General features: G+C 39.8%; 2 long non-coding RNA genes across 2 annotated transcripts; both read left to right on the plus strand.

Moving 5' to 3' along the window:
• Nucleotides 1-20,745: 20,745 nt before the first annotated feature.
• LOC125692589 (uncharacterized) lies at nt 20,746-72,698 on the plus strand. Its single transcript, XR_007376767.1, has 10 exons — nt 20,746-20,779; nt 35,721-35,834; nt 41,170-41,366; nt 42,335-42,440; nt 63,828-64,011; nt 66,868-66,978; nt 67,070-67,296; nt 69,090-69,215; nt 70,148-70,291; nt 72,562-72,698. It is a non-coding gene; the product is annotated as an uncharacterized LOC125692589 (long non-coding RNA).
• Nucleotides 72,699-98,647: 25,949 nt separating this feature from the next.
• Nucleotides 98,648-112,556, plus strand: LOC125692590 (uncharacterized). The gene is made up of 5 exons (XR_007376768.1): nt 98,648-98,716; nt 99,281-99,361; nt 103,689-103,906; nt 105,221-105,334; nt 112,278-112,556. It is a non-coding gene; the product is annotated as an uncharacterized LOC125692590 (long non-coding RNA).
• Nucleotides 112,557-144,179: the final 31,623 nt, after the last annotated feature.

Consider the following 144,179-nt stretch of genomic DNA (forward strand, 5'->3'; position numbering starts at 1 on the left):
GCTCCCCTTAATCTGGTGGCCTATAGTAGACCCCAACCACCAGATGCACTTTGTAGGTCTGATTCCTAGTTTTAACCTACAAGCATTCAAACTGTTCACAACTGTTTCTCAAGGGCAGCTCTTTGTAGTCTATCCGCTTCTTAACATAGAGAACAATTCCCTACCTTGCCTACTCCTTCAATGAAAAGCTCTCAATCATGGTATTCCAGTTATGTGAGCTATCCACCTTGTTTCCTTGATAGCAATAAGATCATAGTTTTCCAGCTGCACCACAGTTTCCAGTTCCTCCTGCTTATCTCCCATGCTGTGTGCAATGGCAGAGACGCACTTCAGCTGGGCTTTTGGCTGCATTACTTCCTCGGAGGAGCCCTTTGAAAAACCTCTGGGACAAATCTGAGGTTTTCCCCCTGAAGTGACAGTGTTCCTTAACTTCTGTGTTCCTCAGCACTACATTCCCTTCCCCTATCAAATCTAGTTTGAAGTTCTGATGATGAGCCCTGCCAGCTTTCTGCCTAGTATATTCTTGCCTCTCCTGGTCAGTTGTGTCTCATCCCACATCAGCCTTCCACGTTCATCAAAGTTGTGTCCTAGAACATAGAAGCCAAAGCCCTGGATGTGACACTATTTACACTGCCATTTGTTTAACAGGTCAGTTTCACTCCTCCTGGGAGGACTGAGGAGAACACTACCTGTGCTGAACAATCCCTTCAACATATTCCAAAGTGATGTAAAGTCGTTTTTGATGTTTTTTAATTTCTTAGTCACAGCCTTGTGTGATCCTGTTTGAAAGACCAAGAGTGGATAGTATTCCTCCAGCTTTATCATACCTGGTATCCTCTTTCTGATATCCCAAATGTGGGCCTCTGACAGGCAGTAGATCTCTCTAGGGAGGTTCTCCAGGCAGCAGATGGTGTCTCGTTGCCCTTCGGCTCGGAATCTCCAATTACTAAGACCCTTAGCCTTTTTTCAGTGGCACTTGTTACGACTCTCATTCTCAGTTACACTTTCTTTGTGTGGTTGCCCCTTTCCAGTTCTGAACCACTACCCATGCCCTCTCCTTCCATCCCCAGATCTTTGTATCTGTTGACTACAGGGACTTCAGGTCCAAGGGAAGGGCTTCTTCTTTTGCCCCAAGCAGAAACAAGGTTTCAGTCTCCCTTCAATAACAAGGCTCACCTTCAATAACAGATATTTCTCTATGAGATCTCAAAGGACCGTGTTTTATAGTTTTTTTGAGGAGATGATTTGTTACATGCCTGCAGCCTAGGATCGAGGTAGATGCCTGTGAGGGGATGCCTTCTGTAGCTCCCCTGGGTACTTTCTCCTTTCAAAAACAAACAAAAATATGAGTACGGTCTCATTTGCAGTCATATACTGAAATCAGATATTAAAGAAAAATAGAAATTCAGTTATGAGAGAAAACGGAGCTTTTTAGGTTCCAACTATTTTCCTGAATTGTATCTGCAGTACTTCAATAACTTATTTTCACAGGTTGCAGGCAGTAGGACATGCTTAATTGTTTTTCTACACAGTAATCTGTGTATCTCCCTGTGTAATAGCTTGAATATTTAGAGGGTAACTGTGACAGAAAGGATAAGCAGATTAGCTTTATTCTGTACGACATACAGCTTTCAAACATATTCTTCTGAAGCCATGTACAGACAAACACGCTCACCAAGCTATCCCCATCCTCCTCTGCAAGAGAAAGAATTTCCTGCTGAGAAGTGATGAGAAGCGATCCTTGCAAAGAGACAGGCTGGGTAAAATGCAGCGGGACACAGGAGTATGCTCATTGCTCCTCATTAGTGGAGGAATCTGTACAACACATCACTGCAGAGAGAGGCTCATGTGACAGCTAGTGTACCTCCACGCTGTAATACAGTCAAGCTGGGAAGACACAAAAGCAAGAATTTTGCCTTTATTCTCCTAATGTTGTTTTCAGCATGTTTTGACTTAAGCAGTCTCTCAGAATGCACTGACAACTGCTTTCAAAGATGAAATTTTAAGTGAGACCAAATTGCTTTGTGCAGGAAGAGTATGTGGCTACATTTTCAAGTCAGAATTTCAAAGATCCAAAGCCAAATAACATTTATTCCCAAGCTATCTATTTTAATGTAAAATTCAAAAACGAGAACAAAAAGCAGCCCTGGTCTCTCTTTTCTAGCAAAAGAAATAAATACTCAATTTAAACTAGGGTTTTGTTCTTTTGTTTTGATTTGTCTAAGATTCAGTAATTATTTATTTGGTTGCAGGAAAGTATAAAGCTGCTGTTATTTACAGAAAAGCAAAACAAATGTTTGTGGGTGAATCACAGATTTTTTCTCTGAAATGTGTCCAGTAAACATTGCATAGCAGTGATGTACCAAAGCAAGAAAAGAATACAAGCTTACACTCTACAAAATAGTTGCTAAAAATTTCTGAAGGGTTTTATGTAGCATAATTTGACCTTAGTGGATGCATTTAAAAGTGCAATACAAAAATCCCAGAAGAATTAAACATGTAGATCTTGTCTGCTCCATTACTGTGCTCCTTTATCAGGAAATCATCAGACAGTGTTCTCAAATTCCCACTCATAATGACTTCTTTGGCACAAAGGACCAGCAATACTATTCTTTAAAATAGCTGTCATCTTTCCAGTGAAATCCACAGGGACATTGCCTTTGTAAGAAAGATAAGCCAATAATTTGTTTTACTTAAGTCTGTGCAAGCTTGTGTATCGTGAGCCAGTGAAATGAGAAAAATATAGGCTGGAGTGAACTGTACTGTAGTTCTTAATATCACTAACGTTGAACCCAAGCAATAGATTTATCCTGGTGTAGCATGCTGGAAAAAAAAAATGATTTTTCTATTTCTAAACTTACTACTTTGTTCAGTGGGAGAAACACAGGTTTCCAGCATTTGTATTTGTAGATTAACACCTACAAATATGTTTTCTGCTGCTATTTTCGTTCAAAATATGGCAGGGTGCAAAGTTGCAAAATTTGTGGGCTAATCAGAACTCTTGACAAAATTAAGGCCTTGGTTGTTTTGGGTTTGTTTAACTTCTAAATACATTACAGTTTGTATCCTCTTTATGTAACAGAGTTTTGAAAGGTCTTAGATGACTGAAGTCCAGGAATTACTTGCTGCTGAGTTCGCTCTGATGGGTGAGGGATGCTCCCATGGCCCAAAGGGCTGCAGCCTGGAAATTGCTGCTCAGTTAGACCCTCGCCTGGAGAGGGCAAATCAAAAAATACTTGGAGCTCCGTCTCACTAATGCCACTGAGTGAGTACCAAATCAGAAGGCACTGTTGATTGTCATCATTAAAACCTGCCTCAGATCAGGAGATGACAGCTCTGCTGTCAGAGAGCCTAGAAGCATTGGTGCCATACATATTTATCTTCCTACAAATGGAAGAAACTACAGCTGAATCATGTTTTCATGTTTATAAGTGGGCAGCAAGATGTCTGAAATACACTGGAGCATAAATGTGATACATTCAAGTTATGGAATTGAAAATTGGTCAAGGCTAGTGAGAGACAGCTCAGGCAAGAACACAGGGCTAAGTACTGAGTGGAAAAGTGAACCTCAGACCATGCCCTGTACGCAGGTTGTCTTTGGCCTGTGGGTATGCAAGTCTCAGGGACCATTAAATGGGAATCAAAACCCATAGAATTAAAGAAAACTGAAAGGAAACCATAATTTTCATGCTGTAAATCAAATACTTTCTCTCTCACTGTTTTTTATTTTCATATTATCTTTAAAGCCTGAAGCTAATTTTTTAAAAATTTTTTCTAACAACACTCCTACCAAGAAGAAGATTCAAATCCACAAAAACCCTTCCTTTTCTCAAAAACCTGCTCACTTTTTTTTTTTTTTTTTTTTTCATGTACTGCCTGGTGAAAGCCCATTTGAGCACTGAAGCATCCTGCCATTCGTACTGATAGATTTTGGATCGGGCTCACAGACAAAGACTTGAATTTTTTTCCCTGCTGGAGTTCAACCATTACACATTCAGAAACTCTGCTGTGCTATTAGCTATGAGAGTAGGATCCCTGATCTGTGGCTGCACAATTATGTTGATAAATTATTCAGTAGGGATCTATGCTTGAAAAAATAAAATTGGTGATTTGGAGGGTGACCTGTCAGTTCCAAAAGATGAGACAGTATGAAAAAGAAAAGGAAAACAAAAAAGCAAACACCAAACTTTAAGGAAATAAATATTCAGATGTTTTCTATCTCATGTATCACTGAAATACAGGTTTTGACAAAGCCTGTATCGAACCACTGTGTTCTGAATAAGATTTCTGAAATATTAAAAAAAAAGAAAAATTCAAGGATACTTCCAAGGATGTAACTGTTACAAAGGGAAAACCTGAAATGTTTTGTCACAGATTCTTAGACAGATTCAGAGCAACGAGTCTGGTTCAGAGAGAGGATTTGTTAACATGCTTGCTGATACTGTGAAATCTGCAGTCTTGTGGTTGAAAAGAACCTTTGGTGGGCCCAACTGAGAAGGGAAGCACCCTGATTCCTTGTCACTAATAATAGGAGTATTTCATCTTCTTCACAGCATCATGTCTATTAATGATACACAGAGCTCTCAGCAGGCATATTTTTGATGGAGTATTGCTTCTACTTAACATTAGATTTAAAAACTTTCCAATATTTCACCAAACTCGTAGGTCAATGCCCAATTAATTTATTAATATTTAATAATTATCCTTGGGTAATTTTCCACCATAAGGCTTAAAATTGTAATGCTAGTTCTGCTGCAGTCGTGCTGCATCCCAGGCTGGAACACTGGAACTAACAGGAGCCCCTTTACTGTGTAATATATGTACAAATAAAACTGATGCTAGTACATGTGTTCCCCTTAGATATGAAATACAAAGAGATTTGAGGAACTGGTAAGTGGGAAGATATCAGCTGCAAACAAGTCCTTTTGCTTAATTATGTTACATTTGTGTGTCTTTGTCTCCGGTTTTGAAAATTGGCACTGACAGATGTAGCAGTGGGTGTGAACAGTAAACACACTGTGGTCTCTTACCATTGCTCAGGTTTCAGCTTTTTTAGGCGTATTGGCAGGGACAGACCAGTGGTAAAGTATTTGATATTTCCAATGCATTGTTATGTCGAACATACCGCAAAAAAACGGGTTACAAATAAGATTGTAATGATAGGGTAGGTGCAGAAAATTGAGAAATTAGTTTTTCTTGAATCTAGCTGATAGGAGATATTCCCTGAAGATGACACTTGTTTATACCTGAGGAGTTTGGACTGAAATGTTTTAATTACTGTGTTTTCTGCTGAGCATACTTCATGGATTTAGGCTTTACATCTAACTTAGGCTTTGGCACTTCAGTCAATTCCATCCTAATTCTTGACTCTGCCCCCACTGCTGACATCTGGGGAGAAATCTCTTGATTGCAGAGGTGCAGAGGAATGGCATTGCTGGTATTAGTTTCAATTTTGCTCTTTCCATACTGATACTAAGCTATCCTATCCCCCATTAAACTGATAAAGCTTTTAACAAATTAGGCAGTGTGCTGAGAGGTTATCCATTGTAGCTGCTTATTAGTCACTTTTCAAAACATTAACAAGCTATTTGTGACACCTTGGTGTGTAGGTACAAAGCCTTCTCCAGGATTCCTCCGATGTTATTTCCTCAGCTTAAAGGGGAATAGAGAGAACAAAGGCAGAGCACGCAGCCGCTAATTAAGAGGATGAAGAAAGGCAGAGGGATGCTGACAGGAGGTGACAGGATCGCTGAAAAGAAATAGCTACTTCTTGAGTACTGGGAGATATAGAATATTCTTTTAGGTTTGCTGAAGTGCAAAACTAATCCGTATCTTGCTACTTTTTTATTATTATTATTAAAAACGGCTTTGTCCTTGGCTATTTAATTAATGCTACACAACAGCAGCTTAAAATTTCACTTCTGAAATAATACTGTACATAAATTCTGTCTTCCTTTGCCAAAGGACTTTGGTAGGACATGTAGTCTCTTCATTACCAAATGCTTCTCAGGAACTTTTCAGAGAAGCCAAGCAGGGAAAGAGGATTTCCTTAGTCCCCTGATCATGCTGTATGAGATTGACATACTACACATGCTAAAGTCTTGGAGAACCTGGCTTTCCAGGTGGTCAGAGTCCTGGCTAAGTCCTCTAGCAGAGAGATTTCATTGGAGCAGAACTGGGAATGAGTCCTTTGCTTTGTGGATCAGAGCTGGGCATTTCTCTTAGTGTCCTCTAGCATCTAAGGCAGGAAGATGGAAAGAAGTTTTGTTTTTTGTTTTTTGTTTGTTTGTTTGTTTGTTTTGTTTTTGACAAAACTTTTGCCAGTATAGTGGGACATTCTCAACTAAAAAGCTGTTGTTTATAATAAAATAAATTTTAAAAAAATTATCTCCCCTCACCCTCCGCCCCCCCAAAAACAACCAAACAAAAGAAAACTGCAAAGAAAATAGAAAATCCTTAATTGTTCACTTTGGTGTAAACTCATTTCTAATCTTCCTACTGTACTCACATGTTGTTTATTTTCTCTGTGGTTACTTGGTTACCTCTCCATTCACCATTTTTCCTCCCCTTTTTAAATTGCTCCCTTAATCTTCTAGCCCTAAAAAAACAAACTAACAAAAAAAACCCACCAAAACCAAAACACTTAAGTTGCTGGAGTATGTGTAGCTGTAATACTTAACTAAAATTCTTATTTCAGCTCTAGTAAAAGGAATGATTTCCTTTCTTCCTTTCTCTGTAGCCACATTTCTCTGGGTAGTCATCAGAGACTTTACAGCCACGATGCAAATGTGTGTTCTTTGATTTCATTTTTCCTTTGTTGTCTTTTCTCAGAACTGTATCTGTGATGACTTCTCTGTCAGCACCTACATAAATTGCTTAAGCATCCACTTTCTGCTTGAGAGACTGAAGTGGCCAGTGCCACATGTGCTATTTGGGTGTCAATTATTGCCTTCTCAAAAATGTAGCAGAACAGAATTGTGCCTTGACTGCTTGGCAGCTCCTCTTTCTCAGCCCCACTTGTTAATTGTAAGTAAAAATGATAGTTTGTCAAGCAATAAAGAATGTAATCATAAGAGTGCCTATAGGGGGGCACTTATCATTAATGATATCATTAGCAAGAAATGGGTAACCCAACCCTACATCTCCAGAGCCAGGTTGCATGGACCCTGGGAGCCCAGAAGGGGCTGCTTTGTTCCCACTGTTGCCTTGCACAGTTGATCTCATAAAGCACAGACTGTGTCTGCCACAAATGAGCACTCTTGGTCTGTGTGCAATCCATGAAACAATGAGCTGAGCTCTTGGATGGGGCTCTTTGAGTATGACTTTATCCAAGTAGTAGCCATATGACTGACGTAGTTGTTCTTGGTAAATTCCTAGAGCACTTTAATTGGTCCATGGTTCCAAGGAGAATAAAATTGACAGTCAAAGTATTAATGCCTAAGCACTACTGAAGTGCTGTTTTGTGGCACTCAAATTCGGTGGGAACCCTAGCTGAAGAGGCTGCAAAGATGCCTGTTTTAATTTGTCAGTTTCTAAAAATTTTTATTAGCAGAACAACTGCTTTGTTAGCACACTGATTAGCCACCGAGTTTCTCCGCTATTGAAGATTTGTGAAGGTGAAGCTCTTAATACAAAAGGAGCAATAGGGGAAGGCTGCTTGCAGTGCGCTTAAGTGATTACTGACTTTTCTTACGCTGTCCTATTGTACTTACTCAGGTACACAGATGCTGGTGCTTGACATACAAGGGACAGGACATAGGACAAATTGTGCAGATGGGTGAGCAAAAAAGTAGAGGGCTCTCTTAAGTTCACCTGCTTTTGAATACCTGCTGAATACATAAATGTAACGGAGAGGACAGAGCACAACACTGAAAGATTCTCATTATAGGAGTAAGAGTGCAAGAGACACATATGGAAAATCAGCTGGAAAGGGTTACAGAAGTTGGTTGTTTCTGACATTGCTAAGAAGGCAGGTTCCAATAGAAGTTTTGTTTTGCCTCTCTGCAAAATTAAGTCTCCAGTGCTAGAAGACTTATCACCAGGGCAATACTGATTTAGGCACCATTAACTCAGACTATCTCACTGGAACTACATAAGGCAATAACGCACACCTAAGTCAATTTTTGTCTTTCATGTTCAACTGATTAGCACTGAGCAGCATCCTGGTGAGCTGCAGAACAAGCTGTGTGTAGCAACTAAGAGCAAGCCATGGCTGCCATGTCCCTGGATAGTCATATCAGGTTTTCATGCCCAAGCTGCAGGCAATATAGGCAGAGAGGGTCTAGTGCCATTCATAGCTTATGTGTTTGACAGGAAAAAAAAGAAAAAAAAAAAAGGACTTTAGAAAAGCCAGCTGTTCAGCTGTTTGACAGATGTTGCATAAGTGTATTTTCTTGTCTGTCGGTCTCAGCGTAGAGGTGGAGGGAGGTGGTTGAATCACCATCCCTGAATGTGTTTTAAAAACCATCTGAATGTGGTGCTCAGGGACATGATTTAGCAGAAGGCTTAGAGTTAGGGTAGTACGGCTAGGTTGTGGTTGAACTTGATGATCTTCAAGGTCTTTTCCACCCTGAGCAATTCTATGATTCTATGGTTCTAGATAGAGGGAATGCTTTAAAAAAGTATGATTTAATGCTCATTGAATTCAATGGGATTGTTTTGGTTATTTTTTGAAGAGCTTTTTTCTGCTTTTTGAGTAATCAAACCAGAAAGTTTCAGTTTTATTTTTTACAGCAGCACCTGATGCCTTAACTTTCATTCTGTGTAGGTACTTTTGAACATCCCTTGAATTTTTCTTGGTAAAATCAACTTCAAAAAGTTGTTCATTTCTAATTAGTTTAATCTTTATATTCCAAAACTAGAACTAGATAAAATTTCTGCCTCTGGGCTACATTATACTCATTTCAATTTTTCATAGTAAAATAACGATTTCTAAAATGATACTGCTTTTCTTTCTGATATGAAATGGAAGTCAGATTCTCCATCCACTGCATGTGTGGTTTCACTGTGCCAGAGTTAAGTTTCCTCCTGTACCTCTTACTTTCATTATCTATCCAATCTTTTTTTAAAGACCATAACTGACTTTTCTAGTGTGTGATTAATATCCTTAAACAGATACAGCTATCAACTGGCATGTATAGGTTAGAAGTATTAAGTGAATTATGCAGAGTCCTGGATGAAGGTGGTGTTTGAATACAATTTCCTTCATAAAAATTGATCTCTCGTTTTCTCCCCTAATCAGTCATTTATTCTCCACTTATTCTTTTACTGTGATCCTCTTCTCTAATTAACTCCTTCATCCTCCTCTGAGAGCTCTTGTAGCTTGACTAGAAGCAGCTAAGAAATCCTGTCTCCTTCTGTCATTGAAAATAACTTCTAAACAGAACTCTTTATTAAGAGCATGAGAAGTGAGACTGTTTGCTTCAATTAAAACTCACAAGAAATGGTGCATTTGGTAAGTTGTATTTTTTTTTTTCTCTAAAAATAAATCCTAATTACAGAAGAGTAATGTAGCAGGAAAGTACCAATGTTTATGCAGCCCTTAGATCCTGAGCTATGTAAACAGAGTTGTATAAGCATATACTAAAGAAAGGCTGTCCCAAAAAGCTTGTAGTTTTTTGAGAGAGAGGCAAATGATGTGGTTGTTCCTCATAGCTGAACTACCTGTTTGTCTGAAGAGTCAACTAATAGCAGACTTTTTAGATGATGGTCCCAGAGCTCCACATTTAAACTTACTGTACGTTATCACTAGAAGTACTGGGATCTCTACCCATTTTGCACGGATGTAAATGGATCCCAATGGATCAAGACACTCAAAAGACAAATGGAAATTCTGTTGATTTTGTAAAATGATGAAACGACAGTAAAGGTATAATTTAATGAAACACAGTTTTAGTGAAAAACCTTGTTCTTTCTACAACTACCATGTTCTCCATGCCCAAGAAATGCTAGAATGTTTTCTGTCAAGAGCTGATCTATATATATGTGCCATGTATCGTTTTGTTGAAAGCTATCCAAACCAATGTGAATATATGTGTCTCATATGCATTCATATCTAAAACTAATGTGAATACTGCACTTGCTATGTAGTTATATTTTAGTTACAAAATAATAATCTCTTTTTTATATTTATAGTTTACTGTTAATATTATAATCAAACATTTCCCTGCATGACTTAAAACTGTTATAGAGGAAATATACTTGGCTATTAGTGATACACATACTGGTTAGTCAAAAGTGTATATATAATACTGTCATTAACTTCCGCTTCTTTTTGATCACCCTTAATTACTTGATGAAAAGGAAAACTTCACAATAGAAATCAGTCTGTAGTTATGTTGCTCTTACTGAAAAGAGTGATCACAAATCTGTTAATATCCATAGCTAATCTTTGCATTTGGCTTATTGAAACTCTGGCATATCTCTAGTGACTGCTCTGGGTTGTGGGTGTAAGGTAATAAACTCTTCTGCATTAAGTGATAATCACTATGAGGTCCTGACCCAAATTGCTTCTCAGCACAAGGAGATTATGAAGCATTAAATAAATGCATATAATGGGAGGAGAACTAGACCCTGGGGTTTAAATGAGACATTGCATATAGTAAATGAATAGTTATGCTGAGTTTTTAAGCAGATTAAAATATATCTTAATGGATTTCATTCTTCTTATAGCTTTCTCTGCGTAAAGTTTTTGTCATTGTAAACAGGGTATGCACTGCAAACCTCTGGGCATGTAGAAATAACCCTGTGCTCTTACTGCTATGACTTCTTTACTGGTGAGCATCATTTTTTGTTTTTATTTTTTGAGTCTGTTCTTCCACTTGATCCATTTTTGCAGGCAGAAAAAGAGTTGATTATCTGCTCTGGCATTTCATCTTCCATATCTTAGTTCCCTGTGTCTAAAGAGGGAATACTGACATGAAGCCAACTTTTTTTTGTGAAGATAAATTTGGGACTGTTTTTGAAGCTCTTACATATTACGGTAATAGAGGATGTTGTACTTAGAGTAAGTAGCAGATGAGGGGATGCTTATGTTGGAAAGTGTCTCAAATCATAGGGGAGCTCTGATTAGTAGTTTTGAATGAAGGAATGCATTTCACTGTAATAGTATTCTGACCCTGCTAATATTACTGATGCATGTTATTTAATATCCCTACACATGATAATTGGATGTAATTAAAGTAGGCAGACTTCTCAAGTCAAGATCCTCTTCTCAAAACCAGAATATAGCTGAATAATCATTACTGTTCAGTGGTTTTACAAATGAAATAGAAATGCAGCGCTATAAAATTTATACTTGATTTTTGCCCTGAACTCAGCGGAGGAGAACTCCACGCAGGACTAAATTGGTCGATCAGATTTGGGGGACATCATGCTAGGACAAATTATAAAATAAAACCCATAACCTTTGTGTAGACCTCCTCTTAGTGCTGCCTTAGCTGATGCCAGTTCTATACATGTCAGTCCTGTCTGCATAATCACAGGTGGCATGTTGCTAAAAAGAACAGTGCAAGCCTAAGACAATTTCTTGTGGTTTGGTTTAAGAATGGTTGATTGAGATTTTCTTTCTTTGACATTGTCTCCAAGAATAATGTCTTTTTTCACGCTAGTGTCAAGAAGTCAGTGCCTGTACAGTGAAGTGGAAGTCAGAGAATGATCTGTAGATGCTTTTATTCATGGTTAAAGACCTGTGGTGCTTACGCCTATTTGTCATTTTGGAAAACATTCTTCTGCCCAGTGTCTGAAGGACACACACCAATGGTACTCTGCGTGGTTTTTCCCCAGCCTCCTGTTTTCTTGGCTCTGCAGACCCACTATGTGTCTTCCTGGCTCAGCTTTACCATATCCATCCCCATCACAGCAATACACTTATTTCCTTTTCTGTTAACATCACACAAAAATCATGACTCTTCAGCAAGGTTTTACTTCATGTTGAAGATTTTAAGCTGATGGGACTGGGTAAGTGTATTTTTCATATGTAGTTCAGATGGAAAAAAAAACAGCAGCTCATTAATGAAATAGTTCTTCAAGTTCATTGTGACCTTATAAGTCAAGATTTTCAAAAGTACTTGAGTCTTTATGTGATGTAATGTTAGCAATCTGATTTAAAGAGTCTACGTACTTACTCTGTACTTTGACAGCAAGCTCCTTTCTGATAGCTCAGTTTTAGGGCAAAAAAATGGAGACAGCTGAAAAGTAACAAATCAGTGCTGAACTACGAGTCCAGTTATTATGGTTAATTTTCAACAATGCCACACATTATGCCATTTGGAGAGGCAAGGTACTTTTGGATTTTATGAAAACAGCAATACTTAATTTTAGTTTGCTTGGGAATAATTATGCCAGGTTTGTAAGTTTTCAGTCCTCCCTTCACAGTGCCTGATGATAGTCAGATAATCTTAAGTGACTTCCTGTTTGAAAACCACACAGATAATTTCCAAAGGATTCTTTCACTGACATGGCATAAATGTAATTAAATATACTGTAGTTCAGTTACAGAATCCCTGAGCTTTTAATCTCAGTAAACTTGAAAAGTTAAACACCTCATCTTGCTTTCAGCACTTTATTCCATCCAGAAGAAACCATCTGCTTTCCACCAAAGATCACTGTTTCCTTGATCTTTTCAAATTAATCCTTTTGTGATTAACTTCAGTACAATTAAAAAGAACATGTCAGCAGCTGCAGGGGTCTGATTACATGTGGACAGGATACTAGGAATCCTCATAGGGGAACCAGACTCGGTGCAACGTGTTAGGTTGGAGGAGGCAAGTAGTAATACTTTGAACTCTGCTATTCTGGCACAACATGTAGTATGTAATAGTACCATACTTGCTGTCTATAAAACTCACTGCAGTCAAGGAAATCAGTATTTTTCATGTCTATCTGTATCATTAAGCATCCATTTGAAGATACTATATGTTGAAGATTGAGCATTTATGTCTCTAGCAAGCATTATGGCTTTATTTGGCAGAGAAGCCAAGAGCACAGCACAGGGGCAGGCATTCCTCCTTGGTATTTCTGTGAGCGTGTGGCAAACTGTGTCCTCCTGACTTCTCAGTGAAGTTGTCCAAACTGGTTACTTTGGGGGGGAATTTGGGAACCTGTAAGTATCACAGGAGCTGTTTTGTTTTCCTGAAAGACTTGAAAAGCTTGCAGACAAGGGGCAGACTTCTAGGCACAAATTCATAGAGATCCTCCTGCATGTCATCCTCTGGACTTGTCTTTCTACTGAGCTGTCTCTGGGCTTTCCCATTTTCCACACTGCAGGAAATGCTAGATGTGGAGTTTGCTGTGGAAATTTGTCTGTGTGCTCCTCTGTTTGCACAGTATTTAGCATGCAGGCTCGCAGCATTGCAAAAGCTTGTTTGGCTTCGCAGAGGAATTGCTATCAGCTTGCGCTGATAATTTAATGAGAAGCACTTCAGAAACATTTATTGTTATGCATCATATTGCCATGAATAGCCCTGCAGTTGGTGTTAGGCCAGACATGGAAATGGCTCGGTGCCTAATGCATCTGCTTTCAGATACCTATGCACAGTTTGCTGGCTGGGATTTGATTGTTCCCAGGAGGACCTGTTGGAAACTGAGTCTTTCCGGAAATTCAGCCTTGAGAAAGAAGCAAGAGTTTACAATTTGAGAAGTATTTTAGCATATATAAACAAAGGAGGTTTATCATATATAAAGAAAGGAGAAATGCCACTTTCAATTTGGTCTTTGAGACATCTTTGGAGGACTTGGATATGGAATGTCCAAAGCTGAAAGCTACCCAAGCAACATAATTATGGGACAATAGCAAGAGAAGGTCAGTTTTGAGTAATGAGTGCAGCTTTATAAATTAAGGCTGAAATCTTTTGTGATTGAATGCTGCCATCACAACCTCAGCACTAGCTTCTTTTCTGTGATTGGAATGGGGCTTTCTTGTTATGTCTGTTGGTATATACCTGTAGCTTATCGTGAGTGACTGATTATCATGAGTTGCTGATTTGCAGGAGCACAAAATTATTCTGCTGAGTGTCAGATCTATTCTAACCGTTCTTCAACTTCTCTCTCTCCTTTCCTCCCTCCCTTCCTCTCTCCTTCTCTTTTTTTAACTGGAAAAGGTGGAGAAGACTATTAACATTCCAGCTTATGTAAATGGAGTCTTAATTCAGACTAGTATTCAAACAGTCACATAAAAATGATTTAGTGTCACGCTTGTTTGTATGCTTAATAGCCTCTGTGACGTCAAGAATTCTTTTCCCAAAGAGGCCACTTTGGAATGACTAGAAATGCTGCAGATTTTTTCAGTAGGACTGCACTGAATACACGAATCAATGACTGCAGGAACATCTAATTAAATACTCTGACTCAAAGAAATATGACTGTCAACATTAGCAACAAGGTAAGGATTCTGTTGACTGAATACTTAAGAAGTTCTTCAGACATTTTGAGAACAGGTGGCCAGTAGTCATCTACTGTTGTTTCAACATTATGCCAGATAGAAAATGTGGAACTAATTGTTATCCAATTAAATCTGATGCTGGTAAGAAACCCAGAATATGCTATTTACTAGTATAGCATATTTTTGTCTCTTTCCGACTGTGTTCTTTGTTCTTTTTCCATACCTTTTCATGTTCATGTATTTTTCATGTTCAGACCAGCCTGCTTATGGTCCCAGCTTCAAAAAATAGGCACTGTTTCCACTTTTGTGACCTTATATGACTTTAGCTTATGGATTTTCTCGTACCACAACAATTTTCCCTGTAAAACCTGGTCAACCAAGTTTTGCATGTGCTGTAAAAAAATCTTGCTATTAATATTTCTTCCACCTCTTCCATCTTTCCACAGGCAATGATTGCTCACTGAATCATTTGGATTCTGGGTGCTCCTAAGAGAAACACATGAGCAGTGACCTCTATGTCCCCTCTACCTTGGAGTTTGCAAATTGTCTGCCTGGGCACTGGGCTGCCAAAGCAAAGGGAGATCTGCCTTGTTTGGTTTGTAGTGTATTTGTGCTGTGTTGTACATCTGGTTAGAATCATAAAATCATAAGGTTGGAAAGGACCTACGAGATCATCTAGTTCAACAATCCTCCCATTACCATTGCTACCACAAGCAGTCCAACCATCCTCCCATATCTTGTAGCTCCTCATCCAGATGCCTCTTAAACACTGCCAGGGATGGTGACTCCACCACCATTCCAGGCCATTCCAGTGCCTGACCACTCTCTGAGCGAAAATGTTTTTTCTTATGTCTAAAAGTTTTCTTATGTTAGCCTAGAGAATCTCTGTTATCTCAGAATAAGGGATAATAGTGTTTCTCCGTGAAAATCAGCACTTCCCTCCACTGCCAGTGTCTTTATAGTAATATATTTCAGCATGGGGAGATTTGAATATAGAGACTTAATAGCCAAATTTCGTAAAGGACTGTGCAATAACATAATCTGAGATCCTTTTAAAGTAACAATAATAATAAGATGGAGAGACTACAGTATTTCCATTTTGTATTTTGGGTTGGTTTTTTATTTGTTTTGGTTTTTGTTTGTTGTCTGTTACCTTTGGTGATTTAATTTGGAGGTACTAACTGGTTAATAGTTGTAGTAGGATGGTTTGGAAACCATTTTTTAGGCTATTTAAAGTAGTCTTATTAAAGACCTCAACTTTTGCAATATCTGTCTTCTAAAGTCTTTAGATGAGGTCCTGTGAAGGTGGACACTATTCGTACAATATGTGGCTATTATATAACTCTGACTTTGTAATATACATTAGGAAAAGGCCAAGAGGGGAATATAGTGTGTAGCATAATATTTAAGTCTCAGTTTTGTTCCAAGAAGGTCATGGAAGTTAGCTCACAGGACTAGCTGAGAAGTGGGGTTGCAGGCCTTACATGCTACATGTTAGGAGCTCTTTTTAAGAACAACCTGGATAAATATATCTCCTGCTTGACTGGAGCACCCTCAGTGCTGCCTGTGAGCAGGTGCATGGAACAGCTGTTCTCTGGAGAGGCTCCTTCCAAACCTAAGATCCTAGGATTTTCTAAAGGCAGCAGAATAGTAGAAAATCAAACAGATCTAGTGGTCAGTTGTTTCTATGAGAAATTAACAAAATGTGCTGTTAGGTAGCAAGACTTACCATGTCAAAATGCACAGTGTGATCAGACTGCTGTTCCACATATGGGAATAAAGCAGTGGTAACACAGGAGGCAATGGAGTTACAAAGAAGTAAACCTGGCCTTGAAAATAATGTCTGTGTGAATCAGTGTTTTCCCCTGCACAGACAATAAAATGAATGAGGATGTTTAACCTAGCTCAGGATCTTTGCTGTCTAGGTTCAAGAGGTGCCTTGCTGTTTCTGAGAAAGATGGAAGGGTATTTTCTAGTATCAACTTATGAAGCTCCTCCAGTACCTGTCTGGCAAAATCCGCTTTGATATCTGTGTTATTAGGAGATTATCAACATAAGATCATTCCCAGTGGTATTCTTTCCTTGAGCTGACAGATCCTAAGCAAGGGCAGATAAAATGAAGTGAAAATGAGCATTTGTTAGCTAAGGAAAACATTCCTTTCTGGTGCACTCAATCACGTGCACAGACTGAAAGAAAGAGAAATTCAATCACGGTGAAGGTATTGGTCATTCAGCTCAGCTTGATTTTCCAATTTTATAAATTGTAGGAGGCTCATGAGGAAAAACAGGGCTATAGAATCAGCAAATAGAATCTACTTTCGATTCCTATGCCATTTAAATCCAAATTATAGTCATTTACTCAGTCCAAAGAGCCTGAATTTTTGCTGTTCTCTAATTTTAAGCAGTTGTGATTGCAGAATCCATATAAAAGTCCTGCTTCAAATTTAATTGATAAATTCACACCTCCTTTTTTCCCCTCATTCCACTGTGGCACATGCAATCTCATGAGGTTATTTGTGTGAGAAAGAGTACAAACTATACAATAACCTTGCCAGTTAGCAGGATAAAGTGAGTCATTATTGAAATCATAGCCCCAGATTCTCATCTTGTTGGAGCTTACATACAGGAACGTAGCCTTTCTATGGAGTCCTGGTTTCTGCTCTGCTCTCCTGCAAGATCTGTATGTGCAATAAGGTTCTGTCTTCACTGCAGAGTAATAATTTTAAATATAATGACTATCATATTCTATATGCTATCATGCCCTATTTCTCTACTTGAAAAATCCTTGACAAATAAAGCAGTATTATTTTTAAAATTTCCCATAGAATTGTTTCAGTTAACCTTCAATTAGAACAATTAATTCAAAATTGGAAAAAAATGTAGTGAAAATCTTTGCTTGACCAAAATCCTTGGTCAGTTCAGTACTTTTGGGTGTTAGGGTATGATATTTTGACTGAACAGCTTAAGCACAAATCCAGCTAACTCACATTCATCAAGATTCCCATGTTTAGTGTTTTGTGTGGACTGGCTGGAGACGTTCACATTCTTTGCTGATAGGACGCATGGGCACAGGAATTTGAGTAGAATTTTAGCTGCTTACATCTAAAGTTTGAGAGGCAGACTTGTGTTTTCTCAAAAGAAAATCTTATCATGTGAACTTAATTCTCTCTATTGAAAAACATTTTGAACTAGATTAAAATCCTTGTGGAAACAGAAATTAAGAAGTCCCCTATTTTTCACACTGGTTTTGATGATCCCGTATATGCGACTATGTGTAAGCATCTCTGTTGCCATGGCACAGTCATTGTATTTGCAGGTTCATTTAACAAACAAGTACCTCTTCTAGTTATTGTTGAGCACCCTCTCCTGGCTCTTTGCTATTTGCAGATGAAGCATCATATAAATTATGAGTACTCTGGGTTGAACTGCATAGCCCATTGGAGTTCAGAAGGATGCATTTTAAGGTGGTGTGAGATGTTCTCCTTTAAGCTACCCAAATTTTATAACAACCTAGCTGGTTTGTCTCTGAGAAATTGCAGTAAAATTCCTCAGTAAGGAATTTTTTTTTTTTCCTTTCCTCTAATGTTGCTCCTTAATTGCTCTAAGAAAAGCACCTCCACACCTGAGAATACAATATGCCAGGCATAATCTGATAAAGGGATTATATCTGGTTGGTAAAAGGTTGCTTATTGAGTGATTGAGCCTACATTCACATCTGTCAGTGGATCTTATCTTTCTGTTAATGCCTCAGAAGGCCTAAGGCTGTCTCAGGATGAATCAGTATGTCATAAAGTAAGTTTATTTGCAGGGATTATGGCAACAAGCAGCAACTACAATGGAAATAGCAGGTGAAGTTGGGGGATTACCACTCAGTTAAGAGACGCAATGTGAGGAGTAGTCTCTGATTTTAGATCTCGTAATAAATAGAATTAGGGCACACTGAAGTTTTCTTGCACTTATGTGACTGTCTGCTTGCTGTGACTAATGCAGTCTAAAGTTGCTTCCACAACTCTTTGCAGGAAGGTAAAAAATCCTTCACTCTTTACTGCTTGCCTCATATTCCACAACCCTCCACTGGGCAACATTGTTGCTAAATTAAACTGTTCACAGGCATCTGGTCTGGATCCATCCAGAATCTTTAGGATCTAATGAAGGCACCTACGTTAGGTCTTGACCCATCATCATCTTTGTAGTCCGTGGAAGCAGATACGCATCTCTGGAGGGACATTCAGGTGCTACATGGCCAAGTTTGTGCTCTGAGACCATCTCTCTCCAATGAGCACAGCAGCAGCCTTGGGAAATCATGCATCTAATTTCAGTCCCTGATGGGTACTTGTGGACTTGCTGTCCTTACCAGCCTGTGGCTGTGATGACTTCAGAGACTGATTTGCCCTTGGTAGATATTGTATCTTGAGGCAATTACCACTGCATATCCTACAGAGACCAAGAACTAGGCTTCTCCTGATGCTTTTAACAGAAGCATTATAGCCAGTCCCCTGAAGAATTTTAAACATGCAACTTAAAGTCTGCTCTTGAGTGCTTCAGACTGTCTTAAAGTTGTAGCATCATCACAAGTCTCTGAGGTTTGCTCTATCAAGTTAAATAAAACTTTGATTTAGCAAGAAGTTATCAACATATCCATCTCATGTTACTCTCAAGCACTGTTTTTTCTCAACAAATGGTATTGTCAGAGGAAAAGGACATTTCTGAGCACTGGGAACATCATCATAGGGCGTGCCCTGTACAGTAGGGTGGTAATTTATAGTAGTAGCCAAGGATTACGCTAAATCACCTTTTGATTATACTCTGCCCAGTGCTTTATATTCCTACACTGTCTGTACGCTCCTGACTTTCATGGAGGAAAGACATTATCCCCTGCTAGATGTAATCATGGGGCTGTTTGGCTTAACTAAAAATATTCTGTTCAGCTCTCTGATTACAGACTTCTAACCAGCTTTAATTTTGTATTACCCTCAATTAGAGGATACTTTAAATTTTTCTGCAGTTTAGTGAAAGAGCAGGAATAAAGGGACAGGTGAAAACAGAGAGAATATAGAAATATCTTCAGGTCATAGCTAAATCAGAACAGCAGTTCTACTGAATTTGAGTAGATGTGTGCAGGGGCTATTTTAATTTCTGCACAACTTTGATACAAGCAAAGAGACCAAAGTCTTACACATCAAGTCAAGAGTCTCAAAGAATAAATTGAGTGCTACTGTGATATGAAGCAAAATTATTTCCTTTCCATGTGTGAGAATACACTTTTATTCTGCTGGAGAAACTCTCTAATTTGCAATAATGAGATTAACTGGAAGAGAAAAAGCAGTATACTAAGATACATCATATAATGAAGTGTATTTATTCCATTTTGTATAGAATGATTCTAGTTTCCTTTGTCAGATTCCTAAATTAGTGGGCCAAGTTTCATCAGCAGTACGTGCAAGAAAGTCCTAATGATTGCAAAGGGTCACTGTCACTGAATTACCCATTGCTTGCTGGTAAAAATAATCAAAGAATAATAAAGAATTTAATCAGGTCTCACTGTATATGTGGCTTCGCTAGACTACGCGTGTTGCTGCTGATTATCATTTCTGGCAGATAACAGAAGCAAGAAGAGGAAGCAGCAGGCATGGAGTAAAGATGGGATGCCCATGAGGCTGAATGTGAGGGAGGAGTAGTCTTCTCATCTGGCCACAGGGTTGGCATTAGCAACTCTGCCATTTCTTTTCTGAGCTGCAGCATTCCTGGCAAGGGTTCTCTGTGTACACACTTGAGGACTGGCACAGGCCTGCCCAGCACATACTGCTGTCAGATTTGGCAGGTCCACATCACAGTACATCTTTGGAATGTTTGTAGCACAAGCCTGAGTCAGTGTTAACACAGTTTTTTTTCCTGAACTAGACTTCAAAGGCATCACAGGAGCTTTGTGACTTGCACTAGTCTACTCCCCTGAGTCTTTCTCATCCCTGTTATCTGGGTTGGCTAGCTTTAATACTAAGGAATAAGCCCATGTGGGATAAAGTCTAATTCTCACATTTTTCTGTAAACCTAGTGGCATGTGTCAGTACTCTTCATAGAGTAGCTGCTAAGCAGGAAGACCACATTACACTTTATGATACACCTGCAATCATTTACAAGCTTGCACTCTGGAGTAAGGTTTTTCCAGCTTTCTTAACATCCACCAACCACATCCTCATCTGGAACAGTACTCCCAAGAGTGAACAAAGTACATCCAAACCACAGCACAGAGAGCTGGGCCCCTGCATCTTGAAGTGAGTGAATTTGCTCGGCTAATTATGTGCAAGTGTTCCCTCCAAGCACCTGTAAATTGTTGACTTTAATAGGGTGGCAGCTGTTACTAGCTGCCTGGGTTCCTGCTGCCTTGGAAGCATTCAGGAGGTGAGAGCAGCAACTTGCAGTATGATTATTTTTTTCTCCATTTCCTCTCAATTTCATTGTCATCTTTTTCTCTCTTAAGAGTGCTTAAAAGCTTTTGTTGCTTCTTATAACACCCACAGGAGCTGTTGCAAAGTGCACTTTTTGTGCTTAAGGTTTTAAAGACTAAAATCTCTGACCTGAAGAGGTTTGGAGAGAGGCTTAGTTTGTAGCCTGCTGCCATGCAGACACCTGCAAAACATTGAACTTAAACACTAGCACAGCTGGAGGGAGGGATGGTGTGCGGTGATGAGCGGCTGTATTGCTTCATGGCTGTGTTTCAGTGCTCTGGCTTTTCTCTAGGAATTAGAATTAGTTCCCAACTGATTCTGAAGTGACTACCCAAATACTTGGTTGTCTCTGGTCGTTGGTTTTTAGAGTTTGATGCCTGTATGGGTGGGGGTGTTATAGCTGTATCTGGAAATGCTGACCTATAGACAAAAGCAAGCCCCAAGGTGTATGGGGAGATTTCCTGGTTTAGGAGCATTGCCCATGGTCTTTAGAAAAATAATATTTTGTGTTTGTGCACTCGTGATGACAGAGGTACACCTTAGATTGGGCAGTCCTCAGTCAGGGAAGATTTACTCTTCTCAGGAATAACTCTGGAGAGGAGGAACACAGTCTGTCAAAGCAATACTATGGCATAGCAAAAATCTTCAGGAGTCACTGGGAAGGGAGCAGGGGGAGAGCAGGGAGGCCAAGTAGAAGGACATGTCTTTTAGTAGGTAAGGTGTTCCTCTGGCATGCTTTCAAGACTTTTAATTCAACAGATGAGGTGAAGATAGTAAAGTAGGTCTCATTCCCCTAATAGATGCCTAAATAAGCAGGCAACCAAAGGATGTTACCAGGTTAGTTTCTGAAAACCTGACCTTTGGTTTTGGAATTGAATTTATTTTTCCCCTTATTTTATTCTTCTATTTATCAAGTGGCCAGGGACTCTCTATTCCTGACCACTGCCTTTTTTGGCTTCAAAGAGGAACTAAATTTAACTAGTATGTTAATGAAAGGACAAGGTCTGTCATTATTAATAATGACATGAAATCATGTGTGAAGAACATTCAGTTATAGCCATCCTCAGGAGAGAAGAGTTTCCCAAATTTCTTAACAGAGAGAAGGAAAATTGACAATTTGTCTTTCTGCCCAGTTTCTATTTAGATCAGCTAAGCTGTGCTCTTTTACTTACAGAAATCCGGGCAGCCCAAGCTAGGGCACACCAGATACAAGCTTTTGGCCTGGCAGTTAAAAACACCACCAGGCCAAGTTCTCAGTTGGTGTGGATCCAAGAAAGCTGTGAGTGTGGCCCTATCTCTGTGCTTTGACTTTTGATTTTGTTTCTGGAGTTGGCTTTGGCATCCATTGGCCAGAGCAAGGGGCATCATTTAAAGCAGGGAGCTGTTTTGCACACAATAGAAGTTGTTTAGGAATATTAGTGCTGTAAAGTAAGTTTGGGAGGAATTGGCAATGAAAGGGTAGGAAAAAAAGACTAGTAAAGCCACTCAGATTTTGGCTTTTGCTAAAACTTAGAGTGGCACTCCACTGGGAGCTCTTCTAGCCCAGGGGCCATTTTCTGTTTGAGATCATTAATAGCCAGCTCCAGTTCCTCCATCGTGATTGGTTGGTATGATATATTCCTATTAATTTGACTGAGCTGAGAGACAGAGAGGAAATATAAAAATGTCTATGAGTTGCTGGTACCTTCTGGGATCTCTGGCATGTAGAAGTCTTGAGAAATCTTGATGAATTCAGACTTAGGGGTACATTTTTAAAGTGATTTACAGAGTGTCTGCTGCATGTTAATGAACAGTGTTCAGGCAAAATGTTGTGAAATAGTTTCAAAGTAAACCCTGTGGTGTCTCATCTTCTTTTTTTTTTTTTTTTTTTTTTTTTTTTTTTTTTTTTTTTCCCCTTTAAATTTGGTTTTGTATTGAGAGAATACCTAGAAATAATCTGATCTTTTATTTGGAATTCCAAAAATTTTGCTGATATTCAGCCCAATTTGTACAAAGTGAATAAAGTGGATTTAGATATTTATAGCCCAGATCAGCAGCTATGGTAAGTTATAGAGCCAAATAGCTGTAGTGAAATCTCCTGAAGTGTTGCTGGGTTGTAACCTGTGAAGTAGCTGCCCCAGCTAGTTGGAGTTTGGAGCACTTGCCTGAGAGAATTTAAACCCACTCTAAAACAGGCATGTGAATTAACAGAAAAGGCAGGTGAAAAATGACCCTTCTGTTTTCTGAATCATTGTGAGCATTGGCATCTGGGTCTTACTGTTCCCTGGAGGAAAGTGATACACTTGAAATTCTAAATGAAAAAAAACGAACAAAAAATCTTTCCTCTCTGTGTCCATCTGTGGATTTAGCCTGTAGTACTAGCTCAATTTCCACAAAGCCTTCAAGCACGCTAGCTCAAAAGTCATTTATATCTATTCATCCAGGTGCCCTCACGCTTGGCTGTGAAGGCATGAATCCTCCCCAAAAGACGATTCCTGCCCACAGAGTCACTGTCCTTTCCTAAGATGTCAGGCAAGAAGTGGATTTCATTGCAGACGTGTAAACTGCCAAAAGGGAGGTAACACTGAGAATTGCATGGCATAGCGTTCTCAACTCAGGAACTGCTTCACTCTTATGAAGTGTGTCTTAATACTGTGTTGGAATAAATCAATGTGTCAGGATAGAAAACAATGTGTGTGTGGATGATACAGTACTTAGACAATATGTGAAAGAGATGGTATGTACAGGTTTTAGCTGTCTGCCATGAGGATCAGCTCCAGAGAGTACAATGTCTCCTTGATAGGAGAGACCGGCGTAATAAGCGTGTGTATTTGTGTATGTGCGTATGTATAGTTCAGTTAATCAGTAAAGTGTGCAACCATTTGCCTTAAGGTGAATGACTTACCGTGATCAGCGAATTATCTCCTATCACATTAAATTATGTACTGTGATCTCTGAGGTGTATTAAATATTGAAATCAAAATTTTTGTCATTAATGGGAACCTAATGAGCAACGACATTATGCGCCTCAGTTGGCTTTTGTCAGAAGCAACCCATTGTACTTGGAAGGTGACTTTTGTGGGTCTCTAGTGGTAATGTCCCAATTATTTCACTTATCAGTGTCTCTGAAGGAGGCTCCAAATGCCTACCATGGATGTTTTATTTCACACTGTGTATGGAGCAAGGTTTCTCTATATGCAGATAAAAGTATTTTTGAATGGACTGGAGCAGAGACCAGTTTCTACCATCCAGATTTATAGCTGAAAGCATATTCTACCAACTATTTCAGTTTCTTTCATTCTATGAGATCCCTTTTAGGATGCGCAGGTCTTTTGGATTTAAGGATAAAAAAAGCACAAGGTGATGCCTTCACCTACAGTTAATGTGTAGGTGCCTAAATTATAATATATACATATGCAATGCAAGATGTGCCTGAGGATAACCCTAGGTAGTTCTGTCTCTGAAATGTTTACTATTGGGATTACTGAGGCATCAGAAATTCCAGTCAGATTAAGGTCTTGTTATAGCAGAAGGCCTCTTGTGTCCTTGCTATACAGTTTGAACAGAGGGATAGGAAGATGCTATGACTTTTTCAAGGTCACCCAATTTGACAGTGGCAGACTAGCAGTAAAAATGCTGGATTGCAGCTCATGCATGCTTATGTCTAAGCTATCTTGAAACTAGCTGTGTGGGCTTCATCTATTGTACAGGGTGTCTGGTTGGGCTTGTTAAGCCCATATTGCTGCTGTTCCTGCCCGTACTTTTCCCTTCTGAGTGACTCAGTGTATCTGCATCATTTGCACTATGAAGCCAATTTATTGCCATAGCCATCTGCATCCCAAATACAATTCAATTAGGAATGAATGGAGGCATTGCTCTTCCCACTATTTGCTTTCTTCTATGTAGTACAAGCAGGCCCAAAAATGTGGGCACAGTTTGGCACCTTGTAATGAACAGTGTCAACTACCACGTGCCAGCCCAGTTGATGTCACCTGTTAGGTGAAGCTGGGTATCAGCTTCCATAAGAGGCTGTGCAATTGTGTTACCCAGCCTCTGCATACAAACTCCAGCCCACTGAAGGGTTAGTCTGTTTGCAGGGCTGAGAGGTGTCTTGCTTTTACACCCTTCCACCTCACTGCACACTATTAGACTCCCTTGCCTCTTCTGAGGGTCCTAAATTGCTACAGAAAGTGGTATTGTTTTCTGCTAGCTTAACTGTTGCCTTCCTTAAGGCTTGTTTTTCACTGCTACGCTTTACTGCCTGTTAAGTTAACTGGATTTTTATCTGCTCTGCCTTTGACTGTCTTCTGTAAAAGTCCATAGTAAGCCACAGCTTGCCCAGAGGAATATTTCAGGAGAGGAAGGGGAGAATGTGGGAACAATAATAATACAGCACTGGCAATACTATTGTAAAATAATACTACAAAAACATTTAGGTAGAAAAGAGTGGTTCCCCCCACCATTGATGTCTACTTCCAGTACAAAATAATTGCTCCTCAGGGACTTACTACTGCTTGGAAGAGATTAAGGGTCTATTCTGTCTTCTCTAGACACACGTGAAACTTACAGGTATCTTTGAGGTGAACATTAATGGGGATGATATTTACTCTTCTGCATGGTTCCTGCCCTCTTTGTCCCCAAATGCTAGAAGAAAAATGGGTGTTTTTTAAATTATATTTCCATGGGTACAATAATTGCCCTAGCCTGTGCTGAGGTAGGAATCTGCCCTCTTCCTCTGCAATCCCTGAACAGCAGTGTTTAATGTAGAAATAGAGAAGAAATGCATGAAAGTAATGCCAACCCTGCAGCTGCAAGCAGGATGGGTGAGAGGTAGCAAATGCCATTCCCCACACCCTATCTTGTAAAGCATGGAGTTGAAATGCAAAATGTGCCCTTAGTACCCTAGCCTAGTGCCTCCTCTTCCCCTCAATTCAAAGATACTGCGCTGTGTTGCTCTCTTGTTGCACACAGTGTACTTAAAGACTTGAATAACTTTGTCCTGGAAATGTGTTCCTACAGACTGTTCATGCTTTTCTGAGCCAATTAAACAGAGGCACTATTAAACAGCTTGCATTTCTTTGTGTAACAGCCACTGGGCTCTTTATCCTGCAGCACTGGCAAGGGCTGCTCTAGGATGGAACTTCCATGCAATGTGGGCTAAGGGCATTTACTGTGCCCGTGCAGAACTGATCCCACCACAGAGCTCACTCCAAAATGCAAGACAGGTGCAGAGACAGACTAGTTTTCATGGGTCTTGTTGACCAGACAGAGATTTTGTGAGAGAGATACATATATAGATTGTCAGGGTCTTTAAATAGTTGGAAGAGTTGGTAGTAGTGGATGTTGAACAAGGGTATCCTGGAACTGCTTTGATAGCTGAAGTTTGCTGTAATAAAGCCAAAGATGCCAAAGCACCATTTGTATCGCTTCTATCACTGAACCTGTTATGCATTTTGATTTTCTTATATCAGGAGTGACTAGTGAGCTAACACTGCGGCCTGATCCAAGCAGCAGGCGGCGTGCGGAGAAATGATGGTAACACGTAGTTGTCAGTTGCTCTACAGAGTATGGTAGTCATCAGCTGGGAAATTAAGAAGAGGAATAAAAGATGGATTCTGATACTGTGAAATTTAGGAGTAGTCAGAAGTGGGGCTGAAGATATTGTTACAGTAGTGAAAGAGGATTCATTACTTTGTAGAGCAAGAAATACATTATTTCACAGAACAAATAATAAATAATGAAGAAAGAGAGAAAGGTCTTTAAATATCAATGTGCTATGTTCATGGTCAAATAGCATCAGAGGAAGTCAAGACAAATCAGAGGAGGAGTTTCAGGAACACTGAAATAAACAAAAGCTCAGAGGAGGGGTATAATCAAGGATAGTCCTAAACCAAGGCCAGATCTTAAATTTATGGTCCTAGCAATATAGAGGGACTGTCGTGGTGTTTTATTTTATTCTGCTTGTGATAGAAGAAACAAGAATTACTGCAGGGAGGAAAAAACAATTCATATTGCCTAGACCAATCTCTGAAGCAGTAGGAGTGAGACCTAAATCCTAAGATTTGGTTTTTTGGTGTTTTTTTTGTGTGTGTGTTTTTTCTTTGTTTGTTTGTTTTTAGGGGGTTGTTTTTTTGTTGTTTTTGTTTGTTTGTTTGTTTGTTTTTGCCTGTTTGATTGCTTTTCATCCTTTAGCAGCAGCTTGCTTTGTTCTTCAGTTTTAATTGCAGCTCTCTGTGTTGGACAGTTACAAAGCAGATTTAAAAAGGAAACAAATTTTCTGATTATCATGAGAGTTAAAGGTTTACAGAATAAATATTGCGAGTCTTGCAATGAAATGGCAATACTTGTTCACTTAGAAGGTACTGTTTGAGTTTAGAGAAATAATAAGAAGAAAGATGCTGTGACTGAACAGAAAATTGAGAACTTGAGCATAGAAAACTCATGGGTTTGGCCTACATGGACAGAAAAATACCCTTCCACTAAGATCTGTGGTTGCATTTATAGAAGTTAAAATATTTGTTCAGATATTCACATGCATCTTCTGATACATAACTGCTTTCTGGAAAGTAGCAATTGGTGACTGCTAATATTCCAAATGGTTATTTTCAAATAATGCTTCCATCAGTTCAGGGATGTTATGCCTTCCTCTGATCCTGAAATTTCTAAGTCAACGTGATGCTTTGCAATAGTGTTGATCCATGGTAATACAAATGTAGAACAGTCTGAGGCTTTGGGATGTTCCTGTCTCTCTGCTGAAAATAAGTGGAGCTCAGACATGTTGAAGGCTCAGCATACAATATTTGGTTACAAGAACCTGGACCATTTTGAACCTGGACCATTTCAGAATGGTCCAATTGCACCACTGAGAACTAGACATTGGATAGACTGACCCAAAACACCTCAGGAAGACTACAAGGAACCGTGCATAGTCTTTCTGGTGTGATAACTCAACCTCTGTACCTCCTGCAAATCAGTGAAAGATACTTTTGTTTTCCTAGCCACTTTTTCTTCTTTTAATTGAAAATTCTGCTCTTTTCTGTCTCTAAAAATGAGCAGAATACTCAACATCTACCAAAGCAAATCCTGCCCTGAACAGCGCTTGTGACCGGTTATTCGTTTTTAGTTTGGAATTGCAGCTTCTCTGTGTCTTCTCCACTCCATAGTCTGTCTCTCTCACACACTGTGGTCTTGTAGCCACCCTTCATGAGTGCTGCAAGATGGTGGGACTCCAATCTTCCATCCTACCGACCTTATTACAAACTGGCAATATCATCTCAAATGTGATAGAAGAGAAAAAGACCTTCTTTTCTTTAGTAAGAATCAACACATCTGCTTTGCACCATACTGCAGCTGGAGAAGAGGTGATTGAGCTGACTGATAGAGCTTCACAGAATTGTAGGGGTTGGAAGGGACCTCCAGAGATCATCGAGTCCAACCCCTTCATCTGGTGCAAACTAAGAAGTCATCACCAGTTGCTCTCTGTTTGGTAATCATAGTTCAGGAATGAGCTCATGGGATAAGCAAGTCCAGAGCATTGTGCAAAGGGAAGATCGTGGCTGGGAAGACTAGATAGAGATAGGGGAACATAGGAAACTATTTCAAATAAAGATGTCAAGGAAGAAAACGTAACTTTTTCTGTTGAAATCAGTTTATTTAAATGACGGTTGAGACTCAGCAACTTTTGGAATGAACTGGTGACTCAAGTTTGTGAAAAGGAGATTGTTGTGTTTTCTGTAATTCTGGGGATTATAACTTGAGATAGGTCATCTGCATTTTCAAAGAATGAGGTGTTATGTTCCTTCATAGACTGAATTCAGTCTAAGACAACACAGACCTGCATTTGACCAAGTGATCCAGAAAACAATGGATGAAGTACAATTGCTTTTTTTTTTCCCCCCAATACAGGCAGAAGAATCTCTGTTAAATTTTATCATCTGTTCATCACCCATTCTTATTTAAGCAGATGTTGGATCACTTGAAGTGTTCAGAGTCTGTGTATTCCTGAAGTTTTACTCTAAGTGGAACAGAAGCTAAGGGTTTGATGGTGAGACATCAGACATTCTGCTGCTGGGGCACTTGGCTTTCTCAGCTTTACTTCACTCCATGCTGTTGTTTGCAGTCAACCCTTGCTCTGCTAAGCATCATTTTAATTTCCAAGAGCATTCAATGACTGTATTTCTGTTTCATGTCCAGCAGGTGTGTTCTTATTGGCCTTCTTTCAACTGAAGGTAAGCCACTGTGGCCTGCTTACTCTCTCTGTCCCTAGCTAGCAGTGTATTTTGACAAAGGGGCACTCACCCATGAATACAGAAACTTGCTTGCTGTCCATGGACTGTAATTCAAGATAGCCCTGCAACACTGTCTTCATGACAAAAATCATCATTTTCTTTGTCAATTAAATCTGGGACTGTCCTTGCAGTCATCACTTGGAGTGATGCACAAAGTGAGCAGACCACAACCAACTCTTTCTAGGAAGTACTAAAGCCAATTATAAAACTGATGGAAGCAAAGTTTTTTCTTTTTTTCTTCTGTATGTTTTTTTTTTAAATACATATTTTTCCCTGTGGCAATAGAACACGCACAAATATTCAAACTCCGTAGCTTCAAGTAGGCTCCAGGGCAAGGTCATATGGAAAATTGTTGGTGACATTTTTGACAGCCATTCATGGCCTCTTTTGCCTCCTAGCACATGAGACCTGTGGTCACCAGGCCTGTGGTCAGAGTATTGGGTTTTGCTTTGAGCTCATACTATTCCTTCCCTTAGTCTAAATTTTGTGCTTCGTGGTTATCTTTATCTCTACTATCAAGGTATTGAGACAGTAAGTTTGTACTCCTTCTTTTCCTGAATTAGCTGTCTTTGATCCGCTTCCTCATTTGAGGTTTGTGCCATACTGATACAGTTACAATGCATATACTTTAGGAGCAGGTTAAGCACCTGAAAGAGCTCTCGTTTTGCTTATTTTTTTTCCTCTGGTTTCACAAGCTGTTTCCTATGTCACATATTGATATTCCTGCAAAGGCACTCTTAGTGAGAAAGCAAATTAAGCAGCACTTGATACTGAGGTTGTGTGTAATTGATAATTGTTACCTCTAAGATGAATTTTACCCAAAGAGAGAAACAGTATATTCTGAATATGCTGTAGGTTTCAAAGCTTCAAAGTTTTTTTTATGTGAGGGAAGAGTAAGAATAGTAGTTAATACTGTATAATTAGCTTAAAGTTTGTCTTTCAGAGAACAGGGTCTCAGCAAGAAAAGAGGCTAGTTTGGGAAGGTGTTTTGTTATTTTTTGTAGGGGCTGGGGATTGGAGTAATTTTTATGAGAAGTGAAATTTGGTGGGATGTGGTAAGTGGAAAATTACAGTTTTGGCCAATGTGCGAAATGATACTATCTCAGGACCATGGGGCCAGCAGTAATTTTGTCACCAACCAGCATAGTAAGGAACTGTTTGCCTGTCTATGGTCAGTAATATTGTGTTACTGAGCAAATCCTGTTTGTGTGGCCAGCTTCATTTCCTGTGTCCTACAGGACAGCTGAAAATTAACCAGGTAACGAGGGTTTTGTTTTCAGTGTTCTGTGAAAATGACATACAGAGATAATCCTAGTCTTTTCCTACAGTTTGACTAGCCTAAAAGGAGAAGCACTATTAAACTATTTCCAGTACAACTTCTCTGGCTCTTTGAGTCAGAATCATGCATACGGTGCTGAACTTCCAACTTTGAATCTCGTGATTAGCTATAGAAGGATTGCATGTATCTCCATTTTATATTCAAAGGTTCATAGTTTTAAGACTGAGTACTTGAATTTCTTCTGCTTTGAGTCCTGGCTCTGCCAATAGTTCTACACAAAGAGGGGTTTTGAGTATGTTGGTCATTTAGTTTGCTTTTCTGTTTTTTTTAGTATTAGGACTGTTGTGAACCTGAGAGTTTTGTTCAACTTCAGCCACACTTCAGGGCCTGTTGCTCACCTGAAAGCTGCCACTGGTGTTTTTGGCTATGTGTGGCAACACTGGGCTGTGTTGTTTTTTTTTTTTCTTTTTTTTCAATGAAAATGGGGGTTGGATCACCATTTTATCCAGAAGACATGGTATCCTTGCAGATTGTCTACAATATTTAGGATTGAAGTGTGCTGCTTCTCCCTAACTATGCTGTTTATTGACAGTACTGCTAATGCAGCTGTCTCAAGCTTACTGGTGGATGAATGAATGTGAGGAGCTTGGGAATGTTTTATGCCCAGACAGCAGCACTGAGAGGAGAAAGAAAGAAAGAGAAAAGGCAGTTGCAGAGCAGTTGTGTTGCAAAGAGATGAAAAAACCTGCTGCAGATTCTACACAGGATTGGATGTAGCAGCTTGAAACAGCAGAAATAAACATAGTTCCATTTTGGCTGGTGCCAAAGTCAGTATTTCTGCCTGTGAATGAGCAGTAACAGACCTAACATTCCTATAGAAGACATTAGTTTGAGAGATTCTGAAATGTATGATTCTTTTATCTGCTGGATACAAAGTCATGCCACAGCATGTTTTAGTGCCTCAGTTTTGTATAAAATAAAGACAATATTATGATGTAATATTTGGGATTGGATTAATCCCATGTAGCATAGAATATAGTAAAATAAATTCCAGAGAGGAAATGAGCCCATCTGAGGTCTGAAATTTTCTCTGGAGTTTCATCGCTGTCCAGTGATTAGAACAGCATGTCCTTTTTTGGCATCTTGATTAAATGCATAAAGCAAAGTGATATGAATCAAGATCATTAGAGCTACAGATGTTCCCAAATTTACACTGCCTGAAACATTTTTACTGGCTATAAATGAATTTTTCAATATAATATCTTTTCTCTTGGAGATCCCTGGTGCTTGGGCCTGGTTAATCTCTTCTAGTAGTATCCTGTCACTTTTGGAAACTTATGCTAAAACTGTAATGACAAAATTGTAAGAAGATCTATATATTTTTTTTCTACTGACATGCAACTAGCGTTGTATTTCCAAGTGCTGGGTATCATTTGGCTTCATTAGACAACTATTCTCCTGTAAATCTGAGATAACTGGTGACTGACCTCATGCAAAACAAGGGCTGTGATATTAGAAATCCTATTTCATAATACAACAGTGATCTCAGTGCAACAGTTAATTAAAAGGTGGTTTTATTGAAGGGGCTTTTGTTGTTGTTTAGGCTTTTTGTTTGAAGAGTTTAAAGTCTATTTCTTTTTGGAGGGCTTACCTAAGCACTTTCTAACCATTATAATGTCATTATATATGGGATTCATTACATTAGAGACGTTAGAGAAGATTAAAAAGGATCTATTGGAGGCACTGGCTATTAAAAAAAAAAAAAAAAAAAAAAAAAAAAAAAATGAAGACTAGTTTCAGTTTGAGCTCTTATTATGTGGCTTGAAACAAATGCTGAAATATTGTATTTAAGCTAAGTGTGTTTGGAAGGAGCATTAGGAAAGAAAGCAAGGCAGCAAATACCACCCTCACCATTAAAGAAAGAAATCACAATGGTTGGGAACACTGTGTTAATTAGCAAACTAATTTCCTTGTACTTTAAGTGCATAACAAGTTTTAAATGCATTCTGAATGGCTTGATATCAATTGCATTTTGTTCTTTGAATTGTAACTGTTTCCATGGCAATGCTGAGTTCTGCTGTATGCGGAAAGCCTTCCAGTCATTTATGGAAAGTCTGTATTAGATCAGTAGCTGACCAGTATGTGGGTTATATTTTACTACTTCTACTGCAGTTGTTTTTACAAGCAAACTAACAAGACAAAAAAAAAAAAAAAAAAAAAAAAAAAAAGTCACTGGAAGAGGACTTGTTTCTCAGACAGTCCCATTTGGCTTCATTTTACTGATTTTACTAAATCTCTGCTGCACTACATCAGCTCTTGTTCTTTTTGAGTATCTTCTTTATGCATCTCCTAACATGAAAAAGGGCCATAAATGTCTATTGTTCCTGCTATTTTAAGCCATCCTTCAGGTCGCTTTTAATTGTTGCATAGTACTTTTAATTGTACATAATACATAGTACAGCGTACTTTGAAGTACGCTGTTGTTTTTCAGGGAGAACAAGTAACCCTGAGGGGAACTGCAGTAGGGCTACTGACCAGTGCTGGGCAACTGAGGAACAGGGACAGGAGAGGACTGTTGTGTTCAAGGGGCAATAGTTATTGATTGCAGGGTGACCTGGTTTTCCTGCTAGGGAGAGGGAGAAGTCAGGAAAAGGGCTACACCAGAAAATTGTTTGATCTCTTTTTGAGAAAAGAAGAAACAAACTTCTTTTCTCTGATAGCTGTACCTTTTTTCCTTGACTTCTGCATGAGATACTGTAATTATACCTTGCTAAGAATCCATTTACCTTTTCCCATACTCAATTTTTTTTAAATTCATATCTCAGAAAGAATAGCCAATGTTCACTGGAAGAAATGCTATTCATCCTGGCATATTTAGGTGGTTTTTTTTTTTTTCATTGATTCCCATCCCCTCCAGTTTTATAATGGTTGTGACATTACAAAATATACAATCTACTGAAGGAAGAAGAGCCAAATATCTGCATGATGATATTGAAAGACAGAGTTCAAGTCCTGGCTCTGGTACAAGCTAATTCTCTAGCATTGAGTAAGTAGTTTGATAGCCTTGGCCCCTACTATGTAAACCAGTAATTGTTCATTTCAACCATCATTTGTAATTCCTCTGTAGTCCAACTGTATCATTTGTTTTCTGCATTTGTATCATTTGTTGGTGCAGCAGAAAGGAGCAGATGATCGTAAAACTGTGGTTCTTGCTAGGAAGAAGAAAATAATCTGTATTGGCATTTCATCTACTTGTTTCGTAATTTGCAGGCCTCATGTAAGATTCAGTCTCTTGGAACTAACATTGACTGGACCCGGTGATTTCTACCACATTTTGACTTTTTCATTTAGAAAATGTTGAGGCAGCTGGATTCATCTTTTTGTTTGGATAGTTGTAAAAGATTAAATAAAGGAAATCCATAGCCAACTCAGGGAGTAAATGGCAACATTTATACAGAAGTCTCGGCAGTTTCTTTTTTGGGACATGTTTTCTCTTCCCCATTTACCTTTGTTTGCTCATGACAAGCATCAAACAAAATCTTGACCTTGAAGAAAGTCTAATGTATATGACACAACACTCAGGAGAAATATACTTCCTGAATAAAAGTAAGGTTTCCTTTATGCTGTGTTTATGATTTTGGTCTCCATAAGGCAAGGCGTAAATATCTGAAGGACAGTCCTTGCTCCCAAACATCTGCTAGTGGTGAAGCAAAATAAGGGGAAATCGGAGTAAAATTTTTTTCTGCTTTACATGTAGGAAAATAAATTATGCAGAAATTGAGTGGTTTGCTGAAGGTCACACAGGAAAACCTAGTCCAAAGCTGAGAAGGCAGAATTAATATACTGGGTGGACTGCACTATCACAGTTTGTAGCTAAATATTCAATATTCTGGACATTTAAGTAGGTAGACAGTGGTGTTCAGGAAAGAAACTGCTAGAAATGTATTTCTGCTCCGGTGACATCCTAGTGAGTTAGAGCCATAGGAACTTTGTCATGTCATCGTAAGAATTGTCCAGACATTGATTTGAGGCCAACTGGAAGAGCTCTTCCGGTGCCTGAACAAACTGTGTTTGATAACAGAGTAGATGGGTAGTTTGCAACGTGTAGTATGTCTGGCAAACAGCTGATACTTTCATGCTTGGGTGAAATAGTGATTATCTCTAAAATACAAACAGGTATCCTGACGTTCCTGAAGGACTTCCTCAGGGGTTATTTTGGGGCATTTCTTCTGTCTCTGGAGTTTTCCCTCAAATTGCTTGATCTGAAACCAACAAAGGCTCCCCTTTGGGAAGAGAAAGACCTGACTTTCACCATTTATGCTACCTGGCAGTGTAATGAAGTAATTTAAGTAGAGAAATTGAATAAATGCTTTTATATGTACAGGCAGAATCTAGTTAACTATTCTTACTGTAAACAAAGAGATCTGGCCTTGTCGAAGATCATCACTCTGGTGCCTCTAATTCAAAACTTGCCAGGTTATTTCAGCTCCTAAAATTCTTGGACTTGAGAGGTGTTAATAGATTGGCAGAGCCAGTGGAGAGATGCTGGGGAAAATGGAATTTAGTTCACCTGTCAAAATGGTTGTCCCAGAAAACTTGTATTTGTTCTCTTTTACCAAAATGGAGAGGGGGGGGAAATAACAAACTCAAACCCTTTTATAGTGATTTCACTTCATCAGTTCTATTTCTGATGCTTTTATTTTGATTTCAATTTCAAAAAGAAATTTTGATCCAATATATGAAGTTGAATGCTTTATATAAAAGACAGCAAAAGAAGATATTTCTCAGGTAGAATTCATAGCTTTTTTTCTCTTCCCCTTCCCATCCTGTTTTTGGCTATAACTACCTGCTGTTTTTGACCCAAAAGGTTACAGCTGCATAAAACTAATTTATTTATTTATTTATTTATTAACATTGTACTTCTTGGAGAAATATTTGCAACGTCATTCATGGCCATGCTTGGAGAAAATTCAGGCATGCTGCTTCTACCAGACTCTTCTCTCCATGCTGCCTGCCCAGTCCCTTCTCTTCTGGAGCTGCGCCATGCTCTCATCAGTACAGTTTTGAGTTTGGGCCCCTTCACCTGCTAATGTAACTAATAGCTAAGATTCAGCAGAGTAAAGCTTGCAGATGAAAAACTTCAAACACTGCATTCTTCTCAACAGCTTATCCCACTGTTGTGGGGTAACACACAAGTGCCAGCTTCAGTTAAGAGGCATTGCTTCTTGCTGTTACGTACTCGAAATGCATCCCCACTGCAGGGGCAGCTGATCTGCACAACGTCTAATGTCAAGCACTAACCTGTGGAGTTTGACTCACCATGGTCTTTTTTCTCATCTTTCCTGCAGGTCCCAGCAAGAAGTCGCACTGTATTTTTCTCCATTGCTCCCTGTGGAGTTCATGTGTTCAGCCTTCTTTCTAATGATGGCAATAAGCAGCTGTCAGCTATTATCTGATGATGTGTAAGTCATTATAACATCTGCACCTCACCCTTCAGTAGATTAAAAATTCTTTAACTTTCAGACATCTTCCTCTGGTGTTGGTACATTAACCCTTTTTCCAGGTTGTGTCAAAGCCTTCTGGCTCTCCAGCATCCCACAGAACAAGCACATTAGCAAAAGGGAATGCTGGCACCATGTTGTTTGAGTTCTTAGACATGTGAAATCTATTGAAAAAAACAGTTCCAAGGTCTGTCTGCTCACGGCAAAGATTCTTTGTTCTATTCCTTCACATTTTCAGTGCGTCTTGCTTGGTCAGAACAACAGTAATGTTTACTCATTGGACTGCACTATCATTCCTATGAACCCTCCTGTGCTGTCATGTACTCACAATCATGTCACACACTCATTCTCATGTGTGCAAGCATAATCCTGCATGCTCATACTGTCAGTGCACATTTGGTGTTATTTTCCTATTGGAGGTCTTTTTCTGGGTTTTGGCATTCTTGAGAGATTTGTTGCTGGGTGTGACTCAGAGCCTGCCAAGGTACTGAAAGGTTAGTGCATTTTTTTCACTAAAATAGATGCTAACCATATCATCTAGTCTTGTGTTTGACCAACGCTCTCAGAAATTTAGGGTAACTTAACAGACTCCTTCTCTAATGATCTGTGTGATGAATCCCACTCTAAAAGCACCTGGTTTCTTACAGGAGATGGCATAGTTGGAGAGCTTAGTTCCCATCAAAGTGTTTCAGGCTCTGCATCTGCAAAATTTTAGATCCACACATGTAAACCATTCATATTTTTTAAAATTCAGGAAAAGAAAATTGAGGTTGGACTTGCAGCTCACAATATGGAGCATTTCAATCTTCTGCTATTGGTGACCTTAGATACTAATACATGAGAGACTGTGATGAGTTGGGAGCATCTATTCTAAATCCTTTTGAGTTTTAAACTGGGACATTAAAAAAACAGGGTTTAAAAATAGCTATGTACCTTCTGCAGTCAATTCACTCTGCAGGAAATCTGAACAATATTCAGGAAATACTGTAACTCTCAGAAAGGCCTGTTGTTTCTAAGCAGAGACAGTCTGGTCTTATCCACGTTGAGGAGCAAATGGGATTGACAAGCGTGTAACAGAATTGAAACGGAAAGTGTGAAACTGTGTTTGAAAGCAGAGAGAAGCTTACAGACAACCTTAGCTTCATCGTGATTGACAAAGAGAGAGGAAAAAAATAAAAAGGAGTTCTGTAACGGGATTCTTTATGATATCGTATACATTTAGAAAAGGCGGAAGGCACCTGAGGGGGCCAAAGGAAACCTAAATTAAAGCACACTGAAAGCTAGATTTTTCTGCCTAACACCCCAAACTTAGTGCAGATAATTAAGCAGAAGATGCCTGGCTGGGTGGTACTGAGCTAAAGCCATTGGCATGGCAGCAAGTGACATCCACTTCACATCCCTTATTCAAATGAGTAAATGAGAACTAGAAGCCAGGGCAGAGACACAAGAGCAGCAGGAGGAAAGTCCAGCCAGCTGAACATGACCCTCCTGAAAGAAGTGTCTGAACAGGCAGGCCAGCACTGACTTCAGGCAGGGCGTTGCACAGCTGAAAATGGAAGATTGTTTCCAAAATGTTTTGCATTGGCAGTGGGATGTTCTCCATGCATTCCACTGCAATAGTGGAATTTATGGCTCTAGCTTTTGCCTGCTGGACTTCAAGGGATTCTGTGGTATTTCTGGTTTTGTTGTTGTTTTAAGCCTGAGCAAAATTTGCATGATTATTTACATTGCATGCTTGCTATCGTGGACAGTGGGATTTCTGACAGTCTGAGGGGAAGCTGTGGGTACTTATCAGGAGGTATTGTGATTTATATGAAAGGAAAATTTGCCTTTGCTATGAAGTTCTCTCCTCTTTTGTCAGGGGAAAAAAAAAAAAAAAAAAAAAAAAAAAAGGAGCGGGTTTTGCTTTCAGGTAACTTTCAGACAGTTCAGTACTTCTCAAGGGAAGTTGCATAGGAAGACATAGAGAAATTAGATAGTTTTTGTCAGAAGGAAGTAATCTGGTATCTTTCAAATAGCTTTGAGGCTCTGTAGAGTGCGTGGTAACACAAGGCTGTGTTTACAGAGGTGGTCATGCCTGAGCTATGACTGGAGTTGCAGCATCTGTTCAGGGCTGAGTAACACCTGCAAGGGTTGTTTTTAGAGCTGAAAGATGATTCTTCAGGGCTACAACCTGTTCCTTCATTGCTTCTATCATCTGAAGGTTAAAAATACCACCTGTAGCTTTGTATGCTTCCCCAGTCCTCTTGAGACATGCCGCCCATTGTCAAGGACCCCAAAACTCTGTATTCTTCCACAGCTGGTCAGCTCTTTTTGCTCAGAATTTAGTGGAAATAAACCTAACTAAAAGAAGAGATTAGTGTGTGCAGCAGCTGTTTTCACAAGTGAGATGAACACATGCAAAACTCTGCAGTGTGAGCATGGAACCTACTCTCTGCTCACAAATATTTAAATAGCGGTGATCTGTAAAAATACAACAAAGTGTGCTATCAGTCTTTCTTCAGCTGAAAAACGTTTATTATTTTTCAGCTCAGTTATTCTCTTGATTTTAAGTGTGTTCAACCATCTGTTGAGGGCACAAGAAGACAGAAGCAAGTAATTAAGAAGAGCAATTGCGCCACACAGCAAGTAATGGAGATAAAGTGTTTAGAGACATTTCATAGGCTAAAAGTCATTTTTCATGACGAGGGCTTATGAAGAATATATGCAGTTGTGAGAAATAGGTGTGGTGAATAATATACACAACAGAATCCCTTGAAAAATATTTTGGGGGACTTATCTCACCTTGCTGTGTTAGTCTAAAAGTCCTACTAGACCTGTAAGCAGTCTCAAATAGACAGCAGAAAGGTCTAGACACTCATTAAATGAGAGGACTCCCACTTTTGGAGATACCATCCTTTCTCATTGCTCCTGAAAGGAGCCCACATCCCAGCATTACTCAAGGTATCTCCTCAAACAAGGTGAAGTCAGAGGAAGTGCACTGCTCACAGAGTGAATTCCCAGCATTGTCCCTGTTTCAGCTTGGATGGAGTTGGTTTTTCCTTCATAGTATCTGATGCTATGTTTTGACTTTAGGTAAACATACCTGTTGTTTCTAGTTGTTGCTGAGCAGTGCTAAACAGAGCCAAAGGTGTTTCAGTTTCTCACATTCTCATGATGTCCTGGGCATCAGTTGGTGGGTGGTAAGCAACTGTTTATGCTTTCCTTGTTGTTTTTTTTTTTGTTTTTGTAGTGTATATATATGCACGCACATATATTATTATCATATCTATTATCCTTTTGCCCTTTTTATTTTCTCTATCTTAGTAAAAAGCTTGTATCTCAATCCACAAGTTCTACTTTGTTCTTTTCTGGTTCTGTCCCTCGTTGCTCTGGGAGGGAAAGGAGTGAGCAAAAAACTGTGTGGTGCTGTGCCACCTGTTGAGTTAAACTGCAACAGCTTTTAAAATCAGAGCCGATGTTTTCATTGCCCAGTATATACTATACAGAAGTCTTCATCTTTAACTTTTGAGGAGAGGTTGCTTCTTGGAGTGAAGCTACAAAATGATGAGGGCAGGCTGAGTGCCAGATCATATGTTTAGAAATAAGCAAGTGAGATTTAAAAAAAAAAAAAAAAAAAAAAAAAAAAAAAAAAGGCAAAAAGAACAGCAGATAACCAACTGTGCCTTTCTGAAGCTTCCCTTTTTTTTTTTTTTTTTTTTTTTTTTCAGCACGATAGGCAATGTCATTAATATAGGCATTGTCCACAACCTGGAACAGACTTTTTGAGTAAACCTACAAGTAAACCAATAATGTCTAAGAACTGAATTGCAGTCATTTCTAGTATTTTCTGTAACATTTGCATTAAAAAGCCTTTTGTCTGCACTGCACTAGCCAAATAGATGTGAGATCTTTTTCTCACCCAAAGGAAAACCCACTGTCCTCTTTCTCTGCTAAATGACAAAGCTGGCAGACTTCCTTCAACACAGTGAAGTTTCAGATTTCTCGAAAGAGTAAATGCTGCCTAATCCATTGAGATTTTCACCTAGGCTGATGTTATTCAAATTTACTTGCTAATTTTTCAACAAGCTGTGTATTTTCCTTGGCTGCCTCTTTAGATCACTTGGAGCATTGCAAAGTCTTACCTTTTTATGTTCCCTCTAAATATTTTCAAGTGCCTTGTACAAACAAGGAAAAGTCAGTGTGGCTTTCCAGCACTCCTTTCTGCAATTAAAAATGTAGAGCTATTTACCTTTGATTGCAGTTAGGAACAAGACCACCATATCCACATACAGGTTTCTCCAAAGCTTCTTTCATTTCCGCCAGAAAGTTGACTGCTAGTGTTTGCACGTATTCTACTCTTTGGATTAGTGAAGGAAGGGAAGCCTCCAAGAATCCAAGGACGGATTCCTTTCCTAGCTGGGGCTGAGTTCTGCTCACTGAAAATAAAATCTTTTAGGTCCCTTCTGCATCAGTCACGAGATTTACAAGCACATTTCTATGTTCAATCAAGATGCTTGTATATGGGAATCAAGGAGTTAAAATTTAAATTAGTTTTTCTGTGAGGACCTGCCCACGTGTGACTTACTGATCACCTTCAGGGGATTGTGCAGGAAATGAAGATTTATTACACTGCTGTTACTTGACCTGTGGCTTTTACCTTGCAAGGATGAGCATTTCTTTTAGCCAAAAGGAAGCAATTGGTTGCTGAGACTGGAGGATTTCTGGAGGAAGCAGCACTTTCTCCAAAACAATTAAGAGGGATTGAAAGGTGGCTTAGCTGGAGGACACTGAGTTAATCCACTGGTATCAGGCAGAAATTAAAAGTGAGACTTGCACAACATATGGAGTAGTGACCGCACTAGAAAGGAAGCAGCATGAAAGCCAGGAATAGTTTGGAGGTAGTAGATAGTTTGGGGAAATATGGTGCTTACAGAAATCTGTGAGCAAAGCTTGCAGTCCTTAATTCCCATTGAGATATATGAAACTTTAGAGACACTGACTGAACTAGAAAATGGTATCGTGAGTCTGTAAAAATAAATAAATAAAAATCTGAGTATGTTCTTCCAAGGGTATGCAGTCAGGCAGTTTTGCTGGAGTGAGTATTAAATATCAAGGTATCAAAAGTAGGCCTCAGAATATCCCAGTAAAGCTGACGTATTAGCAGATGTACTATGAATTGCTGTGTGGGCTGTGTAGGTGTGCACATGTCAAATAAAAGCAATTGCCTTATGCTGAGAAAAAAAAAAAAATCTGTCTGTTTCAATATAATTCCTTTAGTTGCCTTTATTTGCAATGTGTTCTTGTTCCACTTCAGGAGGTGCTGATAGGAGAAATAAACTCATCGCTCTTACTGGTGCCAAATTTTCTAAAGCAGAACATCCTCCACTCTGCTTTGAGTGCAGTCTGTTGCAACAATTCTTCTGGAGCTACATGCAAGATTGCAGTGTATCAGAAGTTATCAACTGATGAGCAACGTGACTTATCAACACTATAGTGGTTGTGCTTTGACAGGTATTCAAACTGAAAGATCAATTTACATTTTCTGAAAGGAAAGTATATGCAGTAGATTAGTTTTCAAATGGTTTTTAGTACAGGGAATGAAACTACTTACATTGGTGATTTTCTAAGGATACATTTGTTTTTGCTGTGTTTTTTTTTCCTCCTCTTCTAGATGCAATTCCTATTTGCTAAGGATTCAGAGCATTACATTAGAATAAGGAAGACTTGGAGGGCAATTTTAGAAAAATAGATATCCAAATCACTAACATAATCCTTCTGGCTCTTTGAAAATGAAAAATAGAGTGTTTCAGAGAGCTATTTATTGGAAAGATTAGTTTTATCATGAAATTATTACTTGAGCACATGGCTGAAGATTGGCCATTACCTTAGAAAATTCACAGATGAAAACACATGGAGAGTTGCCAATGAAAAAGACCTAATGACAGAAAGAGTCTTTTCTTTGTATGCTGCATTTTTCCCCTACAGTTATGTTTTGGCTTCACTTGGGAGAAGTAAACAATCTGTTAAGAAAGCAAAGGATGGAAAAATAAGTTAAAACTGTATTATAAATGTTGTAAATGGTCTGATTTTGCAGTGGAAAGCCATTCTGTTTATTTATTGATAGTTATACATTGAAAAATCCAAAAATATTTATGTGCAGTATTTTTTTACAATAATCTTTGTTGTTCTTTTTACAAGAACAGTCAAACCACAAATATTTACATGGTACACTGAAAAAATCTCTTAGTATTTATGAATGTGTGTGTGCATGTATGAACTGCATGGGGTGTTATGAACAGCTTATAAACCATTTTAGAGACAGTTTTATATGTGAGAAGCAGGGACAACTCCTTTGAAGTTTGGTAATGCTTTGGCAGTCTTAATCTATTTTATTATAGGTAATCCTTTGGAGAAGACCTCATCAGTATCACCTAAAACTAGAAACCAGTTGCCAACCGATTTTTTTTGTTTTCTTGCAGTGCTTCTTCACAGATCTGCCTGTTTGTGTTATAGAAGTTTCAGTCTTCCAGTTGGAGAGGAGTGACACAGATATTTAAGACACATGCAGCTTAGATGTAGCACATTGTGAGTACAAATGATTACTTTGAAAATGTCTAAAACTCTGTGAAAAATTGTAGCCAGCCAAAAAGCGTGCATGGAATTGGGCTTGCATGTTTACTCTGATTTTCAATGGTCAATGAGAGAAAGAAGGAAAAATTCTAGTGAGTGTTGTTTGCCATAAGTCATTCAAAATGAGCTTCTACGTATCTACTGGTGTTTGTTCCAGCAGCCCCTGAAAACCGCAAACTTGAGCTGGTTTCTGTATGCAGTGGTTTATACATGTAAGGTTCCTGTACATACATTTTCCTTTCTGACCCATGATTTTTGAAAGCTCTGAAGATAAGGAAAATAATAGAGCTTGCAAGTCCTGAAGTGTGATCAGTTAGTTGGACTTGATGATCTCTGTAGGTCCCTTCAAGCTGAATTTTTGTATTCTGTTTTGACATCTTAGAGCATTTTCCATTTGTTTGCTTGTAAACTGATGTTGTGGTGAGTGGAAAAGAGAAGCAACCCTCTGTGGATTGCTTTGTTGGCAGTGGCTATCTTGTGTGCATCCCTCACAGTCTGGCATAACCCTTTGTATTCTCTTTGCTTACTGGGATGGGGTTTGTACTCATCTCTTATTTCCAGCATCGACAGATGGCAAACTTCTTCAGTTATTTATAAAACCTGCTTGTTTTCTGGCATTATCTGGCTGGCTGATCGAGGTGTGTGTAAAGTTTTCTGTAAAATGAAGGGTGTCTTCCTTTAGGAAACACAATGGATAAATTCTCCTTTTTGTAGAGATACAGATAGCTAACCTGCCTTCATGGTAACCTCATGCAAATCCTATCCCACTAGTGGAGGGAAGGATTTCCCTGCTGTTAGTCATCTTTGGTGTGGGGGATTTTTGCAAAAAAACTGAAACATAATCTGTTTTTATCCCTCTTATTTAATTCATCCTCCCAATCCATTGTATTTCTCTTGTAACAAAAGGAATAAAATTTAATGTGATTGAATGGCCTTTGCTAAATTTAGTATAGGCACTAAATAGAGTGGTGCTTTCCAGTGAAAGTATTTTGATGGGAGCAGACATTTCCTGATTCTAGCCATAGTAAAGCATCTGATTCATGTAGCACTGCAGTTCTTCATTCCCTCAAATCAATTCAAAATAGATTATGCAAATCTAGGGGAAATCTGATGTAATAGGCAAACTGCAGATAAATGTTAAATGGGTGTGCAAGATTGCCAACTGTGGAGCTTAAATTTATCACAAATATGTCTACCTCTTTACCTTGCCTTCTCCAAAAGGAAATGGCTGGAATACTTTATGAATAGCCGCATCTACAGACCAAACTATTTTGTATTTTTCTTTTCTTCTCATTGACCTACAGTTTGAAATAAGCTAAAACTATGCTAGTTGCCATAGCTTTCCCAGATAGTAAAGGAAAGTCCCACTGGAAAGCAAAGGGAGCCAAGCTGGGGTGACAGTTCTGTTAACTGGGCAAAGGTAAAGTAGATGTGATGGGCAAATTTAAAGCAGACATGGTACAGAGGACTAAAACAATGAAATTTGTGCAGACTGGTTTTATGCTTGCTTCAGAGAATCTGAGTCAGATTGGAGCATGTATGTTTTCAGTAGATGAATCTTATGTGAAAAATAGTATGTGTCATAGAGCTTGGGGACATGACAGTTCTGCCTGGGAGTATGAAAGCGTGTCTCCAGGCGAGCACATGCCTCCCTCGTTTGTACTCAGTGCAGTAGTCTTTTTTCAGTGAAATATGAAACAAGGATTAGTCGTGTGGACTTCCCTTTCCAAGAAGGAATTCTTTATCTGGTAGCTATTCTGCAGTGGAATGCTACTCTTCCCATTCATTTTCCAAGCAACAGCTTTCAAAGATGTTTCTTTTCTTTTTAGAGGACTTCAGTAAAAAGTACTGTGCTTCACATGATGCAGAACTGGAAGGGAAAGCCACTAAAACCTCAAAAAATCCCACAAACTGGAACACTTGTTTCCTTCTCAGCACTAATTAGGCTAAAGAACAGTAGAAATAGTGGTCATTTCAAATTAGTTCCTAGTGTACTCATGCATGTAAGTTTAAATTTCTTTCCTGCCAACACTTACAGAATTTTGCGTCTTTAGAGAGAGGAAAAATATGTCCAAAATGAACTGATTTAGTCTTTCAGACATACAATTGTAACAATCTCTCTGCATTATTTGCCCTCAATGAGAACAAACTGTCATTGGTACCATTTCCAGGCGATTACCAAGAAATGCTTAATCTTATGTGAATGTCTCGCAAGTCATACATTATAGCTGGTAACGGTTGTCTTTAGAGTGAAGGTAGCTTCAAAGAGAAAGTAGAAAGTGTTTATTTAATCTTAATTTTAATTTGCATTTTTCTTGATAATTATTTTCCTGTCAAAGACTTACTTTGCTTGACTAGAAGAATCCTGTAAGTTTTATTTTTTACATTTTGGTTTATAGTATTTAATCAGCCAAGATGTACTGTGGTCAATAGTAGTTCATGTGGGATCATTTGGAAGGATTTTGGCAATTTGAGAAAGTTTGCTCATAATGAAAATGAGGAGAGCCAGTAACTAAATATTATGAGCAATGTTAGAGGCTCCCATAGAGAGTGGAGCCTCGTTATGTGTCATGCATACCACACGCACACATCTGTCTTAACAGTCTACAGCCTAAATCAATAAGAGGTTGACAGAGCAATGACAGTACAGTAATGAGTGACACAACTTGTAGCAGGCTACCATCCTCTCTAGTCCCAAACAGCATCTTATGGACTGAGGTGTGCTTCAAAAATTAACCCAGTCTGGCAGAGGCTGAAATTACTTTTCACTAATTTTGTGAAATAACATATATGTGGAATTGAATGTTACTGTGCTCTGCATTTGGCAGCATCTTAAATCAATTTCTGTGCTTATATTAGAATGTGATCGTCAACATGTTTTCCATCCACGCTTCTAAATCGTGCTTGATGACTAAACTGGCAAATAACTAGAATCTTTCTTTGGCACTTCACTGAAGTTTACATTTTCTTATCAACAGCACTGTTCACTCTGGTGTAAAGAACTGAGAAAGTAATAAAATAGCTTGGAATGAACAAACCCTACCTACAAAGAATATTTCTGCTTCTGCAATAATCAATGTGAAAATTTTCCAGGCTCATCTGAACATTAAGAAAAGCCATTAGGTAGGTGTCAAGATGGCAACCTTGCTGATTCAGCTGAATATGTGGATCTTTCTCAGTGTACATTAGCTGTGGATTGAGTGTCTGAAGACAATAGATAAGCCAGTGGAAGGTCCTTTTGCTGTCTAAGAAGGAAAGCTTGGGGTCTCTGTGTGCATCTGCATCAGTCTGTTGGTTGTCAAAGCACCTTGCACTTCCTGACCTGGCAGATGCTGCTTTTTACACCCACTGCCTCAGGCTGCCTCCCTTAACTCTGCCTAGGGCGCTTTGAGCCTTAGTGGAAACCAGATGAAGAATTAGACAGTTACGTATTCTGGCTTTCACCAATGGCAGGTGGCACTTCGTTGGGCCAATGAGGGGCCATTCATCCTAGTAATCACTAGGACTGTAAGCAGGGCATACAGGAATGGGAGAGCATAGCTGCAGGATCCAATCTTATGCCAGTGGATCTCAATGTCAAAAATTCAATGAAATACCTCCCAAGTGAGCATGAATATGTCCCTGAATTTTGATGCTGGTTGTAGGAATGTGGATAGCCTTCTAATGCAAGATGCAGTCTTATTTTTTGCTTATTAATAACCAGATTGGCACTCTTTACACCTGCTGAGGCTCATCTAGCCCCAGAAAGCCTGGCTAAGGTCTGCCATCAAGCCTTGGTAGCGTGGACTAACACCATTTCCATGAGCTTACTGATGGGCTTGTCATTTCTTTCCCTGCCACAAAAGCTTGCTACTTTGGAAAGACAAACAGAGCATCTGGTAGAGTATTTATTAATCTGAAGTGGAAATGACAACAGCAGCAGCAGAATCTCCAGTATGTTTGCTTGCCCAGTTCCCTCAGCCTCCTGGGGAGGGAATGTGGAGAAATGTTCAAGATGAGATATTCTTATCAATGGCCATGTTTAAGTTACACTAATTGACATGCTCTTCTAGCAAGGGGAAATTTTCCAATGGCAACAAGTCCCCCAAAACCTGAAGCTAAAGCAGGGTTGATCTTCTCTCGAACTCTGCTGAGAGGAGCTTTGCTGTTTTACTGATGCTAATACACAAACGTGACGTCTTTTTTTTTTTCTTTTAGCAAAAGAAATTCATGTTAAGTCATCAAGTGTAGCCTTAAGTGAGAGATCTGTCATTTTTTGACAATAATTCACACAGACTCCAAAAGAAATGTACTTCTAAACAGTGACTCTGTGAACAATAAAACAAACACTCTCAACTACTTACCAGCTCATCCATCTTTTTAAATCATGTCAACAGAGTTCAACTTGTTCACCAGGTTTTATTGTTTCATGGAGAAAGGAATAATTTGTGGTGGAATACCTGAGCCATTGACCTTTGCAATTATTTATTACTTGGTCTTGATTTCTTGCACATTTCTTCTTCTTCATTTTCCTGTCATTTGTTTTAAGTGATATGGTTTATTCTGTCTTCTTAGCCATCTGGATTCCTACGGTAGATTTGTGAGTTGAACTGTGTAGCCCTTCTGCTTAAAATAGCATCCACACCCTGTTTATAAAATTTGGGGTGGTTCTGTGTGTGTGATTTCTGATGTAGGCTAGGTGTGAATTCTTCTTTCTATCAAGAAAAATGCATTTATGCAACCTGGTGTGTGAGGCTTGCTGGCAAGGAGACGAGTCAGGTTTCATTTGAACTGGATGGTGGATGAGCAGACTTTTTAGAAAGGGAGATGGGCAAAGTAGCAGATGGATATAAAACGCTTGGCATTGCAGGTAAGTTAGGCTGTATGCCATAAGGAAAATCTTATGGTGTAAGAGCAACTATGATCTAGGTCATTTCTGCAACACAAGGGAGAGAGAGGTGACTGTGGCTGAGCTAAGTCTGCAGTTACATTTCCCATATTGTCATCACTGTTATAAATGAGTGCCCTAATTAGAACCAAGGGAATTTATGGGCAGATATGAAAATGTGGTTACTATAGTTACCAGGTGCTCCAGCTCAGTCGGGAAATGTTGCTAATATAATGATAGCCCAAGGGTAAACACATGAGATAAATGGTGAACAAGCCCCTCTGCTCCAGGAGAATTTTTTTTTATTTGCACATAGTTTCCAAACTTGTTCTGTAAAACCAGCATCCACCACAACAATTCCTTTTCCATCCTTCTCTTTCTTTCAACAGTCTGGTTTTGGATAGACTATGAAGATCTCTGGGGAAAATAAAGTGCAAAATTGAAATATCATTTAGAGCAAGGTTAATTATCTATTTACATATGGTTTGAAGCTCTCTGCTAAAATCCTTCTCCGCTCTTTTGTACACTGTCCAGACAGCAAGGCAGACTATGTGCATTTCCACAAGTTCAGATGTAAAACTTCTCTTGTGTATGTGCTGACCCAAATTCTAGCGCTGACCCTTGATGCCTATCTCTGTATATGGACAGGGAAAGAGGAGAATGAACAGTGATATTATAAATTCTCCCCTTGCATCCGTTGTCTGAGATGAGGGGCATCTCCATGTACTGCTTCTTCAGTTCAACTGCTAGCATTAACCCTCAGGTCTGGGAGGATTTGAGGGAAAAAGTGGCACTTCAGAGTGGTAAAGCCCCCCCCACATGCGGTTGGAGTGGTCTTTTGCTTGTTGCTGCCTGCAGGCAGGGTTACATAGGTTATTACCATTTGCTACAGAAAGGAAGAATTGTAGATTCAGATTAATTTCTGTTGCAATTTCTCTGAAGTCAATGAGGTGACACTGCTGATTGCTTTGACATAGATTTTTCAGTCTTGAGTAATTACCTGGCACCTTTAGAAACAGTATAGGACTAGACAGAAAATCAGAGCAGCTGCTGCTAAGGGAGTTCATCCCCACTGCTTAAAACAGTACTGAGAGGGAGTTGCTTCCAGGTATTGGAGGAAGCATGCACGAGGAGAAAGAAGCCTAAAGCATTAGCAGCTCTGTGTAGCAGTATCCAGAAGCCTCCTGCAAAATCCTTGCTCTGCCAGGTGTTATGAGTCCTATGATTCCTCACATGAGCAAAAGGACTAGCCCTGGTGTTACACAGAAAAGCAAACCACAGCAGTAGCAGTGGGCAGATCAATGTTAGCACCATTACAGACCAGGCAGGTACCCACTCCTCTCTAGAGCCTGCTTCAGGCTGACACAAAGATCCTTAAGTTTTGTGAAGCCAGAGTTCATTGCCTATCTCATGTAGTCTCAATACCTAGTTAAGGATCCTTAATCTGACACTATAACCTTGGTGAGAGACAAGAGCTCCAGAGAGTGATTTTTTTTTCCTCTGTGTTCTGAACTTCAGCTTGGCAACCTTGTGTCTCATCAGCAAAAGATGCAAAAAAGGCTTTGAACATGATTGCACAAGCTAGGATCTTAATCACAGTCATGGCTGTCTTGATGAACCTGGCCATCCTGAATGGCTTAAAATACTTTGGATGATGGCTCTTCTTCATTAGCAGACTGGTGACGTACTGGCTCTGTCACAAGCCTTCCTGCAGGAGAGTAGATGTGCAGACGTGCAGTAAGGAAGCTTCAGCATTAGGCTTGCTTTAAAATGAAGCAAAGTACATATGAAAAGGCATCTGAGTTGGCAGTGCCTCCTTTCTGTAAACTTTTTTCTTTCTACCCAGAGCTTTTTGGAGCACTGTGCCAGCACTAGATGTAGTTGAATCACATTCTGAGTGGAAGTAGCCCGGCAGAGATTGTATGAGAATCTATGTTTGCAAGTGATCTGCTGCTTTGTGACAAGCTGCAAGTGTCAGTGACCACAGAAGGTTCATCTGTTGTAGCCAGCATCTCTGTACAAAGGAGTTAACCCAGTTTATCTTTTCCGAAGATAGTCCTTCACTGGATCACCTCCATTGTGGGTGGCAACTTGTTACTTGTCATCTGCTGTTTGCAATGAGGTATGCATTGCCCATTGCAACTCACTTGTCCTCTAGAGGGCTTCATACAACTTGCCCAAACTGGAGAAATGGAAAATGTTTTGAAAAAAGACATGGAAAGTAACTAAGAGACAGCACACAGGTGAGACATGGACTAATGATGAGGATGAGATTTCCTTTCTCATGATGCAAGAGATAACACTGAAATTTAAAAGTGCCAAATATGCCTGCTGTCGTAAGATTGCCTAGATGGACCACTGGTCTGATTCCAGTAATAGCACGTCTTCCCCTTTTTGATTTTGGAGGCTGAGGAAAGCATCAATGTTGTGGTTGTTGGGGTTTGACTCTGTGGAATTGCTGGGCTGGGCAGTCAATACCTGGATGAAACAAAGAGCAATAGGAGCCATTAGACCAAGTGTTTCTGTAATCAGTGAAAGGATTTCAGGATTTATCTTCCCTGGATCTGTTTTTTTTGATTCTTGTTGTTGGTTTTTTTTTTTTGTTGTTTTTTTTGGTTGTTTGTTTTTATCTCCCCATAACCTTAAGAAACAGTAACAGGAATCTCTTAGTACCCAGTTACCATCTTTTGTTCTGTGTAACCTTTGCTGTATGGCTGTTGTAGCCAAGCGGTTCACAGCTTGTATGTTTGAATTTTTGGTCAGGTTCAAAACTGTTTTGACCCTAACTCAAATTCAGGATAAAGGAAATGAGCCTAGCTGTTTAGCATGGATTTTGATTTTTGTGTATTTTAAAAGATAGGCTGAGTAATCAATTTTACAAAAACAAAAAAATGTTGTTTCAAAATGGAAAAAACCAATACCACCTCCTCTTGCAAACTCCTGAGATTCACTGAAACTTGAGTTTGAACGAATTCAGCAGCGTGGACACGTATTTTGGGAAAGGGTTAATAAGGGGGGAATTTTTTTTTTTTTAAGATTTTGAAATAGAGAAATTTTGCTTGGCTGCAGGAATATTCAGCAATCCCCACCCTCATGACTGCATTGCAAAAATCCTATCTTCCTCACCTCATTAAGACCAACACCAACTACTGTGTACTCAATCTCTGAAAAAAATCTTATACCTGGTGTTTAGGACTCCCTGTCTTCACTAAGTTGATTACACAGATTCCCCCTCACAAATTAATGTTGTGTTATAGATACTCTAATCACAATGCTCATTTTCTTTTCGTGATGTGAATACAGTGTGCAGACTTTGACTGTCTCCTTAATGTGTGTGTATCCCTAATTGCCTGGGATGCTTATGCTGTTTAAATAGTGGATTGGGAAGGTGGCATGAGCCAACTTTTTGTTCTTTGGGGTTTAGTGAGACCCAGCTGCCAGACTGTGGGTGAGCTGTGAAAATGCTCTTCTGTGGATCTTGGCTATGTATTTTGGCCACATTTTCATGGCCAAAACTGTACAGAAACATCTAGCCCTCATGTGGTCTACCAGCCTTGAAAGAGTGCTGCAGCTCAGATCACAGGCCCAGCAAATGTAATTTCTTTCTTTACAATTTCGACTGATTTTGATCTTGTTGAGTTTTCTAAAGTGCAGTATCCATGAAAAGCAGTTTATCTTTCTGTTTTTGCCTTCTTTGGAAGGCAAAATCCAAGAACCTGTCTGTCTCTAAGGGCATAGAAAATGGCTTTTTGCTCTAATCGCTGATCTGGTATTATAATACTGTGGACAAGAGTATTCAATGTCAATAAAGCAGATTTTCAGTCTGCCAAGTTTTCCGGGTTAGCATGGAGTACAGGCTGACAAGCTGGCTCACTATGGTTAGATATGTATATACCTCATTGTCACGACTCAGCACCAAAATAAACAAGTCTGGTTTTGAAAAAAAAACAATAAAGCTAGATGCAAAACAATCTCCCATCTCTCAGAATGTTCTGAATGCTAACACTCTGTCACTTTGATGTCAGATGGAGCTAATGCCTTCTATCACCTAACATCTGCTGTTTCTCATGTTGTTGGGATTGTTCTGCTAGAAGAGGGAGTTGCTATAGGTGATATTTTCAAATTTGAGCTAGTTCATGCTACAGATGTATTTAAGACTGGTGATGTGGAAAGCATCTGCAAGTCAGGGATTTAGTAGCCTGGATGTGTAGAATGGCCTGGACAATACTAAGAGTTGTATAGGGCTTCTGCAGTTAATGTTAAGACCTTGTGTACCAAATTATTGGCTGCTGTGAGATTCAGGATCTTTGTCTGAAAGTTCATCTGGTGATCAAGAAATCTTCCTTAAGTAGTTTTGCCAAAATTGGACAGTCCAGCAAAAAGTTGCTCCCAATCTGACAGTTCATTTAGGAGTTGAGAGGACACTGTGGCTGCTGGTGTCGATATTTTTGTGGATTTCTTACAAAAGTGAGCTCAAGCACACAGTACTGTTTTTTCTTCACTCTTCCTCCTGCATTTTCTGTTCTATCTTTTGCGTATAATTTCTTTCACTTTTAACCAAATTAAATACAAAGGTATAAAGCACAGAAGTAATTAAGCTCAGGTGAGAAAGGTGATCAGACATGAGAATGAGGTACAGTATTGCTCTCTCCAAAGCAACACACACCACCACTGGTTGTAGTGGAACAACACTGTAGGAAGCTGTCCTGACAGTAAGAAAACCTACAACTTTTTAGACATCAGCAAAGTCAGCATAAATGGTGGAACTATGTAGGAATGCATATTTTCAGTAATGCTATTCCTACATGAAAGATTTGCTTTCAAAAGAGATCATTAAAGAAAAAAACATCTTAAATAAAATAATAGTATATGTCATCTGTGACAGTACAATAACTATAAAAACTATGTAATAAACTATAAAACTATAAAGCATTTACCAAGTGAACTATGAAGCCTGGCATTCACTGAGGAAAGTAAGACGGAATTTCTTCTGAAAGATCTTGAGAGGTTTCTGAGAACATCCTCAGCGTGCGTATTAATCTGCTTCATTCCTGATTCTAGCTATGAAAATATGCTGTTTGCTACTAGATGAAACTGGTGCCATTTAATGCATATAGTGTACATAGCTTGTGGAGAGGTATTAAAATCAGCTTATTCCTTATTTTCTTGATTTTTTTTCTATTCCTTGAATGTTTATTACTTTTTCTGATAGCGATCTCATATATGCCATATGGAGTGGTCCGTACTTGTATAATTAACAATTGCTCATGCATGCCTTGGGAATGCAATGAATAGCGTGAGTTCTGTGGAGGGATGTCTACAATTCACCTCACTTTTCTACAGTGTGGGCAAATCAGATTTAAATACAGAAATACAGAATCGTAGAAACCATGATCTTTAAAAAACTGGAAAGGGCTCAAGTTTGAGAAAGTAAAAGGTGGATGATATCAGAGGGAGTGAGTTCTGTTAGAGCTCCCATCAGCTGTGGACTGCATCTGTGTGAGTAAAGTAAACAACAGCAGAGAGTGAATTCTGGCTCTCAAGCTGTGTATGTGCATGGAAACTGCCTGCTGGATGTAGTTCTTGGGCTGTGATAACAGCAGGATTTGGAAAATGCCATGTTCTGCAGACTTAGTGGAGCTGATGGTTGGAGTCCTGTGCCCAGAAGTGATTTTTGGCACTGTATTTCTGACTGGTACAGTTTCAGCCCGCCTGTCTGCCTCTGAATACTTGAACTTATTCAGCCAGTCTGTTATTTCAAAGTTTGTACAATATATGCAGACATTTGGTGTATTGTGAGAAGCACTTAGCATTTGAAGATACCTTAAATTCTTCCCTGACCTTCTGAACCTGACTTAGGCAGATCTTCATTAGCTTGATTAGTGACATGAAATGCCTACTGAGCTGGGAGTGAGGAAGTTGCTTTGCAGTAGTGACAACTGCTCTTCTGAGGGTCAGATGTGTCACTGATCTGTGACTCTTTTGGAGCTTGCAGCTCCCATGCCATAGAAAAAGGGAAAGCTCACAGGTACTGTGGAAAGAGCATCCTCAAGCAGCCGGATTCTGGTTACCCAAGTCACACAGTCGTCTCTCAAGATGTGTCCTAAATTTTAACCTATTGAACCAAAAACGTAACAAATCAATGGAAAATGCATGGTTCACTGCTCAGTTTTGATAGTATCAGAAAGGGGAATCAAAGATGAATGGATGTAACTATTTTCTAAGCCTATCTATAATGCTTTTAGCTTGGTTTCCAGAGGAAGTGGTGTGTATGTACTAATCCTCTCTTCTGTTTTTTTTTTCTTCCTCCCCAGTAACTCTTTCCCTGACCAGACTTCAGCAAATCTGACAAGTATGTCAATCCTTATGAGTTTTGTCTGGCCAAGTGTAGATGAGAGAATTGTCAGTGTCTCCAGCAAGGGAGAATGGTGTTTAAGCTCAACAAAAGATGAGCAGAGATTACACAAGGATGAGCAGTCCTGTAAAGTCCACAAGTGAAGGAAGTACTTCACGCTGGATTTTCTTTTATCATTTGAGTTCCATAGGAAACTAGAGATCCAAACCCTCTTTTCAGGTACTTACCATCATACCTCCATCTTTTTCCAGAAGAAATATTTTGCAAATGGGATGAAAGTTAATAAACAAAAGCTACTTGGGAAGTCTAGGTGTCTGCAGGTCTGCCTCAATGGATAACATCAGTGATTGCTTAAAGAAGAGGAGAGCATCACGTACTCTCAGGAACTTGCACTGCTCAATGCAGCAAGCTGCAGAAAGATCCAGCTTGCGTGGTCTTGCAAAATGCTATGTGCTCTGAAACCTGCATGTGCTATGACTTGCTAACGGTGATAATAGATATGGGCCAAGAGATTGGTTGTGCCCTGAAATTGAGATTTTAAGAGACCATGTTTGAGGATGCCCAGATTCCTGTAGGACAGAAACCTACCCTCATTATCTAGTTTCTTAAAACCTGTGCTTCCTTTCCATAGTATGGATCCAGCAATTAGAAATGTCACTTCAGAGATGGAGGTAGTATTGGTGAAGCACAAATGTGATATGCATCCTCCAGTCTCTGTGAAGCAGTGACTCCAGAATGAAAGAGATCGCAGGACATGCCACTCAGGCCAACACAATATCAGATTCAACCTGAAGAATTCAAACCTGCCTTAGTTCTTATCTTTCCAAAAGTTGCATCATGCTTGATCATAATATTAGTAATTTTCACAGTTCATGTGTTACATTTAGCTGAAGGAAAGCAGTTGAGATGTTTTCCTAAAGACTGCTGCTTTCAGATCTGAGAGTGATCTTCCAGATCACCACCTTTGGAAGTGCCTGTTCCCTGTTGTCTTTGAGGTGAGACTGTGTGAATCCAACGTGAATCCAACCCCAATTGCTGTGCCCTTACCGTGTTCCAACTGGCTCCCTTCTGTGCCTTTTCTTCATTTTGGGTACCAGGCCAAGTGCAAGGCCAGGGTAACAGCAGAGCTGCATGCAAAACTTCTGGTTTCTGGAAGGGAGGGATTTGAAGGAAGACATTGCTTGTTTTCTGACTTTTTCTCTAGATTTTCTGTTCCATTTCCTGTGTGTCTCCACTTCCTTAGTGTCTCCCAACAAATCTTGGTTTCTCTCTCCTTTTTTTCTTTTTTTTTTCCTGTTAACTCCACAGCTGCTCACTTCGTATTTTCATTCTCCTCTGGTTTTCACCATTACTTTATTATTCCAGGTAAATCTCATTTGTGTGTTTGGAGCCTTCTCACTCCATTTAAGCTCCTTTCTGACACTTTCCTTCCTTTGTATTTTATCAACACTGTCACTGCTGGGACTGCCTTAATTCACACACTATGACTTGGGTGGACAGGAAACCTGCCTGGGTACTGAAGAGAGATACTTTGTTTGAAAACAGAATCGGAAAATATTGGGGTTGAAAGAGATCTCTGGAGATCTAGTCCAACTCCTCTGCTAAAGCGGGTTGGCTAGAGTGGGCTGCCAAAGCAAGCCTGAGCATCTTCATTCTTATCAGAACAGTGCTGTGTCTCTTCCTGATTGTGGTCTGACTTCTTGAGGCTGTAGGGATGCGGAGAGCAGGGTGCTGTTAGGAGCACTTGTCTCTGATCACCAATAAGGGAGAAGAACTCTGAGCAGAGCTGCAGCTACCCAGTGCCATTTGATACATTCATATTGGATTTTCAGTACAGTGAACCTGGGAATGTTAATGGTGCTCACATCCAAGAGAGACAATGAAAATGAGCACTTGCTCTCAGCTATTTCAGTTTGCTATTATTTTGGACCATTGGCTATGAATCAAGTTCAAGCCGGACTGCACACAAATCACCTAGAACTGTACGTAAAAGGTCTCTGATAAAATTAGCAGAGGAGCCGCTAGCCTCATGCAGCTTAAGTGAGCCATCATTGCATATCTGCCCCTAAATGTCAGTGCTGCTCTTGCAGCTTCTGTGCTGCTTTACAGTTGAGAGAACAGCTTCGGCAATGCTTGATTGCTGCTGTATGCTCAAACATTGCTTATATGGATTGCCTTCCTGTATGGCATTTTGTGAGTATGCTGAGTGACTGCTGAAGGTTAATAGGACTTGTGACAGTGGGAACTGATGTTTGTTATGGCTCTGATGGCAGGCAGGTAGCGATGGGGCGACTCTTCTGCACTGTCCTTCGTATGACCTTTCCTGTTGCTGGAAGAAAGAGGCTTGTTTCTCTGGCTTCTTTGCAGAAGTGCAGCTGGGCTCTGAAATCATCGGCATCTACCTCACAGACTCCTCTTTCATCCATTCATGGGTGTAGCGGGGCGGGGGGAGAACAATGAAAAGAAATGCAAGAGTTTGTACAGGAAATGGTAGAGGACTGGACGACTTCTATTCCAGACCCTAGAGCTGTGAGGTTTTGTATGTTTGTCAATAATCAGGAGATGGGACGTTTCACATCTCTTTAATTGTCTCACTGATTTTCTTTCATTGAGGGAACGGTTCTTTTTGTGGAAGTTTCTCTTCATTGAGAAGATGAACAGTACAAAAGCTGCTTTGGGCATCTTGCGCAGTACAGAATTGAATGAGCAGAGGTGCCCCTGGCTGTGCTGCATTTATTTAGGGAGGTTAGCGTATTGCAACACAACTAGGGGCAAGTGAATCTTGCCCTGAATCAAAGACAGCTTAAAAAGAAATTAAAATTGACTTCCTCAGGCCACATATATTTGTTTTCTTTCTGCAGTCTTTCCCTCATCACTGTTGGTATGTACAGTCTAATGGGTACTACGGGGCCAGCAGTGTGATGGATTTTAATGTCACAGAGAAAGCACTGAGTGAAGCACATTGGGGGAAAAAAGAAAAAAGGTCCTTGGATTTCATTGCACAAATAAATGTCAGAATGAAACAGATGTGGCATTGCTTCATCTTCCTGCTACCCAAAATCAATCACACAGAAGCATTAATAGGACCAAGAAGTACTGTGTTGCTCTGGTGCAAGTGAGATACAAGGTCTAGAACAAACCTTTCTGACCACTTTCATGCCACTTAAAACTTCAGAACAGGTTTAGTAGCACTTCCACCCAGCATCTTAGTACAGGTAACCATTCCTGCACATTATCAAGCCTGAACTGGTACATTGTGTCTGATGCTGTGCTGTGGGGCCTCAGTTCAAGCTTGTTTTACCCCTTTTAAGTTATTTAAGGTGCACTGAATGTGAAAGATGCAAGTCTTACACTATGCACTGTCAGCAGGTTGTGAGTTGGTGGTGAGGCATTGGTTCCTATTTCCCCGTGTTGAGCCTGGGGTTGGGAGCCCATCTCTCAAGGGCTAATATAGAGGTATGGATATGATCATAGGGGAATTTAGCACTGTGTAGCAAATGCTCAGGAGCACATCAGTTACTTATCGGTGGCTTTTACTAGAAATCCTGTAAGGAGAGAAAGGCTGAGTTTGCTTTCCTTTTTCTCTCTCTTCCCCACTGCTTTCCACAGGGAGACTGTTTTCTCAGTTGGAGCAAAATGCCATATCTATAAGTTAAACATGTAAGATTTAGAAAAATAGAAAATATTTCTTCACACAACACGTTGTTCGTAAAACAATATTAAAATATTTTTGCTTTTTTAGTTAAAGTATTCTATGTTACAAGACAGTCTCTTGTGATTGCTGTCTTTCCACAGTCTGTATCACAGAGCAGCAGGCTATCATAAAAGTCCATGGCAAGAGCACACTTGTGGCCAGGCCTCGATCTTAAAATTTCTTTTCCTTCATTTCACACAATTTCTGCAGGCATTACAAGAGGCTTAGCACATCCACTTTGGTCTGGAAATAGTCTAATCTTTATTTGCCAAAATGATAGTTTAAAACTAGAAACTAGCCTACGAGCTATTGTGTGTGAATTGAGCAAATAATTGTAACATCTTCTGTGTCTCCCACGGCGTTATTCTTATTTAAAAAAATAATAATAAAAAAGCCAAAAGCAAGCTCTGAATGTTTCTGTAACCCGTTGGGTGCACAGACAATAAAATTGCTTTATATGTGTCCCTCTCTTACCCTTATCTATCTTCAAAGTAACAAAAGAGGAAGGCAATAAAAACAAATACTTTACAGCATGGTAACCTCTGAACTGCACTGCTTTAAAGGAGTAGCCATATAATGTAACACAATACGATGGTGCTGTTTCCCTTTGTGAAGCCCAGCTGAAATGTAAGGTGAGGGCTGATTCTCATGTGCAGCTTTTGAGCTGCTGCTTCAAAATTTGTTTTAGTTAATGTGGTACAGATGTTTAGAGTTACTGATACAGCAATCCCCTTAGAGGCTGTTTCAATTAATATATCACAGTATAAAATCATTAATCGTTTGGGATGGAAATCCCAGCTCCTAAATAGTTCATTAGTGTAAAACCTTAATGTAGAACAGAATGGCATGAATACCACCGTTTCTTGCTTGTGGGCTAAAAAGAAATGAAAAAGTAATTAAAAAAAAAAAAAGCCAAACAAGCAAAAAAACAAACAAAAAAAGCTCTCTTGTCCTAATTGAAAAAAAAGAGAAGCCCAATATGTTGGAAGAACTCACTGGATTCAAATCAGGATAAAAGCATAGTATTCATCTTGAAATTTAAACGATAATTTCTTTATTTGGAAGTATTGGGTTGAAAAGAGCCTCCTGATTTTTGAAAAGAGACCTTACAAATTGGGCACTTCCAGATTTCCCCCATTCCTCTTTTCCTTTTTTTTCTTTTTTTTTTTTGTCAGCATTGTTGTGAGTTCTCCTCATTTGCCATTTGGGGCTCTCATGAAAGGATCTTTTTAGGTAAATCATGGCAGTATCATAAAGGACGTCCTTTAAATTCAAACTGATTCAACTGCTTGTGGTCATACTTAAGTCATTCTTTTCTCCCTGCACAGCTGTTCTTTATCTTTCCTCTGGAAGATAAACGCCCATCAGTAACTCGTGCACTCTGCTCAGGGACAGAGTAATAACTTTTCATGGGACCATGAAACCCTTTTTAAAGAATACTTTGCCTACAAGCTGTCCAATGTACTTTGCTGGGACAGTTCTTTGCTGCCAGGGTGAGTCTGCATTTCTGCTGAATCCCTGGATGCCTCAGACATAATCCCTCCCAACTCACCCTCCCCTCTCATGTCCCAGGGCATTATGTCATGCTTCTCGGAGCTGCTGTGCTGTGGACAAAAACAGGCCAGATTTACCCATTTCCCCTCTTTTATGATCTTTTATGTAGGAAAAGAGACTGTTGATGGTACAGCTAAGGAGAAATATGTGTTTCTCAGTACTGCAGCCTTTCACATCAGGCAAGAGTAGAATCGAGGTTAATATTGGAGTTCAACTAACAATTTTACCTTCAGAGAGGAGAGGTGCATTGTACCCACCCTACCATTCCTGATCAGTGGAGGAGCTTTCAGGTATAACTTTTTTTTTTACTTTGGTTTTGCACAGAAAGTACTCTGGAATAGATATCAACCTGAAAAGGTTTCAGGAGTGAAGTAGCAGTCCCCTGTGTTTCTTACTTTTCTTGCACATCTTTTAGCAGAAATATCAGCTGCTTTGCAGCAAAAAGCAGAAAGTTAAGATGTGGCAGTGCTTGATTTGCATCTGATCTTTAGTGTATCTATTCTGATAATGAAATTAATTGAGTTTCCACATGTCTTTGATGTCACAAGGTGATTCTTAGTGCTCTGCGATGCAGGCTTCAAATCAGTAGCTGTCTAGCAGCAGAGGGATTCAACTCATTCCTGAGCTGCAGCCTTGGCAATACCTTGTTGCATTTGCTTTTGTGACAGGATGGCATCTTTGCCTCTGAAAGACATTCTGGAAACTTTTCAGCATGGTAATGTAGAAAGGAGCCACATCTGTGGTCATTAGTTCTAGACAAGAAGCAATACAACAATCTGTATCTTTCTGACAGCAAATAAAAGGTAAATATTGCAGATATGCATAGGATCTAATCTCAGATGCCTAAAGGAGGGAGTAATCTTCTGGGATCCTGCTAGCTATGTGGGGGTAAGAACTGCTCCAGATGGAAGTTCAAAGGGTTGAAATGAAGCTTTGCTGTGGCATTCCACCATGTCTTAATTTCCAGGCAGAAGACCTTGGCCTCCTTGAGCAATCAGCAGCAACTTGGGAGACTGGAAGGAAAATCAACCTCCAAACCATAGCGGTTTTTTCACTCGTTCATTCATGAAGAGGTATAGCAGTCAGAAGGTTCTGTGAGTGTTGGGTGGGATAGCTTGGCTGTGAGCAATTTTCTTCATGGTGTTTCCTGGTCCAGTGCCAACCTGAGGTTGTTCCACACTTGCAGAGTTCTTCCAGCAGCAGTTAGAGCAGTCCAGGTGTTTTTAAATGGAGATGTGATAGAGAAATGGCATCTTTGTTTGGCACATGTCTGTGGAACAGATTGCTTCTGCAATCAGATCATTTACTCACTTTCAGTCCATGTTCTCATCTCTTTAAAATGGGCGCTATAATGCTGTCTCATTATGCACAGGCTTTATGGGAGAGGTTCAGTAATCATTATGAAAAGGTCAGATGCTTCCGTGAAGGGCACCTATAAATGAGTCTATAAATAAATATCCTGGAAGCCTTTAGTAGAGGCTAACAACTTATTTATTTTTTATCCTGCTGGTTGCAGGGGATGTATAAAAGCACCAGAATGCTGCTAAGTAATTAATTGAGTGCCTTAGTTTTGGTTTGGGGGCACTGAAATACTGAATTTAGCAATTGGCTCTGTATGAAACTTCACCAGCATTGAGCTCATACCAATGCACAGTATGGATCCATGAGATCTGTGCTAAGTCTCGATGGAGACCATGTTTCTTAACTGAGAAACATGTGTGTTTTATTGAGATGATGCTAGGCTGCAAAATACATCCTCAGCAGCAATGTGGTACCAGTTCTTTTTTATTTGGCTTGGAGCAGAAGAAAACTGTTGGTGTTGCTTTTTATTGACTAGTCTGAGTGCTGCTACTTCTCTGGATAGTGTTCAATAGTGTCAGGTCTGTACTTGAAGTGCTCAGTTCTCTAGCAAGGAACTGGTTTAATTCCACATTCTGGCAGTGATTAAGGAAGATAGTAAGAAGTGCCTAATTTACTCTGAGTTCATTCTGCTTTTCAGGAAGGAAATCACTTTCTTGAGCTTCTTGTACACCGATAGGCCAGTCAGTTAAATTTGTGTGTTATCTGCCCATGTGGTGTTTTGGCTGTAATGGGAAAGGCTCTGGTGGAACACAAGGACAGCCACAGTTCTGGTGGATGGCAAGGGATGGGGGAAATCTTGGGCCATCTGGAAGGACAAGGAAGGTTGACCCTACTCCCCTGCACCGAAGGATAAACCAATCACAATTTTCTCATTCACGCTTCTCTATAAAATGTTAGGAACTTTCTGGGGTTGAGCACATCATAGCAAAATGTGACACCAAGAAGGGAAGGAAATTCTGACCTAAAGGTGCTGTAGAGAGAAGCAAACTCAGAATAAAGATTCTTTTGTCTGGTGATGCCATTTGGTTCCTCTTGGGAAGTTTCTCCCTAGGGAAACTCATTTAATTGCTTTAGCTTTTTGTGTTAGCTTTTTGTCAGAATTGTTTCAGTATTTCCAACTACTAGAGAGAAGCAGATAAACTCAGTGTGGAGATGTGCAGATGCTCTGGCACCTGATCCCTATTGCACAGCTCCTGAGGAGGTCCTGCTCAGCTCCTTGATCACTGACTACAGACTGAAGCACAGAAAAGTCACTTTACTTTAACTGCAGGACATAGAATGCCCCATTTTTTTCTCTTCAACCGAGGAGGCTGGAGTAGTAAAGGGAATTTAGTCCCCAAACATCCTAGTACATCTTATTCCATCCTACCCCTGGTTGCAAATATGCTTAGGCCTCTGATTCTTCCTTATGTCACGTAGTTTAATGATAGATAAATAGAGAACATGATCATTACTCATCTTACAGCCCCAAAAGCATTTAGCCAGGCTGGATGTTTATTTTGGATCTGATTTAAATAGCTGTTTTGAAAGAGTGGCCTTTTCCTTTGACAGCCTGATCCCACCTGGGTTTGCTTTTATCAGCAGTGAAGAGAATAGGGCTCGAACCTTCGGTTGCTGCGTGACAGGCAGGTTCATTCCTACCTGATAGGCTTGTGTAGGATTGTCCTGGGCTTTTGGCTCTTTGTGGGTGGGATTTTAATGACTGCAACCTTTCTACTGTTACTGGAGAAAAATCCTGAAAGCCCTCACTACAGAGGAGTGGAAAGCATCTAAGTACATAAAATGAAAAAGCAGGAGCTGTTTTAAAAGTTAAATGCACTGATGCATTAGGAAGGAGAAAAAAAAAAAAGAATCTGCAGGCTTTGTTCCTGACTGCAGAGTGATCCATTTTAAGAAAGAAGATTTTGTGTCTCATTTTGTCTTCTGGTACTTTTATCTCAGAATAAGAAATGTTCTCCCACTTTGGAATGTGCACTGCTTTGATCCTGGTTGCAGAGAACCACAGGGCAGCTGCTGTCTCTGGTGGGACACTGGAATATTTCAGCACAAGAATGGAAAGAAGGCACTATACAAAAACTTGTAGGCAACAGAAGATACAGCAAAAGATACAGCTGAAGAGCACGTGTGTTCATGAAGGTGTAGAAGAATTGCACTGTATTATCACACTTCCAGCTATTCTGGTGTCTGGCCACCCTTTGTAAGCACCCAGGACAGGTGACTGTGGTCAGGGTTTGGTTTCTACAGAATGGCAGTGCCTGAATTTTGTAAACTTCTGCAGAATCAGTTCTGAGTGGAGGCAGTATCTCTGGGGGCACGTGATCATACCTGGCAGAAGTTCTGTCTCCTGAGATCTTTGCTGCTGGCTTGAATGCAGATTTGAGCTCCCCAGCAGTGTGTAGCACACCTGTTGCTTCTGGAAGATATCCATCGGAAAGATTAGTAAGCTTGGTGAAGTAATTCAGAAAACATAGGATGTTGGATTTTTGTTGTTTTCTTTTTTGAGGTGATCTTTAGCTCACGCCTGGAATCACCTAATACCTAATAATCACCTAATGATATGTTGTGTAGTGAGAGTTTATCTGGGCAGTGCTCAGTGGTCTGGGGAACAGGCTTAACGTGTGGAGCTCTCTAGCAGGAAAGTTATTCAATTTCTCCCTCTGACCGTGAGCATATCAGCTAGTCTTGTAGCTCATCTGGTTGGCCACTTAATCCTCTTATGTAAGAAAGGAGTAATGTTGGTCCATGGTACTCATGTGGTTCCATGGGTGGAAATGTTGCTGGCACTGATCTGTTTTGCAGTTTATACTACTTTTGCTCTATTTCATTTCATGGCAGCCTTAAGGGAGGAGTTATATGTGTGATGAGGTTGGAGAAGGCAGAGGAAGGGAGATTTTCTGAGTCAGTATATCACCATGTCTTTCATGATGCTCACAGAAAATTTCACTTTTCTTTCTCACCTGGTTATAACTTGTTGCTACTTGGGCTTAGTCTTAGTCCAGAATAAGGGGACAACTCCTCTTTGGAACTTTAATCAACACTGAGCAGTTTTAGGTCTTTCCTGAAAGGAGGCACTATATTTTTGCAAGCAAAGAAATGTAGTATCCTGATAACCACTGGAATAGACTCTTTCCTTTAAAGCACAAAGGAAGATTTTTCTCACCTGATATTGTTTGCTTTTGGAATCTCTACTGAGTTTTGTAGCCATTCTTGACTGCCAGTCCTGCAGGCTCCATTTGCAGGAGTTGGTCTGGAAAACTCTCATTCACACACATACTAAAACTCTCACCATATACAGCCTCAGCTTTTGATACTTTTTATTACTGTCCAGATGCTCTTCAGGAAAGTTTTCACCTATATGTTTCAGTTAGAGAATTGGTGAGTTTGTTCTTTTTTTCCAGTAAGCTAGTGAAATGAGAATAATTTCTTCAGTATTTCTCTGATGTGGCTCTTTCCTCTTGCAATAGCAGCAAGATGCTTAATCGCTATTTATGTTTCCTTCTTTTGAAACAGGTAATAAAGTGTTGCCTTGCCAGGCAAATGTTTGAGAATGATGAATTCTGTAGTACATGAGAAGGGGTCAGATGCTGCATTGAGTATCTTCTGTGGGAAAGGGAATGCTGAACTTCAGCTCAGTATATCACTGCAGAAGCTGTGCCCGGCCATGGGAGATGACAAGCAGTTGCTACCAGCCAAGGTATTCCTGCAAAACCAAAAGTACATTTTGTGCAGGGTTAGAAGATGATGGACTTGATTATGCTTATGGCCTTTTCAATTTAAAGGAAGAGATTTGTTACATTTGCTAAAGGAGGATAAGCAAGGATATTTGTTCTACAAGTGCTGCTCCTGACAAAATATTTCATCTCTATTTATATTTCTTCTTTCTACAATGGCTGCTGTTATTTTTGCCTCATTATTCATAGACCTTTTGAGGATTAATTAAGCAATAATTGTGAACAGGCCAGGTTTCTTATTTAAAGGTTCCAGATCAGCAAGACAATGAATAAATAAGACAGATTTTGCTAGGGCTTAGAGTGTATTAACACTGTCTCATTTTTCATTAGTTTGGTATCGAGCTTTTCTTTCAGTCTGCTGCAATTGCACAGTTGTATATAAAAAAAAATCTGCTCTCAAAATTAAGTCGGCAGTTTCAGGGATTTATAAATACTGATGGCTGAATGTGGCTTCTGTTTGCATCATGACATTTCATAGTGGAAGAGAAGAAAATTCAGCATCTGGGCAGTGTATCAAGATCCCTTGTCGCTAGCCTTTTTTCCTCCATTCTTCTGCGTTTCTTTTGTACCTTCATAAGGATAGTGACATTTTTTTTTCCTAGAACTGAACCTATTTGAGAAACAAATACTTTGCATGAATAAAGCTAATAGCTGACTGATAATTTTATGTTATGCTTGTTAAAAAGCCTACCTATAAACATTACCTTATGCTGTGCTCTCAGATGTTGTGTTGTTCCATGGTCTTGATCTGAGCTGTCATAGCTGTAATAGCTCAATTCTGTGAAGCAGGTGCTTGAGTTCTTCGCCAAGTCTGGAAATAAGGGGTAAATTTTGTGCGTGTCCCTAGAAAATGAAGTATGTGATTTTCTGTTTCTGCGAAGTTCATCACAGAATGGAAGACACTTCTGTGCATTTGTGTCCTACTGAGCTAGAGGTATTCTTCAAAACAGAGATGCACAGAGCATTAATCCATTTTTGACCCCAGTTCTTTTATTCCAAGGAAAAAAAAAATCATCCTTATGTTAAGCTGTGGTCGGATTAGATACCGGAAATTTGAATACTAGGGAGAAAAGGAATGGCTGCCATAAGAAATCAGAGTTTCAAAGTTTATATTCACTCTGGAAAAATTCCTATTGTACCTATGCAACTGGTGACATCTCAACATCTTAGAGCAGTTGTTGTACCAGAAAGGGACTTTTGTGTGTCTTTTTGGTTTGTTTCTTTTTGTTTTGAAAGCTTGCAGCTTGGAGGAGAGTGTCTGAACACCAGTCTGTGTCCAATAAGTGCCTGTGTAATGGCTTTTTCCTGTAATGAGCAAACATAGACATTTTATATTTTTCTGTCTGTATACTTCACTCTGTCTAAACATCTCTTATAATATCATCTCACCCTGAAATCTTGCTATTATGACAAATGCTGTAATAACTAGAGAGAGCAGCTAACCCTCTCATTTATTCCTTCATGAGAAAGCAATTCTGTTTAGGAGATATGGAGGGATGCAACAGTACTGAGTAAAGATATTTATTTTCTCAGGGTAGTTTAACCTATACTACAAGAGATGTATGAATAGATGGAAAAGAATTTTGTTGCCAAATGTTGCTTAGTGGTATGGAGCCATGTAGGCTTAGAACTTAGTCTCTATGGCAGCTCAGTTGTTCGGTTTTGCCTCCTGATACTGGTGAAGGCTATATAAAAGTACAGTCTGTGCCTATAGATGAACTGGCTCTTGCTGTGCCCGATTTTGTCCCATCTGTATGGCTGTGTGTGTGTGTGTCTGCATCTGTCTTTCCTCCTTTAATTATACCCTTCATTACTCACTGTCTGAATGCAGCCTAAAAGTCTTACAGGAATTTTGTGGAAATGAGTGTCCATACAGGACTGGATTCCAGAGAGGAATGGATTCCTGGGTTCATACTTCATTAGATCATGGGGAAGCCACATTGTGGAACTTGTTGGATAGCAGAGTACGTTAACTGCACTGAACTGAAAAAACAAGCTGTTGGGTTCTTGATTTTCAGACTGCCAACAAACCTCCTAAATCAATTAGTCACACAGCTGTACCTTCAGTGCATGTTTTCCTGCTGCTCACAGGAAGAGGCCATTTTATTTGCCTCTAATTATTTTTGCATTCAGCCTTTCTTGCTAGCTGAGGCAGGCACTACTCTTTGTGGGTGGATTAGTTCCCAGGTAGCTCCTTAACTTTTCATATCTTTTGTATTCCACACTGGATACGTGCACTGACATCAGCCTCTCACCATTGTTCGTATTGCTATCTAGTACACTTGTTGAGGAGGTGGCCATATAGACTTCCCCTGAAATCTAGAATACTACTGTGTAGGATAAATAGAAGCCCACTTCTTCTTCCTATGGCCTGATCTCTCTGTGTCTAGATTCAGACGGAACTTCAGAATTCAGCTTGAGTTGTTTGGATACATTGATTTTAGTAAATTGTTTATGTACATGCTGGGGCTATGTGTGTGTATGTATTGCAATCTGCTGTGTATGGGAGCCTAGCTTGGCTGGGCAATGGGCCTTAGCACCTGTAGGTGGTTTTCTTTTTTGGGTATGCTTGAAGTTTTACAGCTTGGATTCTGTCCTTCCTGAGAAAAAATTTTCACTTGTCAAATATGCTGGCTGTCAAGTGCCAGCAGGAAGAGGTAACCCACCATGATTTGTATTGTGAAGTACATGTATTATCCTAGAAAAAAAAATGTATCCAGGTTTTACTGTTACTAGAAGTGCCACTGCAGAAATTTGTCTGAGATCCAGGGGTCAACAGATGTTTTCCATTTACTAATGGCTCATTTTTTTAATCTCAGCTTCAGATCAGGAGAAAAGAACCTTTTCCATTACATTCCAGAAAATTGTGAAAGATGTGGAAATCAGATCACTGCTTGGAAATCTGTACTTCTACAAGGAGTTATGTGAAGGTAGGTCCATTGCCTATTACACATGTAGACAGAATTCTCTTTTTTCCTGAGTAAGAAGAAATTTCTTTGCCAACCCATTTTATCTTTTCAGTCCTACTGGTTCTCACTACAATGAAGTACTCGGGACACTTTTTTTGAGCCTACTACTACAGTCGTCACAAAGACAGTGCCTACTCCAAGGAGATTCTAGCCCTTCTTCGTGAAGGTGAGAAGTACTACTGCAGGGGCATCACGTGAGTGGTGAACTTCAGGTGCCAGAACTGCCACACAGTGAATGACCACCACCTGCTTACTGTGTGCACAGTCAGGAGCCGGCAGGTATTAACCACATGTTTAGTTTACAGTCCTAGCTATAAAATTAGGATTTTGGTCATTGATTTTACTGAACTAAAGCTGAACATTGTATTTATCGTACCTACCTCCTAGCCATCAGTCAAGTGCAGGAAATAAAAGCGATTTATACAGAATGCTCAGCTGAACGTTCTTCTGTTCTCCCACAGTTTGATGTTATTCTTGTGTGTTTGGGTGTGTCCCCCCTTGGCAGCTTCACCTGCTCAGCTCAGCTGAAAGGGAAGTATAGAAAAGGATTTGCTGCTGAGCATGACAGAAAAATCTCAGGATGTGCGTTTTCATGATGTTGCTACAAAGTATGGATTCCTATGGAAAAAGGCTTTGCAGGATTTGCATAAGGAGCAGAAGTAAATGCAGCAGTTAATGGGGAGAAAGTTTGCTTGCAAAACAATCTGGAAATTGGTGGTTGTTTTAATTCTCTGTGAATCCCTCCTTTAAAAAGCTGCATCAAACTTCCACATTCCAGGGCACAATACAGTAGCCTGTGATCCTCTGCAATTGTGCTTGATGGAGAAGAGTGCATGTATATCCTTTATTGAGGCCATTTGGTCAATAAAAAATAGCAATCCTTTTAGTGAGATGAATCATTTTGGCACCTATAGATTTGACATTGGGAGAATCCATTTATAGATGGTTTATACCACCTTTATTGGGAAGACTCATCTGGGATGCACTTTACATTTCCTCACATTAAGCTTCTTTCTTTGCTGTAGTGATCTCTTGGTGTGGGGTGCAGGCTTTGCATCTGTGGCTGTTTTGCCATCTGCTAATGGTTGCCCAGGCAGGAGGTGGCCTTATTTCAAGGCTTGATCTGAGCTGCCCCACAACTTCTTGGCCACTTAGCAGGATATTCGGCATGGGGAACTGCAGAAACCTTTCACTTAGCCCCAGGTTTTGCAGCTGTGACTTACCTTAGAGATTTCTACCCTCCCTTTCAATTCAGATGAGTTTGTGCAAGCAGCTCAAACACTATTAGGAGTGCCTTTTAGGCAGTCACAGTGCAACTGTGCAAACTCATGCCCTTAGAAAACCACATTTGGAAGTTTCCCATTTCAGTTAAAGGGTAAGAACATAACAGGATCTTCTCACCACAGCCAAAGGTAGCAGGGCATTCCGTGGAAGCAAAATTGGAAATGCTGCCTCTATCTCTGCCCTCCACTAGTTGTCCTAGGAGCAGCCTGAAAGCTGACATAATTTGGTAATTTCATTCTTATAACTTCAGCTACCCTTAATGACCTTTAAAATTGATTTGCTTCATTTGCTTTGATTTTAAGAGATTACACTTAAGTAATGCTCTGCTGCATTTAATGTTTTGTTGTATTCTAATTTACTGTGTAATGACTCTCTATATTAAATAATAGTAACAACTTCTGAATTTATTAATCAACAAGAGATGACAGAGAATTCACATTAAGCTCTCTATATATTTTGAATCGTTTATCTCCCAGGTAACATAAGAAAACTGTTAAATCATACTGAACCACATTCCTCAGCTGATGTAAATCAGCTAATATACGGCAGCTGAATTTCTTGCCTATTATGTTTTCCATAAAAGATGTCTTTGCCTTCACAGCATCAATTATCCATGATTCTTCTACTTTTCTTGTTTTCTGCCTTTGCAGGTGCTGCTAATTCCCCTACTTTCTTCCAGGAATGGAAAAAATGATCTATATTAGGAAATGTGTTCTTCCTTTCTTCAGTAAGCTGCATTTTCATTTTTGGCATCCATATTTAAATCCTGATATACATTTTTATTGCAGGAGAAGAGAAAGGAATGCAGATTGTCACAGAGGTCTCCATCAGGAAATAATCCTTATCTTCAAGTCCTACCATCCAAAATCAGTTAACACTGGTAGTGAAAGACGCGCTTAGCCTGGATGCTAGAGGTGGGTGAAAGAAGACCTCGGAGTAGCTCATCCCACTATCTCCTGGCACTGACAGACGCACCAAAAGCTCCCACCTAAAGGGACATGGTTGCAGAGGCTCCTTTCTCCACTTCCTGATGCTCTCTGTGGAGTGAAGCCTGTGATATCTGGGTAGATCTTTTCCATGCCTCCCTGCTGGAGTGTAGGGTGGGCATTTGAGGCAGGAGCAGGGTGAAGCTCATCCCATGCCCTGCTAGAATTCACCAGTGGTGACCTGCATGTAGCAGGCATGATCCATACTGTTACCCTTTCCTGATAAGCCTGTTTGTGCCACTCATTACCCTACAGTGTTTCTTGTGGGAACCACAGGATACACAGCCTGGACAGAACAGGGCAGAAGATTAATCCTCCTGTCGCTGCTAGATTTTAATTGGAAGGGAATCTGTCTTTGACTTAATTTCCTCTCTTGTCTCAGCCAAAGTCTAGTGGATCAAAGAAATGCAAATTGAAGGAGAATATTTTGGATGTGCCTGATTTTAAAGTTGAACATGATTAATCTTTCGAGCCTCTGACTTAATGTCAGTACCATTTTTCTCACAAAAGCATTGGAACAACTTATATTGCCTTGAGTGACAAAAAAAATTTTTTCCAAGAGAGGAAATCTGAATGATGTCGTTGTAGTATTAAAATGTAGCTACTCACTGCTTCATGTTATCAAACCTGAAATTATCCTTTACATTAAAATGCTGTATGTTTTATTTTGTAATGAGAGGGCAAAGATCCAGTTGCTACAGAATGTCAAGGTAGTGCATATAGGCTGCCATAATATAGCAGGGTGCTATTCAAAAAGAATTTCAACAGGCTGATTATCAGATTATTGGCCAAAGCAATTCTGTAATTTTTTTTTTTCCATTTTCTTTTCCTTTTATTTTTCTTATTATTTTGAATTACAGCGCTAGGAAAATATTTCTCAGGTGGTTAACTTGAGTTTGACTTCCAACATCTCTTTATTTGGGAAGAAATGAATTCAACGGTTCTTTTTAGTGCTTGTGAAAATGAAGGATATTTGTGCTTGCACAACAAGAAAGGTGATTTAGGTAAGTGTCTCTGAGACAGCTTGAGTTAATTTACCTCAGGCTTGCCATGACATTCTGCATGGCTTTGCTTCAATCCCCTCCCAAGAGAAAAGATTTGCTCTTGCTGAGCTTTATCCAAGTAGAGGGTGCTTTTTTTGGTGTCCTACGTTGCGGCTCAATAAAATGGGAGAGGAAAATTTGCCATTGATGGACCACAAACGGAAGGAGAAAAGGCTTGTTTATTTATTTGTCCCTGTATTCAGACTGGGGGTAATGAATGTCTGTAAGGATTCTCTGTACCAGATCTTATTGCTAGTTTTCCAAGAATTCCTCATTATCAAAGCAAATGAGTTTTCTACGCCACTACTTGCTTTCTGGTAGTAGAGCCTTACATATTGACTGACATGTCGATTGGATAAATGTTCAGCCCTCTGCTCAACCCTTGCTTGCAGCATCCCACAAGTACAGGTGGAAAAAATAAACAAAAACTTTCTTTGCCACTGAAACCATACAGGCCTGATCACCTTATGTGTGCCCTGTGGAGTGTATCAATTAAAAGCTGACACAAGGGAAAACATGTGAGGGCAAATGCTGTGTTTCCATTCCTGTGACACTTATTTATACCTTGGGAGGAGTAGCTTGTGCCTGCTCTCTGAAGAGAGCCATTCCTTTGCTCATGCAGTGACATCTCGCAGGCCAGCTGTGCTGTCTCTGAGATGCTAGTTATCAGCTCTTACAAATGTGGAAGAAAGCAACAAAATCATGACAATGATAAATACTGCTTCTTTACACACTTACACGATGCCAGCCCAGTTTGTGAACCAAAAACACTACTGTAGTCTGGCTCCAAGTAAACAGAGCTATTAGCAATCATACAAGGCAATCAGTTTGCAGGTTTGAACTGACCAGTTGTTATAGAAGAACTTTTTTTTTCTTTTTTTTTTTCCTGGACTCTTATTATTGCAGAATCTCTGGTGAGCTGTATTGCTGCTGCTTGGTGGCTAAAAGCAAAAGTACATGAAGGAGGAAAAGAAAGGACCATAAAACAGAATGTCTCTCATTCCCAGCTCACTATAAATGTAGCAAGTGATCCCTTAGGCACAGGAAGGGCCCTGGTAGGCTGGCATAGCCACTGTGCATGCCATCTGCTGAATTTCAAGCCTTCTACTCCCCTATTCTGCAGTATCTCCTGTAGTGTACGGCTGCTTTTCTACTGAAAGCACTGCAGCACACTGCTAGCCCAGGTTATCAATTTGCTAGCACTTACTACAAAAAAAAAGAAGGAAGGGAGTGCATTGCATAGAGGAAAGTGAATGTCCTTTGCATCTGTATAGTTATAAGCTCTGTGTTGTGTATTTGTGAGTGTAGTAGGACATTTCTCCAGCTTTTTAAAACTGGTCAAGACAACAGCCCTAATTCCTGTGTGTTAAAGATGTGGATATTTGGCCTTTTTTACTTCCAAAATGCCATTCTTAGGTGGAGGCAAGCAAAACTTTAGCACTGGAGTCACTGATGTGTTTAATGCATTGAAGGAGAACAATAAATTAAAATATGGTGAATATACTATGAGATGCAGGTCTCAAAATGATGGACTGTCATGGAAAGTGGGAGTGAAATAGGAAATTCAGACCAAAGAAGGACATTAATAAAACACTCAGTGTTCTATTCTGTGTCAGACAGTTTCTGTTCCATCTAAACCGGCGTATTTCCTAAAACAATACTGTTTAAGGAGGCAGCTAGTCCATCAGAACATCTTCCCACTGCTGAGTATCATCAGCCCAGAACTTTGTTCTGATCAAAAAGGTAAAAAACATGAGCACAGAGCAAGGATTGAAAGAAAAAAAATAAGTGAATCCCATGCCCCTTAACAACAATACAAGTCAAAGCAAAGTCATAGCAGTGTAAGAGAAATTCACAGAAAAAAAAAAAGCATTCGGAATCTTGGAGACGAACTAAGAGGAAGGTGAGTGAAAGAGGTGTTCCACCAGGATGGCATAAGTTTTAAATGGTCATGCACTTAAACTACTTTTATTTTGATCTGTATTTGTAGATGAAAACAGATGCATTTGCAAGAATTGCAAGAATTGCACATACGATGATAATCTGATGTTGGTTTTTGATGCATTAGAAGGACGCTGTAATAGACATCATTGTATCCAGCAAAGATGAGTGCCAGGAGGCACCTACTGAGTCACTAACGTTTACAATGCTCATTTTACAATCTTTTTTTTTCTAAATATCTTGTGATCTCAAAATTCCACTAGTTTAGATTATTTTATTTTATTTTGCAGTCGCTCTATTTGATCGGTATTTTTTTGAGGGAGACTTGCCAAATTCATCAGTGTTCATCTGGAAGCCAAAATAAATATCCATGTGTTTTGAAGAGCAGAAATGCTGGAATGCAGCTGGAAAGTAGCTCAGGGCTCCTGCCAGTCGTACTGGCTCACCACTAAGAGGTGAGTGATGCTACAGCAAGCGTGTGCAGCCCAGCAAGGTTGTGTGATGGTGGCATTTGGGCTGACCTGATCTGTTGGAGATGAATTCTAGCCTCAGAACTGTGTACAGAGTAAAATGCAATTTAGAGGGCAGCAGGGCTGCTTTTCCTGAATGTTCAAATCCCTCCTGACAGCTACAGGAAGCTGGAATTTCTACACAGCCTCCTTTACTAATACAATTGCATTTTCAACGTTTAAACAACAGTTTTTGGTTTTTTTTTTCTGGGATAGAAAATTTCTCAAAAATTTTGGGGGGAAAGAAAAGCAAACCTTTAGAAAAATGCAGATAGAAATCTTTCATTTATGCAAAATGGAAGCATACTGCGAGTCATTGGAGAGAACCTATATTTTCTTGACAATTATAACAATATTAGGTAGCAGCGAAGGTTTCCAAGGCAACCTGGCCACGGGTGCATTCATGTGGAGTGTGTGTGACTACCTGCTTTGTCAAGCCAATGGATGGATGGCAGGAGATATGTGTGGTGGGGGGGGCTATGTATCATTTCATCAGTCTGAACTTGGAACACTCTTTAAAAGCAGAGGGGTTTTTTTTTTCCTCCAGAGCATGTCTGATTGTACCAACTGTCTTGCTGCTTTTGTTTTCAGAATAGGCAAGACAAAATCGTGGGAGCCAGGGTGGAGGCAGATGGCCAGTGAGAGGAACCTGGGTTAGGAGATACCTTCTGGGCTAGTTAGCATGGGGTCTGCTTTGTAGGACCTGGCATAATTAAATACACAACACTTACCCAAAATAAGCTTTCTCCTTCCTTTTGTGCCAAAACTAACACCAGCCTGTTTTTCCTGATGTGTTAAACCAAAGAGTTCCTCCTGACACCTTGGGTTTCTTGCCGTCTGTTGCAACACTTGGTACCTTCTTGTCTTTGCTGTTGCTCTCTGCCACCTCTCTTTTCCAGATGGGAGCTTTCCTGATGTCTCTGACATTCTTGCACAGTGTAGAAAGGGAAAAAGAAGCCACACAACATCTTTTCCTACATGCTGTTCTTCAGGATCTCTGAACTGTTGTGGCATATAAATATTATGCGAGCACGAAGGCAGGTCATGGTGAGGTGGGAGTCATCCTCTTCTCCCATGTAACTAGCAATAGGAGTAGAGGGAATGGCCTCAACTTTTGCCAAGGGAGATTCAGGTTAGATGGCAGGAAATAATTCTTCTCTGAGAGTGATCAGGCACTGTGGGTGAACGGACTGCCCAGGGAGGTGGTGGAGTCACCATCCCTGGAGGTGTTCAGGAAACATTAAGATGGCGTACTGAGGGACGTGGTTTAGTGGGAAATAGTGGTGATAGGTGGACAGTTGGATTGGATGATCTTAGAGGTGTTTTCCAATCTTGGTGATTCTATGATTCTGTGACCCCAGCTGTTGCTCTCCAAGAGTTACAGATGCAATTGGCTTAGGAAAAAATGGTAAGGCTGCTGATACAGTTGTCACGAGAAGAAAAAGCACTCCCTACACCCTCGAGGGAACTTAGAGAGGACTCCTGCATGTTCTGGGGTGGTATTCATCAATCCTGAAAGCTTTCCAGATCACAGGTCAGGTGTGGCAGGGCCGTGATGGAGAGCAGCTGGTTCTTCATTTGAGCTGAGCTTGCAGGTTTGCACTGACACAACAGCAGTGTGGGTCACTGGGAGCTGTTGTCACAGGCTGAGGTTTAACTGAGCATTTCCACTTCTCTTGAACAATAGTCCCCTTTACAAATGAATTTCGCTTGGGGGAAAAGCAAGGAGGATTCTGAATTATCTTTCTCTAAACCAAAGGTATTATTGGGCTGAAACATGCAGGTTCCCCTGGGAATTAACCAGTCACAAGAAGCATTCAGAGTAGCAGTTATTCAGGGATTGAAAGCTGCCTGCATGATCCCTCTTTCGGCTCTGGTATGTGGGCTCTTGAGCGCATTGAAACTCTGGCAACGTGCACAGCTGCATCCCCAGCCCCACGCTGCTTTTGGAGTAGCCATGGTTGCTGCTGTGCATGATGAATGTCAATCACACAACGAGTGCTCAGAAGAAAGCTTGAGTGAGAAATTAAGTTTCTGGGACTTTGTATTTAGATTATTTTTCCTAACCGTTGCTTTTTACCATGGATTGCAAAGCATCCTCTGTGCATACAGATGTGCTCACAGCTAGCCTGCTCTACAGAGTTCCCACTTTTATGCTTACAGCTGTGGTTCAGATGTGCACGGTGCCCGTGCCAGTGCATACACTGCCATCCAGAGGTGTGATGGCAGCATGTGCAGGTAGCAAGTGAGCTGGCAGCCTGGGACTCCCAGCACAGGTGTACCATTGCTGCTGTATGGCTGTATACTGCACCCAACTGCAGTGCAGACATCAGAGATTCTGCCAGCAGGATCCTCTTCTGAATTTGGTTGTTCAATCAACTGCCAAAGCTATACAACGGGGTAATAAAGACAAGAGGTTGCAGGTCAGGAACTTACACAACTTGCTAAACCAGGAAAACGTGCTCAACTGCTTTTGCTGGGATATTTCATTGCATTGTTCTCCAAGAGTTACAGATGCAATTGGCTTAGGAAAAAACGGTAGGGTTGCTGATACAGTTGTCAGGAAAAGAAAAAGCACCCCCTACACCCTCAAGGGAACTTAGAGAGGACTCCTGCATGTTCTGGGGTGGTATTCATCAATCCTGAGAGCTTGCTGCTGCAAGCTGAAATTTCTGACATAAGCCAGTTTTTCTGCTTGTGGGCAAGGCAGGCGGCTTGGAAACAGCCAGCCCAGACTGCAGAGCCCATTTCCACAGAAAGGGGTAAACTTAAATGGTTCATTCTTGAATTAGGATAATCCCAAAGTGAAGTGCCCAGCTCTGCCATAGTGCTGCAGGTATCCAGAGTGCCGGAACTTGTGCCATGTCCAGCAACTGTGTTTGTTGCAAGGCACTGCTGTTGCAAGAGATGAAGTTATCTGTTTGATTAGAACCTGGGTGAGCCATTCAGTTTGTTTAGGGTTTCTGATGTGCCTTTGAGTGTTAGAATTCAAGCATGAATATAACTGACACATTGATGGCAGATAATTAAATTTGACAGAGGCTCTTAAGCATTGAATATGTTACTGAATATTTGGGCACAAATGATTCATGTACCCTTGGCACATAAATCCTGTATTGAAGACTCTCAACCACCTTAAGGCTGTGCATTATTTGGCATTTGGCTCCCAGAAAAAGGTGTATCAAGCTTTCATCTTCAGAGGTACAATCAAACACTGGATTGAATTGCCTTTCCTTTGTACAATATGGGGCACTTGACAGTGCTATAGAAATTCCATTTGAAAAATGATAGCTGTTGATTTTCTGCTTGCTGAGAATTATTAGTATTTTTCTATCCTGCAAAACCAGCCATTAAATCAGCAAAATGCTTTGGCATTAGCACTACTTGGAATGTGAAAAATACTGCTTCTTGTTGTTGAGCTGCAAATGTTTGGTTGCAAAGTTAAGGGAAAATCTAGGACAAATAAAGATCTTAATTTGAAAGACATTTTACAAGTAAACATGCAGCAGTTGTAGCTACAAATCAGATAATTGCTGAACATTTTAAAACCCAGGAGTATAAAATTAAAAACAAGAAAATCAAATTTAAGTGCAAACAGATAGCGGGAGAATTCTAAGTAGAATGTTTAAATTCTTTCTTTCTTTATGGATCGTTTCTTTTTTCTTGGCAACTTCAAATATTGCACAGTGGTCTTTATTTAATCATCTAGGTTATAATATTTAAATGAGCAGATACTTTAACGTAAAATGGTTTACAGTTTTTCTATTACTATATAAGAAAAGTACCCATGAAATGTAAAAAGGTCAATCACTTCAATGAAATAACTTTTAAAAATAATACAGTTTTACAGCCATACATAAATATGTGCATTCTATTATGTCAAAGAATATGAAATTATATGGCTCAGTGTTGAACTGCAGCTTTTGCAAGGATGCATTAGCTTTAAACTGGGATATATGATCACCAAAATGCATTATTTCTGCTTTGGTCTTCGTATTTCCAAGTAAATGGTTTTTATACTTCCTGCTTCTCACCTTTGGCTATTCTTTTCCCACCTTGTAACAACATACCTGTCAAAGTACCAGTATGTCTTATCACCATGTGTACTGGGAATGTACAGTTACGTAGTCTGCTCCAAAACTAATGCCTCCTAATTATTTCCATGCAAACTACAAGAGATACAACATGCATAATTGCATTGTTTGGTAATTCACAGCTACAAAACACTCTTTTTTAACACCATCACCTCCGTTACCTGTTTATCTTAGTCCATGATGAACAAGAGCCTGCATGCCACGCTTATAAAAATAGGCACAATCGGAGGTGACCCGCTGTAACCACTGCTGAAACACATCACATACCACCTCACTGTGCTCACATTCATTGTTGGGTCTCTATAAGCATTCAGCAAGCATTGATGAATGCCAGTGAGTGCATTTTTTTTCCACATGGAGGAATTCAATGACACACTTAAGCTTCATGTGTACTTTCATTTCAGATGCCATTCTGTCAGACTGCCCTCTGCTCCCATCTGTCACATGGCAGCAACATGTAATGAAATACTGATGGGAAAGTTCAACCTCTGCTGCCATACCTCAACCATCTGCCTCTGATGTAGTGGACCGATGTAATAAAAGAGGAGGCATTATTTTCAGAGCAGTCCACATAGGTATTGAGGGGCTGTAATGCTGCCCTGCATTATATCTGGCTGTCCTGTGCCAGGACAATCAGGCTTCTCTGATGCATGTTTTGGGATAGTGCTGGTAGGTGAGTGGGAGAGCCAAGCTGAAGGGCGGTCCTGGTGTGGGTAGCAGTGAGGCTCTAAACATATCCCCAGGTGGGATGGGAACTTTTCTGGAAGATGCAGGCAGGCAGCACCTAACTTTTGTGCAAAACTTCCTGAGATGGCAGAAGGAAGTGGAGAAGAGACCACAAAATATACTTTATGCAAACATCAGGTCCTCCTGTCTACCTATAATAAATGTTGGCTTATTGTTTCAGAACTTTTAGCTCCCAGACTTTCCATCTCCTGGGAAGTCTGTAGTTCTCCAGATATGTGTATGGGGCTGCAGCCTGGTTAGCTCTCCTCCGGTACAGTCCCCAAGCTTGTTCTAGAAGTTTAAAATCAAAACATTTTGGTTTTGTTGCTGTGAGGAAAGGGTTTATTTAGTTTGGAGCTGAGCTTAAATTGGGTTTGTTAGTCTAAAACAGAAATGATGGTGGAAGATATTTCTCCAAATAAATAAATGGCTGCTGCAGTGAGGAACGCACTAAATCTTTTCTCCATGTTTGTGGAGGACATAAGAAAAATAATGGGACTCCAATAGCAGAGTAGAGAAAATAATCAAGCTAAGCATTAAGAAAATTTTTTACTGGCAAGGATCCCTCTTGGAGAAGATCACATGATTGGGAATCTTCACCAAGAGACCTCAAGGCTGTTCTTGAGGATATGCACTGGCCAGGATAATGGGAAGGACTCATCCTGGCTGAGTGCTGGCTGTTTTCTGGGATCTTTGCAACCCTTTGGAGCCTCTGATGTTATGAGGGCTATTTTCTTGAAGATAAAACACTGTTTGTATGGAGAAGAAAGTTTCATGCAGCTTAGGATTTAGCAGGCTGGTTGTGACCATCCACAGCTTTTGCATACGCCTTGTCCATACGTGGTCTGGATGTCCATCAGCACAGATGGGGCTGGCAGAGGCAAAACATTTCTTTTAATCTTTCTAAGAAATTACAAATTAAGATGTGATTATAGAACTGTTAAAAAGGAATTACCACAGAGGAATTTCCAGATGGTCATGCAGAATAACTAGTGAAGAGTGAATTGCAAAGTTATTTATCCAAACACATTTCTCTTTTCTCTTTGCTTCTGGTTGATGAGTCCTTTTCCTTGTTCTGTCTTCCAGCCCAAGTAATAATTTCTTTCTTAGTCCAGTTACAACTACCTTTCTGCCTAATTGCTGTTTTTCTTGTCCATTGCAGGCAATATTCTTTTAAATTGAGTTGTTCAGGAACATAAAATATGTAGGATTGGTTTGGAGGTCTGTTCCCTACTGTGAAAAATAACTTTTGGATTTTCTGGCTGATACTGAGGTATTTGATAGTGAATAATGGACATTTCTGTATTGTTCTGTGAAGCATACCCAGGGGCAGGTTGAAAGCTGTGTTAGACCTCTGTCCACACTGCTTTTCAGTAGTTCTGAAAATGTGGCTCTGACATGACTCCATAGATTATCTTGTCATAAGCAGAAGGCTTGTGATGTATCCAAAACCAATTACCTGTACTGTGAACAGATCCTGCAGTGGCAGCCTGGGGTTCCCAGCAGTGCCATGTGGCTCTGACACAGACCAAGGCTTGGTGTTTCTATGGAATTGTACAGAGAACCGAGGGCCCTGCTTAAGGGGCATAATCTAGGCAGAAGTGTGTATGTGTTGATGGAAATAGTTTCTTCATACCATTTCCAGCACTTGGCAAGACTTGTTACGTTTTTTTTTTTTCCTCAGCACAAGGACTTGAACAAGATCTTTCAACTTGTGATTGAACTGCATTTCTAGAGAAAATGGGCCACAAAAATAATCTCTTAACAAAGAAAACAGACTTTTTCTGCATGTGCTGGTTTGTTATGTATCCATTCATCTGCAACTGTCTTCTGACATGACATAGGTCTCCAAATGCATGAAGTAAAAGAAAAAAACAACCTTTTCAGTAAAGCAGAAGGAATTCCTGTAGACAGAGCAGTATATTATTAACTTCCTTGTTAAAGGAATATAGTTTTAAAAGAAAGAAGAAAGGAAGACTTAAAAGAAATTTGTGCATTTCTTTATGATAGGGTATCAGAGCATATCACTGCTGATAACCTCCTAGGCTAATTGCTGTGCAGTGAGTGACCCTCTGCTTTGAATCAACAGTGAGGGTGGCAAGGCACTGAATCAGGTTGCCTAGAGATGTGGCGGATACCCCATCCCTGAAGACTTTCAAGGTGAGCCTGGATAAAGGCCCTGGGCAACATGATATAGCTGTGGATATCCCTGTTCATTGCAGGGGAGTTGGACCAGATGACCTTTAAAGGTCCCTTTCAACTCTAAGGATTCTATGATTTTATATTATGTTTAATCTGAGAACATGCTATGGCTGCTTCTTTGTGCTGACTCAGTGGGGCTTCAAACTGTTATTTATGGCTGATTGGGTAATACTTGCTTCAGAGCCATCTGAGTGATTTAGATACAACAGTTTTACCATTTTGCTGGATGTGATCCCTGTAGATGGTTCTGGCATAATGTTCACTGCAAATGTTTCGACACGTTCCAGCTAATGTGTAGATAATTCCTTATTCCCTTTCCCCATCAAAGCTTGTAAATCTTTATTTGTTCTCGGTACAGCGGGTGGATATTTTTTTCTGAGTGCTAAACATAAGTTGTAGAGGTCACCATGGGATCCAGATAGAATTTGTAATCTCTAACTGGAGGTTTCTGTATTCCAGAATAGGGGCCAAATGCTCTGTTTGTTCTTGATGATCCTTTGGGACGTGATCCCAGGGATGGAGGAAGAAGTCAGTCAGACAATGGGAAGATTTTGGCTGTCATTGTTCCTTCAGCTTATGCCATTAGAAACTGTTCAGAAATCAAAAAACTCACAGAGCATTTGCTGTCACTGATGAGGATTGGACTGGAATGCAGTTTTACTAAGGGAAATTTACCAAGGCAATTTACACTGGATCCTCACTCCTATTGACTTTACTTGGAAAATTAGATTCTGATACCTCTGAAAAAATTTGCCTTTATTATCTAACTGGAGCAAGGATGTTCTAGTCCTAAAAGGCATGCTGCTAACACAGCGCCAGGTTTCCCTGGATTAGAGTAAAACAGAATAACAAAATAATAGGTTGCAGTAGGGCAATGCAGATTTTTGTTCACAACTTCACTGATCAGTTGCAAGACTAAGGGGACTGTAACTTGCTCAGTGGCTCTTCATTGCTTGTTTTCATCCTCCTTTTCCATCAGATTTTGTTCTTCTAAATCACAACATTGCTTACAACAATCCATTTAGGTACTCTTGTGGTAGAAGACTGCAAAGAAACCTGGCTTCTCTTCCTCTTTTAATCTCTTTCCCAAGGAAGTCTGTCACTGCAATGCCCTGTATTTAATTTATTGCTACATTGCTCATGGCTTTATTTTACACTGTCTCACACTTGTGTTTGCAGTATGCTATCCACAGTAATCAAGGGTGTGACTGAATTCACATCACCTTGTAATGACAGGAGTTGGGTAAGAAAGGGAAACGATGCTGTAGGCACCCTGTTCATTTAGGTGAAATGAAGTCTGTGTACACAAAATGCTGTTACCTTGGCCACAGCAAAGCCTAAAGAAAATGTTGTTTTCTTACTTTGCAGTCAGCAAGGAACTATTACAAGAACTTCTACTGCAGGGGTCAAAATAAATCTGTGTTTCCAGATGGAGTAGCGTAAGTTTTCTTTGTAAATTCATAGAGTAGCTCTCTGGCTTCATCTTAGATATGAAATCTGCTCAAGGAATGTGTATTAACTGTTCCATGAAAATGCAGATCTCTGCTTTGGAATCTTAGTCTTTCCACTGCTTCCTCTTTGCTTCCAAGGCTGGTAACTTGCTGCTGGTTTGTACTGGAAAAAGCTATTTTTTTACAGTCCTTCTCCATCAGTGCTTGGGCATACAGCATAAGACTAACTTATAAGTTTTAAAATTAACCTTAAGCATCCATGAAAGAAACTTAACACTGTGCGAGTATAATACAATTCTTTTAGCTTTAGTTTGAGGAAATTCTTTTATTATGTACATTTAAAACTATTTTGTTAAATGAGAATTTAAAATAAAATAGCCTTTGAACTCACAAAATCCACCTTTGTAAAAGCTGGCATGTGGATCAAAAAATATGGGGGCACAAAAGCAGTTTTCCCTGACAATGATAGGCTCTCAACAGACCATCCCCATGCAGAATGACTAACCTGCTAAAATCAGTCTTATCAACTTATACAAATAAACAGATAGAGTTCTAATCAATTGCCAGCATTTCAATGTATTTTTTTTCTTGGGTCCTGAACATTTATCCATACTTTTTTCCTCTCTATTTTTGTAGAAGAGTCTGGGAATAATTTTGCCAGAGCTTCTTTATTCCTCTGGAAACCAGGGCCTCAAACTTGTATTTTAAAACTGTGAGAAATGTAATGCATTATAAGCGCTGAAATTTTTGTTCAAGTTAATATTTTCAAGACAAAGTTTCCATTGTAGTAAAAACTTTCCATCATGAGGTAGCAAAATGTCATTATTTGTAATAAGCGAAAAAAAGAAGCCTTTGTTTTGGCTTCAAATTCAATACAACTAGGTGGGATTATTCTAAAATGCATGGAAGTAGCATTCAACAAAATATGCTGGTAATGATGGTGCAATGAAATGTCCTCCACGAGGACCAGTCAGTCAGCCATCTCATCTCTGTGTATTGCTTTCCCTGCTGCATGAGTGCAGGCACCATCATGAAACCTGCTCCCACATCATCATAGTGGACTCTTTGTAGGCTATTTGTTGGGGCTGGTGTGTATAGCGAGAGATGTCTATGCATTTACACCAGCGTGTTGGTGTTCAGCACAGGTGCATGCCATACATTGCTGCTGCCACAGACAGATATGCAAGAGCAGAAAATGCAGCTGGAGGGTTTCAGATGCCTCAGTCCAGTGAGCACTGTGCATTTCCCAGGTTCGTGTCATTGCAGAACCCCTGCAAGGAATTCACTTCTGAGTGTGTAAGATTCACCCTTCCTTTTATTGTAAGCTTATTTCAAGTTTTTTTGAGTCAAGCATGATTGGTAAGGGCCAAAAAGATTTTGCAGGTGGCATTGTGCAGGTGACTGCTGTGCCCTCTGCTTCTTCAATCCCTCACAGTGCTCTGCAGTTAGGTGGAATGATGAATATGCCTTGCCTACCTCAGTATCAAGTATTTATTTCCTAAGTTTAGGGACACAGCTAACTAAAAGGAAGGACGACCAGTCCTTGGGGCCCATGCAGCTCACATCTGCTCTAACACATTTTAGGCTGTCCTGGCTAAAGTCTGAGGCTTCATTGCTAATCTGACACAGGGCTGATGCACAGCCCTGTATATACATAACTAGATTCAGCTACCTAAGGGTCTCTGTGACAATGCCATTTGCCTGTCATCTTTGTCCAGTTGTTTTGACTGCTGGCATAATTTAGTTCATTCTGAATTAAAGCAGTTTTATACTTTGACTCCCGAGGATCCTGGGACTAAACTTACAGACATATAACCTTCTTGGGATAGGAACAGAACCAGTTTACTCTTGGATATCCAAGTTCCTCATCACATGATGTTTCTAAATTCAACTTTACAGGGGCAAGAATGACCTGGAAATTTATAGTAATGAAATGAGGAAGAGATAAAGACAACAGTGTTATTCCACACACAGATGTTTCTGTAGAGGAATGACCTGTGGAGAAACTATGGAGAGTATTTGGTAATAGCTAAAATTCACTGAGCAGTCTAATCCAATAAAGATGTGTTAGTAATCAGCTATGCTACATGAGAGAGGCACAGAAAATTAATGATGCATTCCTGACTACAATAAATATTTCTTAACAGAATAGGCAGAAGATGATTGTGCACAAGGACCAATATTTCATCGCTTTTGTCTTTTAATGAGTGCATAGCAGCTACCTTTTGTTGTGAGTAAAAAGTGCTTTCTTTGAACGTAAGTGCTGGTGGTTGCATAATATGAAGCTTACTGATGCATATAATGTTAGCAGAGGGCCGTCTGAGCAGAATGAACACTTTAAAATTAATCTCTGCATAGATCAGCAAGCACACACACACTCTCCCATGTTGACAAGAGCAGCATACTTCTGTAGGAGTAGCCAAACTTTCAAAGCCTGGCAGCTGGAGTTTGCAAGCTTGTCATTCTGTTATTAGCTCTGTAGGCCTTAGGGAAGGGGTAATGGATGAGGTGATCCCTTGGGTTCCCTTCCAGACCTACTTTGTTTGGTTTCATGATTCCTAACCAAGCAAGCATAAGCAAAAGTGTTTTCTGAAATAAGCAGAAGGAAGGGGATGTGTATTAATTATGCAAGATGCTTGATCTGGTTCAAAATGATGTAGCTGGCAGCAAGGGGAGTTCATCACAGGACAGGTGAAAGGAGCCATTATGGTATTTGCTGGGGCTCCTGTGACTGCCAGTATTGCTTAGATGTACCTTGAGGATGAAAGTGTGAGACCTTAAAGAGCAGGTTATGAGGGGAGTAATTTCAAAGTAGAAACACTAGGAATTGAATCACAATGGCAGAATCTTAGTGGATTTGTCTGCTGCTGAGTTATGTCTCACAGTGCTTTAGAACACGGAGCCGGAGGGTAAATGTGAGCTCCTGCTCCTGAAGTTTGCTCAGACTTTCGTCCAGTTAGGTCACAAAAACTGCTGAGGCCTGGGGTTCTACTGCCTCTCTGGACCTCTTTTCCTTTGCTCGACTACCATTGCAGAGAGCACAGTTCAGCCATGCAAGAAGGGAAGTCCTAAAGTGCCAGTCTTAAGGCAGGCAGGTCCTCCTGAGAGGTGCCCCACCTCAGGACTTGGGTTGCCTGAGAGAGGGGTGCCTGTTTATGGAGGCCGGCAGGCGAGACAGCAGCTGTAGCTCAACTCTTTGCAGGTTTTTTGGTGCTCTAGTGGTCATCTTAACTTGCTCCTTCCCAAGAGATTTTTTCTTGACTTTTCAATGGTTTCAGATAAGATCTCCACTTTATTTGTGGAGACATTTGAACAAAATCTGTTTTCTTCTGTCCGCATGCAAAGCTTCGACTAGAGGAAATCTACAACAAACCATTTGTTTTCCTCCCTTTTGCCTTCAAACAAATCAAGTAAGCCCTCAATTTACATTTTGAAAGAAACCTAAATGATCTCTAAGCATTTTTGCTATACATCGCACAATATCTGTAGGTGTGAGCACAGTTAAGTTTTCTTTCTTCTAAAAGAATTATATATCCTCTTCCCACTTCCCCTTCCCCAGAAATGCTTTCTGGTGCATTCCAGGCTCTCATGCAAAGATCCAGAGTCATTTTGGTGCCCGCTTTCCACTGGAAGTCAGTGGGGCACAGGGTCTTTATTGTGCTTTCAAAAATGTACCTTTCTTCAATGTGTGAAATCCCAATTGGGATAGCTGTAGTAATAAGGAACTAAGTTGCATCATACCTTTTTTAAGATAGGATAGTTTTTCTGTGTTCTGGCAGATTTACAGTCCAGAAAAACAAATCATTATAAGATACACTTATAAGAATAAACAGTTGACAAATAAAGCTGGCTTTTGAAACTAGGTTGAAAGAATTTATATTTTTTTTTTGTAAGGAGGTGATGATAGGTTTCAAAGATGAATCCATGCTATCTAATGCCTATGCCATAATTCCTCCCCCAATTAGCTGGTTATAAGGAAATACCATCTCTTGCCTGTCACATTATAGGTTTTATTCAAATGAGATGCAAAGGGAAGAGCGAGCTGATTCTGTTGTCATTACCTGAAGACAAAAAAGCCCAACCTGTCCAACACAACCAAGCAGAATTCTATTATGTAAATCTACTTCCATATTTTGGGAACAAATGATAGGCAGGACATAAAATGGAAAAATAAATTATACTCACAAAAGTAAAAGATCAGTCAGGCAGCTTACTGAGATATCATTAAGGCTGATGAATCACTATTATCATTACAAAAATAACACATAATGCTTCAAATCCAGCATCATGGTTGACTTCTTTGCTGATGAATATTTATGCAGTTTCTTTTGTTTCTTTGTGTGTCTAACAGATGCCAAGCTAAGTTCAATAGACAAATTGCATCTCTGTGAACTGTCACAGTCTTGTCCTTATTTTTTCTAGCAAACTGAAGCTAAATAGCAAAATGGAATAAATAAGCAGAGGTCAAAACCTCCATCTCACTACAAGATTCAATCGACTGATAAATAATCTTTGGAAGTATTCTGTTCAGTTCAAAGGAGGAATGAAAGTTAAATCCCCATTACTTGAAATGAACAGTTTGCTTACCTGTACTCTGAGGTTCATTAATAATTTAACCACTGTGTGTGTCATAATCAAATTAGTCACTTATCTGTACTAAATTTCTCAGTATTCCTTGGGCCTGTGCTCCTTACCTGCAGTGCAGGATGGGAGAAAGATTATACATGTCTGTGTTTCATTAGCAAATAAAGCTTTTAACCAAATAAAAGATAAAAAGAAGGAAAATAAAGATGGTTATAGAATGTTTTTTGTGGGGAGCAGAAGCTGAAGTCAATGTTATTTACTGCCTTTTTCAAGTGATAATAGATCAGTTCAGTCAATTCAGTGTCACAGCAAAATCTCGTTCGAAAGCAAAGGTCTATCTTGGCATGATGGTATTTATGACAGGTGATTAAATCCTTTTTTTGGGGGGGGGGCGGCGGAGGGGGCGGGTGCACCTCAAAATGTACATTCTTACTGATCTGCTTTGCAAGCTTTCTGTGGAAGAGTGGGAAGAGAAATCAATGGTGCCTGGCACCCAAACAGCTCTGATGTAGAATTTATAGATTCGGAGAAATAGCTAATTGCTAGAATGACATTTGCAGCTTAGCCCAGTCACTTGCTTAACTACTGCATGTTACCCAAGTATCAGGCATAAAGTATGTAGCGATATATGAGAATACTATGAGTATTTCTGAAATGTCACCGCTCATGAGGTTTTATACTGCATTTAACTGATACTCAAACAGAAATTCATTTTCTGAAGTATATTTCTCATTCTGCTACAACTGGAGTCTCTTGACACCTTTTGAAATAAGTAGGGCTTCCCACAATTAACTTTGGCTGTAAGAAGGCAGTTTCCCATTTAAAAAACACACCAGACTGAGCTAGGTTAAGGACTTTCTCCTTATCTCTCCTTCTTTATTCCTTTCTTCATGTGAAAGGCCTCCATTTGCACATGGAGAACATGGGATTTGGTACTGGAATTGACTCCTTGATTGGAATGGCTAAATAGTTACATGCTTTTGGGGAGGTGAGGTATTTAGCTTGCCATCACTTGGCTGAGTAATATATTTGTAAAGATCTGTTGCATACTTTGGTATGAAGAAATCTGCAGAAAAGCTGACTCAGACTCTCTATTGCTACCTAGACTGTCTTGCTGACTAATCTTTGAATGTAGATGGTGTCCATCAATACACTTCCCACTAGCTGGAGTTGCTGTGGTCCACTCTCTTTGTGGAGGTCTTGCAGTCTCCCTGTTGCAATTTCTTCAGAAAGTGAACTTGCTGATATTCAACAAGACTGCAACCAAGAAATTACTTTTTTCTTTATTTCCTCAGTAATGTGACACAAAATGTATCATCAAGATGACTGAACATATCTGCGCATCACGTATATCTTTTCCTGAGCTTAGTTCATCTTTCTGACAAGGCCATTTTGGATGAAGTACCAAATGAGGCCAAGACTTGAAATGTTTAGCCAAATGTGGGTGTTATGTTCTTTCCAGTAATGCTGTAGGAAAACAGTTCAGCTGCTCTATGTCATCTGGCAGCTTTGCTGGTAGAGTTTAATACCTTCACAAAAATCAGCATCTGCCATATCTACCTATACAAAAGTTACTGAATGTTGCACTGAACACCTAGGACTAGTGAGAATGGCTTCAAGCTACACCAGGGGAGATTTAGGCTGGACATTAGGAAATACTACTTTTCTGAAAGAGTGATCAGGCACTGGAATGGGTGGAGTCACTGACCTTGGAGGTGTTCAAGGAACGACTGGATTTTGTGTTGAGGGATATTTTTTAGTGAGAAATATTGGTAGGTGGATGGTTGGACTGGATGATCTTGTAAGTCTTTTCCAACTTTGGTGTTTCTGTGATTTCTGTGATCTAGTTTCTTACTGCATGGCTAATGCCAGAAGGTTTTCCAGAGATGCTCTTGCCAAGGAATCCAGCAATGTGTAAACCTACACCATTTGCGAGTGCTCCTGGTTCTTAATGAAAACACTGTCTGGACTTAGAAGACAATTATTATGCGCCTGCATGGTTCTGTTTTCAGCTGGTAGCTTTGGCTAGTGCCAATATGAAGTCATTTGAATCCCTTTCTTGGTTCACAGTCTCTAATTAAATACAACGAAGCAGTATGAAATAGCTGCATGTACTCTCTCTACCAACAATTTATTATCTTGCCTGTCTGTGGTAGGAACAACAGGACCTTTTCATATGTATGGGGCTGTCTTTGCAGCTACCAGTTCTACTCAGCTCCTTTACTGTTCTTTAGGCATTGTTACATTTTTGTTTGCTCATCCTCAAATTTACACTTCCTCTTTGATTCTGAAAGTACTATATGGAATTAATTGCCTTTTTATTGCAAAATAAATACATGGTCTGTTGGTATGTATTGCACATACATACCTTCTACTGAAAATTTTACTAAAAATCAGCTGTGCATTAACCGGATGGCATTTCTATTTAAAATAGCAAGTATGGCCTAAACTGAGACAGACTGTGACCAGGTTGCCTTGGCAACAAAATTCCTCAAATTGACGGGGTATGTAGCAGAACATGTTTCAATAGCTTTAATTTTGGGGCATGGATTTTAAAAATCATAATTGATTCGGTTCAAACATCTTCTATCAAGTGATAATACTGTGTTTCAAGTATCAGCTAGTATGGCTTCATCTACTATATCTCTGCAACAAATTATAAGTATCAAGCATATAGAACAGAAGTCTAAGGTTAAAGAGCAGTTTATTTCAGAGTTCAGCGTGTGTTTGGTTGAGCCTTGTTTGCTAGCTATTTTAATTTCTGAATTCTTGTTTGTGTATTTTTTCATATGTACTGCTCTTTTTAAGAGCATCAAAAATGCCTTCTTCAACTGCTATTAGGGTAACAGGTAGCAAAATTCTTGACCTTGTTTTATTAAGTTCTGTATTTTCTGTAATTGCTACTACAGGGCTCTCTGCAGCACACTCACTGCCTCCACATAATCTAGCACCCTTCAAAATGGCTCTCTTCTGTCCTGAAAATAGTGTTGAACCATCACTGAGGTATTGTAGACAGTTGTTGCCTAGAAATTTTCTTCTTGATGTGATTGTAGCCTTTCTTAATAATACCTGGCCCTCAAATGGTTATAGGTTCAGGGTCACAGGTTAACATGGATTTTTCAGCAAGGCTTTGGGGCTTAGCTCCAGACTTCCCAGTGGAAGATTCCTGCACCAGAAGTTGTAGTTGTTCATGCAACTGCCAACACTGGAGACAGATTTTACAGTGCTACCTCAGTTTTTGCTATGACACGTGATGTTTCAGGGTGTAGCCATTGTATCAGAAGGAAGGTGAGGTTGTCTGTCCATCTACCCAAATGGATGCTGCAGTATCGTCTTGGGGATAACAATTTCCAAGGCCTCAGTTTCCTTAGAGTTCAGGGTTCAAAGCTGGAGTGAAAACATCAAAAATCTTCTCTCTCATTAGTTGCTTCCAAAAGTTAATTCATCACATCACAAGAAATACTGGACATAATCTTTCTTTTGTTGTTTCTGTAGTTCCCAGGGCCTCTCAGAAAACCAAGTTGATCATGGCAACATGGGCATCTCCTGCAGACATTTGTGGCAGCCGACAAGTGGCTTTCACAGGTGACAGTTTGTGTTAAGTTGCTCCTGCTCAGGGGATCCTTTGGGAAACTAAGTTACAGGCTTTCTAGAGGCTTTGAAATGAATGAAAGTTAAGGAGCATTCAGATCTCCTAAAAAGCAGTTTCAAAATCCCAGGCTTAATGTTTCTGCAGGTGATTTTTCAAAAGTTCTCTGGAAATGTGAGAGAACAAGGCCTCCTGCAAGGCAGCAGAGCTGTGCTCCTCATTCCTGTGAGGGAGATTGTGGGCTGCCTACCCTAAGTCAGGTAGGAAATGACTCTCAGAGAGCAAGAACTTGAGAGGTTTTCCCCTTGTGTTTCCTCACTGCCCGCCTAGATTAAACTGATCTGCAGTTAAAGCAGATGTGGGACTGGGAATTGATAGCATGTAAGCAAGTGCTGGATTTAGTTATTTCTTGGTCTCCATCTGGAGCTGAAGTTAAATGGAAGAATGTACGTTTTTGTGAATTGTTAGACCTTTGAGGAGTAAAGAATTTGCCCTGCAGTCTGCTCTGAACAGCAGAAAACTTGTGTAGATGATAATAGTCATCTCATTTTTTTTTGCCTTTCCCTCCAAAACTGAATCTATTGCCTCTCCTGAACTAATATGTAATGTCTCTAGTCTTGATTGAAATGTTTCAGTGTCTTGTTTCCTGAGCAGATATTCTTGTTTTTCAGCACTATATTTTCCTTGGACATGTGCTTCAGTAGAACAAGTAAGGGAAGCCATATCCTAGAGTAATAATAATTACCAGAGCACAAGTCACGCTGTCTTGATTTGTGTACATTGCAGACACTGAGAGCATTTCTGATTTGATCTTTGGTACAAAGTTCCCTTGCTCTGTCACATGGTACATCTAGGAAGAGTGGTAATAAAAAAGAAATTGTTGGAGCCTAAGAGTTTTTTGCTTTACATTTCTGACAACATGAAGGGTTGTGACCAAAATAGAAGAATGAATTACAAAAACTCTACACTTTTCCACTTTGTCACTTTGGGAAAAGAATTTTGAATATAACACAAGTGTCCTCCCTAATGGAAATGAACTAGTTTGACAGTGATTTGAGGAAATCTGGAGAAAATGACCTATCACATGTTAGCAAAGTCCCAGTGCCAAATGTAGGCAATAAAATGTTTTTGAGACTTGCTCATTCTCGTCTTGCTGAACACCCATTTGCTCTCCTGAGCACAAGACTTTTTCTTTCACTATCACTGGCTTTCCCTGAAAATTCTTACAGTTTTGTTCGTTATTCTTCGCTGATGGGTTTTGTCCAAATAAGGGTCATCTTGCTGTATGATTAAGAAAGCATGCCTGAATTTTGTGGTTCTGTATTTTTGTTTTTGACTACCTATCAACATTTTGGATCTGAAAATCTGTCATTTCGGTGAGAATAAAACCAAGATTCAGCTTAGAGGAAATGGCACAATAGGATTCTGTAGTAGGATTTCTGTGTCACTTGACACAAGATGTTATGTTCCTAATCTTTCCTTTCCATGCAGCCTTGAACATTTACCACTATAAATGGGAGTTCAGCTTATATGGGTGTGTGTATTACGTCCTGTCTTGTTATTACAGTAAACAGGACAGATGGAAAATGTATGACTACTTGCCAGTGGAGTAATAAATATCCTAATCATTTGACAGAACCTCTTAATGAAGTTGTGATCCTGTGGTTTAATCAATTCTGCTTGGAAAAGAGTTGAGACACAGCAGCTGGTGCCAACACCAGAGAGTTTTGCTGAACTGTAGTAACTAGAAGGTCTTGTTCTGCACCAGGTATTTTAAAATAAAATGAACTGTGTAGATTGCTTGGGGCACAAAGTGAAGTGAGAGCTTCATTTAGTGAAATCGAGTATACGAGGAAAATCAATGGACTTCCTATTATGAATATATATAATAGCATAAAAAGTACACAGAACAAAATGGCTATCCTGGAATGTGTGAATAACTCTTCTTGGGTAATGTGCTTCACCCAGTATCACCCATTTTTCAGCAGTCACAAGTGAATGTGTTGGGAAGATTTTAACGTACATAGTTTCTTCAAATACTTTGTACCCTGTGAGGATGGAGGCTTCCACAACCAAAACATTTCCTTCAGTTAGTTCTATGAATCTGCTTTCTTAGTTTGATCTGGTGTTCCTTAAGTTCTTGGGACAGAAATTGAGCAATCAGAACCTTTGCACACAGTCCATGCTACTCAGGATTAAAAAGTCAGAAAAATCCTATTTCAGGTTAATGCAAAATAAACACAAAATCCAAAGCTTTAGTCAACCAAAATTTTTCAGAGCAAACATTCCCCAGTTTATTTTATTTTATTATTTCCCTCTGAGCAGTCACCTGGAATAGGTATCTCAGAAGCACCTGAGATACCTAGTTCTTCACCGCCTGGGATCTTCTTCCCTCACCTTTCTCACTGACTTGAAGAAAAAAAGTGGAGGTAAACTGACATTCTTTTTCTAAAATACTGTAGTATTAGTGATCACCACTTTGTCCCCTGAAAGCATTGTTTGGTAGAAAGAAAAGAACTTTCCTTGGTACTCATCCAGGAACACATGACATTCATCTAAAGTTGCAGATGAACATGAGAAGAACCAGAGATCTTTTGCAATCAGCAAAAGAAAATAGCTTTAGAGCTCAGCTCTGCATTGGAGGTGCAGAAATTTTGTTCAGCTAAAGGCAGTGGCAGTACAGTCCCTTAAGAGAAGAGTAAACAAACTGAAACCAATCTGGAGATCTTTTATTAAATCACATAGCCAGAGTTCATGCATTCAGTACTTAGTAAAATCTGCTTGTGGGAAATGTATTTGGGAGCAAAAGTATTTACAGTTTCTTGCATCATTTTTCTTATTTTTCAAGTTATATTTGGAATAGCTTAGTACTTTTCCTGAAATGTAGTGCACAGAATCTAAAAACTGGAGAATGGCAAGAAACCTAGAAGTATTGGTAAGAAGTGTAGTCAAGTGACAGCTGAACTTTCACTTCCTGTGTACTTGAAAGACAGACAGCTAATGCTGCTGTGATATATGATCATTTACTCTTAGTGGCAGCAAAAGTGGAAAGTGCTACAGGTGCTCCCTTATTTTAATTTTTTATCCTGGGTAAGGCAAACTTTATTTCAGTCCATCATTTGACAGTACTGGATGTTTATGGTGAGATCTGAGCTGGTCAGCCTGTCCATTCAGAAACAGGCTGACTTGTCTGACTAATAACATTACTGTTTCATGTTTTCTGCTGCTGGTTCCCTCCCTGTCAGGACCCACAGTGTCCACTTGTGGTTCAGCAGATTAGTTGTCCTCCACTACATACCCATGCTGACTTATGTGTAGACCCAGACATCTCGGCTCACAAACAGCCCAAACTCACCTCATTTCTAGCACCTATTGACATTTGTTTAATAGAGTCTTTCAGTTTTATAACCTTTTATAGCCTTTATGGTCAACAACTGGTCAGGCTTGGTTGACTAGAAATATGTTTCATCAGCCTCCGTGAGTAGACACTTCACCCAAGTTTGGTCTGCTCATCTGAACAGGAAGAATTGTTTTGAAGCACAGTTAAGTCACGTGGCTACAATTCAGTAAATTAGGGCAAATTCTCCTAGCAGGAATCCTTTTCTAGACAGGGAAGTCTGACTTCAAGCAGCTAGATCTGGGATTATTTGTAGTGTTCACCTGTTTGATAAATGGGCAGAGCTGCTTCTTGAATTTCAGGGATTTTCAGACATCTGCACTGCATTTCTCTAAGCCATCTGAATCTTCTGAGGGTTAAGGTCACCTCATCCTGCTCTGCAGGACAGGGGACAGAGTTCTATAACCTCTCACGCTCTTGGTGCTTTCTGTCCTCTTTCTTTGCAGTCATTTTTGCTTTTTTTCCCAATCTCTTTGACAATTTTTGACAGTGTCCCCCCCATTATGCAGTTCAGCATAACTTGGAAAAAAAAAAGTTAAATTTTCACTGGGGTCAGATGTCAAGCTTTTTAGAATGAAAATGAAGATTCGGCTTGCAAGCTTAACTTGGCAAAAGAGGGAAATTACTTTGTGAAGAATCTTGTTCAAGGAGTACACAATATGGTCTGTGATTGCAGGTGATATGTCTTTGCTTCTTGTCATTTACCCCAGCACGCAGTAAGGGCAAGGTGACAACAGCAGAAAGGGAATCTGTCACCTTCCTGGAGTATCTGCAACCTTTTAGGCAATTACATGTGCTTCAGTCATTTGTGCTGCTTCGTGGGTTTCTCTGCAAAAACACAGCAGTCAACCTTCTTGTTATCATGTCAATGTCACAAACAGGCAGATTATAATGAGCTTTGCTTTTCATCTGTCTTTAATGAGAGGAATCCAGCGCTGTCCAACTGTTCTCTTTCTGTGCTTTATAACAGCACTCAATCCTGCACAGAAGAATGCAATAGGAAAACTCCACACTGCACATGCTATGCTCATCAGTTCCTCAGCAGCTCCTCTGGCAGTCTCTGCACTGGTATGAATGACAGTATTTTAGCTAAGATCTTGTAGAGGTGGCATGCATGGTGATTCGTCCTGCACAAGAAAGTTCTCTGAGTACATGCCAAAAATGACAGTAGCAGAATCTTCTTCACTGGCTTCAAAGAAGCCACAGGTGTCAAACGCTCTTGAAGATTCAGACTCCTCAGTATAGGACTAAAATTGTAATGGATGCTGAAGTGGTTTGTAACTGTAGAAGATAGAATGGCTTAGGTTGGAAGGGACATTAAAAATCCTCTAGTATCGACCTCCCAGGCTGTGAGCAGAGTTGCCATCTGCTAAATCAGATTGCCCAGGGCCCCTTCCAACCTAGCATTTAGTGCCTCCAGGGATGGGGCAACCACAGCCTCTCTGAGCAGCCTGTGCCAGGGGCTGCAAGCGCAACTCCTCTTGCAACTGAAGAAAGAAGACCTCATCAACAGGCTCCCCTTCACCTGGCTGTATAGGCTGCTAGTAGAATCCAACTACCAGATGCCCTTTATTGGTCTGGTCCGTAATCTTAACCCACAAGCACTCAACCTGTTCATAGCTGCTTCTCAGGGGCAGCTTTTTGCAGTCCATCCCCTTCTCAATGTAGAGGGCAACTCTCCTGCACTTCCTCCTCTGCCTTCTAAAACAGTTGTAGCCCTCAATTGTAGTATTCCAATTGTGTGGAATTCATTTTCATTTCTATTTTGCATGAAAGTTTACATGTTTTTGTTAAACAAACAAGAAAGTAAAATCTCAAAATCTCCTTTCTCCTCCCACTTTGAAATCATAATCTTACTACTGGAAGACTGTATTTTTAAAAAACAGTGCTTTGAAATTAAGTTTATATTTGAATGCCTATAGTCAAACACCTTCCCTTCCTTGCACAGGAACTGCTGTATTTTTGAAAACTGAAGAGATCTCTAGGCTGTTGCCACATGCGTTTCCCCAGAATGGCCCCACAGTGCAGATTTTGTAGCATTTATGAGTTGTTTTGATAGTCCCTCTGCTGGGCTACTTTTAACTCTGGATTCCAAAATACTTCCCAGAATCCGGCCCACCTTGCTTCAGAAATGGAATTTAGACACTTAAATCATTAGGAGAAGTAGTATCAGTAATGCAAGCCCTTTCAAGAACATAATTCCATGTCTTTGGCAGGAAGTCCATAGATGGTGTACATCAGAGAAGAAAGCAGGTTTTGCTAATAGGGGAATCCCCTTGACTTTGGGAATTATGCTGCAGTGGCAACCTGCAAGTCATACACTTTTTCCAGAAATGTGTCATCAAATCTCAACATCCAGTTCAGGTCTCGAGCCAGAAAACAATTGCCTTTGTAAGCCAGAAGCCACACAAGCATCTCTCTATAAAGAAAAAGTGTGATAAATTTCTTCTGTGTTACATACAAAATCATTAAAGAATTTTCAAGTGCTGCACAAAAAGAAAAAAAAAAATTGATAGCTTAGATCACCTATCTAATTATGCAGTAATCAGTGGTCCCTTTGTTAAGTGAACATAGTAGAAGAGTTAGATCCTGATTTGAGTTTCTCAAAATGTGTAATTGGTTCCTGTTTGTAAGAGAAGGGTCAACAAGAAGGTGGGCATCTACAAATGTGGTGCTTTGCAGTTCTCTCACTCCATGCATAGAAATAGTTCCTCATAGAAATTGTGTAGAATTTCATTATGCACCATGTGCATCATATGCAAAGCAGGTAGGAAATATGACCTGCAGGAGAAAAATGTTCTTTAGGGATATACGGCCTGCTGCTTGGTCAGATACAGAACACAGTCACCACTTTAATCCTCTGTCTGCAGTATACCTCGAGCATTAGATGGGACATCTCACAAAATCACAGAGTACAAAGGGAACATTTACATTAAGCATTATAATAACGTCCTTTATCTGTGCTTCCCTGTTTTTATTTCTCCCCTGTATGACACATGTTGCATGCATCCTGGGGGGTTCCTTTCCCAGTAGCTCAGGATCTTCTGTAACTTTCCTATTTTTATTTGGAAGAAGAAAGTACAAGTCAGTAATTTGATATTTCTCCTGTATCTGTATGCATTTGGCTTATTCTTTTTCCCCCATTGTCTTTTCTCACTTAGTGGTGAATTGATGACATATATACATATGATTTATAGCATACAGTTATTGATGAAGATATTATTTGATTATTCAACATCATTATTTACAGTAGCCTCCTTCCTCTGAATTACAGACAGACTTGTTCCTATTACTGCGTCTCTGAGACTGTCAGCTCCATGGAGCAAGCATGGAATAACCTAATATTGAGTCCTTCATGTAATGAGTTTGTTGGTATACACAAGTGCTAAACTGGAGTTGTGCAGATTTTTACGAAACGCAGCAAACCAAACAGACCCTATTCCAAAACCTTTCTGCTATCCTGAGATCCCTGAAATGCAGTGCCCACAAAATAAGTGCAGGAACTACTCATTTCATCTTGATTCTAATAATCTCAACTGTTACTTGCCTGTGGAAACCAAAAATCCCTGCAGAATTTGGTGTACTTTTTTATCCCACTGGGCTCATATTATTACATCTGATACACATTTAAACTGAGTGTTCTGAAGTCTCATCTGCTCTCAGTCTCTTAATGACTCAACTCTTTTTTGATATTACATATTTTGCTGAGAAAAAATACTGGTTTGGGCAGGTGCATAGTACTTCACAGCAATTAATTTCCTATAATTTGCGTGTTCCTTGTACACAGTATTGGATTGTTAATAATGCTAAGTGTAAGCATAATGCTAAGTTAAAGCATAGAAGTTCATTTTCTGCTGTACAAAATGATGCTTCATCAATAATTACAAAAAAAAGATAGGACTACAGATCTTTGCACTTGTTTCTTTGACAAAGCAACATTGGAAAGTGGCATTTCCATAGCACTGACACAGGATATTATATGTCTGCATTAATCTATTTTATTGTGCCTACATGTTTTGATCAGTTTTGTTTAATTTACTTTGATCGAATCAGAGAGCCATCATACTGAGGGCAATAGAGTGAGCTCATTCTGGTGTTACACTGAAATCTTCTGATTTAGGTATTTGTAACATGAATTTGTTACACAAATAATGCAAGTGTTACATTCTGCTATAAGCAGTACTGCTTTAAAGGAACCTCTTGAGAGAAATACACTGGTACTGTTTTTCCAGGATAGCTCTTGAAGCTCCAGTTGGCTGAGATTGCCATGGGTTGTGGCACCTACGCTTTCTCACCACCCATTGTGGCTGCTAAAATTCACACTATGTGGTTTTTACAGTCCAGTTGGAGAGCAATCAGTGAGTTTAAAACTGCAGTTAGCTGCTTGAGTCGCAGTAGGCCACACTTTATCCATCCCCTTGTCTCTCTGCTGCTTATTATGGTATTTTGGTGGGGCACAATTTTGCAGAGCCACTGAGGTAATGACTGTGGATTGAGCCACCATAGCCCATTTCAGTGACAAAAAAGAATTAATCACATACCAGCTGACAACATAAGATATCTATTGTTTTTGCACACACACAGAATCACAGAATCACAGAATCACCCGGGTTGGAAGGGACCCCAAGGATCATGTAGTTCCAACCCCCCTGCCTAGCAGGGCCACCAACATACATATTCAGATCAGGTTGCCCAGGACCCCGTCCAACCTGGCCTTAAACACGTCCAAGGACGGGGCATCCACAACCTCCCTGGGCAGCCCGTTCCAGGGCCTAACCACTCTCCTAGTAAAGAACTTCCCCCTAACATCTAACCTAAATCTTCCCTCCTTCAACTTAAAACCATTTCCCCTAGTCCTGCTGTTGTCAGCCCTTTTGAAGAGTTTACTCCCCTCCTGGGTGTAGGTTCCCTTCAGGTATTGATAGGCTGCAATGAGGTCACCCCGCAGCCTTCTCTTCTCCAGGCTGAACAAGCCCAACTCCCTCAGCCTGTCCTCATAGGGGAGGTGCTCCAGCCCCCTGATCATCTTAGTCGCCCTCCTCTGGACCCTTTCCAAAATCTCAATGTCTTTCTTGTACTGAGGGCTCCACACCTGGAAGTGGAGCCCTCACACACACAGACTGCATTTAGTAGATTGACAACTCAGTGAAATACAAAGCAGGCAGGAAAAGATGTTTGGGTTTTCTATGCTTTGAAGAATAACATCAGTAACTTTATCTTATTATGGCAGGATAGTCACAGGTACATTCAGGAGAAATACCTAAGCCTAATAGAATCATACAATTGTTGAAGTTGGAAGATACCCTTAAAGGTGGTCCAACTCCCCTGCAATGAAAAGGGACACATAATGATTTGTATGGTTTGTATAAACATTCAAACTTAGGCTATGAGTAACTCCTTGAGTTTGGAAGTATTATTCTAAGATAGCAAAAATAAGTAAACAAATCTTGCTAGGATTGGTCTGGCCCACAAAAAGCTCATATAAAGACAAGGTGATAGACATGATTTGACAGAATGGATGACTTTCAATTCAGAGTTGAGATATTGATTTTAAAAGTGCTTTAAGGAAGGGAACATATGGTTGACCATAACCCAAGTGAGAGGAGAACTGAGAAGTCCAGTTGGAGAATGTTTTCTGGGGCTCTCTCCCATAAACTTCTCCCTGAAGACACCTTTTAGTTTTCCCAGTGTATGGGAACTGTTGATCACAGCCTGAACCTCTGATCAACCACCTGAGGCAAGCAATAAGTCAGCTGCCGGAGGACAGGTGAAGGCAATTCACCTGTGCTACCAGAAGGATGGAGCCGACTCCACCTCTCCTAGACCCCATTTAAGTGCTGACTGCCACTGAGGAAAGATCTTTTTCTGGAGATTGGTCCTCATGGAATTTATTGTAAGCCTAGAATATCAGGAGCATTTTTTCATTTATTATCTTTCCACTGTGATAATCCTACTTAGCTTAACCCCTGTACACCTTTTAATTGTATACCAGGTCACTAAAGCAAAGTACTTGAGAAAAAAGTTTGTACCTATGTCCAGTTCTCCAGGCCCTTAGTCTTCCTAGGGAGGTGATGCTCCCTTTGAGCTTCCATGGATGTTTTTTTCTCTAAGATAAGATCCTGGCACACTAGCGCTCAATGGGCTGCTGTACAAAATGGAATTCAATTATTCTAATAACAGACTGTTTTGAAATACTCTTTATGCTTCTTTTTTTCAAATGAACTTGAGAAACATTTCTGTTTGAAAAAGCTTTAGAGATTTGCCTGTTCTTGATAATTTGAAGGCTGCAATTTGTACATACATCCTGATCCTGCTGTGCAAAAAGCTGGAGGAAGCCCCTAAGCAAGCTGGCTATAGAAATTTTCATTCTTAGTGCCTTTACTATAATCAAAACGTGTATTATGTGAATAAAGACTTTTTGTTTCGTTTCTTATTGTTTGTTTCCACTTTCTTCTAGTTTATTTACATCATATAAGAAAGCTTCTTCAGACCCACGCTTTCTGCTTCATTTCATCATCAAGTGCTACCTGCAAACTCTGTAAGTGAAGCCGTGTTAGGTAGAAGCTTGGTACGATTTACATGGGATTTTTTTTATCAGGTTCATTGTTTCTCCACATTTGAATTCTAGAACTATTTGGGACTCAGTACCTCAAATGCAGAAAACTTGTGCTGCAGGAGAACAGTTTTGGCCTAAAAGCATTTTCAGTCTACAGTCGGATTTCTCCATCTACAGCATTCTGATTTCAGATTTCCTATAAATCAGGGAACATATGCACAAAACAGAACTGAATACGTGCTGTTAAACATCTTTTTCAACTGAAAACCGAGTCCTGAGACATCTGAAAAACATCTTGGTTTCAACAGGGTCTGCTCAAACTCTTTGTCAGTCTCTCACCTGCAATGCTACTAGTGCTGATTGGAGGGAGCATGCTCATCAGCATGGAAGTTGCAGAACTAATTGTTAAGCTTTCTGCAGGTGCATTACTGAGAAGTACTTACTGGCTACATAAATGACTGTTAACTACTAGTGTATTTTCTAAGCTCTATTTGCTCCTTAGTATAAAGGGATAACTCTGTATCAGCCAAGAATTGGAAGAAGATAATGAGAAGAGTTAATAAGCAGGAGAGAGAATGACTTTTTAAACTGGTAAAGGGCGGACAGTAATAGGAAAAGAGGGAGTGGATTTCAAGTAGAAGAGGATAGGTTTAGATTAGATATAAGGAAACAATTATTTACTCAGAGGGTAATGAGGTGCTGGTACAGGCTGCCCAGAGAAGATTTGGATGCCTTATACAAAGGAGTGCCCAAGACTAGGTTGGATGGGGCCCTGGGCAGCCTGATCTGCTGGGTGGCAACCAACCTATGGCAGTGGGATTGGAACTGGGTGATCTTTAAAGTCCGTTCCAACTTTGTGATTCTATGAATCTACTGGATTTTGTTGTACTGCAGGTACGATGTGAGTGACAATTTTGAAGTGTGGACTTAATGCTAAGGCAACACACTTTATTTTTTACAGATTTACTTCAAAGGATTTCAGTAGTAAAGTAACTAACCTTCCAGAAAGTAATACAGTAAATGCCTATTTTTACAATTACTTGCTTAATCAGTTAATAACAAACCTTTCCATGGCTTTCCAAATTGGCGTGTATCTACATAGTACATATTCAGTGTTTTGACATCTCTAATGAAGGAAATGCTGGTGTCTACCAAGCACTGTGTTTTGTTTGCTGTTGTTTTTTAACCTACTTTTTACCTCTTCAAGGACCATTAATTTCTGTAATGGTTTTCTGCGAGACGTGAAAGTATAGTTCTCATTTCTGAAGTTGTAGAGATAGCTTAATGATAACAAATTATACTTCGCCAGATTGCATGTGGGAAACATTTGGACTTAATTGAATCACTTGTTTCTTACAACTGCAATATCATTTGCAAATATATGTAATTATATCTATATATACTTATATATATACTTTGTACATAAATATATTCATAATCAGGTCATTCTGATCACATTTAGCAATAGGAGAAACAGGATTTCTCTTGCTTGGACTGAAGAGGCACTTTGAATTTGTGCCACTTGGGTTCTTTATTTTCTTGTGGTCGTTAACAAAATTATAGGAAATGAGCTAAGTATTGCATCTTTTTCTTCTCATAAACATTTGTAACAGAAAGCGATCAAGTCAAAGTTAGGCAGCAAGTAGCTATCACTGTCTGTGGGGTAGAATGAATTTCTTACTATTCTGTGATATTTATGAAAGATTTAAAAATTAACATAAAACTCCTGTTAGTGATCATCTTGACTAGAACTTGTTCCTCCATGGGAGCCTGATGCTAACAGCCTAGTCAGATTCTTTTCTTTTTATCCAATTTATTGCCTATTCTTTTCAAGGGGCTGTTCACGAGATTGTTAGTATGTTCTTTCTTGGTTCCATCTCTTGCCTACAAGTAAGAGGTAAAGTTTGTAGCTTAAAGTTGTAGCTGTTACATTTAGTCATAGATTTTACCATATTTTTTCTTTACAGGGAAGATTTCAACATAAAATTTACAGTAATGCACCATGGTGTCAACTTCAGGAAATGTGGAATGTAACAGTTAAGCCTCAGTTACTGTGATTATCCTCTACTAATCTATGACATCTTTCCTCAATATTACTTCCCCTCTGGAAGAATTAACATTTTACTATTCATTATTCCATCCCTTGAGATTTTTCCTATACTTAAGCATACTTGCTTGAAAGAAGATGACTGAAAGGAGCAATCCCAGCACCAGCTTCAGCTGTGTTTTTAAGCTCTTCTCGTTTAGAAAGATCACCCTGTACAACAAACCAGGGAGCCCTACCAAGCCCACTAAGGTACTTGATTCTGTAGCATTTTCCTGGCAATTGCTAGAGACAGAATCACTTCTTAAGGCCATCTATTCCTTAAGTATGAATTTTTTTCCAGTATCGTCAATTACTTCATAATTGGGACAGTCCTCTTATTCTGCTTTCTAGTAGGTTTCTTCAATGGGGGATACTATTTGTTTCTTGAACTGGCAGGCTTTTCCTGCTTTTTAACAGTGCTTTCTCAGCTGTTTTCTGGTCCTTGTTTTTGTGATTAGCCTTTGCAGCAGGCTGGCATTACTAATCTCTGTTTTCACAGCAGCTTTGATGTATTCTACTCATATTGAGCTTCCCCATCTCTCAGTTATCCAGCTGTAGCTGTAGAACTTCCTCCTGTCTTTAACAGTAGCAATTTGGATAACATTCATTACAGCTCACAGCTCTGTAAAGTTTCTGCATTATGTTGACAGGTGCCCAAATATTCTACAGTGCCTTAGTCTTAGTTTAAATGAACATTTTTGTTTTTGAAACTTGAAACTGCAAGTTACTGTTACTAAAGAATAACGGATAACCTTTAGTTCACAAGGTTACTGCCTCTCCATTCTGCTTTACTAATTCACCATTTTACTATTTTTAAGGATACTAGGAAGTCATACTGAGAAGTGTATACATATAAAATATATATAAATAGTGAACACACCACTCATTCCTCCTGATTTGCCTAAAGAAGCTGAGGGTGCCCCATCCCCGGAGATGGTGAAGGCTGGGTTGGATGAGGTCCTTGGTAGCAACCAGCCCATGCCAGGGAGAGGAACTGGATGGGCTTTAAGGTTCCTTCCAACCTAAGCCACTTTATGATTCTGTGAAATTTTTAGGCTTTTTTCGGTTGGGTTATTGTATTAGGGTTGTTTTTTTTCTTTCGCAATGGCTTTGGATTGAACCAGTTGTGTGGCAGCATCAGTTTGTGGCACCACCTCTGGCAGGAGCAAAATCCTCAGATAACCATAGCCACACCTGAGCAGCGCCTAGGTACAAAGCTTTTTGGCTTTCTTACCCAAAGCCATATCCTGCCCAATGTTGAGGGTAAGGGCTGCAGGGCTGCACTGCCAGCTCCGCCACCTGCATGGGACTGGGAGTGCAGCAACAGCTTGCTGCAGCTCCAGGGGGCTCTTAACACAGTTGTAAATCAGTCCCCGTCATCACTTGAACGTAAGTATCATAGCTTAAAATTGAGTGTGTGTCAAGTAATCAATTTACAAATATTTAGTAATGAATTGTTAGTTTCCAAATGTTGACTGATTAATAATCAACTAGTAATTAGTTAATAAATACAGCAAATATTATATAAATACAGTGTGAAATTGATAATGTAATTTCCATTTTGAAAAGTGTCTTTCTCTTCAGGGATGAAAGAGCCATTTTGGTCCTAGGTTCAGGGTTTATCAAGCAGGGCACTGGGGCTGTTAGCATGCTCCCTGTGGCCCTCCATGGGGATCTGAGCAGGATTCATGCGTGCAGGTGGTAGGCTGCATCATTTCTGATTCTCCTTAAAGAAAGGAGGTGATGTCTGCTCTAGAGAGAGCCATGGGGAGTTTGGTTAATCCCTGAGGATAAAGCCAGGCTGCCTTCTGCAGAGGATGCTGGCAGCTGCTGCACTGCTTCTAGCGAGCCCCACACCCACCTTGGATGCTACAGGGAGTTTGCAGCTCCAGCAAAAGCTAATTGAAACTTCTGCTCATTATGTCAGTCTGGGCTTTGAAAGGTTGTGAATCAGTCACTGTCACAACTTGAGAATTAATATATTTTAAATAGTATAAATAATAAGTGGTTTATTGATTAAATAAAATTATAAATTGAACTAATTAGTTAAGAAATATTGAAAAAATAAAACTTGGCTCAGATGTTAAGAGCAGGAATTACCATGCTCTGAGCAAGTCTCTGGCTGCGGGTGCCTGGAAGTGTCCAGTCTGCATCCACACCCATTTCCACATGGACCTGTCCCAGAATAGCAACCATTGTGATACAGTGATTTACTTCTCCTAGGGCACCACTCAGGAAGGCCTGGCCATTGCTGGAGGAGCTCAGTCATGGCCTGTGTGAGGACATGTGCAGAGGCAGCGGTCACCCTCCTGCTCTCTGGAAGTCATTGCACGGAAAGCACTTGGAGACCCTCATGATCAGAAAAATGGCAAGAGGAGTCAAAACTAACATCCAAGAAATGCTAATAAAGCAGAAGAAACCAAAGCAAACAGAAGCTAGAGGTAAAAACAAATCTCCTGGTCAGACACAGCTGAACAAATATGAGTTTGGCACTACTGAAACAAAACAGCTCTCGGGGTGCTGCTCAGGCATTCACCTCCTCAGTGCTGAAGGCCACTAAAGCCTCACAGTCACCACATGAGATTTACTCACTACCTCTCCCTCCAGCCACTGTTTCCAGTCAGAGGTCAGTCAACAGAGACGAAAGCTGCTCTTTATCTGAGGGTGCTTGAAATGGCATGAGGCTAGCCAGTGACAGCAGCAATATAATGCCTTCCTATCTGGGAACTGAAATTTTTCCGAGGAAGGAAACAACAACAGAATAAAAGCAACTGTAATTAAGTATTTCCTCATCCATACAACGTGGGCTGGAGAGTTCCCTCCTTTCCTGAGAGCTGTTCTGGGAGCTGTGGAGTTTCAGCAGCTGCAGACCTGTGCTCCCAGTTCACACACCCAGTACTCACCACTGTGACCTCCATTTACACCCTGAGAGATATTTGTTTCCTCTCCTACACTGTGTAGGTTGATCATTGTGTGCTTGGTATATTTTCCTGAGTATCTCAGTTTCATCACTTTCTACTTGCTTTTTGTATGTATGGTCTTTGGCTGAGCCTTTTCTTTTCAGCTCAGTAGTGCTTGTCTGTGAGTTTGATATTTGGGGGGTGCTTGTTCTTGAGTTTGTTTTGGTTTTGTTTGCTTTTAATTTAATTGCAGCTGGCCTGGAGTTTTAAGTCAAAATGGCAGAAGGCCATTGTCTGGTTGCAGATGTGCAGTGCTCTTGAATCTTCCAGCATCCCAAAACGTCTGAGGGACTAAGGCCTGGGGGAAGTGGAGATTGTGGTTAAATGCAGTTCATCTCTCTGTCTCCATAACAATTATTAAACGCTTAGTGACAATAATATGTTAGTTCCTGAAGATAACTTAGTGTATCACCTGTGTATGGAGCAGTGGTATTTCAGCTGTGACCCCAATACCTTATCTTTTGCTTTGAGTTGTCTTCTGGGGATCACACTGAGAAGAGTGTTGTTGCAGGCAACAGGCATCCCTGCACAGCAAGATGCTGCCATCCCCCACATGAACTAACATGGTTCACAGTTTGGGCAGACAGGGAGAGGAATTGACAAGGGCACAAAGTACAAATCCGCTATGTATGCATTGGAAAAGAGTTACGTGCTTAGTGATGCAACTGCTCAACCAACAGTGCCTTTGTTTCTGAGGAGATGGAATAGAACTTACGTCGTCATTCCTGCTTCTGATATTTTTATGTTTTTATTTTTTTTCCCCTCCAAATTGTTTATAAGGACTTCTTTCCTCAGGGCACAGATCTCATGATTGCTACCCTGAAAAACCTGCTGTGTGCCAGATCCACAGGTGTGTGCGGCTGAATGGTCATCCTTCTGGTGGAATGCAAATGTGAACTACTCCAAAAGGTAGGAGGCTTTTCTTATTACTGTTTTCCTTTGGCACTTCAATTGTTTTGGGTTTGTTTGTTTGTTATTTGTTTTTTTTGGTTCTTTTTTTCTGACCAAAAACTAATACTGACATGGAGCAGCCTGGTTGCTGGTGCATGCTCTCTGTGGCAGCAAAATGCTCTGTATGGCTTTAAAAAAAAAATCTGGAGGGAGATGTGGGCAACTGTTTCTCTGAACCCGGTAAAGTAATACAGGCTGACAGGTTGATGGAAATTAGTTCTAAGTTGTTCTTTTTAATGTCCTAGGTGACTTGTGATTTTGGGAACTATTTCCACAATTCCTATTGCAGGAGCAGGGGGTACTTGTGGCAGCCTTGGTCAAGCGTGGAAATGTTTGCATGTCATAACCAGTCACCAAGGTGACAATTAGTGTGTGGGACTTCAATTTATCAGCTGGAGATGGAGTTCTATGAACATGCAGTGATCATTTTAGGTAGCCTTTTGTTGGCACTATTTTTCTAACTGTCCAAGAACCTTGTCTAGGAATAATGTTCATGCATCCTTTTTGAAAAAGCCCTCTTTATTGAGGTCATAGGGCAGTTATTGAAACTTCAGAGAAGTAAAACTTTAAATACATAACCTGTCTGCAGACCAAAAGCAGTATCAGCTATTTCACAATTAAGATAGGACGTGTTTCAGATGACATGAACACAGCTTTGCTGCTGTCAGAAGCTCTTACATTTGATTCTTAAGATAAAATCACTTCAAATTTCAAATGACTTTTGTACCTTTCACTGGGGGATTTAATGTCTAGCAAAGGCTTTTGCAAAACCTTTAAGGTGACCTGTAATGAAAGACAAAATTGCAGTTCTATTGTTGAAAATAACTCGATCAGTTAGGAGTTCTATTTCTTGTTTGGTTTTACCCCTTGCCCCTTTGCCCTTAAAGAAAACCTGAATGACAGTCATCCTTCCAAGAAAAGATGAAATCTTTCTCCCCTTGAAGACTTGAAGGTGTGCAAATATCATCAAGTATGTACTTTGGAGGCAGTGTTTAACATAAGTTGTGTTTTCAAATTGTTGAAATGGGTTGGGAAGTACTGTAGCTTGTTGTTTTCTGGAAGTGAGTTTCACACACTGCGAAGTCATGCAGGGGTTTCTCTTAGTTGCTTGTGTTGACAGCCAATCTTGAAGCCACAATATGTAGTTGCTGAAGTCCATAGAATCATTTGCCATAGTGCTGTCCCTATGAGAAATGGTGCAGTGCTCAAGAGCTAATGAATCTAAAAGGACACGGCCAGTGCGGTGATAAGGGAACAGATGTAGATACTAAGGAAATAAATGTTATAATTGGTGCTTTTCTACATTAACAGTAATGTCCTCATCCAGTGTTCCCTCACATACCTGGAATTAAAATGCCAAATGCCCAGTGTGTCAAAGTGAGGCTCACAGGATGCAGGTGTGAGAGGTGAACTGACATTTGCTTGGTGGGGCCCAGATGTGTGGTCTCCTGAAGAATACTTTCATGACTGTAAAAGTGTAGCATAATACATTTTGTCAGTGGACAACTGATAATTTGGAGTATAATTCATAGTGGTTTTACTTCCCTTTAGTTTTTGGCTCATATTAAAATGTTGTGTTTATTTTCTTGAATATTCATTTCAACTGTACATACGATTAAAAATAATGAATGGTTATTAATTTTTATCATTAGTGCTATCATTACACCTACTCATCCTTTGATATTATTGCTAAAATTATCTTTAATGGTTTTAATAGGAGCTATTCTCCCATGCTAATGAGGATATAAATCAAAGTATTAAACAAGATAGAAAGTACAATTTTGGACTGTAGTCTGAAATCACATTCCCCCTGTGGAGTGGATACCTTCAGGCTTTGCTCAGAAGAATAATGATGCATGTCTCTCTGATACTTACATGAGATGGGATTTAACAACTTTACTGGCATTGATGGAACTGTGACACTAGAGAGGGGAAAAAAATGGTAAAGGTGGGAGGTAGCAGTTAGTATGTTGCATTTCTGAACTCTCCTAGGTAGGAGGCTGCTGCAAGCTGCAAATTGGGGCTTAATCTATACTGAGTACTTGGGGAAATCCCACCTGTAGGACTCTAGCATGAAGTACCCTGTGGGAAGCCTATGCTCTGATACTGAGTAGATATCAGTCACTAAATCCCACAGGAGCATTCAATAACGGTCCCTGTTTAATAGCAAGGATATGTCTCTTTAAAAGCTGAGACATGGAAAAAAGGAATAAATGGTATCTCTAATAATCTTCGAAAGGGTGTCTGCTAGATATGATGGACAAGTTCTGCCCTCCTATTGTACTGTTACTAGCAGCAAAGCTGAGTACAGCCTAGCAAGGGCATGGTGCTGGCAGTGGATCAGAAAATCTAGCTTGTTCTCTGTGCTTTGTTGTTTTATTGGTTATTTCATTCAGCTCTAGTTAAAATGCCATCAATTGTTGGTTTTTTTTGTTTGTTTTTTTTTTTTTCCTCCCAGTGAATAATGAACTCCATACAACACAGTGCTCTTGACAATAAAAGTAATATAGCAGGCTAATAACTCAGTGTGTTTTCTGCATTCCTAAAATTTCCTGTTCGTGGTTCAGATCCCTCCTTTAAGAGGGTTTCAGGCTATTGCTTTAGACTCTGCTAATGAAAGGTTTTCTTATATCCATTTTAAGTTAATTGTTGCTAGTCCCATCAGTTTTGGGGGCCAAGGGCAGTGCTGCGCTGCATAGGGGAATCTGTTAATGGATTATATGAAGCTCATAGAAAGCAAAAGCAAAGAAATGCAACAAAAACGGTCAATTATACGCCTAGTCTACTCATGGCTAAACACTTTGAGCAGCTGTGTGGTTTAGTAACTTTAATTGGTGTCCGCTGGCTGTGTCTCTGAGGCTTTGGCTCTCTCCTTGGATGTCTGGTGGACTCTTGTCCAAGGAGGGATAGTAGTGATGCTAGTGGTCAGTGCCATAGCTTTTAGCTGTACTCTGGCTTTGTTCATCTACTTGAGTTTTGCCTTCCTCATGAGTGATGTGGAGTGGAGAGTAAGCTTCCCACAAGAAAGAAAGTAAGGCAGCAAGTGAAGTTATTGGGTGGAGAGTTTTCAACTTTGTCCTTTGTTATTCTTAATTAGCCTGTGGACCTCACTGTCACAGGGTGCTGCGAAGAGTGTTAGAATAACCTCAGAAGATTTAGCCAAGTTAATGGACACATTAAATATTCATTAATAGTTGATGTTCAAGATAAAAATCTCTTGCTTGGGAACACTAGTCTTTTATCTACCCTACTGGAAGGGTGTAGTGGGCTCAAGATCTACACTGACTTGATCTAAATAATTGCTACTGGAAGATGTCAGCTATCCAGGCTTCAGACAGACATGACTTGGCCAAGGACATGTGGCCAGCCTGACACAGTCAAGCTGGAGCCAGGTCTGTGGTGCTTCAAGCCAGGACTGGAGCTGCCCCTTTCAGTCCTATCAGTGGGCAGCCCGCTCTATTGGTACTTGCTGAGTGCAGGCTTTTGCTGGTGTATGGCACATCTGGGGATAAACACTTTCAAATCTGCTTGGCTTTGATAAAGGGCTGTAATTGATGTGGCCTTGAAAAGCTATCTTGTTATGTTACGTAACACTTTTGCATTAATGTTGGTGCTTTTTTTTTTTTTTTTTTACAAGAGATAATGAAAGCTATACAACCAAATGGGGGGGGGGGTGGGGGGGGGGGAAGGGAGGAGGGGAATTACAGATGTATTTTCTCTTTGACCTTAGTAAATGAGGTTTCCAGTGCCAGTCATTTTTCAAACTACTTTTATTACATATCATCATGTGTCTGTCTGAGGCCATCATCCCTAGTTTGAATAGCAACAGCTCCCTCTGTCTGCCTTGAGTAAACAGTAGGCTGTTAAACATTGATTGACGGTATCTTCATCTTTCCTACCCAGTGAAATATATGTTCTCTGGATGCACGTGCAGATTAAATGAGATTGCTTTAGATGTTTTTCATATATTCTTAGGAATGGTTATGAAATTCTTCCTTTTACTTCAACTCTCATACGGACAAACTATTTTTAAAAGGTAGGTGAGGAGGGGGGAGGGCATTCTTGCCTTACTGGAAGAGTCTGTGTTCTGTTGAAAGTGAGTTTTGAAAATCCTGTGAGTTACTGACATACTGAATGTTTCTCAAGATATTTGAACATTTTTTTAATAGTATTTCAATGTATTGCAGTTTTCTGTATAATAAATGTGAACTGAAGCATTCTGTTAAAAGTAAGCCATGCATGCTTAAGAATGTAACAGTAGCTCAGCATTAACAATGCTGTTACATTCATTTTTGCAAACTATTGTTGTATTACAACTGAATCTCTAGCTAGACATTTGCCTTGTGATGAAGAGCCAGCATGCTATTAAAAGCAAACTATTATCTTTTCTTAGCTCTTTTCTCACTTTGACATTTGTCTCATATAGAGGCTTTTTGTCTATAGTAAATTCCACTGCTGAGATTATGTAGAACGCTTAAGGATTATGAAACTCCTCCTTTAAAGTTTGTATCATACCTCATCTGATCTTATAACGTGTAAAGGAAAACCAGTGGCTTGGCTGGAGTTTGTCCTGGCCCAAAATATTTTGCTCAGAACTTCTCCTGTTAGTTCTTTGGCATATGAAAATAGTTCAGCAAAGATGATAACTGCGTCAAGCCATCATCTACTACTAGAAAAGCATTTGTAATGCATTAGGCTGCAGGGTAAATTTCAAGCTAAGTGCTCTTACTCATCTCCACCCCAGGAACAATGCAGGCTTGTGAAGGTCTGTGGGATATGTAGTCCAGCAAGGGTAGACTGGATTCAGGTGTCATATGCAAATTCTTAAAGATGGCTATAGCTCCTATGAAGTTTGGCTGCAGTATTTGTGAATGAAAGACTTTCAGCTCTCATGTTTCAGCTTTTTAGGGATTTTTCTCTTAAGTTATAATTCCCATCCGCTTAGGGGAAAAAATATTTTTCTGTTAGGCTACTGCTGCCTTCTTACTGGATAGGACAAGATGAATTAAGCTGTTGGGTTGATTTTTTTTTTTTTAATATTATTTTTTTCCCAGGCTAAAAATAAATAATTAAAATCTCCCTCAACAGCATCAGCTCTCTAGTGTTCTGATTTTGGAATGAAAAAACAAAGGCATATCTGCATCACTGTGTATAGGCAGAGCTGTAAGAAGTTGCAGTAAATGTGGTGTTCTGCTTCATAGCATGTATCAAACAAGCCATGGAAGAACATTACTTTTCAAAAATTTGTGTCAGAGCAGCATTTTATGAAGCCCTCTGGTCTTTCTTGCAACATAACCAGATCCTGAGGGTTTATTTTAAGAGATATGTAACTTGTGGAAGATGAAGTTGAAGCTTTGTCAGAACTAGAATGTGATCACAAATCTTGACAGTTTATACCATTAACTGCCAACAAACTGGGTAACACCCAAATGTCTCCTTGGAAGTGACAATCCTATGGTGGAGCATTATGCAAGCTAACAATGTCTTCTCAGGGATTCTACTTTATCCTTGGAATAAGGTAGTTAGTTTTACATGAAATAGAATTCCAAAATTAAACTTGTTTTAAGCTTCTTGGATGTCCTCTTTTGATTTGTAACTCTTTTACTCTCTGAATTAAAATGTATTCATATATATTTATGTAATGCATACATTCTAAATGTAAAAAAATGTTGCTCGAAATTCATAATGCAATTTCTTATGTTAATCATTCTTTCATGGGATATTTTCTATTTATCTTTTCCTTTTTCCTTTCAGTAAATGCTAATTCCAATATCAAGGTGCACTTGCAGCATACATTTTGCCGACAGTCCACTTAGCCCCAGGGTGCTTGACTAAGTTATTGATTCAATCACTGCTGACTGTTCATTCAATGGCAAATGCCTGGCCCCTTTACACTGGGCTTGGTGAACTCTTGTGTGGCTACTTGTGTGTTTAAAGAAAATTCAAGCTCTATATGCTGTTTTGCATGTAAAATTATTAAGTCTACAGCTATTTCTGTTCTTTTTTTTGCTTAAGTATAATTGTGTGCTAGACACAACACTGGTTCTGTGATGCTTGGCATACTTTCAAGAGACAAGAGCATACACCATAGGAAGATAAGAGAATCTAGCTAGGTAGATTGGATGGATGAAGAGAGGGGACAGTTAGATTCCTTATGCTGCATTGCTACACCAGATGTTTCCCAGCTAGTATGGTGTTCAGAGTTTTAAGGACCATCTCTGTCAAATTCTGTGACAAAGAGTCACCAGGCTCCTGGACTTATGCTGTAGAACATAAATTCTCCATGCATGTGGGCAAACCAGGAACAGAAGCGGTGGTTTGAACCACACATCTTCCTTCCACCTTTCAGAAAGTGATGTGTTGCTTATGCTTATCTGGTGATTAATATGAGGGAGCCAGGATGTGCCCTCCCATCCCTTATGGATGACTTTTGTAAATGAGGATGAGAAGTACTAAAAGGGAAAGGGCAAAGGAGGTATTATAAGAGGTACTGAGCAGTCTGTCTTCCACTTTTGAGAGACCCCAGCTTCTGACTTCAGCTCCATGTGATGGGATTCCCATACATGGTGTAAGCATGAAACTCATGCTGACTTAATAACCAGAGGCTGAACCAATCTCTGGTCACTCCACAAGTACCTGTCCTTGTGCCTGGCCTTCTGTATACTTATCTGCACCTGCACTGTTGAAATCTGTAAAGAAATCCTTTTCAGACTGAACCAAAAAGTACAGTCTTTGTGTGCACAGAGGGCTTTACAAAGGTTATTAATTGAGTTCTCGTGCCAACCTTTTTCTGGTTTGCTTCCCATTGTTTCTCTTTCTATGGGAATTCCTCCTCTGAATTGGCATCTGGTGACTCTGTTTTGTTTATTTATTGGTTTGAACATGGCATTTTGTGTTGCAGGTTTTCTATTACTGCATCTCTTGATGTCTGTGTTGGAAAGTTGAGCTGCCATGAAGATCTCCATGAGTTGTTAAATCCACTGGGGTCATGCTGGAGGGTTATTGCTTATTGTTTTTTGAAGGAGGTAGAACCAGCTCCAAACACTGTGCAGCACTGAATGTGAACTAATATTTGGGACAGCAAGGAAATCCAATGTGTGTCTGAATTGAGATTCTTTCATAGGCCTTCTGAAAGCAATTCTGAGCATGTTTTGAGCTGCTTTCTCTCTGATTCTGTAAAAAAAATAAAAAGTGTAGGCACAAAAGACCAGCTGCAAAGATGCTTTTTCTGGTCACTTGTTATAACTCTGATTCACTACTGCATTCAATCTCACAGATTGTTGGTACAATAGGCCAACATGGTTCCATCTCTCCCATCAGTAGCGAACGCTGTACACTGCCTCAACCTTTATGATGAGTAGTGATACAGTTATTGCACACGTGCAGCCTTCATGTGAATTTTTTTTCAGACTGCTCAAAAGAGATTAGGTCACTCCACAGGCATAAAAAACATCTTCGTAATACTTCTTCTGAAAGAAATCAGCAGCTTCCCAAAGGGGAGAGAGGGAAAACTTCTATTGAAATAGTTCGGAAACTGTTACAGTTCAGTATCTGAAAGGTATTGATTGTAAATAAAAAATTGTTACTACTGATCTGCGATTTCAGCTGTGGCAGGAAAACAAAGACGACTGCAAAGAGGGGACTGTGGGGAAGGAGTAATTTGCCCATCTGCAAGGCAATACCTGTAATACCTAAGCAGTGATTTAAGCACCTTATGGTATGATGAAAAGGGTGAGTTGTCTGCAAATGGTGCTTGATTTCAAGGTAACTAGTTTAGGCTACATGCTTGGCTTCTTGCCACTTTGTGTAGGATAAAATTCTCTCCTACATAAGAAACAAGTTGCTGTTTTGTTCAATTTTCTATTCTGAAGTAATGACAAGTTTTCAAAGGATGTTGTATCAGTAAATGGAAATCAGGTTGGGATTTACCTATTCCTTCCTAATGCCAAAGCCGACTTTGCAGATGGAAGATAAGGAAGGCTGGTGAGTACTAGGTTGTGCTGTACCCCACGAAGGCATTTAGTGAAAAAAACATTCAAATAGCTAAATACAAAGCCAATGTTATTTATTAATGCCAAGCTTCATCACAGGGTGATTGTCAACCCACAGAGAAAATGTGTTACATCTCCTTAATGTCAGTAAACTGCACTCTACCTGTGGGGTTAGAGATAGTGGTAAAATCCAGACATCATTTGCTTTTGTTCTTAGAGGTTTTGTCTCATCTCACTTCCTCCGAAAGGCTCATTCCCCTATGTCTTTAGCTCCTCGTGTGGACTCTGAACTCAAGTTATCTGTAGTTTCCTTGCACAGACCTGTTTTTTAGACATGAGTTAATATGATTCTGCTTGATCCCACTCATATCTAAATCTGAGTCTCCCAGATTCATTTCCCAGTAAGCCAGCTGTTTCTCAGGAAGCTGTTCACCTAATTTGGTATTTGGGGTTTTGCACCCTAGTGTGAGGGAAGACTCAAGGTCCAAATCTAATCAATTAGTTATCATCTGTCTGAAAATTCCATCACTAGATAAAATAAAGACTTCTTAAAAATTTCTTTGATAAGTGAGAAGAGAAAGGTGTTTGGAAAACTTCAAGCTGACTTTCTGTCGCAGAGATTTTCTTGCCCAAACTCTCCCAAAAAATCCAACATAACGGAATGACTAAATAGCAGGGAATCTTATGAAGGCTTCTGCTGACAGTGCTAAGCTTGAGGCTGTGTTATTAAAGTAAGTGAAATGTTTTCACGTCATAAGGAGTCAGCCACAACCTTGAGATCTTCTGTCTTGAAATGTGTTATAATGAAGCACAATAAATAGAGATTGGAATGTGACTACCCCATAAATAGTGAAAACTTAGGTGTGATGGTTGAGACAGATTAAATGAGACTTTGTAGACAAGTGCAACAAAGATGTGGTTTAGTTCTTGGATTTGATGATCTTTTGGGTTGGCTTTTGTTTTTCTTTGGTTAATGTTGCTCCATGTCTGGATTCACGAAAACTGAAGCTTAGTCTTGACTTTTGCTGAATCCCTGAGGTCAACCTGGAACAATATGGCTGGTTATGCAGGTTTTACATATCAATTTTCACATTATTTCCCCCTTTACTATCATGGTTTAAGTTTTCTTCTCTTTGAGGCAGAGAAGAGTTTGAGGAACACAGGTTTTGATGTATAACTTGACCTTCAAAGTCCAAAAAAAGCACATAGAAATCAAAGGCTTGACATGAAATAATTGAATTTATTCTGCAAATGGCAATGCACTTGGTTCTTCCCTTGAAGAGGCTGTATTGCCTTTAGGTTTTACTGTAATCAAGACAGCCACTTGCTGGATATTGATAATTTAGCTGCTGCCACTCTGTGAAAGGTAATTCACTAACCACTGCATAACAATTTTCTCAGGAGTTGTTCCCCAGCTGGTTATGAGCACTTCTCAAATGTTATTTTCTTCCAGTTTCACTTATGCAAAAAGAGAAATATATATGAACATAAGATTCCAATAAGCAAGTGGAGTTCTCATGCTGAAAAGTAGTATTTCCACTTCAGATTGTTGCAAATCCCTTTTTGTGAGGAGGCAAAGGCAGGAGCATGGCACTAGTCACATAGCTAGACCACATGCTTGCTGAGCAAGACTGGCAGGGAGCAGAGTGACAACATGAGGCTGACACAAGGCAGAACTGCTGGCTTCAGAAAAAGAAGAAAAAAAAAAAGAAATCCTGGGGTTATAGCCTACCTAAATCCCAAAACTAAGGATTATATTTTGTATATTAAAGTCTGAGAATTTTCAGCATCAGCAAAAAAAAATATTTTGTCATTTCTGTGCCAAGTCTATTGCTGTGTGCATTGTACTGTCTCTTTGGTTCCAGTTAATTTAGCTATAATCTCGTTCCTCACGTTCAGGGGTAGTGTCATACCTTCAGCAGTTGAGGTTACAACTTAGGCAACAGATTGCTTTAGCTTGGCTGCCTAGTATGGCTGCTCCTGTCTCTGAGTAAGGGGATGCATGTTCTCTGATAGGAAGGCTGGCATAGTAGTAAATGGACAAGATCCGCCCGTCTTGCAAAGAACTGGCAAGTCTTTGCAGGTCTGACATATACTCGGTGAAACGGGAAATAATTCCTTCAAAGCTATGTAGGCTGGCTATGGTATTGTATGAATCCCTTTGTTTGTGGCTCAAAGCTTGCTTCCTGTGGTATTTCTTGTGATAAGACTGACTTGTCTAGGAGATGAGTGATAGGTGTGTTGCCATGTGGCAATCAACATCACTGTGTGACAATTTTACATTTGAAAGCATTTCCTTTGAAGCTGTTTGCCTTCGGAAGGTAGTGCTCAGGACTGTTTACTGGCGGAAGATCTAGTCTATGACCAAATAACTCCTGTTTGCTATGGGACACTGGGGGGTGATACCATTATATCCTTTGAAGGCAAGATACAAGTTGGTGCCTCCCTGCTCCCTCTTATCTGCTGGCAAGACCCAGAAGATGGGAACAAAGGAATTTCTGCTGAGATCCCAGAACCAGAAGCTACCACTCGAAGTAGAGCTGACTCAACCACTTTGGATTTGAGTTGTCACTCCCAAGAGAGCTGACTCGACCACTTTGGACTTGTAAATGAGTTGGAACTACCATTGAAAAGTCACCATCATCACCATGGTTATCATCGTTGTCATAGGAACAGCAACTCCCAATGACCTACCACAACTGAAGATCAGTGACTGAACTATGAACCACGCTGGATCCATAGTGGTGACTTTCTCCCTCTTGCTTCCTATAAAGACTTCTTGCTTCTTTCCTATCTTTTCTATTGCCCTTCTTCCCTTCACCATCACCCTAATTCATAATACTGCCTATCCTCCCCGTCCCCATCTCCCTGATTAAGATTTGTAATAAACTGGTTGGGCCAACATTTGAACCGTAGTTTCTTAATCTCAGTCTGGGTATACAGGTATCAGAGAACCTCCTCTCCCTCCTAAAATTGGAGCAAGACAGGTACCCATGTGCCTGGGCATCTTGCTTGGTCTGTGGAGAGAGATGTTCCCAATGGAGAGATGGTCAAGCTCTACTCTCCTGTTTGAATTGGTTAGATAGCTCTGAGACACGTGCAGAGGTGCAGTCCTCAGTCTGTTGGAAATCATTTATGCTTTTTCTGTCCTGTGCTTCCTAGACCTTGATAATTTTATTATTTCAGCTGAACAGGAGGTTTACCTTGTTAAATTCAGGGAGTGCCACTCTGATGGCAGCAGTCTTTTTATCCTGTTCTTGTTTTCTGCCAGACCTGAAAAGCATGATTAATCTCAGTGTGTTGCAAAGGGTGCGACTACGTGTTTCTTTTGCCTACAGTAAAATACAAAGCATTTGATCTAATTCTACAGCATCTGTATGTGGATCCATTTATTTATTTTACATCTTTTTATATTGTGAATCCACTGAAAGAGCTGCTCTCTAAGTCTGGAAAACGTAATTTTCTCCCTTTTGTCCCTCTATTTTTAATTATCTGATTTCACTATTTCTAATGCATATCAGCTTGTATGCCTTTACCACTCAACCATGCTAAAATTCAGGCTTATTGATTCTAAATACATGTTCCGCTAGTCTTCACACTCATCAAAAATCAAAGCAGCCAGAAGCATCTCTGGTCTACAAGCCCAGCTTTCAGTGAAGGCATCACTCTAAAAATCACATCTCCCTTCTCTATCTGTTCTGTAGATCATATCTTGCATGGGTGTGGATTACTACAGCCCCACGGGGCTATTCACATGGACTCTGAGAGAAGCTGTCATCTTGCAGAGCAGTAATGCAACTCAAAAAGTATTTAAATTCAAGAGTGGGGAAACTCTGAGCCCATCGGTTTGTCTTGTTCTTTGAAGTTGCTTCTGGTTTTTTTTCGTCCAGTATTTTGAGGGGTGAAAGGTTAAAAGCAAAGTAAGATGGAAAGACAGTTGTATTGAAGCATCCTTATAGACAGCCTAATTGTTGTTTTGTCAGGGGAAAATGTATTAGCTTATTTTTGTGTTATTCACTTTGTAACAACATTTGTTTTGTAATTTTTATCAGTGCTTGATATTTTTAATATTGCATAAAATACTTTGCTGTTTCTCCAGACTAGGCTTACCATAATAACTGAATTAAAGATATACTCATGTGGATAACTTGAAATTCTGGAGGATTCCTTCTTAGTAATGGTATTGTGAATTTTAGTTTGTAGGAAGTCACACACTTCCTGTCTAGCCATTCTTGCTATTCCTGGTGTTTTTAGAAATGTGGTGAAATATTGTACTGGGCTGATTCACAGTCTTCCATCACTTATATTCAAATGATATGGATGACCTGTGAAGTGTCTACCCATTTAATGGGCATCCTACCTTGCAAGTCATTAGTGCTTAATTTTCACAGCAGCTTGCATTCAAAAGCAGTGTTGGTGGTGGCTTGTCGTGAATTACTGATGTGGTGCTCAGAGGTGAAATGTAAAGACCCCATCAAATTCTGGATATTTGTGTATACAGTATAAATAATCATGCATCTGAGGTAGGATTTTTGTTTCTCAGCTTTGCTGTTAGGGTATTCAATAGACAGCCTATTTAGTATCTTTTGCTGCAGAGGTTTAACCTTTAGTGATACATGCCCTCTAATGATATATCGTATGCTGCATTAATCCTAATCTGCAAAGCAGCTGTTTGCATTCTGTTGTGTTTACACTGGCAACATCCAAGAGGTAATTGCAGAGCTTCTTTGTTAGAAATTAAGTGCTGCAGATGGACTCTTTTCCAGTAAATCAGAAATCATAAATACAATTCAGTTTAATAACTCAGGGAGACTTTCTTTTCCCTCTGAAATTCTTCTCCATGGAATCAAAAGCAGTTCTTCAAAGTATTGTAGTATATGCTTACGTACTCTTGAATTCTGTGAGACTCTTCTGCTTTTACTGAACAGGCATAACTTTAAACAAAGCTCTTAAACACATGCCTAATTAGATATTGACATAAAATATGGAATATATTTTTTTGCACTTAAAAAAAAAAAAAAAGAAAATAGAGTGGGGATGAAGCGGAGTCTTTTTCCTACTACATATGATTTCTTTAATGCAGGAAACATGCTTCTAGCTTATGTTTTTTTTTCCTTTCCAATTACACTTCAGCACAGGTAAAAATGATCTTGTGAGTCAAAGGTCTTAATGCATGTTTAGCCCAACGTCCTTTGAAATGCAGGTCAGACATGTAGCTTTGAAATAAAATAACTGTGTAAGAAGCTGTATTCGTCGAGAAACTGGTTTTAGTATCAATTGAATAAACCAAATCATAGATGCTTCAATCAAGAATGATTTCTATAAAGAAAGGCTTTAAATTGCTTTCTCTATGGTATCACATGCTTACCTGTAATTTAGAGCCTTGTTCAATGGCCAGTCACAGGGATTAGCTTCTTCTGGAATGTGGAAATGATTAGAAGATTGAAAAACCATATACAGCATCCAGATACATATTTTTTTTTCAGAACACTAAAAACATCTGTTAAACATTTAAATTCATTATGTTCCTTCATATAACATAGGAGGCATTCCATCTGCCTTCTATTTTACAGCATATTATTTTGGTTAAGTTCTTTTTACCAGAATAGTGAGTTGAATTTTAGGATTCTTTTGAAGTTGTTCTTTATTTTGAAGTTGTTCTTTATTTATTGAAAGGGAGATAGGTTAAACAGGCATTGCAAGTTGAGGTGTACTGCACTCCACCAAGCAATATTTGGGAAAAGCAACTGCAAGAGATTAAACTCTTGCACATCTGAACCCTTTGCTTTAGGAATGGGAGAACCGTGATGTTTACCATCTTTGCAGTGATAGACAATGTAACACACAGCCTGTGACATTCAGAAGGGATCATTCAGAAGGGATTCAGGGTTGTGTTGAGGGACATGGTTTAGTGTGAGCTATTGGTAATAGGTGAACGGTTGGACTGGATGATCTTTTAAGTCTTTTCCAGCCTTGGTGATTCTATGATTCTCGTACAGCTGTAATGATGGGAAGTGGCCATCAGCTGAGATGATTAGAGCAGCACCAGGTGTCTGCCTAACTAAGCCCCTGCTCGAAGCTGGCTTTTCATTGTTTTGAGACCCCTGGTGTTCAGCTCTCTGCAGCTTCTTCTGTTGATGTTTGGTTTGTCACAGGCCAACTAGAGCTGAGGAGGTCCAAAAAACCATTTCTGTTGATCATAACAATATGGCTCTACTACTTCTGATGCTAGTGAGAAGTCAACCGACAGACTGGAAAATATTTTCTAGTCACTGCAGGCCTATTTTCATAGTTCAAGTGCAGAGGACTATGTGGACTATGTGGACTGTTTACAAGTTCTGATGCCATAGTGAAAATCACTGTTAGTAATGACAGCATTTCATCCTGAGTAAAACTAGATGTTCAAAACTCCACTGGAAACTCATCCTGGCCTCTGTTAATTAGTGTCAGAAGGTGAAGAAAAATTTCTCATATTCAGGTACTTGCTCACCTGAATGTGCTTGTTCATATAGACTAAGTCTTATGCTTGTAGGATACACAAAAGTGGAGTCCAGATTGATTAAAGAGAAATTTAAGGGTGTTGAATACCCATATTGAATGCACATCATGGGTAGTTTTCGGCCACTAACTAATCTGTCTGCAACTAAACTGAGTGAGAGCCACAGGGGGCTTGAATGTCCTTTTATCTGGTCAGAAAAGCAGGTTTTCAGCAGTGTTTACTGTCTTCTTGAGGAGGAATACATGGAGTGACACTGAGGGTGTAAAGTAAGCTCTATAAAATTCAGAGGTATTAATGTTTCTGTGCAGTTATACCTAGTGACTAAGAGGCCCAAAGTTTTGTTGCTCTTCCAAGGATGCATATGAGTGCTTTTGTAGTTTCTGTTGCAAAGCAAATATCAGTTTGTATTGCAGACAAATGATCTTACTGAAAGAGATAATTGGATGGAAATACTTCATGCTTGGGTAGAAATTGTCATTTTGCCATTTACTTAGCTAAGAAAATACTTATCTATTAATTTTTCTCCTTACAATCTACCTAGAAGTTGCTAAGCTACCTTCTGGTTTGAAGAGGAATGAATAATGTTTGCTGTATAACGTGAATTTATCTCCTATTAACATAGAGAGTTATATCTGTGTTTGGCAAGGCTTTCTTTTGTGACGTGTGAAAATACCAAGGTGATTCAAACCCATGGAAAGATAGTTGAGTGTGTTTTACTTTCATGCTCTTTTTCCCCCGAAATAGCTCTTAATTTCAGATGCAGAGATGACCCATCACCTCTTTGTAGGTGGTAGCAAGGTTTTCAATCACCATTGTATCTGTGCTTCTTGCAGCATCTCTGAGAAGCAAAGAGTGCCATTATACTAAATCATTTGTCTGAGATCAGAGGAGGTGAGTGGCAGACCAGGGTTTGAAGCTATGCCAGCACTCTAATCTCTGCCATGTCCCTGCCTTCTGTTTAATGTCTTTGTGGGTCGATAGAAAAGCCTTCAGAGCCTTGCTGGAGAGGATCTTTTTGTTGTCTAGCGTGCAAATATTCAGCACCAAGACACCTGCTTCTGCTCAGTGCCACAAAGCCTAAAGTGTTCCTGCTTGTGCTTGTGTGGAGATAGAAAGCAGTGAAGTCGACTGACTGTAAACACCTGTTCAATGCTAAGTGGGTGCTGAAAGGTGGCTTTGCATATGAATGAACTGTGGCAAAAGCTGCCAGATTCTGGTGTTGTGTTTAGCAGCAAGAGGATTAAATGGCAGAACTTTTCTTGTTTGCACATGTGGTTGTGTTGTGGCATCGTGGAAAGTATTGAGAAGTTACCCTCGACAAGTTGTCCGGCTACTACCTGTCCTGTTTGTGCTGGTGATTAATTTACTAATTCAGTCTCTGAAGATCTAGGTCTGTATTTTTCCTTAACACTGAATTCACATGAGCTGTTGTGGAGAATTGGGAGATGTAGGGGGAGAAAAAAGAAGAAAAAGAAACACTTTAGCAGCAGTTTTATTCTTAGAAGGGACTTAACAGCTGCTAGCAAGTTTTCCCATGATTTTCAAGTAGGTGATTACTATCTGCCTTGCAGTAAACATCTGATTTTATCTAGACAATTGTGAAATAACTTGACCAGCATGATGTACAGGCATCTGGAGATCTGACCTTTACAAATTCAATCTTTAAAGTTAAATGTCATCCTTTCCCCCAGCTTTTACTCCAACAGTGCCAGCCTACCCTCTGCTTGGTCATTTCTTTGCCAAATCTTCATTGAAATAGATCTCCAGCAATGAGTGCTGCTTTGCTGATTTATGCTAAATGAGGCTCTCGCTTTTAAACTCTGAAGTTTATAAGAAAAATCTTGTGAGCTTACCTTTTATATATCAGGGATGATGCCATTCACCAGGTGGCACCAGTTGTGACAGTGAATACTCAGGGGCTTAGGTGGGGCAAAAGAGGCAGAAGGCCTCTTGTCCCCAGCCTTTTGTGAGCAACCTGCCCATCAGCAGGGAAGAGTAGTGTGGCTATCCCATCAAATATCTTACCTATTTTTCCAGTCTTATCTAAGCAGACTCGGGCTACTCAAAATTTTATAACCTTTCAAAATTTTCTTAGTTAACAAATCCTTATAAGTCAGCCATAAAGCAAGAGCTTCTCATTTAACAGCGAGCAAACCAAGGTGTGAAAATAAGGACATACAGTTGCAAGAGAGATAAGATGTGCACCTCTTCTGCTGTATTTATCTTTAATAACAGGACGCTGAAGAGATTCAGCTTTCTGTTATCTTTTGCTAAGATTTACCAGAAGCAAATGCTACTAAGCCTTTAACACTGCTGCTTTACCTACTAAAAAAAGTTAATTTTTATTTCCATTTTCACTTTGTCTGATTTGAAAAACATGTTCAATAGCATTCTCTCATTTTGGAAGTTATGTTTTCAGATGCCAAGCAGTACTGATTATATCAATAGGAAAAAATAATCAGTGTTCTCTATTTGCCCTGTATCCTAGTGTGCACGATATTTGACATGATTTGTTTTGTTTCTCTTTTCATCTCCAAATTTCCTTGGCAATAATCAGAATTACATTGAAAGCAGCATCAGAACTTCAGCGTGACAGATCTCTGTGATTGCTCAGTCTAATATAAAATGTGCAATGTGCAACTTAAAGCCTTTGTCTGACTTCAGGGTTTGTTTATGCCAGTGCTAACTTGAAACCTTTTCCTCTGGCCTGTTGTTGTATGCCGAACAATGTTCTTCAGTTTCTAATTTGGGGAGATGAGGTGCAGACCTGATAAGTAAGCAGCTTGTCTAACCCTTTGGTGCCAGTATAGGAGGGCAAGGACAGTTGGCCAGACAGTGGGATTGGGCCACTCTAAGTTTCTGGTGTTTAATACATGCTGGGAGTAGTCACAGTAGATATGAAGCAAATAGTTGTGCGTATCATTGCCCATTTATATTTCAACGCTTAAAACTGTGTGCTATGGCCTTATTTCCATATCCGTGACCATGGATTTGTTGGTTTTAATCAAGTGTTAGAAACAAGTCTTACCCAGGTCCCAGTGTGATGAAACTTCCTTGCCAGTCCTTGCTAAAAGCCAGTCCTGTATGTGTCTGTTACACTGCTGATGAAAAGCCCAGCAGTTTCCATTCTTGATCAGAGCTGCTATCCCAAGATGCAAAGATTAGTAAAGCAGTAGTGTGTGTGTTAAGTGTTGTTTTCTACACAGCAGCCATAGCAGTACTTCCTACTGCATGTTAGATACCCACGAAAAGATTCAGATTTTAATTTGAATTTGCCTTTCTTTATTGGGAGAAGGAGAAAACAAAACAAAACAAAAAACAACAACAACAAACAAACAAACAAACAAAACACCTCAACATGAATTAATTGGTCCTGCTTTGCACAGAAGGAATGATTAATCTCCTGCATACAGCAGCATCTGTCTACAACTCCTGCCTGAATTCCACAAAAGGCTGAGTGTTTCTAATGGTCATTTAAATAATAAATGCCTCTGCACTCATTAGGAGTGTATCAGTCGTTCGTTTTCTGCTCTGATGCTTGTTGTATTCTATTAATATTTATTAAATTCAATGGAATTCACTTTGAGCTGGTAGCCCGCATTTCTTTTCAAGGTCACTGAATATAAATATTTTATTTATCTAATTTAGAAAAACGACATTAGATACTATACAGCAAACATGACAAGAGTGTGAATTAGTGGAGCGCTTCCCTCAGGAAACATATCCAGGTAGCAGTAATGGATAATAAGTCCAATGGTTTATCTCCTACCAGGTAATAAAGTTACATAATGGCAGTACGAACCCTCACCTGAAGGTGTGTATGTGGCAGTAGCAACGAGTGGCAAAATAGACTATTTACTATGAGAGCAGTGAAAATATCCAAATCTTTCTGGTATTTGGGCTTTCAGTAGGCTTATTAAAGCTATTATTAAATCAGAGCACAAGAGAACACGTGGCAGATTACTTGGTATCAAATATGCCTAAATTCATAAGATGCTTGATGACATCTCTCATGCTGTCTCAAAGGTGCTGTTGAAAATGTCCCTGTAGCAACACATGAGTGACCAGGCTAGCTTGGCTTGAGTATTTCAGTGTTTTCTCAACACTAGCAGTCCACTGTTCCTTCTTCAAACAGGGTAGCATTACTTACTTGCTAGGCATGTGTAGCCCAAGAAAGTTCTGTTTCTTCCGCTCCAGTAATGAGATAGAGAAGATCCTGCTGAAATGCTGCATTCTGAAAATTCCTTTGGATTAAACCTTCTTTCCCCTTGCCTACTTTGTGTACAGCTTCTGTATATTTGGACCCTATCTTCTTTGCATACCATGGGAATGTAGAAATTCTGCAATTTGAGAAAATTTCATTTTGCACAAACACTATCTTTCATTTACATCATCTCACCTTCCCCCCAGGGTAGAGGGGGAACAGGGTAGAACAGGGGATAATGGGGGCTGCCTTTTAGAAGTTAATAATCCCACTCATGCAACTGCTGGCTTTGAGAAAAGCCTGCTTCAAAAGAAAAAAGAGCAGGTAGTTTGGGTTTACCTCAAAGTGTTCAACCAGGAATAATTTCCTCCTGCCATCGACTTTCGAGCTGTCAAGAACCAAAAAAAAAAAAAAAAAAAAAAAAAGAAATGGTACTTAATTTAATTGAAAATTTTGCTTGTGGGTTTTCATGTCTGTATTCAATTTTTAGGACTATTGTTGTCTTTTTGTTATTGCTAAGGTTAAAATTAAAGTGTTTATTGTTATTGTCTAGAAATATTGCAGATAAAGCACAGGTAGAAGACGTGGGTGTTGAATAACTTGTCTTTGTGGCAGTTCTGTCTTTTAACAATACACACCCGCTAATATTAGAGAATTGACTATACAAAGGAAATGCAGTAACTCTGGAGCTTTAATTTAAATGGCGTGTGACCTATTCTTCTTCTGTCTTTCAATGTAAGCAGACTTGCAGCCTAGTCTGACCTATAAACTAACAGATTCTATAGCCCTGCCTTGCTATTGATGTTACATTACAGGTATCAAGCTCTAATAATAAATCACTAATTGGCAGTTCATTTGTATTCTCATCAGCAAGGCCTTGTGGAGAACAACTAGGGGGAATAAATTACTCAATCTCCCTTTCTGGATGGTTTGGTGAGGAGCCCGGTCTGATGAGCTGAATCCTGTTAGAAACCATACAAGATGGGGTTTTTAGAGTAAAAGAGGAGAGCCTTACATAGTACAGGAAGAGGAAGAGCTTTGGCAGTTCTTGAGCTGAGCTGCTAAAGGAAATGTTGTAAAAAAGGAGTCTAATGAGTAATGGGAATGGATGGATGGGTTGGCAATAGGAGCATAAGATACTGGAGATGGAAAGAGAGAAAATAAAGGTACCAGGGAAAATAGCACTAAATGTGAGAAAGCAGACATCTGCCTGCTTGAGTGGTCACAACATTAGATCAGTGACTGGTAAGACTTTGTTATGAATATATATCCTTGGATACATAAGGGGACATAAGGGACAGAGCAAAGATATGCCTGAAGAAATGGCAGACAGATGACCAAAGAGCTTGGTAAGTCCTTATATTGGGTGGAGTCTGTGTGATGTGTGTGATAAGTTCAAAGAGCTCTGTGGCAGAGCAGGGCTGCTGTCCATGTGGCCAGGGTCCAGGGTATTTAAGGGACTGCCAGCACAGCCAGCCAGGAGGAGAGAGCAGAGGTAGCAGCTGGAGTGGGTCTGAGCTCTGGAGAGTCTCCTGTTACTTCAGCAGTTTGAGAGTATGAGGCAGGAGAGGTGTAATGTGTTTGTCAAACAGCCCTGGTAAGGCTTGGAGTCCATCATCTATTTAAGCAGAACAAAAATATCATGTCACCACCATTGTTGTTCTTCTCTAGAATTACATCAAAAGTTATACCTACTGTGTTAACATATATAACCTCATGCAATAGACCACATCCTCCCCTCATTTCAAAACAATGTGGAAAATGTGTGGCAAAATATCCTTTGCAGCAAGTTCTAGCATGACAAGCTCCAAAGTAAATTCTTAGCAGTTGCTAATTAAAGTTAAGTGCGTAGTCCTTATTTATTTGGTGGGTTTTTTTTTTTTTTTTTTTCAATTAACACACTCAATATATAGTGATGCCTTAATTATTTTTGTGTCTAAATATACTTAAAAGAAATCTGTAATTCTGGAGGTGAATTTTACAAGGCAGATGGTTCTCTCTGCTTTTGATAGTAGACTGAAGGTAAATTGAGCTGAAGCTGAACAAAACCCTCTTTGAGATGTAGCTTTGGATGAAAAGCTTTGGCCTTAGATAACCTAGGCAGCTTTAATGCTGAGCACTCCTCAAGCAACCACTTGCCCCCAGTCTAGCCGTGGGGGTAGCTAGTCTACAAGAGAGCATGGCTACCATCACCTGATAGTTCTGCTAATTACCACGATCCACATCCTCTACTGTGAGCTGTGGAGACGCTGCAGCCTTTTGTTCAAACCAGCAGCTGCCCTCCCCTAGCTGAGAGGAGGAGCCCAAAGCACTCCATCGGCTTCTCCATAGGCTTCTGCTCTCAGCGGGCACCAAGGAGGCAACTGCCTTAAGCAGCTCACCTGACAACTTGTACGTAAGGCTGTGTGACAGCAGGGAGATGCCCCTGGCTGAGCTGCTGTCTGGGCTCTCAAGTACCTAATGATAGCCTGCTGCTAGCTTGTTCCCATGGCAGCACCCATAATGGCCATCCATGTAAAAACTGAAGCTTCTAAAAATACACACCTATACAACTCAAAGATAATGGTTTAAATCACTCAGCACTGGAATTTTTCAGAAGTGCTTAGCATTAGAGCTTGTCAGGATTTTCCTGAGGAAACGTTTTTAATCAGAAAATGCCAGCTTATTGAAATAGGAATTTTGGGGACAAAGGTCTGCCTTCAAGAAGTCAACTACAAAATTGGAAAAGTCCAGTTTTAAGGTATTATCATGGCAATGGGAATTAAACGTTCCTGTCATCTGGTGTGAAAAGTTTTTCAAAAACATGTGCTACTTTGGTGATTTCTAATTTATTTATTGATTAAATTTAGAACAGAACTATTTGAAACATATGAAGTACTAAACTGAATTCAGCTGATACTGTGTAGAGTTCAGGGTGTGTTTTTGTATTCTCAGTATTCATAACAACACAGGGAATGTTTTTCATGTCTTGTATAATCTGCTAGGAACAAAAATAATGTGCTATCTTTGTTGAATGCTGATTTAAACTTGTCTCCTTTTAGTACAAGGGTAGCTCATTTTCTGAGGCTCGGTTGGAGAAAATGTTAGGAAAATTCAGAATGCATTTGAAAATCTTACTCTTATGTCTTGCAGTAGCACAGTACTCTGTTCGGAGTTTTAATGCCAGGAAGTGTATTTTGTTTTCAAAGAAAGACTATGAAGTTTCCTCTACTTTGTGGGGGCTGGAGAAATGGGGACGCACGTCTCATAGGATTGTCTCAGATTATCAGAGCAAGAAGGGAGACCTAAGTGAAGTCAAATGTTGTCTGATCCGTTTATTATCAGTTAAAGCAATGGGAAAGGGAAAGGTGCGCAATTATTATAAATTAGGGCCATGGGGAAGGAAAGGCAGGCAATAGGAAAAGAGCAAGGATAGTCACCACTAAGGATTCATCAGAGTCCCATTTTGCTCCACTCTGATGGTCCAGGGCTGATGTAGAAGTAAGGGTGCAGGGGGAAGCAGCGGCAGAATGGCCAACCTTGGGCAGCAAGCAGGTAAACAGTAGGCAACCAACAGCAGGTCCAAGAGAAACAGACAGTTCTCAGTTAGTAGGCCTAGGAGAATCAGGCAGCAGGTATATATTATGCCACAAGGTGTCCCATATCAGGCACATTTCTCCTTGGTTGCAGGTGCCATTTTTTATCCTCTTCTTCTGCCAGCATGGCATTCCTGGGCACTAGAGTTACGTGCAGCACTTGTGGGCATGCAGGTTGTCTGGATGGTTATCTCCCTCGAGATGTGCCCACAAAAGGTTGTTCATTGGTGGCTGCTTATCTCTTCCCACCCTTGGTCTGCAAGTTTTCAGACAGAAGATTTCATGGACTTGTGCAAGGCTTGCCTGGACTTGTCCATTTGTTGAAGTTGTCCAACAGCAAGCTTTGAGACAAAGGTGCAGAAATAGTCTCTTGCTGGGATCAACTTTGTTTTCTAATGCTAAGAAACGTAGCCTGCCATTAAACTATGAAATTTAAACTTCATACCAAAGTAACTGGGCTGAAAATTGCTCTAGCAGTTGGCTGCTAATTCTGAAAAATAACCTACCACCTGTTGTTTAGTCTGTAGGATTAAAGAAGGTTTAATGTTTGAGGCAAGAGAAATTTATTGCTCCAGATGGAGCACCATTTTACAATAAAAGTCTGTGGGGACTGAAAGTATTCTATGGGGTAGCCCAGTACTCTTAAAAATACTGCATATTGTGGGCTGCAGCCCTCTGAACAGCAAACCGTGGACAGACTTGCTTTCTCCCTTCAGGAATTAAGTCCTATTTGGAAATTGCCTCAGATGAGTTTATCATAGTTCTTGAACAGATAGGCAGTGTAATTATATATATATATATATATATTTTTTTTTTATTATTATTATTATTTTTTTTTTTCCCTGTGTATATCATCACATTTTAATAAGAGGCAATAATTTTATTGCCCTTCTGAGAATACAAATCAAAGGCATGTTTGATGTGCAGGATAAATAGTTTCTAGAGATGGTAATGTGAAAATTCAAGGGTTATTTTGTTTGTGTGCTATTTACTGACCATCTGGAAGCAGCAATTACTGGCAGTGAGACTTTCAGTAACCAGCAGTGTGAAATAGATGACAGGATAAGGTAGATCTCTCAGTTGGACGGATTGGAGCCTATTGCTGGGAATCTTTCTGCTCAGGAGCAGGCAAGCAATACTTTCTTGATAGATGCATATTTAGAGGGACAAAAATGTTTCGAGGAAATACTTTCTAGCATAGGGGATGATGCTTTCTGATGCGGCTAGGAAAGGGGGCTATATTCTGAAATAAGTCTATCTCTAGGGATTGGGGAACTTTTTTGATTCTCATTCTGGCTCTGGAATATAAATTTGAACTGATTGCATTCCACACCAGTGCCCTAACCATATTTTTGCCTGTTTCACTTTGAATGGTCTTTAGACAAACTGGGCAAATCAGAAATCAAGGCCCTGTTATGAGAGTATTTGGGAATAGGGGAAAGTTAGCCAACAACTTGCAGGGGTAGATTGTCATGCCTTGTGTGTTGGTATACAGCAGATCCTCTGGTGGTGATAACCAAAAGGTGTCAGGAGTCCCGTGTCCTACCATAAACAATGTCTGCAGTTTTCTAATGCTTTAAGGAGTGTTGATGTTTTGAAGTTTGCTATGTCACACAACAGCTTATAAACAGAATGTTTAGCAGATCAGTGATACTTGAGAAACTTTCAGGGTAAGGAGGCATCTTTTAATCCATCTTACTGCCTGAAGCAGTAATGACATTAATGCGTGCAGTGATTTTACGCAGTCCTCAGAACTCTCTGTGATTTTGATGGGTGATGAATATAATTATTCAATGATAAATGGGCTCCTTCTGCCAGACGATTCTTTAGAAGTGGCTGTGCAGTCTCTGTTGTCAGGGCTGGTGGTCCCTTGTGTGTAGTAGACTGTAACACCGGCAAGTTTGCCCTACGCTGTGAGAGTTGTCTTACTCTGCAAGTGATGCCCAGGCTACATTTGGGGAACTTCTGCCTTTGAGAGCACATTTGAGGAAATACAGTGCTTTGAAAAACAGATCCTAGGCATTGACTGAAGACATCAGGGGAATAGCTGACACGTTATTGCAGAATATTTGCAAATATTTCTTTATAGTCACACTGATCCCACTGTAAGAAAAACCATGGGAATTAAAGATGCAGTCTAGAACTAGTACTTTATTTCCACTGCCTCAAAGTGAGAGAAATCTTATTTGTAAGTATTTGGTAGACTTTTCATCAATATATTTGCAACAAAGAAAAGCCCTTAGTGTTTGAGGGCCCTTGACCTAAAGTCTTGAAACTACTGTAACGCTTCTAACAGCATTATTTCATCAGGTGCTAGTGTTTTACTATGAGCACTAGACCCTGTCCAGCTCTTGTAGTAGATGCTTGAGAATCAGATAATTGTAGTACAATAATCTGCTGAGTAAAGAGGCCTATAGCTAAAGTGCTGCACATGGAAAATCATGCATTTACATCATATCTTATTTGATTTCTGAAATGGCAAATAAAAATATCCCCAAATTATCTAGTATCTACTCCCTGCCTCCAATCTTTTCTTAATTCATTTGTTGTAATGACAATGTAATTCTTTGGTGTGGGGATGAATGTTATTTTTTTTAATGGCTGAACTGACAAATGTGTAGCAGACAGTATTTCAGATAAATGGAAGGAAAAAAAAATCCATTAACTTTGCCATAGAAAATCGGTAAATGCTGACCTATGCAAAGTGCCAAATGTTAAGAATTTTCTGCCTGACAGAGCTGGATGAAAGATAGAAAACCTGCAAAAGTGAGCTACTAGTACATATAAGTGCTGTGTTGCTATACTTAATTCCTCAAAGATAATTCTACTACATAGGGCACAATATTAACACAATTTCATGTTTTCATCTTTGCATTTAATTGACAGCTAATTTTTCTCTGGAGACCAGAAACCCTCTTAAACTCTCCAGATGAGCAGCATGTGATGCAGATAGTAATAGCACTTGAGGAAAATGCTTGCCATCTTATGAAGGTATGCTTTGATTATGCCTGGTGGATATGTGGTACATGTTGTATTTTGGCATGATGCAAGCTCTGGAGAAATGTCCAGAAGCTCGGAGGAAGAACTGGTTTGGGTTTGAGAAGATGTGGAACCTGGTGCCGAGATATATAATTCCTTTGGGAATTTGGCAAATCCTTTCATTCAAAAGCATGGGCAGTTCAGCACCTGAATACCTAAATTGGCCCCAGAAATCTTGGTGTGGATTTCTGGCACAGCACTGACACAATTCATCAAGCTCTTTGTCCAGTATTGTAATGAGATGGAGGTGTTCTTGGATGGGACCAACTCACTCAGAAGGTTCAGATCAGCATGAGCAGGGCTTACCAGGGCCTTTGAAGTTCCTATTTGGCATGCCCTACACATCTCCTGGGCGTGTTTAAAATCCAGCTCCTTGACCTTACATAGCATTGCCCTAATATGTTCAAGCACTTAAGAATATTTTCTCAGTTTTGTTCTCCTCACTCTGATATTCAATTTCCACCACACCCCTGGATTGTTTAGCATGATTTCACGAGCCGATAAAGTCAGAGAGGACTGATACCAGTTCTGTAGCTTGTCTTGAAGTGTGTGAGAACCCTGGAAACTGTTCAGTAGGTCTGCTGCTGGCTGCACCTGGTTGCACAGGATGCTAAAAAGAACTCTGAAAAAGCAAGTCCAAGGTTTTTGCTCTTCTCAGTGAAAATGAACAGATTCTGTTTTAACCTTGCTTTATCTCTCTGTTCTTTGTTGAACTGGATATGTCTAGGTTGGCTATACTTCAGCTTCCACAGTAACAGATTTTTTTCTGGCTGCAGAAAAAGATGCAAATTATTTTAGTGTGGCAGATGTTTCAACCAAATATCCTGGGATCAAACTGACATTTATCAAGAACCTTGAATCACCGGTTTCTGTACTCAGTGGGCATTGTCCATGGGGAGGCAGTGCACCAGCAAGCAGAGAAGCTTAGAACACAAAGAAAGAGAATAACAAATCACAAATCAACAAGCTCAATTGTATTAAACGTGCTGCCCAGGGATGCTTTCCTCTGGCAAAAAAACATTCAGATGCAAACTTACTATTATGAGTTTAAAAAATAAACCAGGTAGATCATACTTGTTTGTTAACAAATGCAAGCAGATAAGATGCTCAATTCCATTTCAAACACCTTCCTGTTGTATCCCAGGTCCCGGAAGTGATCATTACTGTTGTGCAATTAAAGAAAATTGGATATGACAGAATCTTACCAAATACTGGCCTCTCAGGAGTTGTTCTTGCTAAGATGTGAATAACGTGCTGTTATGAATGATGGTGTTTTAATTAGTGAGGATACTAAAAGAAGTAAAAATAGACAAGCCATTCTGAGATTTCCCAGCAGCTGACGTGTTTGGGTTATTATTATGTAGCTGTGTTCATTTGAAAAGACACCTGAGTTGGAAGCAATCTTAAATGCAGTGCCACATAAATCAGGTGGGAAAGAGCTTCACGATGTGTTTTGTTTAGTCAGAACTGGAAAACACTAAGATGTTCTTTTCATAACTTCTTCGTTTCTTGAAAGAATGCTGAATTTAGGTTCCCCATAACTGCATCCTTGAACGTGGTTTTCTGATTCCTTATGATTTTGCTTAGATGAAGCTCAACATTGCCGGTTAAAGACAAGGTGATAAAAGGCACTTTGTGTTACTTTTGCCTCTCAGATTCGATAGCTAACCTGCTCACGAGGCATATTGCCTTAGTTATTGCAATAGTTAGAGGCTGTACAGAGCTGGACAGGGAACTCATGTAAGAAGGGATACCTTGGGATGCCTGCGCTTTATGTGATTTCAGCCATTCCCAGTTCTGGGCCCTAAACATATCTATCCTAGCAGCACAGCCCAGCAGCTCCAAATTTCTGGCATGAGAAACAATGAACAAATGTGACTTCTCTGGTAGGCACATAATGTAACATCAGGAGTTGGAAAAAGGCATGGAGGCTGAGCAGAAACTAACCTGATATTTCCTTTGTAATAATTCTGCTTATCTTCCGTGTTTCCTCTTTCTGGAGGAAAAGGGATAGATTAGGGTCTCTTTATCACACCTCTCAAATGGGATAGGTGAAGCAAATTTCAGACATAAATATCCTTTTTTTTTCTTCTTTTTTTCACCATTGTATTTCTTAGATTTCTGTTTTTAGGCTTTATTACTCTCCTTATTTCTGAGGTTGAAGCACTGAGATGTTTCTCATTCCAGGAGGTTAGGAGGCAATGTTGCTTTTACTTAACTTTGCACCTCAATTAAAACTCTGCTCAATGAATTAAAGTTAATAGTGTAAGAATTTGTCTCTGTTATCAGGCTCTGCTATTCCATGCTTCTTTAGAAGGCCTTCCCTACCAATTTGATCCTACTTCTTCCATCTGTGGCACCTCATAGACAAGCCTATATTCAGATTGTCTTGTTTCTTTAATTGACAACCTTTTAACTCCTTATTTTCTTTTTCTTATTTCTCAGCTCCCTTAATGCTGTCTTAATGCTAGGCTTCTTTTCAGGACTTTTCAAATAGATTAGTGTTGAAATGGTCAGAACCCGACTTCTCTTTTTTTTTTTTTTTTAAAGCACAAAATTATCTCAATTGATATTAAGTTCAGGGAGTCATGAGGCCAAATGCGCTTTCATAAATCTGAGGTGACTTCATTGAGTTCTTTGAATTTACGGTCTCTTAACAAAGAGCACAAGTTGACCTCAGAGCCCACAATATGAGCTCTAATGGGAAATTTAGAATTTTTTGTGCACTGAATTCAATGACACGTTGCTAGGATTGTCTGAAGGTGGAAAGCAATTGTTTACTGTACATAGCATGCCCTACCCCTTTCTGCACATGCCTGCTCTGTTTGAATGGTGAATCACAGTGCTGAATATTCAGGGTGATCCTGTCAATAACCAGGATTAAGTTCAGAGTGCATCTGCCAAGAGGAATTTTCCTTCCTCTTTCAAATGGAACTGTGGGCCGGAGTTTGGGTTTGTTCTCTTTGCTCTTTCCATACATCTTCCTGAAGGCTTGTCTGTGGCTGCCTCCTTGTCCAGTTTCTTGTCACCATAGTGGGCACTTCCCGTAACCTCACTCCAGCAGTTACTTATGCAGGAGCAGTGAACATCAGCAAGGCCACAGGCCACATTCAGGGTGTACAGTGGATTCCTTTAACTCTCATGAGTAAGCTGGATGCCAGCACTCATCTTGTACTGAGTCTTTCCTTTCTTTAGGTTTCTTGCTTTCAGGTTGCTGTATTATTAACAGTGTGAGCAGCTGTTCTTTCTGTGCCTTGGTCATGAAGGATTCCAGACAGTAGTGATTTCTTCTTGCTTGTTAACTTCTCAAATGGAATTTGGTGCCCCATCTGTTATTTTTTTACAATGTCAATCACATGCTTGTTTTACCTTGTTTCAGAATTCTGTTTGTCAAAATTGTGTTTGCCAAAATTGAGTTTTCTGTCAATGGCAGTCAAAGATATGGTTAAATCTATGTCCCTTTGTCTTAACACAGTGGATGTTGCTGATTAACGTGAGAAGAATAACACAGAGAATGCAGTAGAAGGGCTGCTCTGTTTGTGAGATCTGTATACACCACATGTTATCAACTTCACCCCAAACATATTTTCCTTCTGTGTCCTGAAATGCGTCCATTTATGCATTCTTGTTCTTTCAAACTGTCAGATCCCCTCTCAGATAAGTGTTATTTCTATGGACAGCACTTGGTCTGAGAAAGTCAAAACTGCAGTTTTGGCAATGCCAGAGTCCTAGTGAATTCCTTCTTATCACAGCTAGCACAGAGGGTCTGCAGTATTAGCCCTTTGTGATGCTTCTGTATCATACTGTATGTGATGAGAAACCAGATACCATGGGCCAGTGCCAAAGATCTGGGTGTCATCAATCTGCACCCCATTTGGCCAGGCTGTGTTTCTGTATGCAGCTAGTTTATAAATGCAACACTATTTCAAAGATTCTGGGTAAGCCAGGAATACCACAAGCACAGCTACCAAAGTTGGGTAGAGTCTAGAACATGTTACCACCTGCAAATATTGGAGTTGTATCTGAGCAACTATCAGCCATCACAGAACCTGTTTGGGAAAAAAAGGCAGGCTAAGGGCAGACCTTTTGTTTTCCTCCATGTCCTGGACAGAATTTGATCAAGCCAAATGAAATACACTTGACTAATACATTGCAATCTCATACAAACTTTAACCTGTGTAGTAGGGCAAATACATCCTGAATTATGTAAACATCAGTTTAGCTCTCATAGCAGCAGCATCCGTGTCACCAGTTCTGCCAGCGATAACCATGTTGTAGTAATCTGCAAATATTTAAATTATACACGATTGGCTTGTCAGTTTTGTCACATATGTTTATATGCAAACAGATCTTATGACTAGCGCTTCCAGAAGTCACTAGAAATGTGTAAGCACTGAGCACTTAGCAGGTTTTGTTGCTTGGGTCTGACCTGAATGTTAATCAAGTTTTTCCTTAGATGAGCATTAAATCTCTTATGCTTCTGGAGAACAGCATCAAAATTCAAATATTTAATTTGCTCGTTGACATTTATTAAAATAGCTTCGTGCTTGAATATCAAGTTAAGGCAATGGCAGCTAATTTTGTTAGTCTAGGTGATGTTGGAAGTAAATTTAAATCTGATTGAAAACCATTTAATACTGAGAAAAGAAGGGAGTGAAAGGTCAATGGTATAAAACGTTGTTATCTTCAAACACAGCACAGTTTAAGGGTTGGCTTTTGAAGTAACTGAATGAAGCTTCAAAAACAGATGCAACAGGGACATTTCCAAAGATTAGTAGAGGCGTCTTTTAATGTTTCCCAAAATAGGTCTCTTGCCTACAGATGAAGTCAGGGAGCTTTAAAGCCTCTCAAGACTTATGCTAAAGTCTTACTCTTCAGCCTGACAATCCTCAGGTGGGGAGGTTGAATTTGGATTCAGTAGAGATTAATATGTCCATTTTACTGGAGGAGAAAATTTCTAACTCAAAGGTGTCGTTCAACTGTGTGCATGCACATTTACATTTATTGCAGAAAAGCCTTGTTTTGAGTGATATGAAGAACATGAGCTCCTGTAACTTCTAGATATTGGGGAAGGCATTTACAGGCATAGATGTGAAAAAAAGCTGTATTTTTCAGATTGCTTTTGAAAATACAAAAAAAGATGGGCAAGAATACTTGTGAAACTCATGAAACACCTGCTCAAGCAAGTGGCCTGTCTACTATCAATAACCGGCTTCTTGGATATACTTCCTGTTTTATAATGCTTACTTACATGATCGCTTCTACCATTGGCCTGCAATTTACTGCTAAATTCCTTACTATTGTGAGACCATGAGGCTGTAACTGTAAGAGAAAATTGTTAATCCTCTAGGTGTGGGGATCAGCTAGAGGCTTGTAAGTACAGAGGATTATTTTTTCTTTTTAAGAAAAGCTTTTGTATATTTATAGATCAGTAGATTGGTACATATTTATTTAATGTATCATGGAGGCCCTTTTGCAAATACTGTAAGATTTGAGTTTTTTGTTTTGGTTTGGTTCCATGTCTTTGCTTTTCTGTAGAAATGAAGGAGAAAGTGTTGCCTTAATTCTCTGATCTTGGCTGTCATACTGAACTAGCAGTGACCTGCTGAAGAAATTGTTAATGTTAGATGAAACTTCCCTATTGTAAAACACAGTTGTCTACCACTCGTGCCCAAGAGTATAGTGCAAGAGAAGTTGGTCATTTACCTAGGCTTTACTGATTTGAATTCTCAGTGGAGTGTCTTATAGAAAGGGATGAAAATTTGTAAGATTTCCCAAACTGGAAATTGGTTTGAATTAACCCCAACTGGAAAGTCTGCATGAGAGGTGACATCCAGCCATGCTGAAAAATGCAGAGGAGAACATCTCCAGTAACAAATGGGTTGTCAAGTGTCTACCCTAGAAAACAGAAAAAAGTACCCATGCTATTTTGCAAGCAACAGAAAGGCAGACAACAGTCCAAGAAGGTTATGCAAATGAGATATGTTGCTTTCTTTTTGGCAGACATTTTTCTCTGAGGACTTAGAATTCTGTGTGCAAAGTTTGGGCTCAGGAGGAACTTCTGTTGCTTGCATTGTTTCAATAAGGATGCATTGAAGCTCTTTAAGAAACTTTATAGATCAGCGCAACTTTCCATTTTGTCATTTAAATGTTTGCAATTGCAGGGCAAAGTACAGTGCTTTACTGTCAGTCACTTGGTTTAGTTGAAGGAATACAGAATTTAAGGGATTGATGTTTTCACTTTTTAAAATTACTATTGAGAGGAAATGACAGAGAATTCATGGCCTCAGCCATTCCAGAAGAGCATCTGAACCAACAATTGATCTCCAAGCAGTTTCCTCGCTGCTCTAGTACTCAGCTTCTCTGAGAAGTAATGCTCACTGCTAATTTACTGAATACCTTCGGCAGCAGATGAGCAACTTCCCATACGCTATTTGATGAACACGCTTTTCTGCAATCTGGGAAGACCATATGTAGGAGAATGCTGAGCTTCTGTATTCTTCTAGTCTTTGAAATGAGTCCAAGCAGTGCCAGTCTTCCTCAGACTTTAGCGTTAAGAATGTTCTTAACAGCCATCAGAAGACAACTGAAAGTAAACCGCTTGGTTGCAGCAACAAATCTCTGACAGGAGCTCTGGAGCTGGTTAGGAGAATCATTTGTCAATGAGTCAGAACTTCTGGTTTTTTAAAACCAAATCTTTCAACAATTTCAATTTCACTTTCAATTCTAAACCCATTTCCTGATCAACTGGCTAAATACTTCAGGCTCAGGAACTCTGTGTAAGCCAGTCACAGGAGTTTCCCAAAGCACTTGGCTGCCCAGGGTCAGACAGAACCTCAAGGGCAGTTCTGGAGTCTGTTAGGACTCCCATAAGCCTGATGAGTAATCACATTTCTTGGATCTATAGCTGTGCAAGTGTGGAATTCCGAGACTTATTGGCTCATACTGAAGCAGGCAGAATTGTCACTGAAATCAGAATTCCATGTTCTGTGCTGGGTGAAGCATGCAAACATACTATGTATGTGTATGTGTGGACTCTGGCTTAACATAGATGTCAAAGTTTGGAGCTGGAAGAAATAACATTGAAAAAAAAATTACTTGTAAAATCATGTTTATAGTTTATTCATAGCTCTATTCAGGGTATCAGAAAACAAAACTTCTAGTTTCAGCCTGGATGGAAGACAGACACTTGTCAATTTTATCTGTACCCTCCTAACAGCACTGTTATATCTGACCATTCATACAGAACCTCCGTGTGAGTATTCACTATTTTGCTCACCATCTTAGCTCATCTTTAAGGATTTGGATTTGGGGATAGTCTTTTTTTTTTTTTTTTTTTAGCTCTTAATTCTTAGTTTGAGAGAGCTCTGAAAGGAATTGCTTTTCTTGAGCATTGTGGTCTTTCTAGCTAACTTGAGCAGGGAGTTTCATAGGTATTAGCCCACTGCCAAGGAAACTTTGATATTTACAGCAAGTCTCTTCTAACAACAGCTGATGTATGACGAATCAGTACTAGCTTCTCTAGGTTAGCCCCCTTGACCTGGTCATGGAGGGCAGCATGATCTCTCCAAGAGAACGGAGTCCATGAAAGATGTGTTCCAACCTAAATTCAAATACAAAGACAAAAAAAAACAACAACAAAAAAAAAAAAACACTCTGTTCTTCCCAAATTGTTCACGTTGACTTGTGTCTGGGGACATGTGCTGTAGGAAGTGTTGGTTCCAGCAGCTGCAAAGAAAGTACAATTGCACAAGTCATTGTTTTTTAATTGGTCTCAGATAAGAAGTAGGCAGCTATTCTTGTCTACTCTGTCTTGGTTCTTTGTACATGGGAGAGGGGCCCATTAATAAAGGGGCCATAAAGCAGCTTACAGTGATTTTGAGATCAGGCATGTGTAAAAGGAGAGATAAATGTGAGAGCTGGTGATACACAGTGAAAGCAGGCCTGTTAAACTTATTTCTGGCTCCTTTCACTCTGCTTCCTTGTAATTTCTCTAGCCATGTCTGGGCTTAGATTTATCCAATCTCTCTTCTACATCCAAATACTTGCATTTCCCAAGAACTGGCACAGCTAGTAGCTGATGCTGTTTGCATTTGATATAATAGAGATATAGAGCTGAAAGACCTGCCAGCTAGGTCTAAGCCTTCTCACTATCTATCTTTGCAGCTGCATGTAGATGTCAAACTGGATAGGGAAGGAGATTTGCTCATTTTTATGGTGCATTGTTATGTGTTTATCAGCTTCAGCAAGAAAGAAGGAACATTCACTACAACTGGGCACTTGGCAAATATCTTGGCATCACGTTGTTGGGTTTTTTTGTCCCTTCACTCTGCTGTTAATTAAATTCTCATGACTGTGTCCAGCCCCTTTGCCCTTGGGATATTTTTGGAGATCTAGACCTTAAATGTATAAGCTAACTCCTTCTTAAAAGCTACTTGAGAAACACAAGGCCATGGATGGAGCATTATGTATATTGAAAAAGAATTTTAGCAGTTGCTGCTTCCACAACCCGTCCGTGTTGCCAAGCAGAGGGAAGCCCTCAGTCGTTTTTCTCTTAACTATATGTCCACTATTGCCATCCATCCCAATAAGTTTATTTTGCCATCTTCCTCCAATTCTGAGATAAACTAATTTTAAAGTATAGCAGGTATTGATAGAGTTAAAACTCTTTGGTTTCTTTTTTTAGCTTGTTAGATCAAGTATTAGAAATGGGTAAATAGAAAAACAAGTGCTTCTTTGGTCTTGGGTGGGGTAGGCATCAGATACTTTGGTATTCTTTGTTCTTAGGTGCTCCTGTATGGGGTACATGCAGGAGCACCTGCTCTTGGCTTAGCTTGGCCCATATTTCATGTCACCGAGTCCGACCTGTAACTTCCTAATCTGAGTAGATTGTTCCAGCCAGCCTAATAAATTGCATTACAAATAATTTTGTAGTTGGAAAGAAGTATTTTCATGGACTAGCTGATTTGCGTACTCCTCATTTCCATTCTTGCAATAGCTGCACTCTGCCAATTATACTATAAATAAACAGGTGGGTAGGAAGGTATGTTCCCGGCTGTCTTCTCCGTAGCAGGAACCATGTAGGTATTCTGTCAGAGCACTTCAGGGATTAAGGTTTGTTTCACAAGCTGGTCAAGGAAAGTAATTGACATATCTGCATGCCTGCAGCTGTCTCAGTATACAGCTTTAAAGCCTCATGCTGCGTTTTGGAAACTCATCACTGTCTCTTCAATCCCTGCAAATGGGCACAAGCAACGACCTGATGGATTGTTTTACCTGGAGCCTGCTATCATATACTGGCATGTCAGAATAGACCCTATTCAGCTTCCTTTTACACTTATTTTCATCCAAAATAGTCAAATCTAACCCAAGTTTGTAGTACAGATGATCTCTACTGGACTTTATGAACAAGGTAACACAGTTTACAGATGTGCTTTTGCCAATAAGAAGTCAGGTGAAAAAGGTTTTTAAATAAAGGATGCAGATGGCTGAAGCACAGAAACAAATTAGGTACTCTGGAAAATCCTATTATATCCTTAGTTATGTTTCCAGGCTAGTTCAAAGCCCATGTTTCAAATGCTGTCTGAAATTATAAAACAATGTTTGAAGACCGTCTTAAGTCAAACATGAATCTTTAGTAGAACTTAAACTCCTAAGTGACTTCTGGAAATGGATCTTGAGCAGCAAACGTAGATAAGTGCTTTGGAAAATTTTACCCTGCGTTATTACAGACATCTGTTATGAGTTGCCAGGCAACAAAGCACTGGTTTCTTCTTCATGGCTTGGACCTATGCACTGCTAAGAACTTGAACAAAGCAGCCCGCTTTCCTGAGGAGGTGGCAATGCTTGAAGGCTCATTTCTGAAAGTAGAGGGACAAAAAAAAAAACCAAACAAGTAATTGGACTTTGCTTCTAAAACTACTCAAGGAATTTGTTTGGGTAGTGAGGATTACCTCCTTTACAGAACTTATGTTCCCTCATGCCATCTTGAGATCCCTCCGGAGGCTTTTCTTGTGTCCTTTAGCTGTTTCTTAGCTGTTCAGAGCAGTTGTCTGAATTCAGGTTGTTTTGCTTCTTCTGCATCCATAACAGAGGCTTTCATTTTTCTCATTTTCATGCTTGTTCTCCTTTTCATTTACTATGAAAAGACATAATTTAACTATAAAAATTCCAGAAGAAATGGATGTGTGTATGTTTGTTAGTAGGTGATGAAGGAATGATAGGTTGGTTTGATAGGAGAAGGAAATGGTTGTCAGTGGGTTGTCAGGCAGCTGATGTATTTTTTTGTGAATTTTTGTAGCCTTGTCTTCCAGGAAGATTGACTGAGGTAATTACATTATTATGCAATTCCTTCAGTACTTTCAGAAATTTCTTATTCAAATTGGAAAGAGGGCTATCTAATGCATTTGTGTTCTGGTGGCTGGAAGAAGTCAGCAATGCAGATTAGTACCCTTGCTGAAAGCAGGACACAAAACTTGGCTCTTAAAGATCATTAGACAGCTGCTAGATTGATTGCTGACTTGCCCATAATGGCCAATGCAACTTATGTGATATTTGCTGTAGATTAGCCCTGGCATATAATAACTCCTTCCACACAGAATACTCCAAGAGAAAATATAAAAAGCTCATGAGTTGCTGTTGTTGGACACACAGCCTATGGGTACAGGATACCCATGTCCATTAGTTTTACTGCTCACTGAGCAACTTATTTGATTTGTGCCTTGTTTTCCATGCAACTTCAACAAACATCAGATTGTTCCCATAGCAGTAAATAATGCTGCTGAAAGGTAGTAATGAGATTCACTCATGAGAGTGCTGTAACTGTGTGGTTTTAAACTTTCTTACCCATTAAAAAAGGGATTTTAGTATTATATGTACTGTGCATTCAGTGTATTAAAACCAGCTATGGAATCCAACTATTTGATTCTCAAAAGAACTCACTATGTATTCTTGGAAATCTCAGAATAAAATTGGAAGTGTTTAATGCAGAGGAGATACAAGGTAGCAGCTTCTAGGGCAGAGAAAGTACTATACAGATTGTTAAATGGAAAAGCAAAGCAGCATTGGTGGCATTGGTAGGTGAAGTTGTAATAGAAGGTGAATGACTGGGATGATTATTGTTAGAAAAGCCATCAAGCAGGAGATGCACTTGCCTTGAACCCTGGAGTTCATCACTTCCGTTTTCTTTAAGAATTTAATAATGTGCTATAAGAAGGCATCGGCTTCTTTCCTTCGGCATAAGGAACAAGCCTGACCTCCACTTCTGAGAAATTTACCCTTGCACTTGAGAGAACTTCCACTGTGCAAAAGTTCAGCTTTGTGATTGTGGGATTTAGCCAGAGTAACTCACCTGGAAGTGCGCTGAGGAGGTAAGATGTCATACTGGGGAGCTTCCATCACGTTTGTAGGTACTGTATGTTTTGTTTAGCTGTAACTACAGAGTTTTTTCAAAAAGAGCTTTCTTTCTTCAAAATGTTCGGCTTGAGATAATGTCATGTTATGTACAGCTTAGCTTGGTATTTCTTTCTATTCAGTAGAGCATTAAGCTGTTTTAGATTCCTGGGTATGGTTTTTCACTGCTGTTAAAAGCAAGTTGTGCCACATCTTGAAATTTTACTCCTTATATTTTATGAAGAGCTATGTCTATCCCTAGAAGCATTAATAATGTATGTACTCTGCTCAGTGCTCAAATACTAAAGATACCTAGTATGTGAGAACGTATTTAAGTTGATAAGGCAAAGCTAGATGAATAGGATTATCTGTTTCCTAAGCATACTAAATAGAATGGCTTGTAAATCTTATACCTGCAATGTTCTTTATGGAAATTTCTGAAAACGTGCTGTAGTCATTGCTTGGAAATAGTAGAACTGGCATTAAAAATACAGAATTATTAAATTAAGAAGGATATTAAAAGGTAAGGTAACTGTCCTGTTGGAGATGTGGATTGCCGGTATCTTTTTGGCAGAGCTGAGTACAGCGCATGGAAAATGTCAGAGAAAGAATACAAAACATAAAATAAGGATGTTCCAAATGTTGTTTTTGTTTGCTTGTTTGTTTTGAAAACAATAATTCAATTCCTTCCTTCAGACCTTACTGACCAGTAATGCTGCAAAGAACCTCAGCCTGAAGTATAGTGCATCTCGTATACCTGGCTTGACTTACGGCAGTGCCAATGAATCAGCAGCAAAACTTCTTTAGTCTCAGGATGTTCATCAGAGCCATCACAGCTTCATGCTCATCTGCTTTCTCTGATTCACAGCAGCACAGTGGGAGAGTGGGAGAGCTGGCAGGATCAGAGCAGCATTGCAGGGCCTGAGCATATCGTTCACATCGCTCCGGGCTTCCTTTAAGTTAAGTGCAGCAGGTCATTCTGAATTCTCTGGTATGAGGTGAGCATGCTTCAGCTCTGCAATTTGATTTGTTCTGAAGATTTCTGTGTAGTGTTTTCAGTCTGTAAGAAGTGGTGAGAATGTGCAGGGAACTGAATGGGAGCTGTAGCAGCTGATGTGTAGTAACATTCCCAAGTTCTTCACATTGCATGGCATGGGAGAATCATCCCAGCTAGCTTTTTCTCCAGAAAGCACTCTATATGGTTCAATAAACAGCCATTCCCCTTCAGCGAGTGAGCCTACAAGCTCTTTCTAGCATGACTTCCTATGTGGGGACAGACCTTCCTCATGCAGCCCTGAAGCGCAGGCAGAACTCTGTGTGCGTTGAAATCTGGCTTCACTTTAAAAGCCACCTGATCAAACTGGGCTTTCTCTGGAGAATTTTCAATCACCTCATGTCTCATTTAAGGTTCAGCAAGATACATAAGTATGTGCCTTACCAGCTTGGAATAATCCTGTTAGCATCAGGAGGTTTGCTCTTGTACTCCAAGCTGGATGGTACTTCACTAAATGAAGAACCTTGTAATGAATGTGGCATGAGGAAAATACAGCTTTTATTTCCTTTGAATCCTTAGAATCTCACTGGCCCTGAAATCAAGTTTATTCAGTCAACATTTCCAGGAACATTAACAGGCCCATCACATGGGGCCATTGCTTATGAAGGGTGGAATTGGAGCTTTTTGAAAAGATAATTTTGAGTAATCCAATCCAAATTAAAACACTATCAGTGCTTGCAGTTGCTACATAAGAAAGAACAGTGAAACAAAAATGTGCATGAAGTCTGGATTCTTACTGATATCAACAGTAAAACTTTGCAGATGTCTGGTCTTGCCCTCTTTTCTATACCAGCAAAGGATGTATGTGTCGCCCTGAATGCTGCTATGGAAGTGCAGTATGTACAGGCTTTTAAAATTGGTACCTGTATTTTCTGTCAAAGCACAGCAGAGCAGATGCTCTTTGCCTTCTGCAGAACAGAGGTTTAATTCCTTAAGCTCTTACCTTTCTCAGACTTGTATGTGCTATTCTGTCCCATGTCACCAAACTGGAGTCACCGGAATGTAATCCTATTCAGATCTTTAAGGTTTAGCTGTGATTGTTACAACTAG

Source organism: Lagopus muta, chromosome 4 (genome assembly GCF_023343835.1).
Source record: "Lagopus muta isolate bLagMut1 chromosome 4, bLagMut1 primary, whole genome shotgun sequence".
Classification (NCBI taxonomy): Eukaryota; Metazoa; Chordata; class Aves; order Galliformes; family Phasianidae; genus Lagopus; species Lagopus muta.